General features: G+C 42.7%; 7 protein-coding genes across 11 annotated transcripts in view; 4 read left to right on the top strand and 3 right to left on the bottom strand.

Moving 5' to 3' along the window:
• The window catches only part of glra2 (glycine receptor, alpha 2), a 10,426-nt gene extending 1,796 nt beyond the window's left edge, over positions 1-8,630 (top strand). Inside the window, exons 2-9 of one of the 2 annotated variants that reach the window (XM_053439979.1) lie at positions 1,411-1,478; positions 3,202-3,425; positions 4,940-5,022; positions 5,106-5,243; positions 5,346-5,560; positions 7,109-7,270; positions 7,664-7,672; positions 8,349-8,630. In XM_053439979.1, coding sequence (XP_053295954.1) covers positions 1,411-1,478; positions 3,202-3,425; positions 4,940-5,022; positions 5,106-5,243; positions 5,346-5,560; positions 7,109-7,270; positions 7,664-7,672; positions 8,349-8,630 — 1,181 coding nt within the window. The remainder of the gene's footprint in view (positions 1-1,410; positions 1,479-3,201; positions 3,426-4,939; positions 5,023-5,105; positions 5,244-5,345; positions 5,561-7,108; positions 7,271-7,663; positions 7,673-8,348) is intronic. The other variant, XM_053439978.1, reaches the window with a different exon arrangement.
• A 3,809-nt stretch (positions 8,631-12,439) lies between these two features.
• On the bottom strand, positions 12,440-22,094 carry fancb (FA complementation group B). Its single transcript, XM_053439571.1, has 8 exons — positions 20,868-22,094; positions 20,627-20,782; positions 20,452-20,541; positions 19,322-19,450; positions 18,377-18,549; positions 16,705-17,117; positions 16,386-16,626; positions 12,440-14,718 (listed from the first exon to the last, which is right to left on the bottom strand). Exons 1-8 carry the CDS (start codon positions 21,747-21,749, stop codon positions 14,298-14,300), a joined length of 2,505 nt encoding a protein of 834 aa, XP_053295546.1. The 5' UTR covers positions 21,750-22,094; the 3' UTR covers positions 12,440-14,297.
• Positions 22,095-22,213: 119 nt separating this feature from the next.
• On the top strand, positions 22,214-36,176 carry mospd2 (motile sperm domain containing 2). Of its 2 annotated transcripts, none has more exons than XM_053439573.1 (15): positions 22,214-22,395; positions 22,497-22,554; positions 22,880-23,038; positions 23,762-23,848; positions 24,033-24,187; positions 25,419-25,479; positions 25,611-25,649; positions 25,777-25,901; positions 26,135-26,308; positions 30,359-30,477; positions 33,368-33,461; positions 34,184-34,280; positions 34,756-34,876; positions 34,983-35,085; positions 35,593-36,176. In XM_053439573.1, the coding sequence occupies exons 1-15, from the start codon at positions 22,363-22,365 to the stop codon at positions 35,743-35,745; spliced, it is 1,578 nt and encodes a 525-aa protein (XP_053295548.1). In that variant the 5' UTR covers positions 22,214-22,362; the 3' UTR covers positions 35,746-36,176. The 2 variants fall into 2 exon arrangements, with proteins under 2 accessions (XP_053295548.1, XP_053295549.1); XM_053439574.1 differs by having other exon boundaries at positions 22,219-22,395; positions 22,883-23,038.
• A 2,490-nt stretch (positions 36,177-38,666) lies between these two features.
• Positions 38,667-42,836, bottom strand: LOC128455699 (ankyrin repeat and SOCS box protein 9). Its single transcript, XM_053439473.1, has 7 exons — positions 42,570-42,836; positions 42,354-42,433; positions 42,078-42,185; positions 41,504-41,654; positions 41,107-41,241; positions 39,888-40,079; positions 38,667-39,746 (listed from the first exon to the last, which is right to left on the bottom strand). The coding sequence occupies exons 1-7, from the start codon at positions 42,658-42,660 to the stop codon at positions 39,622-39,624; spliced, it is 882 nt and encodes a 293-aa protein (XP_053295448.1). The 5' UTR covers positions 42,661-42,836; the 3' UTR covers positions 38,667-39,621.
• Positions 42,837-47,074: 4,238 nt separating this feature from the next.
• On the top strand, positions 47,075-53,853 carry gpr143 (G protein-coupled receptor 143). The gene is made up of 9 exons (XM_053439472.1): positions 47,075-47,436; positions 48,388-48,497; positions 49,192-49,286; positions 49,632-49,724; positions 49,957-50,066; positions 50,160-50,268; positions 50,710-50,827; positions 50,930-51,185; positions 53,274-53,853. Exons 1-9 carry the CDS (start codon positions 47,181-47,183, stop codon positions 53,363-53,365), a joined length of 1,239 nt encoding a protein of 412 aa, XP_053295447.1. The 5' UTR covers positions 47,075-47,180; the 3' UTR covers positions 53,366-53,853.
• A 409-nt stretch (positions 53,854-54,262) lies between these two features.
• tbl1x (transducin beta like 1 X-linked) lies at positions 54,263-75,583 on the bottom strand. Of its 3 annotated transcripts, XM_053439470.1 has the most exons (16): positions 64,888-65,026; positions 64,374-64,598; positions 61,822-61,927; positions 61,079-61,224; positions 60,639-60,858; positions 59,628-59,760; positions 59,340-59,481; positions 59,168-59,231; positions 58,935-59,032; positions 58,443-58,503; positions 58,139-58,260; positions 57,974-58,048; positions 57,749-57,876; positions 56,710-56,875; positions 56,524-56,625; positions 54,263-56,173 (listed from the first exon to the last, which is right to left on the bottom strand). In XM_053439470.1, the coding sequence occupies exons 3-16, from the start codon at positions 61,877-61,879 to the stop codon at positions 56,147-56,149; spliced, it is 1,542 nt and encodes a 513-aa protein (XP_053295445.1). In that variant the 5' UTR covers positions 61,880-61,927; positions 64,374-64,598; positions 64,888-65,026; the 3' UTR covers positions 54,263-56,146. The 3 variants fall into 3 exon arrangements, with proteins under 3 accessions (XP_053295445.1, XP_053295444.1, XP_053295446.1); XM_053439469.1 differs by lacking the exons at positions 64,374-64,598; positions 64,888-65,026 and adding an exon at positions 74,804-75,583; XM_053439471.1 differs by lacking the exon at positions 64,374-64,598.
• Positions 75,584-88,250: 12,667 nt separating this feature from the next.
• LOC128455696 (anosmin-1) lies at positions 88,251-130,289 on the top strand. Its single transcript, XM_053439468.1, has 14 exons — positions 88,251-88,442; positions 94,719-94,766; positions 110,668-110,730; positions 111,116-111,338; positions 115,077-115,261; positions 115,558-115,687; positions 117,923-118,128; positions 119,626-119,770; positions 121,707-121,853; positions 124,926-125,014; positions 126,122-126,293; positions 126,875-127,095; positions 127,801-127,942; positions 129,159-130,289. Exons 1-14 carry the CDS (start codon positions 88,251-88,253, stop codon positions 129,215-129,217), a joined length of 2,022 nt encoding a protein of 673 aa, XP_053295443.1. The 3' UTR covers positions 129,218-130,289.
• Positions 130,290-143,132: the final 12,843 nt, after the last annotated feature.

Below are 143,132 nucleotides of genomic sequence, written 5' to 3'. Positions count from 1 at the left end.
CTGCTTCTGCTGTTAAATGCGGCCACCTGACAAAACAAAACCCAGGCAAATATTATTACCAAGTGTTCTGCAATATTGATGAAGAGAGGGGGGAAGGGAACTCCACTCGTCAGAATGAGAGAGACAGAGAGGAAAAAGATTTGCTGTGACTTTAACTGGCAAAACCTGCCAACCCTCGCAAACAGATTCCAGCTCAGGCCACGGTGGAGTAAAAACGACACTACTCATTAGAGCATGATGGTTATTTTTACCCACAGAACTTCTACATTATTGAGTGGCTGCAACTAATTTTGATTTCTTTTGATTAACTGTCAATTATTATATTGGGACCATTTTGATAAAATCATGAAATTATTGATAATTTACAATAACAAATGGGAGATCATTGTAAAATAAAAAGTAATCCAATGTGCCACATTTCTATTGCCTTTTTTCTGACTGATGATTCAAAACCAAAAATAAAACTCCAAACGTCAATATTCTTATTTGATAACTAAACTGTCTCTCAGAGAGAGCATACCTCCGCCAAGGTCCAATAGTCCCCCTATGAAACAGCATTTCAAATCACTAGATCCACATTTGCATTTGGATCTCCGTGAAACTCCACACATTCATTTCTATCAATCCCCTTAATGTCTGATTTCCAAAATCCATTGTTTAGTGCTGATAAATCAAAACAAACGATGAGGAAAAAAATAAATCTGCATCTGCCTTTGTTCACAAACAAACCAAACATAACCTTCCTGGTGGAGGTAGGAACTAGTGACTCTTAATCGGCCATTAAAATAGCTACCAATACATTTTCTGTTTAAAGACTTTTCAATTATTGGGCCCATTGTTGCAGCTCCACATTACTGTGTGTGTGTTTTGTTTGTGTGCACGTATCCTCTGTTGAACTTATAAGAACAGGATACAAAAAAGATGTTTACAGTAGTTAACCACAAAAGACCACCACAAAAGAGATCTACGCGTCAGTATAAAGATAACAAGCTGGCTCTATGTGATATTATTTATGATCATATTCAGATTTAAAACCATCTATTTAGTCTCTAGAGCGAAATTTCTTCTTTCATGTGATCTTTTGTTTCTGGTTTAACAAAGCATGCCACATGTCCCCGCTCACTCCTCGAGCTGTTATTTAAATAATAAAAGTGAAAAGAGCTGCACGTTGTAAACTAAGGCACCCCACTGCTCCCAGACCCTGCAGTTGTCCTCGATGATATCTTCTTTATTTTTATTCCCCTCATTGTGTCATTGTCATTCCATTTCACAGGTTCCCCTGTAAACGTTACATGCAATATTTTTATCAACAGCTTGGGCTCTGTCACAGAGACAACCATGGTGAGTTCCTCTGGCTTTCTGTGTGATTTCTGCCCTGTACGACGTGTCAATGTGTTATCTGTCCCTCAGGTCCACCCGTTAATGTTACCTGCAACATATTTATCAACAGCTTTGGTTCTATAGCAGAAACTACTATGGTGAGTTGAGCGTTGTGCTTGGACTTGTTCTAACGCTGTGATCCGTGCTCTGGAGTTAAGACTGAACCATCCTGTGTTTTCTTTTTTTTAAACCAACCTGAGCAACTTTATGTATTTCTTTTTTCTGTCTTCCCATTCATTCAGACACTTAGTTTTTTGCCCTGAAGGAGTTTGCATCACAAAATTGGCTAGCAGGGCCCCTTTGAGTGGGTCGCTGATTTGTGTGTTAAAGAAAAAAAAGTTTCAGAAGGAAGACGCTCCTTAGTGCTTTTATTTTGAAGGATTTAGGACTTGGTAGCCTATTGAAGCCCTCCTGACAGCTTATCAGCAGTGAACACCAAGGCAATGAGATGTAAACATGGTAAAAACGAAAATACAGTGACTACATTAAATCTAGGTTTTCTACTATTGATGACAGAGAGGAACCAAAACAAAACTTTCACAGGTTCAAGTTAAGAGGTTCTGAAAAGCCTCTGAAAGCATTATTTGGGTCACGATTTAATGACTCAGGGAAAATGTGGGTCCTGAGGCTCAACTAATTGAGAAACACTGGCTAACCAAGTATATCGGTCCTATTTGTTTTTATAATTCATTCAACAACTACAAATTCACTTTAAGTGAGGGGGTGTGGGGTGGCGGGGGCTCGGCGTTTAAGCTAAGCTCATCTGTAATGTGTTAAAGCATCAAACTGTTAAGGGGGCCAAGAACATAAAACCTCTGCATTGAAACTCATCACGATCTAATGATTCATAATGAGTGATTACAACAGTTTAGATGGTGAATGGAGGATGTTATTTTCTGCTCACGAGGTTGCCAGGGAATTACACGGCTTTGGAGACACATGCAAATAATCTATCTGGAGCCGCCAATATGCTGATGAAATGTCAAACAACATAAGGGCCTCTCATCGTCATGACATATCAATTACTCTGAGCCTCGTGTCATTCAGACCGCTACTAACTGCGCCGTCAGTTTTCCTCATCAGCGTCTTACAAACGCATCATTTAGCTCCTTTAAATGCTCATCAGATTAATTAGGATTGGTATGAGAAGTTATCATGAGGTCACTGTTTTAGAGATGATCGTCAAACTAGTCGAGTAAACATACTAAGTGCAGTACTGATATACTGATGATATAGAGTTGATGTGCAATTACATTTCATATTTTTTTCTCATTATCCATTTTATTATTTATCACGTGTTCTTAGTGATGTTGTTTCTGAAAATGCTCTGTATCATCACAACAGTTGTAAATGTGTATATGTGACAAATTGTTTGGAAGATGTATTTCCTGAAGTGATAGTGAAATTGTATTACCTGAAAACTATACTTTAATCAGGTCCATTGTATTATTTTTTGTTGTTCATATCGTTTCAAAAATCAAGTAGCATAAAGTACAAATACTTCCAACTTGTACTCAGGTACAGGTCTTGTATAAGTGTTCTGAGTTACATTTCAACCACCCGAGAAAATACATAAAATCAATAAGTTATTGACCTGTTCACAATTGATGTAGTTGTTTACTTGTTATATAAAGATGTCATGATAATTGCATTGTTTGCATTCTACTAATCATGATGATGTGGGTTTAACAACTTCATCAAAAGGAGCATGATATGTTAAAATAAACCGATGCTGATGAGTAATGCTCAATCACCAGAATGCTTTCATGACCTTCAATGGCTGCACTGCAAAACATGCAAAGCTGCTCTTCATGTCCACAGGATTACAGGGTGAACATCTTCCTGCGGCAGAAGTGGAATGACCCTCGGCTGGCGTACAGCAAATACCCAGACTCCTCCCTGGACCTGGACCCGTCCATGTTGGACTCCATATGGAAGCCCGACCTCTTCTTCGCCAACGAGAAAGGAGCCAACTTCCACGATGTCACCACCGACAACAAGCTGCTGCGGATCTTCAAGGACGGGACGGTCCTCTACAGCATCAGGTGAAGTGCCAGACACGTTGTCAATTTAAAATGCCATAAGAATTAAAGATAGAGGGAGATATTTAATTTATTAACATTTGTAGGAACATTTTCTAGTTTTCTAGCTTTTGGAGATATTTCAAGATCTCTGATAAATTGTCACGACTTTCTCTAGACCAAGTAATAAACCAATGATAAAGAACATAGTCCTCTTCTGTAATCATTCTTTACACCATCTGGTCTTGTAAGAGGCTACAACAGAAGAGGTAGAGAATCAGCGCTGGGCAAAAGATGAAAATGTAGAGAAGCCAAATCTGTGATGCATATGATCACCTCAGGACATGTTCACTTATTACTTTTCCTCTCCAACATCAAAGAGTGTAAATCTAAAGTGTACACTTTAAAATGGATTCTATTGCATCAAGATCACTCTTTGAAATGACAATGCTTGTGAAATGTAGATTTTTTTCAATAAAGGAACGCTGATTGCAAGAGGGCAAGATCATCTCGGGGGCATTGTTGAGAATCAAAAGCAGAAATCGAACCAAAAAACCACTTCCTTCAACGTGTTGGTCTCTCCGCCCGGAATGTTATAAATCGTTGTGGATAAGCTCGTGAAACGTGTCACCACCTCATGGACAACATCTCAAAGGCCTGTCAGCTCGAGCACTGAGCAAAACTCGGTACAAGATATGAAAATATGTTTCATTTCATTTCAATACAACCCCTGTCGCGCAGAGGATTCAATTTTCTCTGGAACGAAGCGATCGATTCAGAGTCCATTTGGAGAGCAGCTCGAGGCAGAAGTGGAGCGCAGGTGTGGAGGCAGAGCGGGTCAGCGGGGGGGATGAGCGGCGGTTAGACACTCTCCATTTATGAGAGAGATGACACAGCGGCGGTGGAGACATTCGGACCACGATGCATCACAGAGACAATAAGTTGCAGTAATGAAAGTGTGATGGGAACCTGCTGAAGGGAATCCTGCACCATCTGTCAGAGGCCTTCACACGGGAGAAAGAAGAGCACCATCCAGAGATAAAAAAAAAACAATACAGTAACTTGAATTAGATTTTTCAGGCAAATTATTATAAGTTAAAGATATAATATGTAAAAACATCTAAACCTGTGTTACATCTATATTTTTTTGGGTAAATTGTTGAATTTACTTCAATCGGTAATACACAAATTAACTAAGTTTGTTCAGGTTAAAATGAGCAAGTTAACTAAATCGATATCTTTCTTTCTTTCCCATTTCGGACCAGCATAAGCATTAGCTACTCCTGCTGGGGTGAACCACACACACAGTCATACAGTCATAAAGCAGTGGTGGTGAATATAACTCCCATGATCCCTCGCTGCTTCACGACATCATAAAAATATGTCTTTTGTAATTTTTTTGATTAAATACCCCTAGTGGCTATAGTTACATACTGTACCAATTTTTAATAATAACTTAAAAAGGCAAATAACATATGTTTATTATAACGCTGCCATCAGTCCTCTGTATCTAACTCTAACGTTGTCTCACATCCCAGGTTGACTCTCATTCTGTCCTGCCCGATGGATCTGAAGAACTTCCCGATGGACGTCCAAACTTGTACGATGCAGCTGGAAAGTTGTAAGGCCCGACTTTGTCGCTGCAACATGAAAATCAGCTGATGATTCCTAAATGTTGATTCAGACGCTCGTCTCTGTCTCTAGTTGGCTACACCATGAACGACCTGGTCTTTGAGTGGCTGGCGGACGGCGCAGTGCAGGTGTCAGAGGGGCTCACCCTGCCTCAGTTCATTATGAGGGAGGAGCAGGAGCTGGGCTACTGCACCAAACACTACAACACTGGTCAGAGGACACACACACACACAAATTGTCAATGTAATTAAAAACCTATGGTTCACATTTTCATACAGCTAACTGTTCTCCCGTGTCTGAATTGTTTTACAGGTAAATTCACCTGTATCGAAGTGAAATTCCACCTGGAGCGTCAGATGGGCTACTACCTGATCCAGATGTACATCCCTTCTCTCCTGATCGTCATCCTCTCCTGGGTGTCCTTCTGGATCAACATGGACGCTGCTCCTGCCCGAGTGGCACTGGGCATCACCACTGTGCTTACCATGACCACCCAAAGCTCCGGCTCCAGAGCTTCTCTTCCAAAGGTGAAATGTTTTTTATTCTCTTCACGGCGAGACTGGTAAACTCACAGCAGGTCTAATACAAGTCTACACGTCCATTGCTTTGAACGCACATAAAAGCCTCTAATGGTAAAAGGTTGTGTAACTAGACTGACATAATTGCATTTATCCCAGAAAGTCCTTTTAAATGATGTACTATATTGTTATATAGATCAAGTTTGGTCACTAGGATGTTCAGACATTAATTCATTACTTGCATGAACATGTTTAAACGCTAAATGTTCATTCTAAACCATTGCAAGTCCCAAAACTGTTATTACAGAGGGGTTTTAATATATGTTGCTACAGGACTCTAAAAGACCCGAATGTACTTTGAAAGCAAGTGTAACTAGAATGTCAATCAGTCAGTCAGTAGATCCCTGCATATAAGAAGAAAAAAAGATTAAGGCATATAAAAGAAAAAAATAAGTATTTGTATAACCCAAATGATGATTGATTTATCATAAGACATAGTAGAAGAAAGTGAAAAAAAACTAACTGATCCACATCCGCACCAAAATTAGGTTTTATAATAAGCAATTACCCAAGCAGCTTTATTTTGACGTTGTTTTGGATAGAGGAAAAATTTATAAATAGAGTTAGTGTAGAGACAAACAAGGAGACCAAAAACGATCTGGTGACTGATTGAGTAGCTTCACATAGGACACAGTTTTATCTCAGGATAAAAACACCTCAACTGGGTATCTTATCTAACCTGGTGCCGTTCACAGCATCCTACATTTCTGTAACACCCTGAATCTACTTTCATCATAAATAATATATACATTACCAACAGCAGCAGCGGTGTGTGCTCACTCATTTTCAATCTGGTTAAATTACCATGCACATATTTTGTTGAAGGGTCCTACAGGCACCGAGAGGCCGATCTTGACGATCAGACGCTGTCCACGCTTCAGTCTGCAGATGTGCACTCAGTGAGGCCTCAGCCCCGACAGAGATTCTCACATAATAGAGACGTGTACGCTGATAAATATTTAAAGAGCATCCTCCGAGCGGCTCGACTCAAGAAAGACAATAACTGCCGTAAAAAGCAGCTGAAAACGCTGAGTTGTTTGCTCCACATGCTAATCAGCCGCCATGGAGATATGAGGTCGCACTGAAGAGGAATCTCCGCTTCCATCTTCATCCTCAAGTCCTCGAAAGAAACAGATTAGAATCAAGGAACCAGCTCTTATTGCCGTTCTCTTTGTATTGGTAATTAAAGCAGTAATTACTTCCTGCTGTTTTTGTCCATGCACTCACCGACATTGCTGGCAGCTCACTTGTTAGCAAACACCGTCTCTAATTACAGGCGTGCAGAAGTCACAGTTGGCTGATATAATGAGCAACATAAAGAGGGGCGAAGAAATAAGCATCACTGAACAGATCTAATAGGTGTAGGATTTTAATTAAGCGAAAAACGGCCAAAGGAAATCAATAAAGATTCAGAGTCAGATCAAATTCCCATTGAATTGGAGGTTGTTGTTGTTACCCTGGCCGATCTAACGAAGGGAAATCTGTTGTCTCCCGCAGGTTTCTTACGTGAAAGCCATCGATATCTGGATGGCTGTGTGTCTGCTCTTTGTATTTGCTGCATTGCTGGAATATGCCGGGGTTAATTTTGTCTCCAGGCAACAGAAGGAGTTCCTTCGGCTGAGGCGAAGACAAAGGAGGAATCAAAAGGTAGTTTTTGAAGTCTAAGTCTTTAAAGGAGAACTTGTTGTTTTTTCAAACTATTAAATCACAATTTAGGTGTTGATCTGGTGATGGTGCTGCTGAACACTTTCTAATGGTCAATTACTGGATGGATTGTCCCTAAATTTGACCATTGATTTAGGGACATTTGTTCAGAATAGATTGAAATAATATCGGTGAAGTGACAACAGGGGGAATCCGTTTGACTGATGTATAGTTATAACTCTGTTGATCCTCTGACAAACTCAATTGACTGTGAATAAAGATGGACGACATGACACCTCCCGAAAAAGTGAAGCCAAAATGTCTCAATCGCACCCTGGTGGCTGGCTGCGGTACAGGTCATAAACCATGTTGTCTCAAAGATGTTTGTTCAAGTTTTTGTAAGTTTAGTTGTTTCATGTTATAAAAATGGAGACAAACATTAGCGGAGATTCACTCGCAATCAGTCGAGCCTTCGTATCATCAGGACCTGGCTGTCACAGCTCCACCCCGTGATCGCTACTGCTCAGAGTCCGACTCCAAGATGGCAGCGTTCCTATCAAGGATATTTTGGCTTCATTTCTGGATAGTGGGAGTAACTGGAAATGCATCTTTATAGTATAATGTCTATGACTGAAATCATCATCAGTTGGTATATGATTTAAAAAAAAAAAGCATTACTAATTCATATCAGCCTACTAATCGTTATCATGTTGTCAGAGCTGCTAACATGGCTGTAGATTGAGATATTTGAAACTGATTTACATGAATATAATTTGAATGAATTTAAGTTAATTAGGTAAGTAGTCATTCTAAGTGCGTGATGTTATTGTTTTTTTTCCTTTTCGTATTTGCATATATCGGATGATTAATGTCCATGTAAATTCAGTGAACCACAGCAGCTCAGGAAGCAGAGCAGGTTGTTGATCCTCTCAGTTGTCCTGGATTGACCCTGAGTGAATGGTGGAATGAGATGCTAACTGGAAGCAGATCGAAATGCTCAATATACGTGCAACCCATTTACCGTTAAGAAGTAAAGCATACATTTTGGGCTAGTTTGTTCAATCTGTCCACATGTGCTTGTGGTTTTTTTCAGGACGAGGACATGCGTGAGGGCCGCTTTAATTTCGCTGGCTACAACATGAGCCAGTGTCTGCCAACAAAGGACAGCTCAGCTGTCAAGAATGTCGCTCCGGCCCCGAACCCCCAACCGCCTGTCCCGAAGGACATAGACGCCATGAGGAAGAAGTTCGTGGACAGAGCCAAGAGGATAGACACGGTCTCCAGGGCCGCGTTTCCTCTGGCCTTCCTCATCTTCAACGTCTTCTACTGGGTCACCTACAAGATCATCAGGCACGAGGGCATAGACAAGAAATAAAGACTTCACCCTCTGTGACAAACCAAGTTTATATTGGGGACTTCTCAGATTGAGAAAAGCTTGTGAGCACAGCAGGATGAGAGGACAGACTGTGGTGTTGATGTTGGTGTTCTTTCAGGGATAATGTATAACGTTCTTGCATCCTACAGTAGATGTTATGATGACGTGAGGAGCTTTTGAGACGCAGATGCTGTTTTGTTGTTGTACTGCTGCATATTTCCTAAAGAATCTGGGGAAATGGTTTTAACTCAAGGCTCAGTAACATGCTGGAGAAAGTGGACCAATCGTTGTTTTTAATCAGCTTCGGCTTCTGTACAAACAAGGGAAAAAACATTCCAAGGGTTTCATGGATTTGTAGCTCAGTCAGACCCTCAGAGTTTTTTTTTGTGAGATTTGCAAAAACGGGGTCTTTCTTATCGAGGATGTTTGAGACTGTTTTATAGGGTAACAGTGTCACAGCACTTCCTCTTGGGTTTAAACAAACTACAGCAGCAAAATGAGGCATACAGGTAGGAAGCACGAGCACATCTTTCAGAAATAGTAGGCAGCAGTGTATGTCTCGGGCATGAGCGCGACAAAGCAGATGAAAATCTGGAATCAAATCCTGCATTTTTATACCGGAGGCCTTAGAAATCGAAGGGATTTGGTGAGATGAACCAATATGTTTCTCTATTTTTTCAGTGATCTGTCAGAGCCGAATGCTCCGGTTACGCTTTTCTACCTGTGGCCAGAAATTCAGAGCATCTTTCTTGATGTTTCCTTTTATCTCTAAATGTAATTATAAATCATATCCACGGACAAATGATGTCACCAAGAACTAGTGAGAGTTCATTCAGATGTTTTCAAAGTCATTGATTTTCCTTCTCATAACAACGTTTAGTGTCATACAGGCTGGGTTCATGAGGTATGATGGGCGAATATGTGCGCCTACAAACTGTGAACATGCACTGAATTCCTGAATATCGTCATACGCCCACTTCCATATGAAGTAATTTATATTCCAGGTAAATACTCCAGGTATCTTTAGGTATGGTTTTAGAGTTTCAGACTATGTTTTTTGTAGATTTAGAGCCTGATGAAATATTTATTGTAATGGAGGAAAGGTTATGTTTACAAATAGATCTAAATATATATATATATATATATAAAGCTTTCTGTATTTTTCTTCAGCCTCTGTGGACAGTTTCCCTTCACTTGGTGTGTTTGTTGCCGGGATGTGACGTATGTTTGTGGCAGGATTCGACAGTGAAGAACAAATCTGCATTAACACTCATGGTTCTGGAGCAGCTAATGGTCCTCGCACTCATGATATACTGTGGTGTAGAACTCCTTTCTTTGAATGCTTTTCCTGGAGAAAAAAAAAGGTTATCCACTGGCCTGTATCAATAAAGTTGACCGTGCACCATATTTACTTTACCTTCCACCTCTCCTGTCCTTTTTGTGTCTCTGCGCCCAACCAGGCCCATAAGTCAGGGTGATGACACATGCCACAGAGCAGCGAGGGGCCTGAGGTGATGCAGATATGATCTGACAGTGGGTCTCCATTAATGCATGATAATGTATTTCACACTGTTGTATAGAGGCATCGGTTGGGAGTAGGGGACCAGTTGAGTAAAGGCCTGGCAAAAAGGACGATAGTAGTAAATATATACACAGACTGATAGAGATCCTTCTTAAACCTGTTGTTGTTGCACGTGAGCGCACACAAACCCAAATATATCACAGAGACAGAGATGAATATCCTGTTATGACATTATCCGAGCAATAACGCTGTTCATTACTGAGCTGCATGAAGCCGGGATCCATCAACCTTTATTTGTTCTAAAGACGAATGCGTAGCCGGTGGTGGGCTTATTGAGACGGCTGCATGAATAATCCAAGAGCTTTTTTTAAACGCACAAAACACAGGGATTATAACCTAATCAATAATAACTAATCCTCGCTCGGATATACCATCCATTTCTTCAACACAGCCTCACACCACGAGCCATTTATGTGGCTGCTTTCATATAATATATAATATAGTCTATATCTGCAATCAAATTGAGAATGAGGGCTTATGAGAAGAACATTATTTGCGGCTTATAATGGTGTTTAATAGGGAAACAACTTTCGCCTCATTCATTAGGGTTTGGGGGAGGCTGCTTTGAGAGGACTGAGAGAGAGAGGCAAGAAATCAGGGTTGCCATAGCAACTGCACAGCAATTGATAGGACCACTGTGACTGGAAAAGGGGGACATTAATGACGTTAAGAACAGTGGTGCATGATTTTGCCATTTTGAACACAAATAGGTATTAAAAACCTAATTTCCACAGCGTTATTTGAATAATGAAAGCAGCAGGATTACTGTATATTCTGTAGGTTATATTCAGATGCTTCTATGTTTGTTTTTAAAGAGCTCAATCTAGCCTAGTGAGAATCAAGTGCTTATGAATTCACACGCTCATCACTTTGAATTGTATTGAATTACTTGCTTTGTTAATTAAAGTCTTTGTGACGTCTGAGAGAGAGGCGAGATTACGTAAGATTCTTCTTCTTTCTGCTCCTTTCCATTCAGGATTTGAGCTTTTGTGTTTGCTTTTAAATTGTTTGGTTTGGTCGATGAATGAAATTAACTAGTGACTAAAATAAAATAAAAGTTAATAAAACTTCAGAGGGCATTTTGAAATGTTGCAGCGTCTGAAAACCACAACTCACGGGCAACCGAACCGTCTCCATAACAACTGGGGGACTATCTGCTGAGGAAAGCTTGAGAAACGAAGCAGGAAGAATTCATTTTCAGCTTTCACATGGTAAGAATCAGTAACCTTAGAAGCCAGGCGTATTATAGACTGTAAATAAAGATGGACCACGCATCTCCATCTCCTCCTACTATCCAGAAATACTATTTAAAAGCCAAACGACCCCAGAAATGAAAACTGGCGATGACGTAATTTGGAGCCAGAGTTTGCACTTTAACGATCAGAGGATGGAGCCACAGCTTCCAGGTCGTTTTGACACATGCACTCGGACATTGTGCGTTTACCTTGTCTGTCAGGACGCTTCACACCGTTTTCAAAAGCAGCAAATAACTAAATAGAAACCTATCAGAAACAGGAACATTTGAACAAGTGTGAAAATAACTGCGTAAACTGACAGTAACCATCTTTGAGAAAAATATATTTTACTTTTTTAGTTTGGCCTATCCACCAGTGTGGAGGAGGCAGGTTTATGACTGTAATGCAGCCAGTCAATAGGTGATGATTGAGCTGCTTTGGCTTTACTTCATATACGTCTTTACATAGTCTATAACGATAGATTATCATTAGAATCCATCGTGTGTGTACTGTTCACTGTAGCAAAAATATGTTGCTCTGTGATGAGCAAAAGTCAGAAACTAGTTTCATTAATTTAAATGAGGGTACGATTTGATTTCCATTTAACTCATGAGGATCTTCTCACCACAGCGTTGCATCGTGGGAGCTCTCTGCATATATAATTATGTTAACATTGCACAATATGAAGACTGCACACTGTTCATAAGGTTGTAGATATGATTAATGTCCTGCTGCTCTGCTCGGTTTGACCCACTGACTTCCAGGGTCCAAAGGAGAGGAAACCCACTGACCCCAAATTAATAACAGTCAACTGCAGGCAGCGACCAGACCAGCGCTCATCATACCTCATCAATACATGGCTGAGCTGCAGCAGCCACCTTAATGAACTCCCAACACCTTATTAGTGAAGGGCTGTGATTCAACTGTAAACAAAAGGGTCATACAATTTAGAGTATAACATCTTACGAAATTATTTTGAATATATACATAAATAACTTTTTGGTGAAACGTTTATTTAATAATAATACTTACAAAAAAGGCAATAAAACAATTGTACTTTTTATCATGAGTTCAGCAAGTTTCATTTAAGGACTGGTACTTAAATAATTTTATCTTTGCTGTAAATTTCAGGTCTGAGCGTCCATTTCCACCAGGAACAGCAAAATTAATGGATGGGAATTAATCTAAACAAAAATTAAATATTTATGGAAGGTCATATATACAATGAAATAATAAAACATTGAGATTAATCCAATTTTGTTATTTGATATTAAAAGGCTGCATGAGGTGTAATTTTCTTCATGTCTGAGAAGTTTTTTCTAAGATTATCAATCTGACACATCTTCATTCCCCATTAAGATGAATGGACTTCAGCGGAGAAACCCTGCAGCCTACCTCCAACACTCAGAGTTAATAGAACTTCACAGGCAGTAACAGAGGACAATACCTGTATTTGACTTTGTGCAGCAGTCTGGTGTTCTCCGAAAACACCAATACGGATGAGTTGTTTTCCTTTTTGCGTGTGATCCACTTCGCCACTGGGCATTTACTGGTGTTATTTACTGCAGAGGATTCACAATTCTTCTTTGTCGCCCACAGTGACAGAGGTGTGTGAGTGAGGAGGGTTTTTTATCTGTGTGAGAGGCTGTAAAGGAGGAAAAAAGGTGTTTATGTGTGGATTGAGCTTGAATGGTGGCTGGAGTCGAGTTGTCTGAATAGAACAGCAAAAGCTAACTGAGCTGCAAAGAGGAGATTCTATTTTCATCTGAAAAAAAACAGAAAATATTTATTTATTTAACAGTGTTTCAGCAGAATATATATCATAAAAACATGTCGGAATAACTCCAGGAAATCGAGGACTTTGAAGTAATTACGTCATATCTATGTTTAAAGGGAGTCCTGTGGCAGCGAGTTGAGTGGAAGTGGTTGTGTGCACTGAAGCAAAGATATTAAAAGGTGTAAAAGAGTGGGAGTGGAACTCTCCCCAGAATGAGTGAGTGAGTGAGTAACACACACACACGCACGCACACGCACACATGCATGCACACGCATGCATGCACACGCGCACGCACACAGAGTTGGAACAGTTCCTGGAACAAACAAAATGCACATTCGTTCATCAGCCCCCTCTGGTAGACAAGAAAAAAAACTCGTCCATTTAAGCAAACACTGCTGGTCAAGCTGCCACAGATTCTATGTATCCAGCAAAGACTTTAAAGTGGGATTTGATGTTTGCTTTGATGAAAGTCATTGAACAACACTGACGTCAGGAGAGCGTTCACAGACTGCTTTCCTTTCCACCATTTCATCGAAAGATAGAGGAGGCCATGAGAGAAAATACCACTTAACGCTTTTAGTAGCGTATAACCAGTCAGGGAGAAATATATAACCCCTTTCATCTGTTGTTTTTATCATAACACAAATTGTTTCTCACTCACAGATGAAAGTGTCTGTCTCCCTGTACTGAATACCAGGGTCTGAGGGGACATGAGCAGAGAAATGAGAAATAAGCTGATCAGAGTTACTATTGCATCAGTATCCGATTAAAGCTGTGAAACCCAGGAGGTGATCCAATAGAAATAGGCAGGGGCTCAATTCAGCAACAGACACTCAAAAGATATGAACCCCCCCCCCCCAGGGCCGTCTCAGAGAGCAGACCCACACACGTACACACACAGTCCAGCTCAGAGAGAAACCAGGACAGCAAGAGGGGCAGGAAGTTTGTAGAGACACATTATGTACTATTAGATATTACACTATTATCGTCTTTATCCAACATTAAGACAAAGTGCTCCATGGGGACAGAAAATTAACAATGGGATTGTCAACAGTGACTATGTCAGCAGAACATTAGTGGAGCAGTGTCCTCTGTATTTCTAAGAGAGCGGCCAAATCCCCATCCAGCTGGACGTTGAGAACGCTTCGGGTCAGCTTACGATACCGCCCCACATCCACCAGGGGGCTCAACCTCGTCCTACTCCGCTCCACGTCCTGCTGCCATGCCTCCCTACACCTCTGCAGCCCCTCCACAGAACCGGGCTCAGGAGGGGTCTCATCATGTCCACTGATCCTCCTCCTCTTATCATCCTCCTCCTCTTTCTCGTGCAGAAGCAACGACACAGAATCCCTGAGCGACACCACCTCTTTTTCCAACGCCAAAGAAAATGTTTGAGCAGCACCCTGCCCTCTTGTGCCGTGGACAGGCCGGACAGAGCAGGACGCAGGGAGGAAAGCCAGGAGAGAGTCCAGGAACTGAAGCACCTGTAACTCGCTGCGGAGGAACAGCAGAGGAAGAAGGTGGATGTTATTTCATTGTAAATTTGTACATAAAGATAGTTGAAGTTCTCTTTATGTCTTTAAGCATCAGCTGTTTAACATCCACCGATTTTGTATTCTCTCCTCGACAATGAACCTCTGATATTCAGTGGAATAACAAACTGATGCGCGTCCTAGTTGTCTTCAAAGCCGTGTCAACTATAAATCAAATAATATAAATGAAGCAGTTCTCACTTCGGCTGGCAAAAATCAGCTTTCTTTTCTGAATTGAACAAAACTGAATTATTTAAGAGAGTCCCAGATATAACTTTCTGAGCCAGTACACTGAGCAGCAGTATTCAATTTAATAAGCGAGCAACATCTAATATTTCAAATAATGCTAGATAAAGGTCTTCGTAAAAAGAGTATTTTAAAGAAATACAAATTTGATATTTAAATGATAGAACATAGAGGTCAAATTCAGATGCAATGAAAAGGTACTACTTGGTCATAAACAGCTTTTTTAGAAGCATCTGCAGATTCCAAATACCTCAAACTTATTTGGAGACGATTCCAAAGCTCAGGAGCGACAGATTGGAAAGTGTCATATCCTCAAATACTAAAACCTGTCCAAGGTTCACTTAAGACGTCCTGGGTAGAGGACCTAAGAGCTTGGCTCATGGTGTGGGTCAGCAGAAGGAGCCTGGCCATGAAGGGATTTATAAGTGAGCACCAACATTTTAGATTAATTCTAAAATTAACAAGCCGAGAGGTTGAAATAGATCTAGTATATGACCATCTGCTGGATCGTGGTAAGAGTCTAAGTGAGCCTGATTTGTTAAGACAGGTAAAAAGAGAATTTCAGGTGTCCAATCGTTATAAGATAAAAGCATGTGTTACTAAACTCTATGTGATTATGTGTGTGCTATGTGTCATGAGGTGAAAAAAATATGATAGAGTCAGCGTTCTTATGTAAGCTTCAAAAGATGAGAGAGACTGACCCAGGACGATGACGTTAGCAGCACTGCAGAGCATTTCTTCTGTGTGGGGCCTAATGCACATGCACATACACACATGTCAGCTAATTGAATTCATATTCGTTGCCGGTGGTTTTACACTATTTCATGTTGCTGCAATGCACTAACAAGTGGAGCAAAGAGTCACCAAAGTATCAGTATTATTATTATTATTATTTAGTGTCTGATTGAACCTAAAGGATACGTAAAATGCATTAAGGTAAGTATCACTAAAATGGTTAGATGGTTTGTATTTATATTGCGCTTTTCTAAACTTCTCTAGTCTTCACAAACACAGTCATAGAGTGCATCAATTAGCAGCCCTTATTTTTCTATGAGAGGCTATTCGGGGTTCAGCATTTTGCCCAAGAACATTCGGCATGCAGTTGTGGAAGACTGGGATCAAACTGCCGAACTTCTGGTTGGAGGACGACCACTCTACCCCTCAACCACAGCCGCCCCACTACACATAAACAGAAACTTTCTTTGCTTGCAATATAAGGTCCTAGGCCACCTTTACCTTTGAGATAAAAAAACATTATTTTTCTTCATGAACTGATAACACGATTGTGGACAAAACTCCTATCAAAACCACCAAGACCTGCAGCTCTGAGGTCAGTAATAAAGCCATCCATCTGTCTGTTATCTGTAACTAAAAATGATTTACCTGGAGTGGACAGAGAGTTCCCCCTGAAAAGGGGTTATCTGGCTCCAGCGCAGCAGCATGAGAGCAGATGGTCCCGAAGAATTGATCAGTAGATACTGAGGGCTCACTTCTATCCTCTCACAACCCACTCTTCTCCGAATCCAGCCGTCTACATCACCTAAGCTGTGATCGGGAGAGTCTATGTGGAAGACCCAGCGATCCAGCACAGTCAACAAACTCAGCAAGTCCTCTTTAACCTCATCTGGGCAAGAAAACAACACATTAATGAAACATTTACTTGTACATTTAAAATCTCAACTCAAGGAGTTTGTGATTTTACCTGTTTTGAGTTTGGGGTTTTTGAGCAGTGGGGTTTGAAAATCACCGTGGATTTCTAGAGAAACTTGACCACAGTGCAGGACAAGCGGTGTTGGGCTGCTCAGGGAAGAAGAAGCATCTTGTCTCTGGACGTAATGGAGCATGACATGGCACTTGACACAGCCAGAGTTCAACAGAGGAATCAGCCTGGTCACAGCAGTCACAGCCATTCTGCATGTGTTGAGATCATTGGGTGTGCCGGCGTTGTGCTGCTTGCTTCTTTTGGCTGCGGGCTCCGGTGGCGTGGAGGCGGAGGAGGAGGGTGATGGGCAAGGTGTGGGGAGCCATGACACTTGGCTCTGGGTCTGGATGACTGCAGGCGTTGAGCCCTGGCCCGTCTCTGTCAGGATGGATAAGCTCACACTGGCCACTGGTCTGGAACAAAAATAACACATCACTAACGATCAGATATCACACGGACAGCGGGTAATCAGACTGCAAATCAGATACGAAACCACAGACCGAGTGTGTGCGTGTGTGTGTGCGTGTGTCAGTGTGTGTAGACTAATTAACAACACCAATATCTCTGAGTGCTGAAATCACACCCGCCGTACAAGTGCACCAATCAAAGCAGCAATACACAGGCTCTGGAGGCAGCCATGCCAGAAGTCGTTTTCCTCCACTTGTTGTTAAAAACAGTAACAGGTGGATGGAGGAATCCGATAATCTCGTTCCCACAAATGGAGCTTGGAGAGTCATCAAAGACTTGCTTGTTGCCATGGTGACCACCTATCTGCCGTGCATCTGGCTGGTGGAATTCATGAAAAGTTTGGGGCAAAGCAAGGAGAGGAAAAGACATCCTCAGTTCAATGTGATTTTTGTCTTTACAATCTGGCTTCATTGACTGCGTTTACATCGACACCAATATTCAGATATTAACCCGATTAAGATAATAGCCTGAATAAGAGACATGCCATGGTAACAGCTTTTTCTGATCACGTTAACCCAAATAATGTCATACTGGGACGACACACGCCCTAGGTGCAAACAGGATGTAGAAAAGAAAGAAAACACCTAAATGATTTCCGGTAGTATGTTACTTCAAACTATTTCAGGTTCGGGTTTTAACGTTTTAACATGATGTCGTAGTGAACGCAATGACTGTACACCGTAACATGTATGAAGGAAATGTTCTATTAGCAACTCATGTGAACATCATCATCGAAATAAAAGTCTTATTGTGAATGAGGTCAATAGTCTACATGTAAGTGCCCATGTTAAAAATAACAAAGTTCTAGAAAGACAATTATTTGACCTCACAGATTTTAATTTACTCATGATCTTGCGACAGAATTTTAATCTGCCGATTCTAATTAGGCAGCAGCGATACGGTCTGACAGCTGGTCAGCAGAACTTCACCCTTGACTATAACTGCACATGCCGTGCCATATTAATATCGTCTGTATCTTCGACTTGCACAGTTGGATCCCCTTAAACCAGATGAACTCATTATCCCTGACAAGACATCAAGCAGATTTGAGAAGAATCCCTGCTACGTGTTTAAATAATGTCATGTTCAAGGGGTCATATTTAAGACGGCTGATTCCTCACTCCATAAAGCTCACAATTACTTCTGTTCCCGCAGAGAAATATACACAATTCACTGCAATTAAAAAAAGGAAATGTGTGTTTACAATGCGCTGTCCATCGTCAGTATCACCCCCACAACTATTCGGTCCTCTGCAACGCGATGCCACAGCTTGTCAACGTGAGGTTCAGGAGACACTGCCGGCATGTCCTGCATCTTGTCATCCAAGGCCTCATCCTTTGACTCATCATCAGAGTCCCACAGAGCGACGAGACCTTCCTGGACAGAGAGTCAAAGAGACCGTGATCAGCCATGACAAGTGTGTGACAGCATCGACAGCAATAGTGGTTTATGTCCGACATGTTAATTTGAACAACAGTTCATTAGGAAAAAATTGTAATGAACTTTTTAAATGCTAATAAATAACAGTGTTGCACTGAGACAGTCTCTGGGAATACTATATAATTAGTAGGCCTGCTGTGGGTGCTTATGAGATCAAGAAATAAAGTCTTTCAGGGTTAGGCTCCAGACTTTATCAGTAAGCAGCAACATTTTAGAGAACATCTAAATCATGAAATGTCAGAGTGAGCAACAGAGTAGAAGACAAGGAGACATTTGTGCCATTCGTTTTTTGTGCCAACATTTTAGTCTTACTTCCTCTGTGCCTACGGCAGCATTAGCAACTCATGTGATGTGCCATTTCAAATATGACAACTTATCAAAATAAGTGAGAAGGGCTGGAGTCAGATCCAGCCAACTGTTGATGTGGATCTGTTAACAGTAAATTACCTAATTGCTTTGGAAATGTAGGTTGTATATCATTAAATTATAGATCGTATATGATCACACATTTTGAAGGTGTGAATTGAATACAAATGCATTTCATTGTCAGTATTAGAGGGAAATTAAATGCCCTGCTGTAAAGAGTTGCTGGTTTGATTCCCATTAGCGATACCACCAGGTCTCTAAAAACACAGAGAACTACAATGCAACACAACACACACTGTTGTGCAGAAGTTTATGGTTGTATATCTCTTTGCAAGAACAGTACCTGCTCGGGTTGTGGGAGAACCGCTTCTCTTCCTGACACTGCATCAGCCAGGGCTTGAACTGCCTGATGTACAACTCTGTCCTTCACTCTCACTTCTCCTCGAAGCTCCTGAAGCACGGTCAGTCCACTCTAAAGGAAAGATCCCATTTGACTGACAATGTATTTTGGAGAATGAACATAGTCAAGCTAAGTGCCTGAACTCAAGATGAGTTCATTTGAAGAGATGATCATTTTAAACAAATATCATCATCAGATGAATGATCATGAGGAATAGCGTGGCTGAAGCTGTAGACAAATATCACTTAAGTTCTACTGTTAATAACAAGACTTGATATATACAAGACAAGGATTTTGTAGAATAGTGCCTGTCTAGTTCCACAGATACACCCTTCTCTCTCTTAGCAGTACCTAAGGTCAGGTTATAGATAAAGGGCCAACCAACAGTACATTGTAGTGTCTACGTTGAGGGACTTTCATATCTAACTCAGATGCCCCAGACAGAGAGGCACCAACTCTAACTCTTTTGCATATTTCACCAGTGGCAAGACGTAAGGACACAGTTAGGAATGCATATTTAGACTTAACTATCCAATAGGATGTGAACACCTACATGTAACATAGAGAGTGACAGCAATTCTAGCCATTCATGGATGTGCTGTTAGATTGGGTGACGCAAGTGGATGAAGATATGCTGGGATGCTGTGAAGGACATCTTCAGATTGGGGGGTGACGCATTGCGCATTGCTAGTCTGTTGACATTTGTATATTGTTTCCCCTTCTGTTCTCCTTGATGCATCTATTCTACATTTAAACTGTCTCCATAAGACAGTTTCTTGTCTGCATCAGCTGCTGCCTGAGTTCGCCTTTCACTAGCTTCCAGAAAAGTTCCATAACACAGATTACCACTAAACTAAGTTGAAGGATGTAGTGTGAGTCAGGGAAGAGGGTTAGGAACAAATATACTTCTACTGAGGATCCAGACCACGGGTTTGATTCAGGAGGGTTTTTTCTAACTTTCTTTAACATTGCAAGATGGGGGGTTCATCGATATTTTGGAGGTATGGGCTAGTACCATTCTAGTTCTAATAGTGCTTTAAAGACTAATGCAGTGATGGTACATAAATGCTTACCTGTAGTCTGGACTCCAAGGCTTGTAGAGTAAGAAGGTTGTTCTCTGGTGGAGGAGAAGATTGCTTTGGACCATAAGCGTCCTGTCCGTGCTAAAAACAAGTATATTTAATGATTCATATGCATTACATCAAGGGAAAACCTACGAGACAGCATATTGTAAAAGGTGTGTCTTACAGAATATGAAATACCACAGAGGTCCGTGATGAGGAAATTTTCTAGCGGCTGCCCTATTACACTCTCATCCTTAAAAACCAAGAGGATCTGGTCGGTTCCACATCCCAAGAAGTCATCCACATGGACAGAGCTGACACCTGACCACTGAGAGGCTATCTGGAGGAGAGAGGTGAACAAAGTAGACTAATTAAACTTCTAATCATAGTAAACACAACTACTCAATAAAATTGTGTTTACATACCTGAAGTGTTTCCTTCCATAGAGCACAAACATGGCCCCGGTGAAAGGATATGACAAACAGGCAGCCATTCCTTCCACAGTTGACCAACTGAATGTCTTCTGGCTGCTGGAAGGGGAGCGGACACGTGTCTTTTACAACCCCACTCTGGAAATAAACGAGCTGCTGGTGAGACGTTACTGCAATCACAGCAGATTTCAGGGCCCCGTCCACTTTCTCGGCCGAGAGCACCAAGATGCAGCGTGTGATGCCGATGTAGGGGTGAGGTAAAATCAGAGCGCCATCGAAAGCTTCTGAGGTCTGAGGGAAATAACCCAGGGTTCGGCCTGAGGGCTGATCGCACTCATTTTGAAGCCCGAGAACAAATACCTGACCTCTGAGGAGGGGGAGTTCCCCAAACACACTGTGGGAAAACTGCAGGGGAATCTGCCTCACCTCTCCTGCCTGCGGAGACGTATAGAAGACATGACCAGCGTGGCTCCACAACAGTGTGGGGCCCTGCAGGATGGACGCAGCCCCCTTGATTTGATAAGGAAGCTTAAACTCAAAGCATGACTCCAGTCTGTGTGAGTCACACAGTGTTAGCAGACTATACAGAAAGCCATCTCCTCTCTCACCCCTCTGGCACACTACTACACAAGGTGTGGTTACTCTCCTCTGGAGGTCTAAGGCACATTTACAGGCTACGATGTCCACTTGGGCGGATGTTTTCCTGCTGATGACAGCTGCTCCATCGTCCAGGAACGTGTTGCTTCCCCGATCATATGACAGGCAGAGGGATATTAACTCACTTTTCCCACTGTTGCTTTTGCCCCGCTTGTGATCAAATAAGAAGATCTTCCCACAGAGGGAAACTATACGGGGATTACTGCCTAGTGTCTCCATAACGCCACAGAATTGCACATGGTCGCTTAAAAGTCCGCTGCTTCCGCCCTGCCGGCTTTAGTTAACGTTTTTCTGGAGTTGGGAAACATCGCTGTCATGGTCGAGCTGCCCCGGGGAGGACAGTGGGACGACTGGTCGCAAAATGTACCTGCGACTGAGTGAGGAAACTTCCGCCGCGTCTCCTCGTGTTTGTTTACATCCAGCCGCGCGCCAACTGGGATTCAACGCTTCCTGTCAGGTGCATTGTGGGTAAGAGCCGGCAAACAGACGTGTGTTGATGTTGATAACATCAAAACACAACTTGTAGCCTGTTAGCTCTGTGTTTATTAAACTTAGCATGTCAGCTCTTTATTTAAACTTAGCCTGTTAGCTCTGTATTTAAAACGACCGCGTGACAGTGATTGGATTTTAACTTGTCGTGAACGTCGTCCTCCCACCTTTCACTCTCTGCTTTCCACGTCACAGAGCAGAGGCGTGGCTACAGCCGGAGCCAAAATGGCTACAGCGGGGCGTCGGTTTCACAATTCGCACTGATTCATCCTAGCCAAACTCGCTAGCTCTACCGGCGGAAGCAGCAGCAGCAGCAGCAGCAGAGAGCGACTGACTGTTGAATATGGCTGAACCTGAGCAGCACGAAGGAGAGCAGGTACCGTCCAACACCGACACAACAGAGCTGCCTTCATTTGACCGCTTTTACAAGTTATGTCATTCTAAAACCTGAATACGTGTCTGACCCTGTTTTGACAGGACCTCGAAAAGAAGATTGAGGAGACGAGGTTGAGATTCAACAACGAGTTCGTCCAAGGTTGCACAAGTTATTGGCTTTAGTTACAAATTAACTTTCACCTCGTCAAGTTGCTTGGTTGTTGTCACTAGCATACGTTCATGTATTGTCGCTTAGCTGACTGCTGCTTAATGTTGTGTTGACCTACATGCTCTGAGCCCAGCTAAGCTCCAACCGTTAACTAGCTAATATTAGCCACGTTTTGTCACAGAAAGTAACAGCCCCAGGGCTGACACTTTACGGCCTGCGGCTAGTTCACAGCCCTGTACAAACAACAACTCAGCCCTTTTGAGTTTGAGCATCACGTGACTCAGCCTTACTGTGGTTGTACCTGTTGTTGTGTTAGCAGAATCCACAGAAAAATATGACTCCAGAGATGTGGAGAGGCTCCAGACCGACGATGCTCTGGCGGAGGGTTACCTCACATGGAGGATGTATGTGGTTGACGATGCCTTGAAAATGATCGATGATAGTTTCCAGTGGAGAAAAGAGTTTGGTGTGAATGGTAAGAAGTTTGACACAGGACGTGCACGATTTCACATCATCTTTGGTGTCAGTACAGAATCTGTCAAGCAATATCTTTGTGCTCCTTTCCCTTTTTTGCAAACAGATTTTTGTATTAAACATAAAAGCTCAGAGGTTTTTAACCGGAAATATTAAATCTCTCTGAAAACTAGTCCGAAATAAAAAGTGAAATGTGAACTTGACAACTTAGATATCAACTTTCAGTGCTTTCAAACACTTCAATCCTGGTGCTACAGACACAATTTACTTTAAAGTGTAATATCCAGCCAGAGTCAAAAGCAGAGATGTTGACATTGCCATATTTAGTTAGGACACACAGATCAACGGCTGTGCTGCTTCGGGATGAGCCCACAAAGAGTGTCATTGTGTGTCTCACACCCATATATCTCCATGCATAGGCTGCCACTGAGAACAATCCCCACTCTTTCTAAGTTGTTGGTTTTAGTCTTTAATCCAGCAAATTTTATTAGTGCAAGGAAACTTGATTTATTCAGGTCCAATAGTTCGCTGGTGCTTTCGTTAAACGGCTTGTCATTCAACTTGGACCCTTTTTTTAATCAGTTGTTTCTCATATTGTTGTTAATTATTAATGCAATCGCAGTGGGGGGTGGAGGATTTCCTATTCAGCTGTATTTTTTGTAATGCTTTAAATGAGAACAAACACCAGTTAACAGTGTGATGTGTGTGTACCTGTGTGTTTCAGATCTTACTGAGAGCAGCATTCCCAGGTGGATGTTTGAGACTGGTGCTGTCTACCTCCACGGCTATGACAAAGAAGGCAACAAGCTCTGTATGTACATACTTAATCAAAGACCTATTTAAACCGTACTGATATGGACCTAGAAAATACTAATTTTCAACACTTTGATAGGTTATCTGGTCCATTAGAGATGTTTAAACACTACTACACAAATCCCAAACTACTCAGAATAAGATCAAGTGTATAATTCATGAATCTTTTTTCCTGTGTTTAGTCTGGTTCAAAGTAAAGCTTCACTCCAAGGATACAAAAACAATAGTTGACAAGAAGAAGTATGTTGCCTTCTGGTTGGAGCGGTACGCCAAGAAAGAACCTGGGATGCCACTGACTGTTGTGTTTGACATGGCAGAGTCCGGCCTCAGCAATATAGTAAGTCCATGATGATGATAATGGTCCAGAAAATTATTTTCAGAATTATATTTTTAACTGATTTGTTATTCTATCATGAAAAAAATACTTTGCCTTGATCTGATATTTAACATCCAGTTTCCCCCAAAAAATGTCGTTCTTATTTCTTTGTCATAATAATAATAATACTTTTTCTTATTTATCTTTGCGGTGATAGACGTCTTGTTGAGTGTCCTCATATTTCTTGCCGTTTTAGCCGTGGTCTTGTTGGGACCGATGCACTTTAATGGTGCTATACTTTAGAGATTAAAGTAACCTTTAAATCCTGTTGGTCAATTCGAGTGGATTGCCTAATCCGCAGACTCACCGTGTCACAGGAGTTAGCTTCTTGACGGAGCTCCCTGTTCCTCGACTGTATTTCTTAGGCTAGGCTCTCATCTGGAGAAATGGCTAAATTAAATACAAATAAATCAAAGTTAGGGCCAATAAAGAGCCATGCAAACCAAATATGAAAAGAGTAGTTTAGAAGATGAGTTTGGAAATCATCTTTTATTGGGGTTTGTTGAACCACAGAACGAGTTGCAGCCCATGAGTAGCCAGTATGATCTCATTAAGGCTAAGGAGTGAGGCTCCTGCATATCAATGAGGCTTCTAGTCAGTTATGGAGCCCAGTCATGGTATAAGGTCTGTATCTTTTGACACATGGGCTGTTTGTGTGATGATAGTAATCAACATAAAAACACAACAAAGAAATCTATCTGATTCACCTTTAAAACATGACAGAACCTTTTACCTTGATAAGCATTTTCTAATCTAAGTGGGATTTATATATGAATTGTACCTCTCAGCTGTGATTAGATTTCCTAACATGATGTGGCCTTTAGATTTAATTATCTGTTTGATCAGAAGCCCATTGTTATTAAAGTGGAAAACATGCATCTTATTATAAGCCGTTTATTGTGAACTCTCCTTTGGAAGAAAAATGGCTTGTAAGTAGATTGTCTCTTTGAAATAATCAGAGTTGTAAGATATAGTTAGTGAAATCAGACGGTGACATATTACAGCAAGTCCCATGATGATCTGTTTTTGAAAAAGTTAATATCTAAAAAAAAAAATTAAGAAAGGAAATTAGCACTTCAAATGAATTATCATTTTATGTGTGTCCCTTCTCGCTGTTGAGAATCATAAAGCATCTTTCATAGATTTTGTTTTGATTTTTATATCACTGTTTTTCCCCCACTTTGTTTTTCAGGACATGGAGTTTGTGAAGTACGTTATAAATTGCTTCAAAGTTTATTATCCAAAGTTTCTGTGTAAGTAAGTTATAAAAGCAAAATGAATATGTATCCAGATGGAAATGAGTTTCATTCAGTTATTAATAGTGATTTTCATTTCTTTTTAAGTCATACAATTTATATGAACTTTGTTTTTCATACTATTTCAGCCAAAATGATCATTGTGGATATGCCTTGGATCATGAATGGTGAGACTGAGCCTTTCTTTTCTTAATAGTCCATATGAACTTTTATATTAATATCATTATTGTCAATAACCTATCTAAATACTAGAAATATTTTGATATACTGAGCATAAAACGTGTGTCATTTCAGCGGCATGGAAGATTGTGAAGTCGTGGTTAGGTCCCGAGGCAATCAGCAAACTAAAGTTTGCTTCCAGATCTGAGGTCCATACTTTTATAGGCCCTGAGTACCTGCCAACTCACATGGGTGGAACGGTATGTCCCTGTCGTTCTTAACTTTACAAAAAAAGCCTTGTACATCATGTTCTAATCGTTTAAATTTTTTTTCTGTCACACAGTTACAAAAGATTAAGTTAGTTAGACAACATCTTTTAGTGGGGTCATGTTGTGATGACGGCAAAGCTGATGTATTTAATGCGATTTATTTTTATTTATACCAACAATGCGCATGCCTATAGTGATTCTAAAATGATCTGACTACATTCCAGGACCCCTTCAAGTATAGCTACCCACCTCTTCCTGATGACGACTTCCAAACACCCATCTCTGACAATGGACATATTGTTGGTGAGGACGACACAGAGAGCAAAGAGGGTGAATTGGAGGTCAAAGATGCCCTCGAGTCCAGCTTCAACTCCGAGGTTGCAGTTAAACCCAAAAAGGTACATTTTACATTCTTTTCATCAACTTTGTATGAACTCATTTTGTCGCCAGTCCTTCCAGAAATTAGTTACCTTTTATTAATGGGATTTATGTTTGATCTCATTGTTTATCTGGATATGACAGAGAAAGTGTTATATTTTTGAATAAAAGTAATAATTGAATGTGAATAAATATTGCTGTTGGTTAAAGTAATACAGTCAGCAGGGGCAGTGCTTCTGTTCTTCTTGCAGCTGCTCTCATGTTTAACGTAAGCCGAGAGGGATTGAGTCATGATTAAATCTGATTGTCACATCTCAGCCAGTGTCGTCCACCTCTTGTCGACTTGACACACTGCTCCCAGTCAAATTAGATGCCCCACGGTCAGAGATTCCTCCTCGTTCCTCATTGCTCATTTCTTTAATTTGAGCCAGTGATTACAGCATGTAATCAGGCCGCTCTGTGGAGACAACTGTGAATTAAGTGGCAAGTAATGCCCTGAATTTGTAGACGTTAAGCTCTTGCTCATTGTCTTTGTGAAGGTGACTCCTAATGTCTTTGGCTGAAATTAAATCCTGCCAACAAATCCCATGCATCTCAGCCAGCCCACTGCTCCGCTCGTCATCTCTTCGGCTCCTCGTATGATCAGCGGAGGTTGTCTGTTTCTTAAGCTGTTCCCTGCTGGAGCTAGATTCCGGTTTCCTCCACAAATGGCCTCAGTGTAGCACCGTCGCTGAGACACCCTTCAGGCTTCAGCTTGAAAACGTCTGCATCTCCTGTAACCTTCGTCTTAGTCTGATGACACTGAATTTCAACTACTTTCAGCAGGACTGCAGCTTATGTCACAGATTCTACTCGCTCTCCACAGGACAATCTAGCCCTCACTTCATAATCTATTTAGCTTATTTTCTCGTGAGCAGTTTGCAAAGAAATCCTGCATGGAAATAGATGGAGGATATTAAGGGGGTCATGTAAGGATATGCATCCTGTTTGCAACTGTTTCTTGTTTTTGGTTTGTTATTTAGTATTGCAGCTTTTATTTACAGGTATTTTCTTGTTTTTCCCGTCACAGTCAGGGAACAGCGAACTTGGATTTAACCTGCTTTGACGTGAGGACAATGACAAGTTTGTTTAGCCTCTTTATGCCTATAAGACAGTAATTCTATCTGCTGGAGAGTTCTAGCAGTGCTGCGTTACCCTAACTTACTCCTGTGAGCCTCCTAAGCCCCAACAAACAAACAGTTCTCCTATTGTGAACCAATACCACATCGGTCATGCACAACAGATTTATATTTACAGAGCGGAGATATGCGAATCAGTGAATTGTTAGCCTCAACAATACTGTACAGGCACAACACAGAAATTTGCTAATGCTCTTATACTGGGAAATATAAATATAAACACAGATTCTCCATGCACTCTTTCTGGCATATGTTTCATCAGATTGTGGTGTATACTTGCCCTGAATAACCCCAGAGGAAAGGTGCAGAGCTGTCTATTGGAGCAAATTACTAACTTCATTAATCCCTACGCTTGAGCTGAAGAGATTGCTCAGAAATATTCAAGGTGAAAGAAATTAAGTTTTACTACAAACTCCCAAGTTTGAATAGTGAATTACTTAGCTATTCAAATACATTTTAATCGTTATTGTTGTGACTTCTAATTCTGTGAGTGAAGGAAAGCTACATCCTATCGGGACATTTAATGATCTTTGCAGAGAAGCTCCTTCGTTTAAAGCTTTCCTGTTATCTAATCCAGTAGCCAAGGCCAAAGAGCAAGTTTCTGACAAACCCATAGTTTTGTATGTCAGTTAATATATCAGATATTAACCAAAACGAATCATGCATTTTAAACCAAAACACAATACAATAGGAGAGGTTAATATAAGAAATGTTTAAATCGACTGCGTCTACTGTCTCATGAGAAGTTCATCAGGTATGAGTTATGAATTAGAAGTTTTGTTCGGTTGCCACATTTTCATTGTATCAAAATATCAGCCTGTCAACATTTCAAGCCTTGCTCCTGATCCACTCGTCTTCATGACAAAAGACTCTCCACCTTCTCCACCACCACCACCCATCCCGACCTGAATTCTTCTGGGTTCCAGGCAGCACTTTGCTGAAAATGTCACGGCCCACAGGAAACCTAATTTTGAACTTTCTTTCTGTTTTGAAAAAAGGGTTGGAGGTGGTAAGGCAGTGTAAGGTCACACCTACACATGGAGATCTGTGTCCGGAAGATTTCTGCGGACTGGAAAAGGCAGGTGTACTCGCGTGATGCAAGTTACTGTGAGTGCACCTGCCTCACAGTCGAACCGATGTCAGCACAACCCAACTTGACATTTTCATCCCTTGACCTGTCCTGGACTCCATATTTTAAATTTGACTCTGAACTGTTTTTTTTTTTTTTTTTAAAGGAACCACAAAAATTCAGCCTTGTAATCAAGGGATGTACTCTAAATGATGGGTAGTGTACCTTTTGCACAATATCATGTAAGCACTCAACCAAGTGAAACACTCCTTTCAGTTTATTATCTTAGAGATAATAGAAAGCACCTTCTGTCCTGACTGTTTCAATTTCATATTATTTGTATCTTTTAACCTCAGATTTAAAAAAGACAATTACTGTTATATTACAGTAGACTAGTTTTGTCACCTACTGCACTAAACCAACGACTTGTTTTGTAACCTACTGCACTAAACCAACGTCTTTAATTAGAGGTAACTTTTTAACCGAAGCACTCTCTGCCTTGTGCACTAACACAATCCTTACCAGGCCTGTGAGTCTGGAGACTGAGACCATGTATATAATCTTTGATTATGTTCAGTATAATATATAAGCACTTCTCATTGTGAGCATTACACTAATCTTTCAGTTTCAGATGATCGAAAATCTTCAACGATTTTTTTTTGTGTGCCTTTTGCATTTCATATTTAACACAATGTGAAGAAATCCTCGCGAAGTTCTTAATTCAATTTATGTTTTTATTGTGGTCTGTTTAATTTCAATGTATTGAGTATTACTACCATGAAGGTGTTTTTAATTCGTATGTTTCTCATAATAAATTATGTTTCTTTGTTAATCACTAACTTAATTTTCTTTGAGAGTTTGACAAAAATGCAAATTATTAACTTGCCAGAACAATAATTTAAATTCTCATATCTGTATGAAACTGCTTAATATTTCAAAGTTTAATTTGACCTTTAAGCATGTTTTGCTTAATTTTTTTGTATTACCTAATTGTGTTAAGCTTGCTCTTTTAAAATGACAAATAAATAGAGACATTTCATCAGCAGCTGATTTCTTTTTTGTGGCAGTTGCATGACAGCCAGCCATCGAATTAAGATAACATGTTTGGTTGCTTATCACAGCGAATGACACACTTCCCCTCTGAGTCGTTAATGTTGCCATCACACGTGAAGGCAATTCACCTTTGCCCCTGCCCTCCCTCCCTCCCTCCCTCCCTCCCTCCCTCCATCCCATCATGTCCTCACTTTCCCATGTTTGCACAATATGTGTTGCCAGCTACACTGTGTGAAAGCATCCATTTCACCAAATTGCCTACGTCATCAATAACATCCAGCACTGATACGGATGTTTCCCAATCTCTGTCCCCTTGTGTGGTCTTGTGGTCTGTCTTCAGATGATTTGGGTCAAAGTTGGGATGTTATACTGAAGTGAGTGAGTTGTTTCATGACCTCTGTCCTAGTTGAGCTTTCATTTAAGATGTCATGAGTTGGTGGGTTCTGCATTTTGAAGTGGACACTCTCTGTGCTCACATTCGAGACGACCTGGAAGTTTCGGTCAGGAGTCATCATGTGGGTTTTTTAGAAGAAAAAAAATTGGGAAGAAAGACTCTTTTGATGACTTAACACTGAACCTTTATTTCACATGATCCATTTATTTATCATTATAAATGACAGCCAAGGGTTCCATTAACTGATAGCTTTCTCTTCATGAAGGGCAGGGGTCAAGCTTTTCGTTTTCATAGAAAGGACCAGATAACGGTCACGTGATCACGTTATCTGAACTCTGAGTTCATTTTCTAATTAAGTGGACTTTGTTGTTTTCAGGTGAATTTCCTGGAAGACAGTGTGAAGTCAGAGGACAGTGATAAAACAGACACGAGTGCCAGGACCAAAGGAGCCAGGAAGCCACTGACCACCTTCAAAGGCCCTTTGCTAGACGTTAGGTAGGTCATCCTTCTTCCTTCTCCACTTTCATTTATTTATGTCTGCGTTGATTTACAACTTGTCCTGGCCAAACTAGTTAGAAGGGATCATTTTTCTACGCACTGATATTTGCAAGCACTCAATAATTTTAATGTTTTCTAAGGGACATATGGAAATTGTTTGTGGGGATGGTGTGATTTAGTATTTTGGTCTATTATGTATTGAGTTAATCTGTCCACCAATTTGCCCCACACCATCAAGACATCTACTCGATGAATTGGCACAATATTTAGTTCGGTGGGTCACAGGAAATGAACTCGCCTTATGAGATCCACGACTTTTCCTATAGTTCCAGCGTGAGGTTGACAGTTGTGGTTTTGAGGGAAATGTGTCGACTGTAATCGGATGTTACACCATAACATTTAAAAAGCATTCATGTCACCTTAAGGAAGAATTGTGATCACTATGGCAATTCCACTGGCTCATTATGTATTGAGATCAATTAGATCCCCATCAGCTTCACTTAACCTTGTGTTTAGGAGACAGGCTGTACATAAAGATGGACGACCTGTCAGCTCCCCAAAAGTGAAGCCAATGCATCTTCATTGTTCTCTGGTGGCTGGCTGCAGTGTAGGTCGTAAACCCCCCCCTCCTCCATGTTCCTCAAAGATGGTATCTGTACTTTTAGGTAGCTCTAATCAGTGATGTATGGTCAAGTGTCATTTATCCAGTAAGTCTGGTTTTAATTAGTTATTTGATGCCATGAAATTGGATGAAATCTAATGATTGACAGCTGAGACTGACACAGGATTGGTCGAGCAAGTGTGTCGGCAGAACCTTTGAACCATGGCTCCACTCTGTGCTCATTACTGTGCAAACTCTCTCTCTAAATGAAGTCAAAAGCGCAAGATGATGCCTTTGATCCTTGGATACCTATTTTTTATACAATTGGAGGAAGTATGGACGCATCAATCCTTCTCACAAAAAGTCTGTGGTTTATTATTTGGATTGAAGAACTGTAGTGCAGCCTCACAAAACTGTGGCTCCTGTTTATAGTGGGTCGGCAGACTATATCACACACAACCTAAACAGACTTTGTCTTATTTTCCTGCATCTAACTGGGGATGGATGTGCAGATAAGTCAGATTCTTCTCACTGTAGCTTCTGCACTGACACTGTTCTCCATCAGAATAAATGTACATTAAATGTACCAAATAAACTTTAAACTGAGTGTATGTGTATTTAGGAGCCCTTCGCCATAAGACAAGTTTTAATTGCCTTGTACCTATTGACCACAGTGTTTCCTTCATGTATTGGCTCAAAGCCTAAAGTCATTATTGATGGGCTTGTCCCTTTATAGCTCAATTGATCTGCTCACAGGAATTAAGGATGCTACCAATCAATTGTTCATTAAGAAGGAATGAGCCGGTGAAGTTAATTTTTAATGGGGCCACAGTAATCAGGGAGAGGGACTGGCCAATGATCAACTTCAAAAGTGGTGAATTGCAAAGGAGCATAGTGATCATAGAGGGATCTGGTTGGATCTTTGGTAAATGCTTAGTGGTACATTCACACACACTGAGATGTTCCTCCTCATTTTCATGAATACTGTCCGTTGAGTTCTGTTTTTTTTCCAGAGTAACGGCTTTGATGTGAGGACTTTTAACTGCTCCAGGCTGTGAATTATAGTGATAAACAGATTTAAATGAGCCTTAAATGCAATTATGTTTCTGAGCTGTGTTCGCTTTAATTCGAGGCTGGGGGCTTGAAAAGGGAGTAGGGGGCTTTGATCTTGTGTTTGCCAAAGGTTTCCAGAGCCAGAAGACTCTGAGCTCCAGCAAACGTCAGACTCCACAGCTGTTTTAGTCCAGGAAGGAACACACGAGGACATGAAACAGAATGATATGTTTGTTTCGTCCATGAAATGCAGCCAAGCTCCATCAATGAGAACCTTTATGTTATAATCCATCTGCCAGTTTATTCTTGGCAAAGTGAAAGTCTCCAATGTATCAAGTGTTCTGTGTTTATTAAGATTGAATTCATTAAATCAAAATTTATTCATAGCCAAATGTGACTGTTACAAATTAAGAAGAAGAAGCATCAAGTTCACGAGACACAAACGACAACAATCAGAGAGCAAGGCAAGGTGACCAAAATGGAGAAATGTTTTATATTTTTCGACTTCGTGATCATGGTTCCCAATTTTTGCATGAAATTGTCTGAATACCTTGAATGTTGTCTGGTCATAAAGACAGCATTGGCATGTTTAAAATTTCTTAATGTGGTATTTAAAGGCAAAAAGTAAAATCATTAAACCGTATCAAATTTACATTAATGTCACTTAGCAGCAACACACTGTCTACCCATAGCATGGGAACTATAGCACATGTTTCCTTATGTTTTCTCTCATTCTCCTGCCAGTATCAGTTACTTGCCTTCTGGTTCACAGGCTGTGGAAGTAGTTTGAAGACATGTAGTCAGGCGCTGTAGACAAACCTCGAAAACTATCAAACCAGATTAACAAGTGCATCATCTATTGATTTGTTTTCTCCCCATGTGTGTCATTGTCAGTGTATTGATATATCAACAGAAGTCATATGGGTATTGAGGCGGGTGCTACAATTACCTGTGTTGATAAATTTATTCCCACAACAGGTGCTCAGAAGGTTCCAACAATTCAGTTTTGTCCCCAGCAACAATGGCTGGATAAAACCACCAATTAATGTGGTTCGTAGATAGATTTTTTTTTTTTTAGATCATATTAAGCACATCTAGCCTCTGAAATCTTTTCTTGGGTTAATAATTAGTTATTTGAAAGCACAAAATCACTGTCATTTATTAAAGATCCGCACCTCTGATTTTCACCCAGCTCCTGTTACACGCTGTGTTTTTTATTTTTCCTCTGTGCAGCCCTGCAGAGGAGCTCAGCTTCGGTTCTGGAGACACCGAGAAGAAGTGTCTCATTATCCTGAGCAATGTGACCAAAAATCAAGTGGCCTTCAAGGTGAGTGTGAGGACACTCACATGCCTGTGTGCTAACTTGGCTGATTGAGTTGGTGAACATGGGATGATGACTGCTACACACTGCTGAACGTTTTGGTAATACCACTGAGATTAGATTAATTGATCAGTATTTTGACATGTGATTATAAGGTGAAATTATTTGTCAAGAATAATTAGCAAATGTAAACTGCTGAAGGATTTGTGGGGGCTGATACCAATATGATAACAGGGAATAAATAAAATACAATCAAATTGGCAGTGAATCCTAGGATGTTGTTATCAAAACCTTATGACAATTATAATTGAGGCTTGATATTTTACAGTTTCATTAATCATAAACTTAAAATAAAAAGACAAATACAGCTTAATATATAGAACTTGAATTTATCGAAAATAAATATAAATGCACATTTTCTGCATTGTTCATTCATTTTGTAAAATAAAAGTTTACAATATCGGTGCATTTTGTCAACAAACACTGATACTAAACATCTGTGAAAGGCTCATCGGTCGTTTTTTTTGTAATAAATCAGTTGGTCTTTATTATATATCGTAAATTAAATATATATTGGATGTAAGTTAGACAAAAACGTGTCATGAAAATGTCAACTTGAGCTGTGGCTTATGGTGTGATGTGCACTTTACCATATTTTCTAAAAGTCGAACTAACTAATAGTTAAACACAACAAAACTGTATTAATGGTGAATCTGGTGTCTCCACAGGTACGGACCACAGCACCGGAGAAGTACCGAGTGAAGCCCAGTAGCAGCTGCTGTGAACCAGGAGCTTCCGTTGAAATAGTGGTTTCCTTACATGGAGGTACTGCACTTTAACTCTATTCACAGCAGATGTGTCCAAACGCAGAACCTTCGAATACTCAAACGGTCCAGTCTGTTTCCTTCTCAAAGTGCCGGCAGCCACTTTTCTTTCGCCTGACATACATATTTCAATAGTGATAAAATAATCATCTCCCCTGTCGGACAACTGACGGTGTTGTGTTGGGACTGTGAGGTCAGCTGCAGGTTATATTGTGCCCCATATCTCTCAGAACAATCAGTTCTATCTTCTTAAGTGTCTGAAGAGTCTTTAGTAGCTGTTATACATTGCAGTAATGTTATGGCATTTGAGGCATTAACATATCTTTTTTTACTGAGTTTAAACGACAGTTAAAATTCTTCTCTCACATTTACAAAAAAAGACATTTCCTGTATTGTTAGGTATTTAAGAGCAACAACAAAAATCATAATTGTCTGGGCTTTTTGCTGTAATGTTGCCCTGAATGGTTTTTGTTCAGGATCTCAGGCTTCGCCGCAGGACCGATTTTTGGTCATGGCGGCTGAGATGGAAAACGCTGGATCCCAGGAACTGGCCCAGTTCTGGAAAGAAGTACCAAAAGCCAAGATCATGGAACACAGGTAAACACCACACACTCTTGGTGATGGCCTCTTGTCAGACAGTTCTAATAGTGGACTCCTCGTGGCCTCATGGCTCATGGCTCATTAGACTGTATCTTTCCCTCAGATTGCGCTGCAATATTCTGGAGAGCTTCAAACCAGCAGTCAGTATTCTGAGGGACAGTCCTGTGGATACGGGGACCAGCGGGCAGCAGGAATTAGACATAATGGTGAGTTCTGTTGAAGTGACTGTGACTTATAATAATATACGTGTTAATTGACATACTTTTTAACACCTCAAAGGTTTGTACAGACTCCCATCATCATCAAGCATTCTGGAGGTGCAGCAAGGAAGTTGTAATTAATAGTTTTTGCATGTTCATAGAGAGAACTGAGATCCTCAGAGTCCCTTTACTGTTGTTCATGAAAAACTACTCACAGCCTGTGACTCCACTTTGCTTATCTATATACAGTCAAACAAAATACATGTTAATTTTTTTTAGCTGTACTGGTATCTAAATTTGGATAAAGCCAGACTAGCAGTTGACCCTTGCTTCCACTTTTGATGCTAAATGCACTGTCTTGGAGTGTTAAGGGACTTACTTCCCCAGATCTTGAACTTTTCCTTTTCCTGCACGTCCGTTATAGTCTACCTTGTTTCTGAGCCGTCCATTACAATGCTGTCACACTGATAAACCAGGTGAGTGACCTTTCCTTTCTTTTTTTTATCCCACCAGCTCATGCGGATGACGGCCTGCAACTTTCGGCTAGAGCAGAAGCTGAACTCGTGTCTCTGGCTGCAGAAGGTTCTCACGGTGCTGGTCCTGGTCCTCGTGGCGCTGAACCTGCTCTGTCTCTACCTGCTGAGCACGGCCCAGCCGAAATCTTGATGTCCCCCCAGCTCCCTCCGCCTGCTATAAGTCAATCACAGACACGAGACGGTTCTGGCTGGGCCTCGGTTGATCGCCTATGGGACGGTCGCCGTGCGCTCTGCCCCCCCCCCTCCCTGACTTCCCCCCACAGGCTGCCGTCATAGAGAGGAGGAGCGCTGACTTTAGGGACATGTGAGTCGTTGTGGAGTTGTTGTATGAAGAGATTGTACTCATCGATTTCCAGGCACTTGAGAGTTAACAAAGACACTTTTAACAATGGGACATCAAATCCTTCGTTCATTTTTCCTAAGAAGGATCATGAAATAAATGTGTATTTATTGCAAAAGTAACAATATTTAGAAAACAAAGAGTTATTTTTGTGATCATTATGTACATTTTTTTACATTAGATGAATCTACAGAATGTGAATAAACTCTTTTTCAACTTACCGTTTTTCTTTTAAGATTCTGATACTTTTCTCTTGTGCAGTCAAGTCAGGCAGCGATAAAAGAGCATCTACACACCCTTTATCTCGAGATTGAAATGTTTCGGCCACGCACTTGTCGTATTTACACTCTGTAATAAACCCCATCATTAGTGCAGCGGTGTCTAATTGAAAACATTGCCGTACGACCCAAACTAAATCTCTCCGTGCTCGGACCAAGAAGCCACAGGAGATCTCTGCCTCCTCTATCGCCTCCATTTGTTTTAATTACTCCCAACACTTGCAAACTAAAAATACCAAAGCAATTACTGGCGAGTGCGAGGACACGGCGCAACCCACTTGTAGCTTAGTGGAAGGCGCTGATATCTATAACAAGATCCGGCTCGGAGCAATCAGGAGCAGCCGCACGACGAATGATTACGATTTGGTTATTAGATGTGTGCACATCAGGGTTTGTCTGGCAGAAACATCCACAGCTTGTTTTTTCACTAGGTGGTGGCCGCCTGCATTTGAGGGACGATTAGAAAGATGCACACAATAATGAGCAAAATAATCCTCCGTTGAACTTGATTATAAACACTCTGCTGTTTTGGGTGCCGCACAATGTTCATTCCCAGAAGATTACACTTTCTATTTTAGTCATAACACTTGGTACGGCTCCCTCTCCTCTTAGGGAAAAACCTCTGTTTAAAAGCTGCTTGTAGAAGAAGGAAGTGGATCGTTCCAAGCCAACATGTGCGCTGGATGTAAAACTTGCATTTGTGCGTTTCACTTAAACCCTCGGTAAGAAATGCATTTTGCACTGTTGTGCCGATGTACTAAAAAAAGCATGGAGGTTAATGGAGTGCCGGCCTCTGGGGAATAACAGTAAAAGCTTTGGTATCACACATAGGTGGGTTGATTTATAAGTGCATCCGAGAGCCGCACAGTACCCGACTGAACCTGGGAGCCTGTTGGGATCAGTTATGGCACGATGGCTGAAGTGGAAAATGATTCGGGCGCTCATGTGACTGACATTGCCAGACCGACTTGTCTCGCCTGATCGTCTTTGTGCCGCTAATTACAGCCGGACCACACTCCGTATCTTTTCGGGGCAGCCTCTGAAGTCACAAGCTCCTCCACAGTATTGATTAAACATTACGCACCAGTTAAATCGAAGCGCGGCTCGATGTATGCGGCCGAGCCCCGGGCACCCGTGCTATGTTTGAGGGGAACAATGATTTAGCTCAAGTGCCAAATTGGGACGGGGGGGCGATCGATGGGAAAGATAATGAGTGCTGCGTTTAACAAGAAGGGAGTGAGTGAGTGGAGCAACTGTTGCTTTTGTCCCCGTAGAGAGGAGGCTTCTGCTCACAGAGAACTACGCTAACACGCAGCCCTCTCCATCATCTCTCTAAACGCCCTGTCGGAACCAATGCTTATGACGAAGCGACTGTGACATGAATCCATTCCAGTAACTGTGATGTAACATAAAACTGATCGGTCTGTAATCAATAGGTGCGTATCATACTGTCCATATTCTAGCTTTATATTTCCATCTGCAGTGAACCTGCTCTCGCTCCCTGTGGAGTGAGTTAACCCAATTTATCCACAGACTTACTCACAGGTCAGAGGTCAATGAGTCCTTGAAGATGGTGACAGCTGACAGCCTGCAGGGGAGTTTTGGGAACATTACCAATGATCTCTCCGCTTCCATTCGATATTTATCTTCTGTGGCCATAAAGACTCAGCAGGGAACCTGATCCGACAGAAACCTGTTTGTAATCCTGATTGAGGCAGTGGATCAGCGACATCGTGAATACCACATACGGACAATGGAGAGAAGAGTCGACTAGAAATCAAAAGAAAGTGTCTTATCTAAATTAATGGGAGTTAAACATTGGTAGCAGTGCCCCTGCTCCTCCTCTGAATATCATTGTGTCAAATAAGGCACCAAAAGAAAATCAGATGCTAATAAATTCCAGATTCTTCACTTCAAAACTACAAAGCTCCGTTTCTCAGATGGGTACATGGATATATTCATTATGTTGATGTAGGACTGGAGCAGTATGGTAAATTAAATATAACATCAGTTCATACATGCATCTCTCACTTAACTTGTACTTCTTTATAAATATATATATATATATATATATATATATATATATATATATATATGTGTATGATGTTTTGTTTTATCTACTTCTATCCCCAATGAATTCTATTTTCACATTTCTTTTTCTTGCTCCCCGTGTCGTGCTTGTTTTAAAAAATATTTTCTAGACTCTTGGGAAGCAGCTGTATTTTGTTTCACAGAATTATTTTGCATAATATCTCAACACGAGCACAAAAACATAAACATTAGACTCATTGTTTGTACAGTGAGTGAAAAATGAGACAATTGTGCAAGCGTGTCTCTCCACAGTCAGTCACAGAAATTTCAATGTAAAGTCTCTTTTTTTAAACGATCTGTCGGCACAAGTGTTTAATAGACATACATTTCACAACTAGATAGTAAATTCAGTGGTGAACCAGTCTTATATCTTTATTTATTAGTGCTGAAAACACATGTGAAAGCAATAAGAGGAACTAAAAAGGGAACGAAAGAGGGAAGTCAAAGGTTTTTTTAAGTTCAGACCCCTGGTGGATTGTGTTCAGTGAATGCTGACTCACAGTTTCTGGTTATCTGGAGGAACTTCTCAGTAACAAGACTGTGATCATGTTTGAGAAACACACTTAGCTGCATGTCTGATCATACAAAGACCTGCTGATACATTTCACATCCGGTCTGAAAGAGGCCCATAAAATGTCTGACATCTTTCAACTGGAAATAAACACACTGTGGCACATTTGTATGTCTTAGTCATGAAAGTCACAGTGTGGATGAAAGTGTGTAAGCGATTGTGTTGTAACAATCAGTTTCGGTCATTAGATTCCTGTAGAATTGTACCACATGGTCTTGAAGAATCATTATTCAACTCTACAGGAATCGTGTACATGTACTTCTTGTATCAGACGTGTCGGGAGTTTTATACAAAAGCAAGTCTCATCTATTTACTGTCCAAAGTAAATTGTATTTAAATAGTATTTTATTGCCAGACATTACAAAAAAACGACATTAGCTTAATAGTGTGTTGTGTAATATTCAAAATAATTATTTTTAGCTTATTTTGCAACCTTTGTTTGGCCTCCTGAGCTTATATTCTTATTCTTATACGCATGCGTTTTGTTTATGAATATTCAATAATCAAATTTTGCAGCAGGACTTTTAGGTCTCCATGATAAAGTCCATATTTATCATCAGAGTCTGTCACTAAGGAGAATTACAGTCGATGACCATCTCAACCATCAGCCATGATGTAGTCGTCTCCCTGTAAGACTGTGCAAGTCCGCCCCCTATGGACGTAGAGGTGAACTGCTCCGATCCTGAGGTGTTGAGTTTTTCAGTGTATGAAATCTTCCCAGGGTTCTTAATGGTAGAGGAGGTAGTGTTTCAGTTCTGTGGGGAGGTGAAGGTCATGAATCCCACCCAGCCTTCGCTTGCCCACAGCTCTCCTGATGTTTAGCCTGCACATCTGCATTAGAGGAGGCACTTCTGAGGTGGAGGGGGGGTTTCATCATCAGGGGAGACGCGGGAGCCATGACAGAGAGATGTTTGGAATGTTAGCCACAGCTCAGACCAATGTTAAGACCATGAGAATCTTCCGTCAGGCTACTTGCTCAGTTTGTTGAATACCTCCTGCTTGTCTCAGCAGCCTCTCTGCCGGGCTGCTGGGGGGCGCGAGGTCCAGCGGCCGTCTGCCCTCGGGGTTCCTGAGGGAGCGGTCGGCCCCGTGGTCGAGAAGCAGAGACACCAGCTCGGGGTCGGACAGGCGAGCTGCGATGTGCAGGGGCGAGTCACCCGACACACTGTGGTTCACACCGGCTCCTGAAGGAGAGAGGAGGCGGATGAGGTACGATTCCCTCACGTTATATAACTGTAAAGATCTATGACAGTTCACTTCATGCACGGAATATCTTTACGATTCATATCAAACCCTTGGTGGTGTTTTCTAATTAAACTGAATTCACTCAGGTCATGAATATTAAAAGAGATAAGACCAAAGAACTATTTATTTTACTTGAAACAAGGCACAACATGAATTTGAATTGCGTAAACCTCTGAGTACATTTTTTCGTGTATTCTACATTCATCACCATCTTGTACTTCACAAACGTGTACTCTTTTATATTAATGTGCCATATTAAAGTTTTTCAAATGATTAGCTACATGTATGTGATGGTTCTGCAGTGGTGGAGGAAGTACTCAGTTCCTAAATATTCAGTAAGAAGTAGTAACTCTGCAATATGTATACTACAAATATTATTTAAAAGTAAAATTGTTTAAAATGTCAGATCAGTAATGTATTAACAGCTAAATTAAAAAACTTTAAATTGTATGTGTAAAATATTCGCTAAGTATGACTCTTTTGTAACTGGTGAAGTAAAAATTACAATATTTCCCTCAGGCAAAGTAAATTTGTACCAAAGTACAGTACTTGTGTAAATGTACTGAGTTACATTCCAGTAGAGGATCAGTGTGAATGCAGTGGAACCAGATCTACGTTATAACCCACGACCACAGACTGAACCCCACTCGAGACACTTCATTATATTCACTGAGCCTCCGTCGGGAGACACAAAGGGTTTTTCACACAAGCAGTAGTTCTCTCCATGACCTGTAAACAGACTTAGATGTATAAAATCTGTGGAATTCCCCTGTAAGTACATTTAACCAGAGTATATTTACACTGTGTTTCTTTTATTTTGACTAAAGACATTTCGTTTGTTTAATTTGTCTCATGTTTTTGTTGTTGTTTTACATCATTTGCAAAACGTGATCCAAGTTACTTTTCCTCTTGAGCCTAAAGGAGCCGTGCACGTGAGTGACAGGTCCGAGTGAGAAGCTTCCTTACCGAGCTGCAGCAGTTTCCTCGCAGCACCCGGCTGCCGATTGGAACATGCAACGTGCAGAGGGGAACCCAGCTGTTCAATGTGCTGATCCACATCTGCACCGTGCTGAATGAGAGGAGCGATGCACTCTGGGTGACCTGGAGAGATTTTATCAGAATCAGCACAAAGACAAATGATGTGCTGGAAGGAATCTGCTCCTTTGAACTCTGCTTGTGAGAAAAATGTGCAGGCGTTTTTCTTTGTAGGCCACGATAACACGTAGTTTATATACTTTTTACACTGTTTCAAAGAGTTTGTTTTCTGATGTTTTGGCTCCATGTGCATTTTGTTTTGACTGGCCGAGCTGCTTCAGCATTTATTATCCTGTGCGTGTATTGCAGAGGAATGCGACCCCCTGACCTTTGGCTGCAGCCCGGTGGAGTGGAGAGCTGGAGTGGCTGGTCCCCACGGGAGTCGCTCCGTGCTGAAGGAGTAACGCTACACAGGTGACGTGACCCCGGGCGGAGGCCTCTGCCAGGGGAGATTTGCCATCCACAGTCAATCTGTTTACCTGAAAGGAGGACAGCGTACTTTTAGATAATTCACCAAAGATTCCTCCCAAAAACCATCAAATTAAAATCCAGAATAAGTCAAGTTACACTTATAAATGTAGATAACAAATTAGTCGCAATATTCATATATCATTTCCGCTGTTTATATTTCTATAACACCACATTTGCTAGCCTCCCTCAGACTTGCAGTGCATAATTGTGGGTGAACAAATTGGACTTTGTATCTGAACACTTTTCTTCGTTAATGTGTTATTGTGCATTCGAGGATGTGTCTGCACGTTTGTTAAACTCTCAGTTAAATAGTTTATATATTTTCCTCCGAACAAGACTACAGAGCAGGATTCCAGAGTTTTTCTACCGAGTAAAGACACAAAAAATATTCACCAAAAAAGGTAATATTAAGATGATGATGCTTTACTGACATCTGCCCCGTTGTCAATCAGAAGTTTGGCACAAGCCTCGTGGCCCTGTACACAAGCCCCATGGAGAGGAGAGACCTGGTCCAGTGTGTTCAGATTGACACATTTCCCCTGAGGACAGAACACATGTCGATTCAGAAATCCTGCAGAGGCACATGAGTTACGTCTTTACAAATTAAATATTTCATGTTATAGCAAAGGAGTGAACACGTATTTCATACATCAGATGATTTTGCAACAGCAAAATGTTTCCTCAAACAGCATATCATCCAACTTTACCTGAGTAATGAGTCTTTGCAGAGCGAGCACTCGTCCATTAAAGGCTGCGTCGTGAATTGGAGACCAGTCTGATTCCACATCTTGGAATAAAACACATAAAAACAAAAGCTTTACTTTGTCTCAAACTTTCAAATAACACAAATGTGGATTAGAAAGACAAGTTGAACGTTTTGGAGTAAAGCAGTGAAAACACTCCAGCTGCCAGCGGCTACTCACCACTCATCAGAGGGTTGGAGGAAAAAACAACAGTCCCAGTTTGACATGTAGTGTCTCGCGGCGTCTCATTGTGCCCAGCAGACATATTCATGTCCTTGTGTTTTTCCAAAATCTGTTTTTACTCTTTCATTGTTTCGCCTCAGAGGCTTTTTGGAATGGAGGCTGAGCTGCGAGTCAGAGCACATCTGAAAAGTGTTGTGTCCTCATCTGTTTCCACTGTGTCTGTGTGGCAGGACTCTGGTGCTGTGATGTCACTTCCTCTCAAACAAAATACTTGCCATTCAGGAAGCAGGCTGGTTGAAAGCAGCGGTCGGGCCTCAACCAATTAAGTTGCAGAGGGAGCGGCAGCGGGGCCTGCTGAGCAGGTCTGTAACTTGAGACTGTGCATCCACACCCATCCTCTGCAGCAGGAGAGACAGGCGGCGCTGGGGGAGGACGTGGGTTGAAGTTAGTCATCTGAGTCCAATGCATCATGTGTTATTGTTAAAAACTCAGTTACTACTCATGTGCAGCAAAAATAGAAGAACGTGTACATTCAATGTTGCAACATCTGCAACAACAGACTGTTTTCAAAGTCTTTCGATGTAGATTTATAAGAAAACTTTTGCCAAAACTTTTCATGTTCCTGTATTTATGGCTTATGAACACTATATAATACCATAAATATAGTATGTAGACATATGATTTCTAATTTGTTTTAAACTATAATTTTTTCATTTATTTGTAAGAAAACTATAACTCTCCCTGTGGACATGTGGTGACTGGTGCACAAATATATGATGATGTTACAATGTGGCCAATGATGTGGAAAAGTAAGGAACACATTGGTAATATTAAGCTGATGGTACAGCCGTCAGGGGAAATTTGAAGTTGCCCAAGAACCTTTTGTCATGCTGTGGAATCAAACCACAGATGTTTTTTCGCTGTTGATGAAACTCACTGTTTGCGAACAGTGTCTCACCTCAGATCTGAGTTTGACCTTTTTTTCAACATCAGAACTACTTTTGATGTGGAAACTTGAACAGGCGGCATTTTGTCCTGTTACGTTTTAAGCCGTTAAATATCTCAAACAAACAAAGCATCTGCATATTCACGGTTTTCTGAATTATTCAAAAAGCGGGAAAGTAAATATTCTTTGAAGAAATTGTAAGTACATTATCTATTTTGAGGGGGGAAACCATATTGGATATAAAGTTATGTGATTATTGATTTACATTAGTGTTGGTGCTTTATATTCGTATATACTGCAGATATGATACAATAATAATATAATATAATAATAATAATAATGTGAAACATCATTATCATTTCACTTTTGGCCAAATGTTTAGTTAGTACCATCAATAACGTTTTGAGTGCTACGATCATGTTATATGCTAACCAGCAGGGGGCAGCAGCAGAGAGCAGACGTTTCAAACAGCCAGTGAACGCTGCAGCTCTTTTCCTCAGGGACTTGTTAATCCACTGGAAACAAGCCACAAACTTCCCACACAATTGACTTTGTGCCGTGTCAGGGAAGGTGCGTATGTATTAGAATACCACTTTACAAACTCCATCAATAGTAGCACTGAATAATGAAAACCCTCGGTGCTTTATTTCTCCGAATAAATCTTCCTCAAATGTGGACCAGCCCAGGGCCGGCCATGGCAATGTTGGCGCCCTAGGCGAGATTTCAAATTGGCGCCCCCCAACATACACACCCAAACTGTCATGCATCCCCAAGAACTTTTGGACTGTATACAGATGCACACACAGGGAGACAAAATTGTAAGCTAATAAAACAATAAAAAATATATAACAAAAAATATAAAAAGGGTCTGAAATCAGCTGTACTGATAGCATTTCATATCATGTCGACAAGAATAAACATTAATGATGTCCACAATCGGGCTGATTCTTACCTCTATATTGTTATTTCTTCTCCTCCTCTACTTTGCGGTGCTTTCTGAATTGTGCACCTGATAATTTCATCTTTTTTTGATTCATCTTTGACTCTAACCGCAGTCTGTCACCACAGCGTGTACGTCAGGGAATCACCTGAGGCGGAAGCGCAAATTCTGTGTGAGCCGCCGCCTGACTCTTCACACAGGGATCCATCCAGGAGGATGTTTTAGATGCTGGCTTGCCTACAGTTGGTACATGTGCACAAGTGATAGGAATCCGAAGCTGTTTTTCAAGACATAGCACACCTACACTTTGACAAGTGCATGTTTTATTAAAACTATTTCAGATAATTGAATGTCTACTGATGTATGTTGAAATGATTTAATTCTTTGCTTTGGGTTTTTAAGCTATATTAGGATTAAGGTGTAAACAGAGACAGTTTCCCTGTTAGAGAAGGAAATTCTCTTCTAATATTAATAGTTTATCTAAATTCTTCTAATAGACCTGTAGTTTATCTACTTGACGGTTACTTATGTATGTGTCTTTTAACAGCTCATTTGTTTTGAATACACAAGTATCCACCATCGCTACAACTGTGTACCCATCATCCATATTGTGTTGTGTACGACTTTGACGGAAGTTTTCTCCTGTTAGTACAAAACGTTTGTGTTGCTTGTACTGTATGCAGTGTAATTAATTTAATTTTCACCCTGACACAGTATGCTTGTTGCACACAGAGAACCAAAGGAGATGTGTTGATAACATTTAAACCAGGATGCTGTCCTCTCAATGCATACTGCATGTGACTATGCAGTATTCTTTCATTAGCAAAGCTCATTCAGGACAACAGCTGGAGAGCAGCTGTTTGGTCACAGCCATGGAAACCTAAGTAATGATACTGATGTGTTATGTATTCTCGTTTCTCAGGTTCGTGCTGCAGAAAGATGGCAATACAGTATGTTGGGCATGGACTGCCTGATAAACCCCTGTAGTGTCCATGTTTAATTAATTTTCATGCCAGTGTTTTTTGTCAAAAGGTTAAAAGTGTTTTGGGAAATACAGAAGGGACACGTACTTGAATTTCAGAGACGCAGGTTGAGTAAAAACTTAAGGAGGACTATTTTGTGTTGGTTTTGAATTCTCTTGCATTTTCATTAACCCCAGTTCTTATATCCCTTTGTGTGTCTAACTGAACAGAGCTTTATTAGTAACTGAAGAGATAGAGTAACCTTCATCATATGAGAGGAAAAATCCAGTAGGTTGTTGTGCTGCTAACGGTGAAATGAAACTCTCTTCTTTTTTTTCTGTTCATGCTGAAATTAAGTGGATTCACTTGGTCTGATGTTTTCAATCACATCTTTATAAAACACCTCATTAGCTTCACACTACAAACCCTGTGGAGGGGAAATGTTTTTTGAGAGAAGATTCCAGATTTATTCAATAGACTGGCACTCAGTAGAGCTCAACAGAGCCGTATAGATTTCTCTCTGATCCATACAGCTTCCTTCTATCAAGTTGTGTGGTTATTGGTCCAGTAGTTTCCAGTAGTGTACCTCTGCTTTATGTAATAAAGTATTATTTACTTTATTACATATTATTATATTACATAATATTACCTCTGCTTTATGTAATAAAGCACAGGAATAAAACCTCCACACATTTATCAAGGAAATGTCACCAGCATTAATAATAATTAGAAACAGGAAATTAAAAGTTAGACTAGTGTGTGTGTGTGTGTGTGTGTGTGTATGTGTGTGTGTGTGTGTGTGTGTGTGTGTGTGTGTGTGTGTGTGTGTGTGTGTGTGTGTGTGTGTGTGTGTGTGTGTGTCTGGGACTTAACTGTCTCTGCCAAGCATGAAAACCACGATGTCTCTCAGTTCGACTCTGTATGGAAAATGGGGCAATGTAATTTGATTTTGTTTAATTTAATTTGATATCAGGGAAATTAAATTACTTACTTAATTAAATATTTGTATTTATAATTTGACCTACAATTTCTTTTGTTTGATTTGCTCTATTCGTTTTGTGTCTTTTTTCTATTTTGCCTTTGAATGATGGCTTTTTGTTTTTTGGTTTGACCAATTTCCCTTTGGGGACAAATTAATGAATGAATGAAATCCTTTATTGTGTTGCCATAGTAAAATACAGTCGGCCTCTACAGAGTCTACACTGATTCTTTAATGGCAAATGTCCTTATTCTTTATGGATGTGTTGCTTATTTGTGTTGGTGTGAGTGGATGTGGTCAGATGGTGTGTGCAGTGTTTTTGCACACAAGCCATGTTTCTCCCCAGGGCTCAATGAAGGGTCTCAGACTTTTGAATCCCATAGAACATGGAATTTAAAATCTCCTTTAATACTTGAAGTACTTTAAGTATATTTTCGCACAGGACAAGTGAAGTGGAAGACACGTTCATGTACTATTTTATTGAAAGTACTGAGTCTCCTGCTGGACTCACACTTCACACAACTCAAAGCCCGAATCTCTCTATTCTCTACCACACACAGTCCTTTGTCGGCCTCTCGCATTGTGGCTCAGCTAAGCTATAACTGCAGGGATTAAATGAAAGCACATGATGATTCAGCCCCGTGATTTCTGAGGGAGCAGGGTCATGGACTCAGCCATTTCCTCTTCCTTTCTTTTCTGTTTCTCCTCTCCCCTGCTGACACAGTAGACCACTTCTCTCCTCTTTTCCTCCTCATCTCTCTTTCTTTCCCTCCGGTCCGCGATGGCATCCCCCCGGCTGGAGACCTTCTGCTGCCCGAACCGGGACGCGGCGACGGACTTCGTGGTCTCCTTCCAGCCGGTGCTGTTCGGCGCTCTGAGTCTGGGCAGCGCCGCGCTCAGCCTCCTGTTCGCCGTGCTCCAAATCCTGCCCAAACGCAAAGGCTACAGGAGACTGGGACAGTATCCTCTGCCGAGGCCTGCGTCCTCCTCGCGGATATTGTTCATCATCAGCGTGTGTGACATACTGGGATGCACAGGTAACGCGTCCAAACCTCTGCTATAGCCGATGGGCCCCAAAACAAAAAGATAAAGGGGGTCATATGAGCGCATGCGGCTGTGCCCAATTACGCACGCGAATATTTCGTTTTTAACCCTTTTGTTGTTCTGCATTTGCGAGTCTGACCTGCTGTGTTCATACAAGGAGGGAACTTTCAACACAACATGTCATGGAAATGTAATCTATATGCTGTAAAAAACAATCTAGAACTGTTTAAGGACATGCTCTCACTCTCCCTTTTCAAATGGAAACTTGTATCCACACCATAAAGGCAACCTCTGCAACATATTAATTCACTTTCGACTAAATAAGAAGATTTCAAAGGTTTGGCTGCTTTTTTCTCGTTGCGTAATAAAAGAATCACACTCCTCTCATGTGAGCAGTGAGGTGACTCTTATGGCCTTCAGCTGATTTCAATGCAGCATTGTTCTGTGGATGCTGCAGCTATTGATCCACAAAGTGCTGCAGGATTTATCCTCTGATTCCTGCACCTCCTTCATTTAACGACCGGTGTCACATCTCAACTTGATCATCCGTCACTCGGGCAGATGAAGTAATGTGCTCGCTTGTGCTACACCCATGGCACAGTTTTAACAAAAGTCAAATACACAGCGTGCATCCCATAAAGACTGTGGGAGAGCTCCTGTGTTTTCCATGGCTCATCGGCAACAAACAGTTTCATGTAGGAAATGGAAACACCCTTGTAAAATGCACCTGGAGGCAGTTCCATGATGTAAAGCTGCTATTAAGAGGGCTCTCATTAATTAATGCTCATAGAAAAAGAGACCTGCGGGAATAAAGGAACTTTGAAGTGTTTAAATTTTAATTAAACCCAGAAAATTCTCCTGCTAAGGTTTTTTGTGTTTGTGTTTGCTCCTCTTCCACTCGTGTTTGCTGCCAAAGCCAGAACTGTGCTGTGTTCCTCTTCCAGGTATCATCCTGAGGTCGTCGCTGTGGCTCGGCCTTCCCAACATCGTGGACCAGATCTCAGTGGCCAACAACACTGAGGTCTGGCCTGAAGTCTTCTGCGTCGGCAGCGCGGTACGTATATCGACAAACCTTTGTTTCATTCACCGATCAAAAGCATTGGGTTGTTCGGTCACTATTTGATCTGAACACCGCTGAAGTGTGGCCGAGTTCAGGGAAAGGAACATGTGAAAAAACTAAATCATTAAAGGTTCAGGGTGTAAGATTTAGGTGAAAAGGTTCTATCAGCAGACATTTTTGTATGAAATAATCCTAGTGATGTTTCCACTAGTGTTCATCTCAATTGTAAATTCTTGCTTTCTTCACCCTAGAATTTACCCTTTATGTTTGAATACTTTATATTTACATCAGGAGTGGGTCCTCTCTGTGGAGGCCGCCATATTTTTTACAGTAGCCCAAACTGGACAAACTAAAAACCTTTTGAGTTTTTATAACAACTGAAGGCTGTCACAGGTTATCTGTCATTTTTGGAAGGGGGGGAGGGGGGGGGGGGTGGGATGAGGGGTATTCAGCGGCAACACGTAACTTCATCACTAGATGTCCCTAATTTCTACACACTGTACCTTTAAGCACATCATGCATCCCGGTTTCACACATAAATGTGTTCAACAACAAGCATATGTACATTGAAGTATGAAATATGCATGACATTGAGAGGCACCAATCTGGAAAACAAGGCACATTTACTAATTTCATACTTAATAGAATTACAAGCTGCAGGATAATGCGTCCGATCGATGTGTTCCAGATGTGGATCCAGCTGTTTTTCAGCGCCTCTTTTTGGTGGACCTTCTGCTACGCTGTTGACGTCTTCCTGGTGGTGAAGACATCGGCAGGAATCAGGTGCTCACAGCCTCTTCTTCCATGGACCAACATCCACTGTCCACTGACGCAGGAAGCTTTTCACTGAGCTGACATTGACATGAAATGTGAAAAATGTCCCTTTCCCACTTTGCTTCACTGTCTACTATAAATATAATGTTTGAAACGCCTGGAACTAGTTATAAGTTTTGTCTTAGAGGTGGATTAAAAAAAAATCAGATTTCTTTAATATTAGTCGGTGCAATACAATGCTTTTCTGCACAGGAAACAAAAAAGGGGAAAAAGAGGAACCTCAAGATCCTCAAGATACAGAGCTGCAGCATGTGTTGTGAGCTCAGTCTCATGACTTGTTTCTTTCCCCATCAGCACCATCATCCTCTACCACATGATTACATGGGGTCTGGCTGTGCTGCTGTGTGTCGAAGGAGTGGCCATGCTCTACTACCCCTCCATCTCCGAGTAAGATTCTTTCTTGTTCCTGTAGATACGACTGTCAGAAAAGAAGCATGCAATATAAAAGCAGCGTGTCTGAAACCTTGGGCCAGTTTTTACATCCTTGAAATTTTAGGAATTTCAGGTCAGTGACTTTTGACGAAGTTGAAATGATCCATGCTAATTATCAACTATGGTCCACTGCTCATTAACAATTTCAGTTTTTGTAAAAAAATATTTCTGTCTCCTTTTTCTGCAGTTGTGAGCAAGGCCTGCAGCACGCCATCCCTCACTACGTCACCACGTACGCGCCCATGCTGCTCGTCCTCACAGCCAACCCCATCTTCTTCAACAGGACCTTATCAGCAGGTCGGCCCCTCGCCCTCATTATTGTTGGAAAAACTCACTCTCACTCACTCACACACTCAAACATTATCGTTTCTCTTTTTTCCTCCAATCCAGTGACATCTTTACTAAAAGGACGACAGGGAATCTACACAGAAAACGAGAGGAAGCTGGCCAACGATATAAAAATACGCTTCTTCAAGATGATGCTGGTGTTCTTTATATGGTATGTTAACTTCTGTTATCGCGAGTATGGACGTCAAGGAAGAAGCAATGGAATTTGTTTTGCTAATGCAGTGTAAGGACAGTCTGAGGAACTCTAACTCGAAAGCTGTTGTCAGACATGGACTTGGATTCAGACATTTTGGGAGTTTTTTGGGGGTCAGACACGTCCACAACGTTCAGGCGAGAGGTAGGAGTCTGGCAAAAACATGCAGGAGGCAGAATATGATGCAAACATTCCACTGTGGAAATACTGGTACATTTGTTCACGCAACATCAACACCTACATCGGCCGTTATCGGCAAAAGCTCTTGAATCTCGTCATCTTTCCAAATCCAAACCTTCGTCGATGTCTTCTCCATGTTTGATTAGATAAGTCACATTTTAGAGCTTGGTAGCTTGTTCCAAGCTGATGACACACGTTGTTGTTTCCGCGATGTTTCAGCTGGGTTCCCAACATCATCAACGAGAGCCTCCTCTTCTACCTGGAGATGCAGACGGACATCAATGACAACAGTCTGAGGAACGTCCGAAACGCAGCCCTCATCACATGGTTCATCATGGTGGGTTCATAACACATCAGCATACCGAATAAAGAATTTATATTTGATCAATATCCAACACTTGAATTGATCTGGATTGGTTGTTTTTTTTTGCTCTTCCAGGGAATCCTGAACCCCATGCAGGCCTTCCTCAACACCCTGGCCTTCCACGGCTGGACGGGCTGCGACATCGACCTCAGCATGCAGCGGAGGAGGGAGCTGCCCTGGGACTCGCTCTCCACTTCGGTGCCCAACGGCGCCAGCCACAACCCCGTGGTGGGAACGACCCTGCTCTACCAGAGCCACGTCCAGGAGGCCAAGAAGAGCATGACGGGCAGCGGGCAGCACCACTCCGACGCCATCAGTGTCCTCTCAGAAGGTAATTGGCCTCTCGGTGGCACTGACAGCTCGCCTGTGTATCAGGGCTGGTGAAGCTGCCGCGCTGCTGCTGCTGGTGCTGTGGCTGGACTGGCTCTTCTTGAAATGAGGTGTCTATTGGATGAGTGAGATCATCCACTGAGGAACACGTTGTTTTCTCATTAGCAGGGATGGATTCTATTGTTGTGATTAAATCAAATTTGAACTGTTTCAGTGGTGCAGAGTTGGACGAGCAGGACAAAGTTATAACTCTCTGTGAGGTGCTGTAATTCTGATAATTCATCATAGACTGTGCACAAAGATGGATGACGTTCCCCCTCGAGTCTCGATCGCCACCTGGTGGCTGGATGCAGTGTAGCTCATGTTAGCGGATGAGAACTAAACTTAAAACAAAAACATTGAAATACACATCAAATAAAAATAAATCTGTTGTATGTAGTTTTATTCACAGTGATGTATGTTCAAGTGATTATTTTTCCAGTAGGTTTGGTTCTAATTAGTTATTTGACGATTGACAGTTGAGACTGACTCGCGATTGGTCTTCAGCCCAGGATGGCAGCGTTTGTGGCTTGATACCTGGGGAGTGGGAGGAGGTGGAGAAGTCAGTCTTTTCCTTCAGTCTATGAAGAGTACAGTGGCATGAACTATACGAGTGGAACATCTGAAGTGTATAAGGTACTGATGGAACAGAGAGTCTGTCCTTAGATCAAGGTGCTGCTATTGTATTAAGTCATCACACTGAGGTTTTAGTGTCATTGTTTTAATGGATTATTTAATGCAGAGTTTTAAAGAAGAGTGTTAGGGCCGGAAATAGGAACGAAAACAGGAGGAGGAAGATTATTTTCCCTTTTGCATTTTGAGAATAAAGTTGAACGAAATCAGAGGAAGATTTTAGCATTTTAAGATTTAAAGTGATATTGTTGATAATACATTTAGTTAATCGCGTCAATATCTTGAAAAAAGTTAAATCCACCAATCACAGTTATCTGTGCTTCCAGAGCCTCATATCCCGGGGGTGTATCGTTTGATTATGAATATCCTCCTATTTTTCTGCTATTACCTGCTATATTCTAGATTCCACGAATGCTGCCACCTCCTCAAAGCCTGCGTGGTTTCTTCTGCTCGGCAGAACATTTTCGACATAATCTCTTGATTACCACACTGTTCATGTGCTTGAAGAGAAAGAGCTTCCTTGTTTCTGAAACCGGTTCTGAAGAATAATTTCACTAATCTGTTACAAGCGATTCATTCAGGCAGTCATATGCTCTTCCACTGAAGTTTATACACCGCATTCTGACCTCATTCTAAATATCCCAAATTTAAAAAGTCTTGATATCTCAAACTGCAAAATAAAAAATCGATTTTTCTTTCTTATGCCTGACCCATCCATAGAAACCAATGGCAAAGCTATTAATTATATATATATATGAGCGATGTGTTGTATTCGACTGAATACGTTTTAGAACTTAATAAATTTGCATGTATGTGTCATCGGGTCGCAGCACTGAGTGATGACTTGGGCCCTGTTGTCACTACAGCTGTTTTTAAATGTCCCAGCAGGAAAAGCCCAGATTTAACCTTGGCTGAATTCATCCGGCCTTTTCAGTGTCAGGGGTTCATTCACCATCAGAGACATTTTTAATGATCCTATACTTTTCTTGCTTGGACAAGTCAAAACAGTTACTGTGAATAATAAAAAAAGGCCTGTTCAAAGTAAATTAAATGTATTTTGGGATGATTTTGTAAAACACCTTGTACAATTTTCTACTTTTTTTTTGTAGTTGTGTCTGTGCACCATGTGGCTCATATACAAAAGGCCACTCAGTGTTTTGTGTCCCCACTCAAGGGTCTCTGATGGACAATAAAGCTATTTTCAACTCATTTTTAAAGCCTTCTATCTGTTTTTCATCCAAAAACAAGCTTAAAAACAAGCTCCATGATTTGCATTTGCAGGTTTTAGGTGATTTTAAAACTCCCAAAATACATTTGTGAATACATGCACATTTGGTTAAGCTGTTTGTGAAGGTGTCATGTGCAGTAACACCCAGTTATCCCCCCCCCTGCCCCCCATTATATTTTGTCTTGCTAGGTTCAGAGTCTAGTACAGTTGAACTGCACATTTCCAGCGAGCAACGAGACTATGAGGATATTGATGCTGACGGCGAATCCTTGGAGAACTGAGAGGGACTAGCTCGAGTCAACATCAAACCACCTCCCTCTGCTTTTGTGGATGCTGCTCTTCTAGTTCACATTCATGTTAGATCGTCTTCCTCCCTTTGCCGATTTCAGGCTTCGACAGAATGAGCCAGATTCTTAATTCCAAAGCTTTTTATTTCTCTCTAAGCTTTTAGAAATCTGATGTACTTTATCGACTCATCGACTGTGCAGCCCCAAAAGCAAAGCACTGTCTCACGTAAAACAGAAAGAATGTGACATTTTCTCAATAATATCACAGGCTTAGTAATTCTTATATGAATATTTCTTCTGATTAATTATCAGATTTAGACGCACACTGGGTTTTGTAATAAGCACTCTTTGCCTTTACACTCCTAATGCACAACAGAATGTATTTAGTGTCGTATTTAAACAAGTTACTGTATTTTCCAACTGTCCATCTTGTATTTTTGCACACATCTATTTTATACTATATTAAATATACTGAATATTTATTAAGCTGTTGTTGGCGACACTTTCTCAATGTCTCGAGTCGTTGAATGGGATTTTTTCACATCTCTCATATCGGTGGTCAGAGGCTTTGTTTGCCTATATATAATATCTCAGGAAGACCATCAGGGGATCACTTCAAATTTCCTACCATAGTTCATTTGGACTCACTGAAGAACTGATTTGATTTTGGAGGTGGAAAGTCAAATCACTGTGACCTCTCAAAACACTTCAAATTTTGATCAATTGTTGCTTAGACCCAAAGATTATATGATAAAACTGTGGTCAAAGGTCACAGTGACCTGATATTGGGAATGCAGCGTGTCAGGAACACCTGGAGGGACTGAAACTGCACTGAGGCACACAACCAGTTTCAGACTCAAACTTACTGAAATCAAGACACAGGCTCCGTGGTTTCTGATATCAAAATAGAGTGATTTATTTGAGACACAGAATGACTTCAAAGTTTTGTCCTCGAAAACAGGTGAGTGCACCCCGGACCAGGGCTTCGAGAGAAACAGTAGCTGTCACAGCACTTATTCCATAACTGGGCTCCTTAGCATGCCAAGAAAAGGCCACCAACCCACAGCCCGATTCTCAGTCTGACACAGACAATAATGGCTCTCAGCAAACGAAAAACAACGAACCACCCATCAAACATCCAATTGTGACTGTAAAAAAAAAAAAAGGACAAAAATACAAGAAATAAATTGGCCCTTTACTAAATCTGAACATTTGCTGAACCAGCCAATACAAAAAGTGCCAACACTTCATGTTGTTTTGGCTGAAATAGACTGAAAGGTAGAAAAGGGACAAAAACAAAGGGAAATCCGAGTGATGGTGTGTTTGACATGTGCAGAGGGAGCTCGACTTACTGCGCGTGTGTGAAGCTCAGTGGGATTGAATAAGACCAATCATAGCATCTGTTTCTTCTTCTTTTACAAACAGTGGGATTTTACACTTGATCTCCACCTTCTGGTCCCCGTGGTAATGCTAAGAGCGATAGAGGGTCTCATAGGTAGGGTCTAGTTGTTGATTCTCTCATGTCCAGCTCTATATTAAACAATATCTCAATGCTTCAAACCACTGCTCGCTCCTGCACTGTTGACTGGATAGTTGACTGCGTGCAGTCAACTAAATAAGAGGCCTGTTTCTTCAGTGGCTTAACAGAGACAGAAGTCACCTGCCTTCACTGTGAAAACCCCGAAACAAAAGCCTGGATATGATTGGTCGAGTCGTGAATGACTGTATTAAAAGAAGCTGATGATGAGACATGCACTTCATTTAAAAAAGGTCTGGTTGCTGCGCATTAGCAGTAAAAGAAGTGTCGACTGTAGCATTAATGCACCGCTACAGGATGTCAATAAAGAGTACTGTGTATATATACATATATACACAGTATATAAGTCTGTGTATTAATCTAATTTACATATCTTTACATTCTTTAAATTTACATCCAAAAGGGAGAACACTTTGACTTTGTAAACCACACTTTTCACATCTTAAACACAACTGTTCTAATCTCGACCAAATTGAGCAGGTCATGTTCGGAGATTATTTCATGGCAGGTTCTTCCTGTTGTTGTTGACCTGATGTTAAACATGAGCTGAGAACTACCTTGTAGCGGCACATTCAACTTTGACTTTCAAACATCCTTCTGTGGAAAATAGACAAAGAAAATGCAAGAAGGACTCTTGAAACAAACTATTCTCTGCTGAGGAGAAGCTCAGCACCCTGTCGACAAGAAAATAGCAGTGCTTCAGTATCGATGTCACTTCTATCATGTCTCCAGTTTTCATTTGGACATGAAGTAACATTCGAAAAAAGGAATTGTAAAAAACAAAAACTTTCTTAAATGTTCTGCTTTTCGCAGCCAATCACGTGTCTCATTAACACCTCTCTTCCTGTAGAACTCATCTTTGCGTCTCCAACCCTTACAACCCGCTAACAGCTGGACCAGTGGCCCGGAGCGATCACAGCACTTCCTCATTAGAAACCTTTTAAAAATGCGGATGCCCCCAGGGATTTGGATTCAGACCAGTCTTGGGGATCTCTTCAACCCGCTGGCGTTGTCTCAAAACAGGCGTGTGGTAAAACACACTGCAACAGACAATAAAGGTGCAAGGAATTCAGTTGGTGTTGGCTCCTCAGAAGCTGGTGCGGTCATGTGGTTTTCCTCCCGTGAAGGTTTTGTTTCAGTCAACCTTAACGGCTCCTCTTGAGCAATGAGAGTTTTTGCTGATGTCAGAAGAAGGCAATCTGCTGCACGTTCCAGAATTCATCAAAGTCTCAGGTCGGCTATTTTCGGAGATCGAGAACACATACCTGGAAAGCAAAGACATGTGGTGGTGTTAATGATACACGTCAGCCATCACCAAGTGCTTGAACATTTTATAAGCAAGCTCCAAACTACATTACATTTAGCTGACGCTTTTATCCAAAGCGACTTACAATAAGTGCATTCAACCCCGAGGGTACAGACCCGGGACGGCAAGAATCAAGAAAGTACAATTTCCTCAAAATAAAGCAAAACTACAAAGTGCTATAAGTAAGTGCCATTTGAGTGCTACAAAATTGTTAGTTTCAAAAAGTTGTTAGTATTTTTTTTTTTTACTACATAAGATGAATTAAAAGTTGAGCAAACACAATTCATAATCACACAGGCTGTGGCTTACCGAGCCGTCTGATGCACTGGCTCCAACTTTGTCCCCGGTGCTGTTCCAGCAAACCTCGAAAATACCGCCAGTGCCCCTGTAGCTGTGCACCAAGGCTCCAGTCTGAAACAAGGTGACAAACAAATGTGTTACCACGCGATGAGTCTACTCGGTGGGTTACTGCATCGATCCCTCTGCGACGCTCACCGTGGTGTTCCAAATGTGGACACACTTATCGAAGGAGCCGCTGGCCAGGTGATTGCCGTCTGGGCTGAAGGCCACGCTGTAGACGGGCTCCTGGTGCTTGGTCAGTGTGTGAATACAAACGCCTCGCTCGACATCCCACAGTCGCACTGTCGAGTCAAAGGAGGCACTGTGGGAAAGACAAAAATGAAAAAATATGACATGAGACCAGAGCTAAGGATTCATAATCATCTGTTTTTGTGACAAGATGATCTGTTAAATATGTTTTGTTGGTGCCAGAGGTACAAGTCTGTGTTGTGTTAATAATTTGTGTGTTTTAGCACTTGAATGTCTGGTCAACATGCTCACATGTTAACATCTAATAAAAAATATCCTAGAAACAATGATAATCACCTTTTTGTTGAGGAGAAAAACTACACAACAGTCTAACACTTTAACCAGTGAAAATTAAAAATGTGTGAATTTTAATAAAAAAAAGAAGTGTCAATCTGTTTCAAACCAACACCTGTAATCAGACCCTGCTGAAAACAATGGAGTCTGACTTCAATCGACACATATGCTTCACAAAGCGAGTATAAATAGCCAGGGTTAATCTAAGGCTGGCAAGAAATGAAAGTGAAGAGACATTTTATGCAGAGCGCTAAACTGAAGTCAATTAAAAATGTATTGCACTCATACTGAACAACGATGGCATTTTTTAAAAATCCTGAAGTTCCATCCAGGCCGTTGCAATGATAGCAGTTTTATTTCCTTTGTGAATTATAGGCAGGTATGCTGGGTTGTCAGTAATGGCAGTGAGTTCCAGTGGTACTTGAACTAGAACATGCAAACACGCGTGCACATCTGGGTCAGGGTGTGAGGCTGCGAGCCACTGACATTTACCAGCATTGAGATTTTGCCTGAAACATGGTTTCTTCTGAATGCCAGACTTTGACAAGACTCTGCTTCCCAAACACACATTCAGACACGCATGTTGTTTTAGTCTGAGCACACAAAACCTGAACGTTTCTTTCAAAAGTGAGCGATGTGAGTGACTTCCCACCTGGCGAGCATGATGTTAGAGTTGGGGTTGTTTGTGCCGGGGCCTGTGGGACTCCACTTGATGGTGTAGATCTCTTTACTGTGAGCCTGGAGGTCGTGAACACAGGAATCCTGCTTCATACTCCAGATCTGAGCGTGAGGAACACAGCAACAACAAAATATAACGACTGAATACAAATCCCCACTCAGGCTTTATCTGTTTAACCTCCGAGGACTGGTCTCTTACCTTGAGCGTCATGTCATCTGAGCAGGAGGCGAGCAGCATCCCTGACGGATCCCACTTAATGGCATTAACTTCATTCTGCGTGGCATAAAAAACATTAGCATGAGGTAGTGAGCACAGCACTGTGTGAGAGAAGGTCAGAAGGTCAGCGTGGAAAAAGCTGTTTACCGTGTGGCCTTGGAAGGTTTTGAGGGGCCGGTCGCTGCCAAGTCGACAGACGTGGATGCACATGTCTGTGCTGCAGGAGGCAAAGGTGCTGTTGTTCTGCCAGTCGACATCCAGAGCTGGGGCTGAAGAATATTTCAATGAAAAAGTTATAATCATTAAAAAAGGTCATATTTATTATTATTACATCATATTTATACATCTCCATCAGCTGTGATTGTTGTGGATAGATAGAGAGATAGAGAGATAGAGAGATAGATACTTTATAAATCCCGTAGGTAATTCAGACAAGGTGTAGTGGATTTACCTGAGTGAAAGGGGAACTGCTGCTTGGCTTCTCCTGTGTGTGCATCCCAAATGATTGTCGTCTGGAAAATGAAAATGTGCATTTAAAGATTTCTTAACGCAACATAATAAAGATTGATAAATTAAAAGACTGAATGTATCATATTCATTAATATTTGTATGTGAATTTATTAACTTTTTCAATCACAAAATGAGCACATCTGCTGTTTATAAATTTAATATAAATATATTAACTAAACATCTAAGACCACAAGTACTAACAGGGTTCTCTCCCTCTGTCCCTAGTTTATACTGAGATAAATATTCACTAATAGAAGTGCAGTTTAAATGATAGTTTATGGATTCCAGAGAAATTATACGTTTCTGATTTACACCCTGGCGAGTGATCTAAAAAAAGTTAATTTCAAGCCCTAGGACTGGTACAGAAACAACCACCATGTGGATATTATTGTTGACAGACAAAAAACCATGCTTGGGGAGCTTTATAAAATACCTTATCTACGCCAGCACTGAGAATAGAGTTCCCCTTCTTGTTCCACTTGAGTGCAAATATGGGCCCTTTGTGCTGTCCCAAGGTGCTTGCCAGATTTCCTAAAGGATAAGAACCATAACCATTTATTTTAGAAAACATTCTTCAGAAGTTGAGGTTGCATTAATAACAATAACAATGATCCCATACTAATAACACAAGGAAGCAACGCTGTGCTAGAACGATGGAGGACATACCATCCTTCGTCCAGATCCTCGCAAATCCATCGTACGACCCAGTTGCCAGGAGAGTCCCGTCGCTCTGTCAGATGGAACGATAACAGATCTGTTACTTGAGCGTCTTCAGCATCAAAGTCTGCACATGGTACAAGTAAATAGAGTAGACATGGAGTGATGTTTGGGGACCTACATTCCAGTCTAGTGAGGTGACGTCCTTGTTGCTGGGGACATCCTGGCCCCCTTCTCGGATACAGTGGCGCAGCACCAGCTGGGTAGAGTTGGAGTTATTATTCTCGTCCAGGTTCCAGATCCTGGCGGTGGAGTCTCCCGAGCTGAAGACAATACCAACGCAGCAGGGGAGGGTCAAAAGATGGTTGCAACATAAGCTGCCTCATTTATCTTTCAAAATAAAAGCCAAAGCGGGCACACAATAAAGCATGACTCATCCGGCGATCTGTTTCAGCTCAGACAGACTCACCCTGAGGCCAGCAGATCGCTGACAGGGTTCCAAGCGCAGATGAACACTTCGGACTCGTGGCCTCGGAGCACTGTGGCTTTACTGGCTGGTATCGCAACATCCATATCCATCTCCATGGGCTCGCTGTGGTTATCTGAGAAGGGCCGACGCAAACAGATGGACAGATACATATGCACATATTAATAGATGCATCAGCACACACATGCCAGCACATATATGCCCACAATTGTCAGCAAGCTTAGTGGTAGTATTAATATACTGCTGATAGAATTATCTCTAATAAATATTATTTATCGCCTAATGTTAAGGGGGGTGGGGTGTTGCATTTAAACAAAAGAGTCGGATCAAAAAAAATCAATAATGTGTTTTTGCTGGTATAAGCCAGAGCTATTTTTATATATCTAAGTCTGAGAGACTGACCCAGTTGGCAGGCACACAATTATCACAGTATAATGAGAACCCAGTCGCAGTGATGTAGGCACTGCTTAAAACAGGGGGGGGGAACTCAAAACCTTTTATTAAAAACTCCTGTGAAAACCATACAGATGATAAAAGTTCATATAGTTTTCTGAATAAATCTTTGATTAGAGGATTAGAGGTCAACATTGACTTATTCGGCATAAAGAGTCTGGATTAAAACTCTGCCATTACCATGATAGTGTGGGTGATAAATAAACAAAATATGGTGTCTAATAAGAAGAAGATATATTTTACATTATTATCGTCATTATATATTTAAATCCAAACATGGAATACAGACTGGTCAATCTTTGGAAAGGTATACTGAATTCTGTGTTTTTACCTCCACATACTAATACATTTTTTTGAATAGAGCTTTAAACCTAAAACAGGGCCAGCTGGCAAAGTTCTCCGTCAGGCACTTGAGAACTCCAGAATAGCACGGACATCAAAACTAAAACATAGTGGAGTGAATGTAGCCAGAACCATAACTACTTCATAGATAATGTTAGTACCTACTACTACTGAGACACCTGTATTTATTCAACTTACTCATGATGTGAGTTCCATTCTCCTCCCCATTGAAGGTGGCTTCTCCATTCTTTGGTGCATTACACTGGATTCCAGAGGTCGAAGCAGTCATGACACCAGCCGCCTTCTGCTGGGCCAACTTGTCGCGGAATGCCTGCTGTCGTGTCTGCACCACATCTGGCATCACAGCGTCGATGAGCGACAGCGACTCGATCGGTCGACCGTCAAAGACTGTGCCATCCTGTCAGAGCAGCAGTCACAAATAAGACATCATGAGGCAATATTTAAATTGTGACTCGTCTATAGTCTTTCTTCATAATAATCGCTATTTAGACAAGTTGAGTAAGGCTTTCCAACTGCTGTTCCTTACAAACATTCTTCAGTGTTTCTCTCAGGAGTAGGGAAAGAGGGGAAAAACTCATAAAAACATTGTTGGGAGTCAATAAAAGCCGATTCCTCACCTCATTGATGCTGATCTCTGCCTCTACATACTGAAGCCCTTTCTGCAGGATGGAGATGAGGGCTGCAGGGGGCACTAGTGTTCCATTGATGTTCGACTGGCTAATGTGGCTCTCAATGCCGAAGGTGAATGCTGAGTGGGAGAAACCTGAAAACAAAACACACCATTCACATCCATTAATGGGCGAGTGCCAAGCACAAGATGTGCACAAACACAGCACAAATATTCAAAGAAAAGTCTTGTCTGATCCAAACAAAGCCAACAGTAATTGAATACATAACCCCAATGGCGTAACAAGTATGACATTTGAGAGTATAATAAGGCATGCCAATGTCAATGTTGACCTCTAGGCTGCTTGTAGCTTGTATTCTGTCAGATGGCCTCAGATGCTGATCTAAAACCAGTAATAAAAACGCTGCGACTCGAATTTGATCCGTGATCAGAATCTTATCAAAGAGTGCATAACAGGTTGACATCAAGGTTAATGCTCTGTGCAGCCACATTACATGCGGTTTATTTCGATCCACTATGTGATAAGAAAAACATCTCCTGACGCACGTAGGCATCATGCTTGAATGCTTTGCCTTTAGAAATACATGATAATTGCATTTTCTAGTCAATGACCAAATAAATGTGCTTTGACAGCAAAAACCTTGCAATGCTGAAAAATATCAGCAATAGATGTTTCAAGCCTAAGTTGATCAATTCCTTTTTAGGGGTATATTACTGTTTAGTTAGACAAACCTGATTCTTGGAGGTATCTGTAGACCAAGAAGTTCACTTCGTCGCTGGTAATACTCATCTTAGCCCAATGACAGGGAGTAGATATGTTGTAAGGCTGGGCTCACTCCTGAAAATGAAATCAAACATTTAGTTTTAATTCAGACTTCAAACTGAAGTCTTGCATAAGACATTTTAAGCCACTCGAAAAAATTATTTCTCTCTCATATCCCCAAAAAATAAACACAAATGTTGCAGCCAGCAGAAATCAGCCTGGGCTTTTGTTCAGTGACAGTTGTGAGCCAATATATTTTAATACACACCCACACACAGAGGACAGTGCTGTTTTCTAGCCTCTCTTACAACATGCTCACTCTTGTTCTGCTCATTGCTGCATGATTCCTTCCTTTGACAATGTCTCAATGGCTAGGTCAGTTAACCTGTGGATCCACAAACTGAATTAAAGTATTTCCCCCTTCTTATTCTGGTCTAATGGGAGTATCTATATCCATTTGGCATCTACTGAGAACTGACTGGTGCTTCCCATTAGTGACCAAGCTAACTATCTAGATGTAAAAGAGTCCTGATAAAGCTGTAAGGATATTAAATGCCAGTCTTGTGCCCATCTACTAAATTACAGAGGAGACAGAGGGGCTAATTATTCCTAGCAGCCGACCTGAACCTCCATTTCAGAGTTATTTTCAACAAATCTGAAATGTTTAACAGAGCTTATGAAAAATATTTCAATTGAGACCATTTCAAAACTAAAGGGGGGCCGGAGAAACAAAAACGCAATTGCATTTTAAATTGCATCAAGTTTTTTTGTCCTCAGGCAGACGAATACTGTGAGAATATTAAGAGGGTTTATAATTTCCCACTCATTCAAGCATGCACTTCTCTAGAGAAGGGTTAATTGAGCTGTAATGATATTAATTATATACCCACAAATAAGATGTAAACATACACAAATGCACAGCAAAAACAATGAGCGTGAGAGCTGTCTGTGTAGTACTAGGAAAATACGGAAAAAACTGCAACCTGAAAATGAGTCATGGCTTAAAAGTAGAGAGCCATTTCCTGCTCTCCCACTGGGAGATAAAGGGACAGACATTTTGCTGAAAATAAGAATAGAAATGGAGGGGGGTGGTGTCAGGTATGAGGACTGCATGGCTGTCCAACTTTCATTCCAAACACTGTCCGGGCCCACTCAAGTTTCCTTTTGGTAGCGTAGCAACGAGAGTGATCGAGAAAAATAGACAGAGAATGGCGTTGTCCCAATTACCAGTGGGCATGCAGCCAGAGGGCTTGAACATGTTACTCAACATGAATTATTCACTTTCACCTTGGTATATTCTTTCTTTCTTTATTGTACTACAGCTGAAGTACGGAGGGTTTACTGACACAAAAAACTGCTTCGGTTAAATTGCACCTGGTGTAGAAGAAACCACTGCAACCAATGCTAGAGGGACATTTACTAAAAGTAAAAATACTGGTTGAATCTCAATTTTCCCTCTATCACTTACATCAACAAACAGATACCATCTGTACTGGACTCACGAGGCAAGGACTCTTTGTGACCTTCTTCCAAAAACAAAACAAAGCTAGTCTATCTTTGCAATTGTGCCCTGCTTTGACCGCTTATACCATGTTTCTCTTTAGCTTATTAGCTTACATATGGGACTAGGAAGGGCTAGCCACATCAAAGCAAGGCCGCGCTGCACCCAAGGCCACTACAGATACATACCAAACAACTGGAAAAATAATTAGCAGGGAGCCTGGAGGGGCTCGGGTCCCATCGGGGCAGGGCAGAGGCACAATCCCTCTACTGGGCCCATGATGGCACCATCACCAGTTCCCCTGGTATCAGAGTCTCCTTTGAACAAACAATTTGTCATCTAGGAAAGGAGACATGTATCTAATGAAGTGATAAGAGGGGAGGGGGGGGGGCTACTTCTTTTAAGACCACTACAACAAAAAACACTGTTTTCAAAGCACGGATTAACCAAAGGTGGGAGGTGCATACAGTAGACATAATGTTGACACCACACATGCTGTAATGTGGTTATTATGATTATGGGATACTGTAGCCTTAAAATACAATGGGAATTTGCACTAAACACCCTACACCCTCCTGAAATTATTTGGCTGTTTGACATTTTCCTATTGTTGTGAACACGTCTGACCCAGAAAATCTCCTGCCGCATTCTTCATTATATTCGGAAGGCAGACTACAGAGAATGTGTAGACCCTAATGTCTACTGTACTATGCATGTTACAGGAGTTTTCCACTACAGGGCACAACACACGCAACGTAAAGTTTTGCATTTTGTAGATAAAAAATATGGAGACACCGGAGGTCATGCACTGTCCCTACCCGTCATGTGTCTATGGCATATGGCCTAAAGTGCACAACCAACGCACCAAGTGGACACAGGGATACATGAAGCGACCATGATGCATGCAGGTAGTTAAAAGCAAGTACGGCAACATTAACTAAACATACAGTTATCTAAGAATTCCTGAAAGCATTTACACAACACATATTTAAGAACAACTTAAGGACAAAATTATCTCACGGTTAAAAAGTTGCGACACACACAGACGACACCGACAAAGATGTCAAGTGAAGTTGTGGGGATAAGAGCCAACACCTAGTGTGTTGTAAAGAAAACCACGTGATCTCAACAGCAGAGTTAAAACGTCGCTTCCTGCCTCTGCCTGCTGCACAGCTCGCCTGAATGATGCGGAGGAGTTGTTGCTGTTGTGAATGTGTCTGCACGGAGAACCTCCCACTCCTTTATCTGTGTGTGAAAGGGAAACTGGGTAAACTCTGTGGCCAATTCTCTGGATTCTACCCACATGTCAAGTCTGAAAACACCTAAAAGCACCAGAGCACAATCAAAATACTGTACATTTATAATAGTGTTAACAAACAATCGGATGTTTTAAAAGACAGGCTATAGACAGGAAAAGAGAAATGTAAACCCAAAATTGCAAATGATGAGAACCCCCCCGAGGTCATCAAGCTAGCATCGAGTTGTTTTTAAGACGTTTATTGCAACCATAGAGAATATAAATTACACAGCTTACCAAGCCACCTACGTGCGTTAGGCCAAAGGATGTGGTCGATGCAGAAGAACAATAAAATCCTTCATAATTTAAGGCCCTGTCAACACTGCACATGTCAGCTGCATTTTCAGTCTTCCACCTCAACCACGACTGACAAATGTATCGGAATCAAATCTGTCAACTAAGCAAAGTACCAATTCACTCTTTGCTTACGCAATTGACACCCAAAGCAAAAGCTTGTGCTGTAAGCTGGCTGCACTGCCGTGAATTAACTGACAGCAGCTCTTAAAGACAAGTACTATTAATTCCCATTTAAACCATTTTAAAATTCATTCCTCTTGAGTATGATTACCTTACCAATGTAAATATGCAAAAATGATATCTATCACTGAGCAATGTATGATTAACCATCTTAAAAAAAACACAACCAATATGAACTTCAAAATCCAACACTGATGAAAGAGAGCAATGCTGCTACGGTGCTCTACTAGCATGTGTAAGAAAAGACCGGGTATGATTATTCATTTTTTTAAATATCTGAGTTGAAGCCAAGCCACACATTTCACAGGTTTGTGCACGCTCCAGGGGTAACATGACAACACTTTTAAACCCTGCACAAATTTAGCTTTGATTAAGGAAGAGAGATAATTTACAGTAAATAAAAAAAAAATTGGTTTAGAAACACACTTGACCCTTGGGCTTGTACACTGCAGCTATATGTTTTAAATACTTCACTTGGTCTAATGTATCTTAACTAAATCGAGACAACCCTGGCATCCTCTCCCCTCTGCACACACACAAACAGAATAGGTTACAATCATGACCAACTTCAGCTCTATATGCAAATAAAACACTTTCTTTAAAAACATAACAATTTCAGTGCAGAAGTTACAGAGAACACAACAAGACACAAAACAGAACCATCCAACTCCTACACATGCAGGTTGGAAAAGCACAATGTTAAAAACCAGCATACCAGGGAGCCCATTTTCTCCTGAATGGTCACCTCCTGACAGATGTGCAAACAAGACCTGGAAACAGCAGCCATTTTCTCTTGAACTGATCTGCTGAGTAAAAACCGGCCTCTGAAGCTTCTGGTTGGGCTGCAGTCCTGGGGGGGGGGATTTGAGTGGGGGAGGGGAATCAATGAGAGGTGGTGGTGGTAGTGGTGGTGAAATGGGAGCAGGGTGATAAATAATGATCCCCAAACAGGTAATCACAACAACCATTTGAGCGTTATTCTTTGCCTCTCTCAATGAGTCACTTAGCGGCGGCCGATGTAGGTCGGCGGCGGTGGGGGATGGTAGATCAGCACCTGTGGGGGATGGTAGACCTCAAGTCTCCTGGGGGAACACTTCTCCCACGCTTCCTATGGGCGGCTACATTTCCAATGTTTACCAGGGGTGGCCGCCTGTGCGCGGGGAGAAACGACACAAGTGTGCGTGGTTTCATTCAGACCAGCGACTCCACCCACTGACTGCCACTCCAAGTAGAGAGGAAGCGCTCGTAGAGGAATAAATAGCCTACTGAGGTAGAAACTGGGTCTGCAGACAGTCGACTCTCAATAGCACATGGCTGATCACCCATGGAACCACGAGGGCCAACCTAATGGTTCTTCCAGCAGCTAACAATCAGCAAGGTCATCAGGGTAACACATTGCTACAACTGCAGCAACTGATACTGACAACATGTCTTCATGCTATGGTCCTCATACAAACTATAACAGGGGAAAAATCTTTGAAATGCGCCTTGACAGATCTGCTATAATCTAAACGTACGGTGTGTTTATTCGTCTTTCTCTCAAGAGAGTTGCACATTCACATGTGCCGCCACCATCACTTATATTTTCTCCCCAGGGACTGAATGGGGGTTGGTGACAGACAGCGAGGATCACCAGAAAGATTCATCATGATGTCTGCTAATGGGAAGCGCAAGGACCTATGATCCACTCTCATGCTGAACCCATTAGAATCAAATAAAAACGACAACTCCCACTTGTCCATTGTTGTCATTCAGTATTCTCAATAGAGACAAAATTACAGCAGTCTTACATTGCTCAAACAAGATTGACCCCATGGCTTTTTCCCCTATTGATGTGGACGAACAAAAATCCCTATCCATTATATTGATGACCAGAAGTAAACAGTAGAGGACACTGTATAGACGCTGTCAAGACTCAAGTGAAATTGTAAGAGTTTTATAGCAGAAATCTGCAAAAACTATAGGTGGGGAAAATTTGATATTTTACAAAGCTTCACCACAGAAGGAAAATAATAACTAACAAGGCACAGTGTGACCATGGCATCTTTTAAGCCTTATATTTAATATAATCATCAATCCAACTGGACCTACTGGACAAAATCCTCATCCTGTAGCAACATTTTGAATCAACATAGATCATAAACAGATCTGAATCACAGATGTTGCAGTGTGGATCCAAATGAAAAAAGAGTCAACACTGGAAGAGTTACTTTGGATATTTGGGCATAGACAATATTGTTATGAAATTAGGAGGATTTGATGCATAATATCATTACGATTTAATTTGCCTTAAAAACATTATTAATAGTAACCAGGTTATTGCATGTCAACACCTGGTGGTTTAACACGAGCATGTAAGCACACAAATGACCAGGCACTGGAGGGGCTGTATATGCCTGTGCGGGGGTTGGTAAATACTAAAGTAAATACTCTGTGTGGAGGAGACTGTGGGAATTAAATAATACAGCAGAGGAATACACCTTCAGTACTCTGACCTTGCATTCATCAATGCATATATCCTGCCGATAAGGTAAAAGGCAGCTCTTTGTTAACCATCAAGCACACTGAACACGTTATCTTTTTCAAAAGACATGTTATCTTTTGAAAAGACACGTTATCTTTTGAAAAGACATGTTATCTTGTGCAACACAAAATTCAGCAGGCACATTTGTAAAATCTAGACCAGCGCATTCTGGTTATCTTTACATTGTATGATAAAGAGCCACACATTCCCGAGTATTGCATCTGAAATTTAGACTAAATGATCGATACATTTGATCAAAAACAACAAATTGGATAATGAAGAGAACTGACAGCCTTTAACTGTGTGACTGTTGATGGGACCATTATTTCCACTACTGACAGGAAATGAAACTATTACATCATTATGGGAACATACAGTATATGTCTAAACAAGCTTTTACGTAACACTGTTTTACTGAAAAAAGAAAAGACTGTACCATTTGAACCATTTTTATCAGTAGCGTAAATAAATGTAGATATCTACATTCATTCAGTAGAAACACACGGCAACAACATAAAAGGGCCTCAGCCGGGAAATTGTCGTTTTTCTCCAGCGAGATGAGAAGTGCACGAATAAGCTGTAAACACAGCGGCAAACCAGTGTGGGCAATACAAGTGTTGCCATGGTGACCAGAAGATCTTGCTTCTCTGTCAACAGCTGCTCATGCCACCCTGAATACCCCCCCCCCCCACTCTTGTGGAGCTTTCCTTCCATCTGACATCAGGGTCAAACAAACAAAGCAGACAAGTGAGCTGAAATTCGGATCTTCATTCCAAGCCATCTCTTGACTTATCCCTTACTGCGCATTAACACAGTACGACATTAACAACTACACATCAGAGATCGCCCTTTGTAGCATGCGTGTGTGTGTTCTCTAAACAGCGTATATCCTGCTGAGCCACCCATCACTCACACAGAAGGACGTTTTGGAAATGTTTTTAATTTCTTGTTGTAAATAGGTCAGAAATTGGAGTGCAAAAACCTCTGATGTATGTAGAGAATGTTTAACTCTGCATTGGTGTTTAGATCGTGAAACACACACCGCTGTTAACATCAATACCAGATTTATAATTTACATACATTTAATTCTTCCGTGGAACCATTAGTGGCCTCACTCAATGACGACACATAATGTAGTCTTATCAGGAGGCAATATATACACCATTAATCTCCTGTAATAAAAACTGACCTTGTAATGTTTCACAAGGTACTGATACAGGAAGACTAAACACACACGTAAAATAAATTATGCATAGACTCGGTTTAATTATACTCCCATGTAGATAAACTGTCGAATGATAAACCTTTCTATGCACTACCTGAATTTCATGGGCATATTAACTTTGTCCAAAAGTCATGCTCGTCTTTTTGTACATGTTGACAACAGGGAGGACCCAGTGTTTGGGTTTGGTACACTGTTGACAAGGATTAGGTAATTACAAACCACGCAGAGGGTAAACTTGAGACTTTCCCTGGCATTCTGCAGATGGCAGTTTTGTTTCCGGAGCAGTGGGATCAGAGCCACAATTCATGGTTTTACTCAACACCATATTCCTCTCCCTGGCTGTCTGGACAAAGCTTTAGACAGAAAACCAATGGGTATATTCAATACAGAACTAAGCCTGAATGAGTATGAAGAAGAGATTGTTCAATATTGTGATGATGGTAAATAATTAAGTCTGCATATACAGCCCCTCTGTCTTACTCAGGCACCGTGCAAGCAAACCTCACAGTCACCACCAAAATGACAGCAATTAATCTGAGGGTATAGCTGACAGCTAGCTGGAGCTTCATCTAAGTAGCCACATGGTGTGAGTGCATTGCCTGTGCATCTCGGGCTCCATCTGATAAGTTAGATCTATCTGACACTCGCATGCCAAGTGTGTGAATGCAGGGTTTACCCTCAGGCTATGTCCACACTAATTTAAAATGAAACGATCTCAATCCAGACAAACATTTTAGCTCCACATCAGAATTAATCTCTGTCCATACTGACAGCCATGAAACCACATATCACATGACACATTCACGTACACTTGGCTTGTATGTGCGGGTTAAACAGGAAGAAGACTGTGTGGTCTGCAGTTGGTTTCCTAGATGTAGAAAATAAAACTAAGATTCATCGTGACTTACAGGATCTAATCAGGAAGCAAATGTGTATCTGCATCTGTTTCCAAGTCTTTGTTTCTACCTGTCCAGAATTAAACACAACCATGGGGGGTTTCAAACTATATTAAATAAAAAATTGTGCAGAAAAAAAAATGCCAGCAGAGTCACGACAGTGTATAAACTCAATAATATCTCTGAAGAAGAGAGGAAAATGTCAATAAACTAAATAATATACCTGACATGAAAACACTGTGTGATGTTGAATAAAGAACACAGACATCAGTCACTATCAGTCATCTCCTCCCTCCTCTTCACTCTGCTGCTGAGGACTGATCTTCTGCAGGTTATGCTACTAGAGAGAAGGTGACTGCTGACTTAGTCTGTAACTAATAATTAATAAAGATCTCACAAATTTGAAGGTGTGTGGCAAATAAAACCAGCAGCCTCCATACAGACTGATCTAATTTGAGCTTGTAACAATTCACCTTTAGCGCAATAAACACCCAGTGATGGTGTGAAAAGGAAAGGTTAAATATAACTGTTCTCTGCTGGATTGTTTTGTTATATTTGCAGAGCTACAAGTGAAGTTGAATCAGCTCAGGTAAAATATTCACTTCTTACTGGTCTCTACTGCCACCTCTGTGCTGTCCACTGAGTGTGTGTGTTTGAGAAAAAAAAGCTGCAGCTCGACCATAAAGGACAGGAAAATAGTGGTATTAAAAACCAAGTGGCGGACGTGACCAACCTACGCAGCTACAGCAAAAGAAAATATGGTTGATTTAATGATTTTCTTCCTGATCTTTTGCGGCTGAATCAGCAGGGAATGAAAAAATACTTGGGGGGGGGGAGAGAGAGAGAAAGACACTATCCTCGTTGGTGGAATGGCTCTCTAGCACATGCTTGCACAGCTTCCTGAACACTCATCCTCCAGCATTATTAGTGCCCCCGAAACATTTTTTTCTGTCTTTGTTACAAATTAAAGTCCAACTGCGGAGAAACACTAGAACGATGGCCACATAGAGTGTAGTCTCTCTCTGCTTTACTTGGAAATGAGATTACCTGTTTGTACTAACAGACCGACCTTTGAGAAAAAAGGGTTTGTCCATTGACAGAGCATGATGCGACACAGATGTTTGCTAAAAGCAGCAAACATATTCTATTTAATACAAAGAAGGCTAGTGACTCATTAGCCAGTGTGATGGGTTCAGACACAATACACATAGAAACTGATTACCTGCTAGCCACTGAAACAGTTGGATGTTTGACACAACTTTGAATAACGGCATTTGACTTTGTCCCACTTGTTTTATTTGAATGCTCTCAAGGACATGGTTAACGCACAGCAGACACAAGTTCACACAATGATAAACAGAGCAAACCAAAATCCAAAGCGAAATCCAAATAAATAACTACAGCCTTGGACTAGCCAGTACTTGTATGGGCGTCATTTCAGAGTAACCACTAGTCTGTGAGCTGGCAGATAGCCCATGAAGACAGCATGGAGAGAATGGTTCACCTCCCCCCATGGCCTATCATAAATAAATACCGCTACAGAAATATTTGGACAGCTCCAAACAGAGCTTTGCAGCACCACAGGGCTGCCATGGGCTTTCTCTGGGACTTCCTTGCCCTACTTATGAGCATGGGATACATTTCTGTTTTGAACACAGTCTGACACAATGTACCACGGATTAGCCGTTTTCTCTTCAGTGCATCAGTTCACCAAGGCCACAGTGGTCACATTTGCTTGACTAAATACAGGGAACAAAGTAAGTGAAATGCAAAACATTTTTAATCTTTAGGCTCGGAGCTTCAGCAACTTTCAACTTTAAAATAAAAGTATGGGTACAAAATTATATTTCTAGAATCACCTTTAATTTGAGTAGGCTTTGTAAAAACTGCTTTGAACTTTCAACACCCACTGTCTCTAACTGTAGCGATTCAAAAGTAATTCCACAGATACACATTAAGTCAAACAAAAATAATAATTGAAATATTGAGTGGAAAATCGGTTGCAGTCAATGACCGTCTGGAGTTCAACTCACAGACGTCATCAAACACTTTCTATCTTAACTGGTGATGTATCTGCCAGAGCTTCCCACCAGCCATCTTCAGCTTAATATGGTTTTCAACACGAGAAATACAGCTCAGTCAGACTGAGATCAGGTGACAGGTTGAGGATATTCTACCTTAGAAAGCTCTTTGGTCGCTTTGACCAGATGTTTAGGATCTTTGTCCTGTCTGCTGAAATATGAGCCATCATCCACAGAGTTTTTTATGTATTTGACTAAATCCGAGCACATCATATTCCCCTAACTAGCTCAACATTCATCCCGTTGCTTCCATTAGCAGTGAAATCATAGATGCCAGTTTTCTATTTCCATTAGAAGTCTTATATCTGCCCGAGGCTTAACAGGATCATCACTTTATTTTACCATAATATTAATAGAGATTGTTTAAAGTCCACAGAACTTTGTTTCTTTTGGATGTTTTTGAGATGGTTATTAAGTCTTGTGGGGTTATTCGTGACATTTCAAATGATTTTCTAACCCTCTTCTGTCTATCAGATGGTTTCAGTTTAAAATTTTCCTTTACACACCAGATAGATCTTTACTTTTAACCTCATTTTCAGTTGTATGGTCACAGCTTCACTCGTGTTGACATTAAGCTCTACTTGATCTATATGTAAACTCTCTGTTCATGTGAGCTTTTGGGGATTTAACCATTGACACAATGTGTCAATGTGGCTCAAGAAACTTAATTTAGTTCTCAAAAGTCCAATTATATTTGAACCCTGCTATTATGCGTTAAAGGGCCACATGTCCATCACGATTCTTTTAATATTGATGTAAACCTACTCAAATTAAAACTGAGACTAAATGTAGTATCAATCGTTTAATGTCCTATTAAATGTGTTGAAGCTCAGAGCCTGGAGGATTACAAAATCATAGATTGTATCTAAAGACGGATGACATGAAGGATCCCAAAAAGTGAAACCAAAACATCTTCATCGCCCCCAGGTTGCTGGCTGCAGTATAGGCCATAAGCCATGTCGGCTTCGTGTAAGCAGATGGGACATGGGCTTAACTAAAAAGTCAAATTACATGAACATTTAATTTTTTGCAAAGATGGTTACTGTCCTTTTTGGTAGTTCTTACTTACATTGCATAGTTCACATTGCACAGTGTAAGGACGTGGAATGAGAAGAGAAAGTGAATTATAATCAACTAGCTAAAATTAAGTGAGATTACTATTTTCTGTTGATTTTCACTCTGGCCAGCGTGCTGTGCACCAACCCACTAAAAATCATAGCAGAAACACTGAGGTCACTTATTTTCTTTTCAGACCTGAGAAAACAGAGCATTGAAAAACATATAAGATGTATTTCTTTCTCAAATCCTGTCACTGAAAACAGAGGAAGGCCTGTTGGTTAACTACATTATTCATTTATGCCCTCTGAAGACTGAGTACAAAGGTAACCAGCTACTGAAACACCAAAACAACGACACATACAGCTATCAATAGAGTTAGTTAAGAATTTAGTCACTGAAAATAACATTTAAAGACCAATACATGGAAACTTAAATGTTGTCTGAAACGTGTACTTAAGACATCATAAAACTGCTTTTGTTCTTGTAATGGGCAGCACTAAACCTATTATTGTAACGACTGCAATTACGGTTCACTGGCAGCTCTCACCTCTGGTGACAAAACTGGTAAACATCATGCTCTTTAGGCAACACAATATGATTGAATCTAATAACACTACTCTGGCGGGAATATCTATCATATATGAAAACAAGGAATCGCGAATAAGTAAGGTAGAAGTTATTAAGTAGTACAGAATATCTGTAGAATCTCGGAGGCAATGACATTAGTTAAGAGTTTAAAGTGCCACCTAGCTCATGTCTGCAGGCTTACTTTGTGAAATATAAACAGAAAAGGTCGCAGCAGCAACCAAAATGTCAAATCAAGTCCAATCCCCATCTGCTAACACAGGATTTCTTTAATGCATTTCCCTTGTCGCTGAAATGCTTCAATACCTGCACGAGCTAAAGCAACACTGACTGGTTGCTGTGAACAATCAGTCAGTAGGCCAACAAGAAAGGGGGACATCACTTATTATTTGGGCCACTGACATACAACCAGGCCAAAACAGCAGTGGGAGAGCAGCGTGTTCGAGCTGTTGTTTCCCTCTGAATCCTTCTTGTGTCTCGCTGTAATAGCAATGACGAACACTTTGATGCTCAAGTTGCCAGACGAGACATCTTAACTGTGTCTGTACTGTATCCTATTACTCCATTAACTACTGAGAAAAGCCAGGGCTGCTACATGGAAAATAAGAATTCATGAGTCACACAACATGTATTAATCTCTTCATTAAAAGTGTCCTCACGCGGAATGTGTTACAGATTTGTGTAGATATTGGTGTGTGCTGAATTTACAGCCAGTTGCAGCTCAGGAAACAGCATTAACACTGTAGTTATACAGTAACATGAACTGTCCTTTGACTACTGGTGGCATAGTAGTACAGTTGGACGTCTCTCCCCTCCCCCACTCATGTGCTTCCTAAGTCTGCAAGGGGATATAAATATGTATATCGTCCATATTTCAGCTTCAGGGAAAATGCCTCAAACCGCACAACATGCTGGTGCTTTCATTGTTGTGGTGCATTGTTTTAACAAAGAGAAAAACTAGATTCACCAAGTATTGACGAAAACGGGGACAACCTCGAAGCTGTTAAACTTCCAATTGTATTCCTGCGAAACAGTCACACAGCTTTGGCTGCGAGGGAAAATAAATCAGGGCGAGGAGAAAAGTGCTAAGATCAAAAGGAGAGCATATTAAAAGGCACAAGCGGGAGACATTTCAACACACGTGTGAGACGGCGGGGGACGAGGCTGAGCCGGCAAACCTCCACAACCTCCACAACCAACGGGTCGATCCAACGACAACGAACAAGTCCGTTCAATCTCCCCGAACCGAACACACAAACATGCATCTTTGCAGAGAGGCGCCGGTCGACTTTTTAAATTAACTCACCTTCTCTTGCGTAGTGCGAGTGAACTCGTGGTGTCCGCCGCCACCTCTTCCTCTTCCCACGGGGGAGAGAAAAACCTCCAACTTCGAGCCGGTTAGGCGAGCGACGACTTTCCTCCTGTTTTGCTCCCCGTCATATTTCAAGTTCCGACCGCCGCCGTGGGTGAACACTCCGCCGCCGCCGACTAACGTAAAGCGTCGCCCCCCCCTCCGGAAGGCTCCCTGGCAACCGGCGTGTAGAAGTTGTGAGTTCGAGATGGGGGTGGGGGGGGGGGGTTGTTTATTTTTATTTTTTTCAAAAAGTTACAAAAATAAAAAAAAATGGAAGGGGAGGGGAAAGGGAAATGCGTTGAGTTTCTGCGGCTCGGGCTGCGGGCGACTCTGGTGGAGTTTCCCCGTTCAGCGGGGGGAGGGCGGCAGGAGAGAGACGTAGACGGAGAATAGGAAAAAGAGAGAGAGAGAGTAGGGGGAGGGGGGTGAAGGCTAACTGACCTTAAACCTGAATATAACCAACATAAACACGACTGATCAAGCTAATGATGAAACACACTGTCCGTTAGCCCCCGTCTGTCACTACGTTAACTGAACAGATTCAAAAAGAACACGCTAGCGTCCACACTGTTAGCATACAGTAGCTTAGCCGCCTAGCTTAACCCGGCTGGTATTAACGCAAAGTTAGCGCATGAAGACTATATTGTAAGTGGTGTCTGAGCTGGATCAGTAGCAGGAGGGGGGGGGGGCTCCGCATGGTGCGTGTATCTGCCGCGCGCTCTCCCCTCCCCCACACCGGCTCTCCTCCAGCTCCTTTTCGCCTGGCGGGTCACACCGCGGTTGATCAATTCTCCCTTCGCCCTGCTCAGTCATTCACATTTGGAAAGTAAATAACAAGTTGACATCATTACGGCTCTGCGCTGCTGTGACACATTCCTCCGTCTACCGCGCACACCGTAGCAAGCGCGCACCGCATATTCCCGAGCTTCACACGCGCAGCGCTGGTCGTGTTTAGCTGCTTACTGGCACGACAGTGTGGGGGAGATAATGTTGTATGTACGCAAATGCTTGTTATTACAGTTAGTAGCTGCCATTAGAGGTACAGTGTGTACGATTTAGGTGAAAGGGATCTATTGCCAGATAATACCGAATAATTCTTGTGATTTTATCATTACATTACATTTATTACAAATCATTTAACTGACGCGTTTATCCAAAGACAGTAAGTGCATTCAACGATGAGGGACAAACCCAGAATCATGTTAGTACTTTAGCTTCAAAAACGCCAAACTACAAGTGCTATATGTAAGTGCAATATATAAGTCAAACTGACATCGCTGTGATTTAAATTCATAATTTCTGTGTATATGTCATCAGAGCGGGACTCTTGTCTTACATGTCTACTTTGGAGTGGATTGCACCATGTATGTCTGAGATACAGAACATCGTGTTTTGATGGCGTGTAATCAAACTTTTACGCCATGCCACGATCACACTGTGTGATGAAAACTTGAAATTCAAGGTAGTTTATACGTCCATCTTGTTGTGATGACACTCATGTCCATATGAAGTTGAACTGATGAAAACCCTGGGACAAGTACGTCAAAGAAAAAAAATTGAAAACTAAATCCAAAATGGCGGGCTTCCTGTTGCGTTTTTCCCATTGCACTTTTGGACCTTTTGTGTTGTCTAGTCATGATACACCGGGGCTACGATTTTGGCGAAGATCGGTGAAAGCTAACTGAGGGGCTTTTCCTGAGTTGGCGCTGTTGAGTCATTTTGCCACGCCCATTTCAAATTACTTTGGAATACAATTACTTTGTGGGGTTTTGAATTTCCTGCTAACTCTGGTAAGAATTTGAGCATGTCTAGGCACTGAAAAACGCCCAAAAGGGAAATACAAATCCTTTGAAATACAATAGGGCCTCCCACCGTACGTGCTCAGCCCCTAATTATTTGCAGAGATACACAAACACTATTCAATTATGTTCTCTTATGAGCCCATTTTACCAGATTTTGAAGGAATATCTATTTCTTTTGAAATAGAGGGCTGGAGGTTAACAGCACAACTTAGAACAATTTGTAAATATTGAGCGACATTTCTTCCCTACCGAAGGACATACATTGAAGGTGTCTTTAAGGTCAGAGTTATGGTATAACTATTGTTCAGGCTGTTATTTTCTCTATAGGTCACAGTTATACTAAAGTACAGTATGGTGTTGATGATAATAAGCGGGACATGTAAGAGCACACAGAATATTTTGTGTACTGGGTGGAAAGTGTCGTCCATGATGTCTTTATACCATCACGTTTACTACCTCACTATCTGGAAACACACTGAAGAGCCCCGTGGCACAGAGACAGCTTTTCCTGATGCATTTGCATAGTCGTTTTAATGGCCAGATAAAAAGCCACTGGCCCAGTCGACCACTGCAGAGAGAAAAGCCAATGGTGCTGAACGCTCACATGTGTTCATTGACTTTATCTTCTCTGTGGGAAGACGTGCTTGCGGTCGCTCTTGTACATGGTATCTACAGTCTGTTGTTATTTTAGTCCAGGCATGTTGAAGAAAAAAAACATTTGTAAACTCGTGCGGAGCCACCCGGTCTTTGAAAGTCAGCCGCTATCTCTTCTTCATTGTTTTGTTCTGAGCCAAAGGCACTTCAGACAACTACATTACTTCACAAATAAAAGACAATGAGGAACACATCAGCTAGGTCTTTGATCAATGTGAAGACTCACATTGTGAAGGGTTCACTCGGGAGATATTTGTGTCCCACAACATCAATGATGTTGATGTTGATGTTCGTATTTCTTCATTTATTCAATTAAATTATTCAGTTTTATTTAGCAAATTGCCAAATTGCAACATATACTATCTCTAAAGTTACTTTAAGACATTCCAGACCAATGCCAGAGGCTGCTACATTCAGGAATGTGAACTTGGTATTACACGCTGGAAGACAGAGAATGGAATAAATGAAATAAACACACAGTTCACAGAGGACACACAGATGTCAGCCAGTCAGCCTCTGAGCATATGCTGCAGTGAGAGTCCTGTCCAAGCTGTTCTCCGGAGCAATCCATATTTGATGAGAGCAGATAAATGGATATATGAGCTCAGCCTATCAGTCTGCCAAATAACTGTTTCACAGGCCTGGTGCCAGATTAAATTGTCATATAGATTTCAGTAAGGAAGTGAGGCGTCTCATTTCCAGAAAATGAAAAGTTACACATTTGGCCTGATTCATACATCCGGCCCATGAAAAGAACCATCTGCATTTTCAGGCTCGCTGCACGATCCTCAGTCAATCCTTTGTCTGTCACTGTGCTGCAGGGTGCTCTGATGTGGCTACATTACAGGCGTTGCAGTTTCACACTGGTTGCAGTGATAGATGATGCACATCAGGCTCATACTGGTTGAGACGTCGAGGCATAGTTTATATTAGAAGTCAGCCAGACGAAATGGCACAAAATTCAACATTCCCCTATAGTTTGATGTGGTAACACAAATGTGATCTTGTGTTTGTCTCAGATTAAAGTGATGTGTAGAACTGTTGTAAAAACAATTGTGTCGTGTTAGCGCCTGGATTTTCTTGAATTGAGTAAATTACAAGGCAGTGACACAATATGAGTCATTAACAGTTGGTCATTGAATGCCTTCTCAAAGTGTCTCTTTCTGTCAAACATACTGAAACCATAACAATTACACCCTCACCAACCCTGAAAGACACAAGATATTAGTTAAACAAAAGACCATGAGTTTAAATCTTACACGAGGAAAAGAAACATTAGCCGTTTTTACAGATAAACTTCAGAAACAGTGTGGACTCTGGACTCTGCCTTCCAGTTACGAAGAGCGCATTAGGAGACTGTTCAGGTCACACACATTTACAAAGGGAGCATGTCTAAAGCGTATGGCTTGGACACTGACATCTTTAAATACAGCCCCTCAGAGAATGTCTGAAGGCAGCTATTTGGATTTGCTCTACAGTAAAAATTACGCTGAGGCAGTAATATGTGATAGCATATGGTGTATCTGTTAATTTATCAATTCTTGTAGGATTTGCTGCTTGATAATGCAATTTTGTTGATGGACATCCAAAGCCCTTCAGAGTAATTTACTAAGTCTTTCATTGTTTCAGATAGTGGTTGAACATTTTGCAGACAATTCTGATTCTAAGAATATCAAGATCGAGTAGAGAAGTAAGAGTTTTATCTCATATCTCAGCTCTATCTTCATAAACATGGTGTGATAAAAACATCTCAGTACTTGTTTACTTGAATTTACTGTGATTCAAGAATGTGACACCTGCAGTTTATACAGCTGCCCCCTGCCTCCATGCAGCTGTAACATTGCACTTTTATTTTTTCTAGAAAATAACCAATCCCTTAAGATTTTAGAAGTGCTGATCCTCAACCCAGCCCTTTCACACTCTGCGGCAAACTGCCTGAGCTTATACAGTCTGAGGAAACTAGATGGACAAAATCATCTGCAATAAGCAGACACTTGTTATGAAACCCAGAATAATTGCTAAATCCAAATTATTATTTGTTATTAATTTCAATAACCACTGGCTGGAAATGTATCTGTACCTCACCCAACAACTGCAGACACACTCATGTCATGTGTTTATTAACTGCATCCAGACATTTGAGCCATCACTAATAAAAACAGTCCAGGCCTAAAATTTGCTTCACACTACGCGAGCTGCTCGTCTCTACTGTATACAAATCCTTAAGAAAACCAAAGTAATTTCTAATCTCTTCACTCTGCCGCTTGCACCTCCTGCACTTCTATTACATGGTGTATGGTAGGAGCTTTTCCTGCCATAGAGCTGGGTCTGACCTCCGAACAAAGAACAGGTTCAATCTGCCTCCCCTCCCCCAACCCGGGGAAGCTGATGAGGGTCACATGACCTTTCTAGACAGCACCGAGGAGCAGTGGTAATATGCACGGGTGGGGGAAGGGTGCTGTGAGTCACACGACTCTTGTTGTGTCGTTATTAGGCTGGGAAGCGCGGGGAAAGCTCAGCCTGCAGCAGGGGAATGTCCAATGGGGTATCTATTCCTCATTGTGCCCTGGCGTTCACTGACATATTGGATTTAGCTCCCTAAGCCCTGCTGCTTTATTTACACTGTAAAGAGAATGGGAGTATGGGGGCTGGGCCATCACAGCCAGTCTGGAAGAAAAAGGCTTCACTATGAGTGTGTGTGTGTGTGTGTGTGTGTGTGTGTGTGCGTGCACGTCTGAGCACGTGGCACTAGAGAGAGAAAAGGCAAGCCTTGTGTACTCACTGTACAACACCTCCCCCACTATCTCCCTCCCCTACCCTACCACAACCATCCACACCAACTGGAGATGCAGAAGGCTGTGGTACAGTTATGTCATAGCCCACAGATCTATTTTATAGACAAAGCAAAGCAGAATTCTAAATATTTTAAGGGGCAAATTCATTAGATGTATATGAGTAAACGAGGCAGATTCAGGTGTTTACGAAGAAGAGCTGAAATGACGGAATATGAATGTGTGATCTACGACAAAACCGTGTTTATAGGCCATCACACGCAATGAGTTAAAAACATTTTCTGAAGCTCATCCGTCTATTAAAAAAACAAACATGCTAGGATACAAACATTCAGTTTCAAGTCGCAGATTCGTTTTGGGTGTTGCGGACGAATGCCCCAGATCGGATTCAAATCGGCGTTTCATCAGCAGTCGCCTTTCGCTGAGTGAACTCTTCAAAGACGCGATTCGAGGGGCTAGCAAACATGTCCCAGTCTCCCAGCCTGATATAGCAAGGTATCTATACGGAAACTACAGCTAATCAGGGTGCAGGACTAGGTGAAGGTGGGAAAGGTACATGTAGAAGCCCTCTTAGTTATGTGATACCTTTATGCAAAGTACCATGTGTGAGAAAATTAACTAGGTAGGCAGCATTCAGCTATGCAAAATAAAAAAAGTTTGTGAATATTATCATCTAATATTAGGTTATTTTTCCTCTGTAATATTGCATTGTTAATGGCAAAGTTGAGAATAATCGCCCTAATTTGCTTTTCCTATACTTGAGAATGTATACCCACCACTGTCCTCCCTCCACCATAATAGAATTCCTTAGACAGAACAGGGGGAGGGAGAGAGAAATCGGGAAAAGCAGACAGATGTCAGTGATTCTAGGGTCGAGGACAGAGGTCAAGGGTTGGTGACCTGGTCATCCAGCAAAGTTGCCCTCCCTTTCCTCCTCCTCCAGCATAGTGGCAGTCAATGACTTTACTATTCTTTCCTTTTAAACTGACTTTTAAATTTCTTAGTTCAAGTTTGGAATTCCTGAATAGCTGTAGAAGCAGTTAATTTGATCCTCAGTTAAACTGTTTTTATTTATTTCACTTCATAAAAAGACAATTAATAAACTTTAAAAAGAGATGTTGTAGAAAATAGGGTCAACTTTTTGAAAATTTACTCATTTGCTTTCTTGCCAAAGAATTGAAACAGATAGCTCTTCACTCTAAAACACAGTAAGCCTTCCAGAAACACGAAACACAAATTAACATACTGTATCTTTTCAATTCCAATAAAAACTGGGCAGTTTCTTGGCTGCAAACATAAACTTCCAAGAGCCTCAGCTGGTTCTCGATATAACCCCCTGATGAAATGATTTAAATTTCATTCAATTCATTCAGTGTTTACTTTGATTATTTTTGGTTTGGTCCATGTCCCATCCACTAACAGGGAGGGGGCGGGTTTATAACTTATATGTAGACAGCCAGCAGGTGGCGACCGGGACACTTTGGTTTCACATTCGGGAAGGCGGCATGTTGTAAATGCAATCTACTGATAAAACAAATGTGATAAATGCATTCATTAGGGAACTTTGAAGGTAAGTCGGTATGTAAGTATGACAGAGACAGACTTGCTGTTCAACCCTGATAAGCTAACTAGCTAATTGCGCCAGCCATGCATTTACAGTATTGATCTGAGAATGTTATCAATCTTCTCAATATGCAATATCTCAAGCAGTATCTCACTTACATTATATATTTCATGGGTGCCTGAAATGCAAATGAGTATGAATAACAAAAAAAACGGAGAAATTATCAGCTACCTTCCGTGAAATATTCTTGTTGGGCAGAATGGCATGATTGTCATGGTGCGTGATAAATTCTTAATACGCAAATCTTAATGTATCAAGGTTCTTATAGTGAAGCTATATGGGCCAAGCAAAGGGCAACAATATTTTGTTATTAAGTTAAGCTTACATTTCAATTTACCTATTGTTTTTCTGAATTCTTTCATCTGAGCGTTGAGCTAAAAATAGAAACCTGGCTGTTAAGTTTGTCCTGTAAATATAGGGTGGGGTTAGCTTTAAGCCTACAACCCTGAGGGCGTCACAACATTCCTACTGTATGACTTCCAGCCAGGAGAGTGTCACAAGGGCGGCAGTCTCCCAGTGACACACATTGTTCACTTAAAGAGGCTGGGGGATAGACATGTATGCTGTGCAGGGGGTTCACAGCCTCCTGCTTTGTCATAGCAACATAATGCTGTGTAATTGGCCTCAGCTCAGCCACACGCAGCATTATTATTGTGACACGTCACTCCACATAATCACTTTCCAGTTTTCAGAAATTTCAAAGGGGCTGTCGTGGGTTGTTGTCGTTCCTCGTGGAAATGACTGATGATGACGGAGAAAAAAAAGGGATGTGTTGAGATTAACATAAGGCTGAGAGTGATGGGGTTGTGTAACAGGCAGGAAAGAACAAACCCGGTTATCACACATCAGGATGAAAGTCATTCGTATATGGAGACGTCAAGCATCTCATGATCTGATTTGTGAAATAAAAATGATTCAGGAAGCATTTCCCGTCTGGTAACATTTCCCTACCAAATGAGGTTATAAAACACAGGCAGAACCTGCTGCTCTGTGTGTTAGTGTACGTGGACGTGTGTGTGTGAGTGCGTGCGTGTGTGTGCAGAGAAAGAAAGTTTCAAAATGTGTTCTATTCTCTCATCATATCTGATAATTGTTTGCCTGAGACGAGGGAACAAAATCCCCCCTTATAAATTCTCTTTTGTCGGATATTAATGCTGGATCATCTCCTGGAAAATATTGTGAGAGACAAAGGAATAAAGAGAGAGAGAGGGAGAGAGAGAGAGAGAGGTTTCAAGAAGGGTTTCAATACACTGAAAGGTATATGTGGACACATTGCCATCTAGTGGTACAAAGTGAGAACAATACATATCCATAAACACTGGGATCCCTCCTCATATAGATAACATGTTTTCTGCCATCATACTAACAACACATGGGTTAAGATCGCTGCTGCCTCAAAACTGTTCTCCTCTCTGTGCATTTATCATATCCAATCTGAAAATAAACAGAAGCCCACTTCATAAAAAGCTGCAGTTATAATCATTCATCCTCTAATGGCCACCGAGGGACACTGAGGTGTCAGTCAACCATCACTGTCTAAACTGAGACCTAAATGTAACTTTATCTCCTGGTGGGTGGTTTATATGTGAATACCAGCTTGTGCCGGACTGTCATTTGCACAACGCTGCATTGTTTTGGCTTGTCGTGAACGAGGGGGGAAATATCTCATGCAGGCATCTATTTAGAAGTCCTCCATGCCAAGTAGGTTTTTCCAACCGCATATACAAGGCAAATATTTTCACAGGGAATGTTAGAAATTCTTGTGAACACACCAGAAGTGAATAGGCTCACAATTATGAATAGACACAAGAGGGACTGTACGGCTGAAGGTTTTTTTTTTTATCAGTGAGACAGAAACACATTATCCACACGATAGGTTTTATGAGCCTCGTGGTTGACCTGAAAGGATATCTCTGTACACAGACATAAAGGTACCACTGGAAATAAAAGAGAAACATCAATTAATTGACCTAATCAAAGGCTAAGTATGAATTTCACGTCCGAATCCAAGTCATAAAGCGCACTGTCAAATCAATATTAGCCTCGCTCTCATTTGCAAGCGATGCACAGCACATTTCTCATAAATGATTCTCCCTGTGGCGTGGTTTACATATCAATACTCTGGAGAGCCAAAAAAATCTGCTAATGGATTGGAATAATTAACTTGGCATGCAAATAATCTTGCCCCAGTTAAAATGACAAACTCACTGAACCCAATAGTCTAGGTGCATTCAAGTGAAACTGTGACTTGCCAAAACATGTTTACTGATCTGGTCAAATTGACAAAAAAGGATCGGTGAACAGGACAAATTGTTAAAACTTGGCTCGTGATGAAAGGTGCGAGTATTGACTTAGGGGGCGGGGCTTCAGTGTTCTCTTCCTTGGTGGATGATGCAGCCGATGATAACCATTACAGTTGATGTCATTGTGTGAGCCATGCATGCTCTTGGAAACAGACGTCCTGTTTTTGTTTAGAGTTGGTTGCCGATTTGCCCCAAGCCGTTTGATTATGATTATGTTTCACATTAAGTCAAAGTACAAGTACAAGTGGTGATGATAATATCAGCTGTGGGAAAATGATAGAGTAACAGTTTCTCCTGTCATCACACGGGAGGTCTCTGAACTTGCTGTCTCCTTTATTAGCAGGGCTTTTGTTTTAGACCATCCCCTGGATCCCCAAAAACAGAAAGAGACCATACATGTGCAGCGCCATTAGAAATATGTAGTATGAGATTATTTCTTGTAAAGATGGACTAATATGTACTTTGGGTGGCAAATGCCATTATCAATCATAAAGAGTGAAACGATCCCATTACCATATATTGGAAACATACAATTAAAAGAATTGATAAAACAATGTATTTGAGACTTGACATTATAAAATAGATTTATAGCTTTATTATAATTAACTAGACGTAAAATTAAAACATACAAACCAAATATAGAGCTTGAATCAAGAAAAAATATATAAATAATTTTTCTGTATTGTTTACTATATTAAACAAAAGTTTTCATATCAGCAAACATAAAGGGCGATACTTTATAACTTATACAGTGTCTTTCCTAAGATCCGATGTTTTAAATCATTGACTCGAATTCAAGAACTCCAGCACTTTTGGTCTTTAATATCAAAATTATTTGTGTTTGAAACGCTGCCTTCATCTTCCACAACTGATCTCGTCTTTTGTTTGCACGTGTTCACAGCAAAAGACATAAGTCCACTCAGATCCCTGTGGCCCCTCATCAAAGGTGAGAACAATGCGTCCACCTGCACCTTAAAGCATCAAAAGACACTCCAGTGTTTGATCGGCACTGCACATTCTTTCTCAGGAGCATGCAGGCTGTGTGAACTGATACTGGGGGGGTTATCCTTTCAGATTCCTTTTGTCAGATCATGTGACGGAAACTCAAGTCTCTGCGGCGGCGAGAGCAGCCGGTTGTGAGGTTATGGGAGGTGACTGAACTTTTAAAAGCCAGTTTTAGGGCCGAAATGTTTGTCGTTGTCTGTAACTTCTCCGCCATAGACCCAAACTCAAACACATGAAGTCATGTAGACTGCGTGCACCTTGCAGGATGAAACCTGCATGGCATTGAATATTCTGCCATGTGAACGTTTTATTGCCCGATGAGCCAGTTTCTCCACGTGAAGGCCTATTTATATACATAAACACATGTTTCCAATGGAGACTCATTGTAAACATAGGTGTGGATTAACGTCGTGACGTGACTCATAGATAAAAAAAACCCAGTCAGACAATTTCCCTCCTCCGATAGCTTTACAGCCTGAGTTCACCATTGGCTAGAGCCTTTCCCAGTCAATGAAAGCATGGCGTCGGAGGGATACTTGTCCCACAGGCTGCAGGAGACATCAGGACCGCACACAGACAGTGTGTTTCCTTCACTGCACACTATAAATCCCCCCCCCCCCCGACACACACCGCGCACCCCCCTCCCCCCCACACACACACCACACATGGCTGTAATAAGCCAACAAATTAAGCCATTATGCTGTTTTTAAGGTACACAGACATCCGTGTTTAAATATTTTAAGAGTAGCAAGGGATCTCTCACCCCGAGTTACATTGTGTGTCTGAGACCACCAGGGAAAAGAGCGCACATCCATCTTATCATTAGAGAGCTGTGAGATGATTTGCATGGTGCATATAGTTATACTTTTGTAGAACTATACGAGGCCTGTTCTCTGATCACTGTGGTCTCCTTCCTCCCGCCGAACACAATAATGGAGTTTGTGTGAATGACATGGGAGTTTGCTTGTGATGGGAATTTTTTCACTTTGATTTCACGATCCCCATCATTGCCATATAGAACATGTTTGGCGTTCAGGATGTATGAATATGGCCATGTTATTGTTTCACTGGTGAGGCACAGGTCATGCTATTTGGCATTATGTGTAATTTGCCCACGGCTAGATGGCGACTTAAGCCAAATCTAATGATGGTGTGTAAGTGTGCGTGCTCACTCCCCCCCCCCCCCCCGAACGCAGTTTAAGAGCAACACCTATTAAGGGAAGTACTCCATGCGCTGACAAAGGCAGGAGTGTCTTGTAAACCCTGGAGGGAACTCACTAATTAAATGCTCACTCCTAAACCCTAACAATGAGGATTTTGAGCTTTTCCTACATGTCATATTTTCTCCACACCTGAGGCCACAGATTGATTCCAGAAGCTGGGAGTCCATCTTGAGGAATTTAGTCAGGATGGTTTTAATAGTTTTCCATGTAGAATTGTTTTACCAGGCTACTGTTAAACTGGGAGGCGAGTGCTGCAGGCAGAGGGCTTCCCTGGGATGCTGGCAAGCTCCACTGTGGCCATATGTGAGGGCTTCGCACAGAGAAACCCGTCTGCCCCACATTTTTGATGAGTTATGTCATCGGTGGATGGCAGAGGATCCGCTGTTTCTTGTGCATGATGTATGTAATGTAATGCGAAAAATGTAAATAACAAACAGAAATGACGAAGGAATAGCAAGAAGATGCATGAGTAAATAAAAAATAATTTTCCTTCATAAACATTCTTAAAAGTAATTATATAGGTCTACTATCTAAGAATGTCTATAAGCAGTTTATATCTGATAGAAATATGTAACATTGGTGTTAAAGGGCCATGCCAAGATACTTACTACTCTAATGTCTACGGTCACTGTGGAAGGATCTTTACAAACACTGAACACATAACCCTGTCATTGGGGCGATGTTATGCATCTCAGATTAGCTTTGAGACTTTTATATCAGAAAGCCAAAACAGAGGTGTATAGTTTAAAAGACATCTGAGGAGGCAGGGAGAGGGATTAATGACAGACACTATCAAGTTGCATTTATGGAAAATGCAGGATCCTGTGTCTGCGGAGCTTCTATAGTAATAATGATAATAACAATGATATTACTTTTTTCTATAGCATTTATCTAAACAAGGTTAGAAAGTTCAGTAGAAATACAACAAAACAGGGACAAAAACAAGACAAAGCTGAAATAAGAACGATAACACGAAAGAAAATATTACAAAAACTAACATGGACTAGTTTAACCCATAATAAAGACTACAGGTTAAATTATCTCTGCCCTTCATTTGCATATTGTTTGTTTTGTTAGTTTTGTTTCTCACGAATGAATCTCCAAATAATAAAGATCCACACATGCAATCCCGAATTGTTGAAGAAATTCTTTAACTGCAGTGAGTTTGAATCAAATCATTTACTGGTTAAATGTGTGGTGGAATAACTTACCTCTGAGAATAGCGTCTAAATTCAGGGTAACACTGGTGCCAGTAAACAAAAAAACTGTCCATTAACACACCAGTGGGACAAATATCTATACGGTGATACATCGTCGTCCTGACTCGTAAAATACGATTATCAATATGCTGGCACAAAATATCGCTACTTAGTTATATATATATACAAGTTTCAGTGTGTTTGTTAAAGAATAAGCTAAGATTTAGTTGACTGTTTTTGCTAATTTATTTCATCTCGGCTTGTGTCAAAATCTGAACCTGGCACCAAATCGCGGTGAGCAAACACACAAATTCTGCACCTATTGAGGGGCAATTTGAATTATTCATCAGTTAGACTGACATTGTTATGTATCGTTATATGATTGTCTCGCTACATATCGTTTATCACAGAATCGCGATATTATCGTGAGTGTATCGCGTCTCGAGCTACCCTGCTGGAATGAGTTTTTGCGTGTTAATGCATCAACCAATAGCCTGCTTCTATTTCTCCTTCAAGCCATTCCTCTACCAGCACTGAAGATGTTACAGTGTGGGATTACAATGATTCCCATTCATACAGCCTCCTCTTGCTCCATGCATCGCTCAGCTGGACTCTGCTGCAGCGCTTTCTACCTGCGTCTGTCAGTCACCGCTGCTGCGTCCAATCACCAGCCGGCATGAGCCCCTCTTGACTCCTCCCCCGGCGTATAATTGAAGTTTCTTTAGTTTCTCCGCCGGAGCCCCGCGCGCAGAAGTGTCCGACCCGTGGAGGGATTAAAACAAGCGAACGGCTGGACCATGTTTTGCAGGAGCCTGAACGCGTGCGTGGCCCTGTGTGTGTGGATTACTGCGCTGACAAGCCCCGGGAGCGTGTGCGCGGGGAAGCAGGACGACTCCTTCTTCACCGGCAGCGTTTACCGAGCGAGATGCGCCTCGAGGTGCCTGAGTCTGCACATCACCCGCATCTCTGCCTTCTTCAAGCACTCTCAGGTACGAGCATGTGGCCCACAGATACACACACTGTAAACCTGCCGATGTGACGTGTTCCGTGCGTAAATAAACCAAAACGTGTTGTGCCAGTCGATGCCCAGCTCCACCAACACAGAGTCGAACCTGTTCCTCCTGAGCCCATCGGGAGGGAGCAGGTCACCAGTGCTGCTGGGAGACTTTCCCAGTTGCGTTTTTCTGTCAGGGCTCATCTGCGTCTCCTCAATGAAACACCGGTTGCAGATGTTGAGCATCTGTATGAAGATGAGAGTGGCATGCAAAACTTGCCACAAATGAACATTCATAGAAATACACTAAATGTGTGTATAGATATGTCGTTATCTAATTACCACTGCAGTATTTCTGAGAGGTGGCTTCCATTGGACACAGTTTCCATTCATTACAGTGAGATTAGAGAACAGTTTCTGTCTGGACCAGTGTGATGGAGTTAACTTCTCTCGTATGTCTCCGTTGCCCACTTCTTTTCAAGGTGTCTCTCATTGAATTTGTCACGAGCATCCCCCCCTACCCCCCCACTCAGCATGTCTTTAGAAGCTGCGTTATATGAGCTTGTATTCTTTGGATGATTTGCTGTGTGTGGTTTCAGAAGTTGTTTTTCACCCTCCACCGGAAAACACTGTTCTCTCCCAGGACTCCAGAGAAAAGGGGGACTGGTCCCTGATCCTTCTCCTCTTTTGCGTTTTCTTTTTTTTATTCTTTCCTCTTCCTCCCAGCTATCTATGTGCTGACCGCCTTTTGTACTCCAGCTCCTCTTTCTTAAGGGGCATTAATGAATCCCTAATTGTCAGGAAACACTGTGGAGCAAGGTGAATTTGTAATTACGTCTGATGAATGTAAACAGTGCATTTCTTGTTTCCTTTGTCCCCAATTAACTTTACTTTGAAAGCACTTATTGATCTAGTGCGGGTCCATCCATGGAAAACAGGGACCCACTGCGGTCAATTTTAGGGGTAATACATAGTGGGTGAGGGATGAATATGGTTGACTGTAATTAACATCCCAGTGGGACAGAAAGCTAGGGAGTGCTGCAAGGGCACAGATGGAAACCAGTGTTCCTTAAAGCTCAACTTGGCAGGTAGTGTTTGGGATTTATTTTGAAAAGATTCCAAAAATATATCACTGCCCCGGGTTGCAAAGTTTTATGGAATTAGATTAGTCACCGACCGATTAAGAAGTGGAGTAAGTGATGGACGTCTCGAAGTCTAATGAAGAGCTAATAGTCGATATAATTGGCTGCAGAGCCTCAGGGTCTGAGGCGGTCTTGTGGGGAAAATGAGCGGGAGGTATTTGTCTATAGAGAGGGGCATTTTTCTGGTAAGTGATAAGCAAGGTCGCTCAAGCTTGTGGGTCTAAGAATAGAAGGCAATGGTTGACAATCTGCTGGGGCTATCTTATGCACTGTGTTCTCAGCAGCCCTTTCAATTGAAAATGGGGGGTCTGGTCAGCTGCAAAAACATATGGCTCTCCTTCCCCCCCCCAACGCCCCTGCCCTCTACCCCCCGACCCTGCCAATAAATGCCTGCATCACACCTCATAGGCATGCAGGGGATGCAGGCCGAAGCTCCCGACGCTGCTCCGCCGAGGTCACCTTCCTGCTAAATGCTGGCTCCGCCACTCGTGTTTAATGTGATGAGCTCTAATGTACTGTAATGTAGTGTAACGGCAGCGCAGGCTCAGTCAGCACAGCCCTACAGGTGGATCCGCCACCTCTGCCAGATCTCGTTACAGCGAGGGGGGGGGGGATGTCGGTCGACAGGCAACCGCCGGACTCCACTCCAGTGATTGAGACGACAGACCTTTTTAATTCAGCTCGGAGATCCTTCAGGGGACATTTAATACCCGACAGGGAAACGGAGACACACAACGCTTTCCTCTTTAATGGAAGTGGAATGACTGGGCTGCATGTCAAAGCTGTGAATTTTGCCTACTGTTCCTCAATATCTCACTTTTTCTGCTCGATATCTCGTAATCTATATCACTCGTGTTGATCACGGTACAAGAGACGATAAAACATTTTGCAGCTGGGATTCAAAGCTCTGTTTTTCATATCAGCCTCTAATTTGATCACTGTGTGAATACTGGAATGATACTGGGAGGATTTAGCACTTGCAGATGTTATGGACACCCACGCGTCTTTCCTATTTTTTTTTATTTGTCTGAATCAGAGGACAAATCAGAGGCTTTGTTTTAATTGTAGCAATTTTGAATTAGTGTGAAATGGAAACAAATGTGTGGCCGTGGACTTGGGAAACACATAGGTAGTCCGTTGGTTGTCAGATTTACAGCTCCTCTGGATTCATTGATGTAATAGTGTTTCCAAATACAGATTTATTGACGTTTTACACCACTTTGGGGGAACTTGTCACCCTAGTATAATAGACAGAGGGGAACACCCAACCATAAATATTAGCCTCGGACACTCCACAATATTAAGAGCGAGCTGGGAGCGCCGTGCAATTATGTATTCTGAAAGCATCAGCCTTGTTGTGGATTATTTATGTGTGGGACCCTTGAAGCCAAAAGCAAGGTGTGTCCATGAGGTCTTGTTATTACGTTCAAGGCAATAAAAATCGTACCGTTTTAAATTCAGTCATTCATTTCTAATGTGCCGCGCCGTAAAACCTAAGCATCTTACTTGAGAGATTTGTGTTGCAGGCGAGGGGAAGGAAAAACATTGGAAAGTAGTTTTTCCGTGTCCCCCTTGTTTTCGCCCTTTGATATTAAATAACCCGTGGTGGAATCAAGCCTCAGCCAGTGCGTGTCTCATGTGTGGAGTTTTTCATTAGTGAAGACAGCGGATGAATAGGGGTCTATGTAGCTTGGCCTTACCTCTCTGCAAACGCTCGACGTGACAGTCCCGTCTGTAAATCTCAGCCCCAATGCCGCTACACCCTCTCGGCTACCTCATTTGACAAACAGCCCTCATGCCTAAGTGGAGACAAGTTAACGCCGGTGTTGTTTTGGATTTCTGAAAACCCCTCTTTCATGTTACCGCTGGATGTGCCCTGAACTCATTAGCTCATTTTCAGAGCCCCTGTCAAATAATTCATATAAAGTGAATAATTGATGAGCACAATGACCACAAACCCTCAAACCCACTCCAGTCAAAGCCTAAATCTTGAGGCCCTTTATTACACTGCTGCATGTGCCCTGGAGGAGAAGTTATTTCGGTGTTGCCCGAGGATCCCTGAGGCGTCAAAGGACGCTCGGAGACACCAGTCTGTCCCTTTGAAGTCCTGTCTCCTGTTAACCTGGCCAGAAATGTACAAGGTCTCAAAGACTGGCAGCATTTTCCAGTTGTGTCGTACAGGAAAACAAATGGGTGGGATTAAGTGGAACTCCAAAACACTTCACCGATGTAAACTGAGATTCATTTAATCCAAAGGAGAGAGAGAGAGAGACTCCCAGGAAGCGAAAGATTTCCCTTTACAAAAAGGTGGAACTCTACCCTCACAGATAAAAGGGTTTTTGTCCATGTTCTCCTCAGTTGTCTAGACAATACAACACGCCCCTGGCCACCTGCTCCGACTTTTCAGCTGACAACAACCGAAATGTACCTCCTGTGATAAAGCTCCTGTTTACACGACTCCACCGGTGTCACTAACAAAGCAGCGGGCTGGCAGCACATTCATTCGCAGAGACCACTGTCTGAGGCCGCCCCTCCTCGACCCCAGCCACACAGGAGGATATCTGGCACGCATTCACTCACCGGAGTCCTTGACAGTCCTCAGCACTGCATAATGTTCATACTGCAGAGGAATGCCATAGTGAGTCAGAGGGATGAAGTCCTGACCTATAATTATTCCCCCGTTGGTCCCTGACATGGTGGGGTCAGGCTTGGACAGCTGGGGCAACATCCTGCTGAGCTTCCCTGCTACATGGATGCTGTCACACAGCAAAATTAGCTCCTCTGCGGATCGGGCCCTGTCGCCGCTGATGGATGGGCGAAGAGAGGTGTCAAAAACCAGATTGACGATTTGGAACGTGGTCTTGAGTTGTGGCAATCTGTGTAATTTATCCCAAGGTATTGACTGCCGGTGCAGTTGTCAAGTTTTTATTTACGGGGTGTCACAAACGTGTTTTTTTTCCGCTTGGTTGTATTGATCATTTATCATAAGTTACCGAACTCTGCAAGGATTTTAATCATGCGACACAGCACGCTTTGATGTACTAGTGAGGAATAATTCATATTTTAATCAGTGTGCACGCAGCCAAACGGAGGGAAGGTGTTGTATTTCACACAGAAAAGGGCAGAACAACCTGCTGACGCACACTAAACTCCACAGCAAAGTTGCTGCTCAGTTCCACAGCACTCGTTCACAAAATCAGACAAATACTCCTCGTCGCCATAGCAACTCGTATATTTCTTCATCCTTATCTGCAGTTTTTTAGCAAACGGGATTCTCTGAAGACATGACCATACAATCACGGATTGCTTTGAAGCCATTTGACCATTATCCTTGACACTAAAAGGCACAGCACTTACTGGTACTGGATGTCAAATTAAACCCTTTAATGATAAGTTCTTTCCTAAGGTCTCATGGGAAATTTCTTCTGGATTACATTGTGGGAAAAAGGCTTTGAACTTGACATTGAACTTAAACAGACTTTTTTTTGCCTGCGGACCCCAAAAGTTTGGCCCTATCCTCGAGCTTCACAGCTTTCATATAGAAGCAAAGAAAGCATCCCAAATAGTGAAACCCTGATCTAAGCCCCCGACTGGAATGGATTCCTTTAATGTCACTCTAACTTCAAGAGCCTCCACTGAGAGTATTTGCATTTGTTGTCACAGTTGTCAGCTGTGGTGGTGAACCCACCCAGCCCAGTTGGCCTCCCCTGTACCCAACGTTTTCGCTTCTTTTGGCTCATTGTTTTGGTTTTACAACCCGCAGCCGTATTGTTTTGGTTCACTCCCACCACTGTCATGCATCAAGTGGCTAAGACCCAGACTCCAAACGAATGCTAATGCTGCTTTGCACGTTGTCTTCAGGGTGTGTCGGTACGTGTGTCGGTACGTGTGATTCTACGGCGGTTTCAGACGTGAACTCCAGAAAATATACGCAAAATTTTCAATTAAGCATATGAAGGACGCAGATATAGATTGTCCGGGTCAGACGCATTTACAAGAGGAACAATTTCAGAATATTCAAGCAAGAAAGGTGCCCGGTTAGAGTACGCAGGAGGAGGAAATGAAGTATAAATTCCGACAAAGTCTCTTTATAAGTTACAAGACAATTGTATCACTTTCTTCTACAATATGATGCCTCTTTTTCATCCTCAGATATTTGTATTCTTCCAGTTTTTGCATCTGTCGTGTGTTAGAAACGCCATCAACACGTCAACTCACAGATTTTTTCCCGACATTTTCCAGCTGTCTTCTCACATGGGCCCTCACAGGAAAACTTCTGAAAAATGTCTGGAGCAACTGACTCAGACGCTTTTGTGTTCTCCCTGGAAAATGTCCCCATCTTCATTACACATCTGAAAGCAGCTTATTTCTTGCAAGTTGCCCAATTTTTTTTACATTTCTTTTACAACCTGCCCCCATTTTCTGATGTGCAGCATATTTAAACATTCTGCCTCTTTCGTATCAATGAGCTGCTCAGTCACTCTGCGGTACTAGCCTTGCGCTTGCCATCCAATTTGTTTGCAGAGAGTGACAACATAATGATGACAATAATTCTTCGCCCCCTGATGGATTTCCGGAAATGACCACTTGCAACGAGCCATTTACTGGTCCTTCGCCAGACCACTCCATATTTACACATAGACGACTTTTAAAAACACGGCGCTATTAGGGCCAAATGTGTGCCTCTTTGGAGTGACCGAGGTGGCACTTCCATGGCAATTAGAGGAAATTGGCGGTATCTGCAGTCTACACAGGAGTGCTGACATCAGTTCCCACCTAAATGACCTCAGGGACGTCTGTTGAGAGATCAAACAGGTCCTCAGAAAAGCTGAGGTCACCGCGCTCTGCTGATGCTGACCGGAGGTTAGCCCGGCCCCGGCAGTGCTGACCCCACTTTCCTGCTTAGGTTACATTCACTCAGCACGTAAAGCTGACTCTGAGGTCCGTCTTTGAAATTGGTCTGCTGTTAGCGTTATTGTTAATAAAAAAGGCTGTGACTTAGGGAAAGCAGCATTTCGGTGGGCGGGGAAGAGGTGAAAGCTACATGTTCGTGTGATGAATTGCAAACGTGTTTTCAACAATATCGCTGATGATTGATTGTGTTTTTTTTTTCTTCTTTTCTCCTACAGAATAATGGGTCCTTGGTGTGGTGCCAGAATCACAAGCAGTGCTCCAAGGTAGTGTGGTTTCACTTCTTTCATGAAAGAGACTCATGCCACATACGTGCCTCGTTATTACAGGATAATACAACATAAAGCGCACGAGTCACGGCAGGACTAGTTTTGTCATGCCTGCAGGAATCACTTTGAGAGCTGTATTGACATAGACTACACTGAGAAGAACTCTTTTCTCCTCAGCTCTGTCCTAACTTCTGCTCTTGCTCTTTATCATTTTCTCCTGTTAATGCTTATAATTAAACACAGTTAATAAGATCTAAGGAGGATTACGTGCCTGTGAATTTAGAAACGCGGAGCATGACAGTTTTTCATAGATTTGTCATTTAGAATTTCAGCTGAATGCTCTGTGGAACGCCTCCTGCAGCGCTTGTTTGCCATTCGTGCCCCAAAGAAGGGCGATACAGAGCCGGTGTTGACAGCCCTTCTGAAAAGATGGCGCTGACATGTTCCGTTAGACTCTCCTGGAGCTGTTGACAAGACCTCTCGAAGATGTGCAGTATGGACTGTAGACAGAGAACGCCACGGAGCTGAAATAAGAGGGGTGATAGGCCAGTAGAGCCCAGTCCCAGTAGCCATGTGAACAATGCTCCCCTTAGCTGTCAGAGGCTCTCAACCCCTAGCTGACACACTGTGGAACCAGGAGTCAGTGTTGTTAGCCAGTGAGGACTTAAAATAGGACGACTCACATCCACATGACGACGGGTCAGTGGCTGTTGATTTTCTCTTTATGCCATCAACATGTTTTAAAATAAAATACAGGAAGTAATAAAAGGAATAATATTCTAGGGGTGTAATGGGACACAAAAAATACAGTTTGGTAAATACCCCGGTTTGGAGCTCATGGTTTGGTGTGTTTTCGGCACAGGGAATCTAAGAAATACAAAACATAAACTGCTTCTTGTTTCAGAATTAAACACTAGTTTTACCTAACAGACAATAGTTGAGATTCTTAAAGTATGTCACATGGCTGCAACAGGCTGCAACCTACGAAAGAAGTGCATCTAAAAAAAGTTAATAAAAATGGGGGGGGGGGACTATGGACTCTGGTCGGGTTTGGACAAAAATACAGAATGGCTGTTGGCCTCAAGTCGGGCTTAGTTAGTTTTCTCTCTGGCTTGGTCGGGTTTTCGCTCCCAAAAAGTTCAAAACATATTCAGAATAGATATATGTATTGTTACAACCTTATAGTAAACTTTATATATCAAGCATTATTCTTAGCAAAGTGCTATACAAGGAAGAAATTACACCAAATAGGGAGATAAAATGAGGATAACACAATGGAAAGTTAGCAGGGGAAAAGTAGGTTATCGCACAGGTGATGATAAATTGTAGATCCCTTCTTATATTTATTGACTTTTCTCAAAAGTCCACAGATGGTGTAATTACTGGGGAATGCAATCTGAGAATTTGGGCAAATCATACTAATCTAGTGATGGTGATTAATTGGAAATTCAGGAGAATGCAAAGTGGTGGATTTTCTTGTTTTATGCACTGCTTACTTAACATGGCCTCACAATAGGTGTACTTATAAATCACAATCAGTGTCTAGTATCAGCTGCCTTGCAAAATAACTTTTTTCTTTTTTTGAATTTCAAATTGTTTCCTTGGCTATTTGCATTTTCCCTGGAAACAACAGAGCTTTTGTGTCTTGTGCTTACATGTGCAAATGCACAATCAATGAATGAGAGCTAAACTATTTAAGCTGTGCACCATGAAGTTGAATGCAAGCCAGGATTGTCTGAGTGTCTCTTAAACTAAATATGAGCTATAAAAACATCTTTCCTAACATTTCCTATGAATCGGTATTTGTCAGTGTTAGTGTTAAGACTCTCAGGAAGGCAAACCTCCTTTGTTTTCACCATGATGCTGTGAAACCTCCTTTCCACTGTGATGGCCAACATCGACTCTTGGCTCTAGTCGCCCCCCCTGTCATTCGGCAGAGTTTTATGTTTGAATAAGGCTTTCGCTGGCTGTGAGTCTGAGCACAGCATACTGTTTTCATAATCAACCAGCTAACGTTGCTGAAACTCCAATGTCCAAAAACCTCTTTAATGGGCTTCTTGTTCTCTCTGCTATAACAAGCATGTCAGTGCGCACTTCTTTATCCGACTTGCAGCCTGTAAATAAACGAGGCTGGATTTGATGTCAAGAATAATGACATGCCTGTGCTGCTGCCGCTGTTCAACGGCTTCCCTCTTGCTGTTCTGCCGTTGCAAGTATAGTTTCAAGGGCTCTCTGAATTTAATGAATTTGATTGTGTCCCAGGTTTTGGTCCAGCCACTCAGGATGCAGAGCAGCACACCATGTCGAGGCTTAATTCGAAGCCAGGAGTCAATATTTTGGTAGCAAACATCACCACACTTCACATTCACATCAGTCGCTCGAGTGCACACTTAGGGCCCTGTGTGTAGTGTGTCAAAACACGGCGCTATTGTGCTCTGCTCGGACAATTGTACCGAATGGCCCTGTGGTGTACAGTGGTTTCCTGTGAATAGTCTCCACAGCCACTGATTAGCCTCTTCACTTCATGAACAGCACACAGTCAAACAGAGAGACAAAGGCAGCGGCTCCCAGGGAGTGCGTTAGGGCAGAAGGCCTGTCCACCCAGCGCTCCGTTAAAGGGCCACTGGGGGCCAGAGAAAATGTGTGGCGGGGGGCTGCCTAATAATTTAGACAAAGATCCTGTGACCCCGTCCATCTGTGCTGCGTTTTTAGGAGAGCGAAGCCCCCTGTTCCCATTTGTGATGAGAAAGTCACGCCGGTCATTTTGTATGCGGTGTCCAGACTCGGCCCCGCTCTCTGTGTCCCCCATTGTCATGGTAATTAACCTGCCTGCCCTCGCCCCAGCGCAGAGCAGAGCGAGGTGGCATTATGAGAGCCGGGGAGTCATTATCATCCCATAACACTGGAGCCCGCCGACCAACTCCATTCAGCAGGGAGACGCCGGGAAAACCGACAGAACGCATTTCTATGAACTATTGTCATTTAGTCTCTCACACTGTTAAGAGCTCCCCTCCTGAGAAGCTTGGACGTGTTCCCTGAAAGTTTTTAATAAAACTCCAGGGTGTTCGCTCTCTTCTTTTTTTCCCTGCCGGTGCGAAGAAAGTAGATTCGTGCATATATGCATGGCGGAGCTTGCAGAAGCAGCCAAAGGTCCTTCCACATTCGGAGCAGTGCTGATACTTAGCAGAGTTCGCTTTCCCCAAGGGTGTGATCCAAGCTCCAAATCAAATGCTGGGGTTAAATGAAGGTAGAGAAATGCCCGCCTGCAACAAAGCAGTGCACTTCATTACTCTAAACTTCTCCTGGGGAAGGGAAAGAAGGACATGTGCATCGTGCCTGAGTAGCTGGGCCCGCAGCGATTCATTGGAAGGCTCCCATCACTTATAATTTCCGAGGGAAATTGTGTAACATTTTTTTTTTGTAATCACAGCAAATTACCTGGACCTTTCACAAAAATCAGTGCACTTTTTTCCCCCTCCACTGAGACAGATCTCTATGAATCTCAATGATCCCGCAGTGAAAAGGTGACTTCACTACAAGCCTGTAATGAAACATCCTTTGGAAGCAGGATGTCGATTTTTACGTCTCGTCTGAACCTGCTGAGTCTTTGCAATTCATTTATCGACAGTGTGTGCAACATTGTCTGGATGTCTTTCATAGATCTCTCACATGTCCCAGGTGGCTCTTTTGAGCGCCGGCTCCTACCAATCCCAACCCGAGCTGCACATACCAGCACAAGAATAAGAAGTGTTTGCTCTTTTTTTGGGGGGGGATTCCATGTGCCTTCGTCTTCACATGTCGGAAGCTTTGGAGTTTTTTTTCTTTTTTGCCTGAATAACAATCGCAGGAATGCTACTATGTCTCATTCAAAAGTGTCTTTCAAAGCCCACTGTCAACCTCCCCCCACATCACACCACACACCCACCAACCCCCACATTTTCACGCAGCAAAATAAAATGCCCCCCCCCCCATCACTTGTTCTTTTTTATTTCAGGGTAAACTGAACCGTTTTAAAGCATAAGTGGGAAGCAGCGGCTCGTTCTTCATTCCTAAATAACAACAAAAAAAGAACACCTACGCTTTTCTACAGCACTTACGCTCACAGCTTTTCAAAGTGTGTCTGTGCTTGTTTTTACAAGACTTTTGTGTGGTCATCTTATTCGATGGCGGTAGGTGGTGTGTTTTTGGAGGCCGTGATAAAGTGGGTGCTGGTCGGTAGTTTATGGTGGGGCACGGCCGTGGCTGTTAGGCGCTTTAGAGAGACTTCAAAGCAGCACCTTTTGGTCACGTTGAGGCCAGACGTCCGTCTCACCTCCCCGTGTTAGCCACATTACCGGCACCAACACCTCAAAGCACGTTGGACTAGAAATCAATCTGTCAGGCGGGTAGCGTCTGGAGTGCCTGTTGGTTCGTAGAAGCCGAGCAGAGTGCAAAATTAGAGAAAACAGTCCGAGCCAGTTTGGAGATTGATTTTCTTAGGGGATGAGATACAGAAGAATTCTGAGGTGGTGGAGATCACGTGGAGACGTCGCTGGAGCCTTCAATTTTATCTAGTTGGAGGCAGTGTGAGTGTTTGTGTCTGTGTGGGTGTGTGGGTGGCGGAGGAGTGTGAGGCAGGGCTGGTCAGTCCCAGCAGGAAGGACCTGATCTGGACATGGTTGTTAAGTTTCATTGGCCAGAGGGGGGGGTCGCTTCATTGGCTGCTATCTGTAGAGCTCATTATTCACATGGTGGGTGGCAGAGGATGAAAACCCCCACAGCGAAAAAGATGTGGCCACAGTAGAGGAGGCAGTGCAGCAGCAGTGGAGACTTTTTCCACAGTGAAAGCTTCTCTCCGAAGTGATGTCGCGATGAAATCCACTTACTGCCATTCACCAACTTGTGTTTTCACGGATCACATAGAGCATAGGGGGCTTTTAAACAGTGGCCATTTAAATTAATTTTTATTTCATTTTCTCAAATAATCAACCTTTCGCAGATTTAACATCTTCTCACTGTCAGAGGGGATTTCATTTTCTTGAAAGATTAACGTAATCAAAGCGGATGTGAAATCCTCTTTCCGACAATCTGCCTTCATCCGAGTGTTTATCCTCATTCCGAGTTTGGATTGGCTGAGCGCCGTGGACTACGTCGAACACGTTGTGTTGACTTGACCTTTTCCTTCCCGAGCTCACGCGTTGATAGGGGCAGAAACAAGAATTCATTCTGTCGCTGTGTTGATCGTCTGCGTTAATATATCGTTACCGAACTAATCGCGGCAACGGTCACATCGACTCAGAGCAGATTAGAATGTAAGAATCTTAAAGCTGATGTGCTTATTAGATGTGGGCTTATCAATTTATTCCTGCGCTACACAAAGCTGCAGATAAATCCTACAGATGTGTGTGTGTGATCATTAAAGAACGATGGAAAAACCCAGAATGTGTGTCAAAGACACAGTGATTGACTGATCTCTTAGCCTCTTACTCAACGCTGACTGATTCAGTTGAGTAATTTATACTTAAGCTTTCCAGACTTCCTTTTCTTTTGTCTTTTTGTTGATTCCCTAGAGCAGTAGCGTAAATCTGAAAAACTCTTTACCTGCCCAGGTTTGCCCTCTCTCTGTGAAGCCCTTTGTTTGCAGCGTTTGAAAAGCACATAAAAGGGAAATCAAACATCACCTCAAGCAAATCCAGTGTATTTCTCAATCTGGACGTGTTGCAATTCAAAGCAGCTGACAGTTACCACCGGCGTGAGGAGCTGGGGCGGTTGAGTGCAGGCTGGAGAGGGCAAGTAGGATTAGTGCATTTCAAGTGTTTCTGAGACTCAGATAAACATGTGGAGATAGTGGTGGAATGTGACTGCAGCACGGGATTAGGACGGCTTTCCTCCCCTCCGCGCCGTGTGGTGTTTTCGTGTTGTTGGCCTACATCGAGGCAGAATCTCCAGGTCTCTTTGCATGGGAGATGAGGGGGGATTGGGACAGCGTCAGTGGCCGACAGGGCCGACTCCCTTTATCTTGTTTACCGTCTGCTCCGCCTGCAAGTTGACTGGCATGGCCACGACTCGAAATGCATTTTTCATCGTCTGCACGGGAAAACATTCATTACTTCATTATTGTCACTATAAATCAGCTTTATAGACAGTTAGAATAAATATAATTCCCACCGAGGAAGTGCTCCATCATGTGATCAACTATTCATCTCGGCTCCGATGCATCTGTCATCAGAGCATTACTCAGTGCGACGGTGTGGGAGTAAACACTGTAAATCATGGAGTTGGGGCAGATCTGATTTTTGGAGTTTTCAGGGAGCGGAGGGTTTGGCTTTCCCATGGCACGTCACACGCAGTGAAAGGCCCCTTTATCACCGATCTGACCCCACATGATGGATACATCCTGTTGAGTCTATTAGTCATGAAATGTAAACCGAGCCCAGAAGTAGGTGATAGCTGGAGATCCAGTTACTGTAATTTTGTCACCGCGGAGGACAACGGCATTCGATGGCAAAGGACCTCTAAGAGAGAGATAGTGAGTGAGAGAGAGAGAGAGAGAGAGAGAGAGAGAGAGAGAGAGAGAGAGAGCGCTCTCAGGGGAACGGGGCATCAGTGTGTGTGTGGGTGTGTGTTTGCGGGCTGGGGCGGGGTGTCTGGGTGAAACTTCAGAGTCATTAAGAATTAAGTGAACTGCTATTGCATTCCACAGCAGACAAAGAACAATTCTAGCGGAGCTGTGTGGGCTTCTTTTTTAGTTTTTTTTTTGCTCATAAATAAGGCAGGCACCTCTGATTGTGGGGTAAATGTATAATTCATGCACTGCCCCTCCTGCTCCTCCTCTTTTCCTTCTCACTTTCTGCCAAGCGATTCCTTTTCAGCTCTTTGTTGTCTGCGCCCTCAACTGCATTTAAATTAATAATTAAAGTAATGCTCGGAGGATGCCTGTGACACCACCTGCTAGGTTACTCACCGTCTCCGAGCCCCGCGCTGAGAAACAAAATAGAGTCTTTAACCGTATACATTTCAGCTCACCCTGGAATAGCTGGACCGCTGCGATGTTTTGCTTGGTTGTAAATATGAAGGAATTACGACAGAGGCAACGTTGGGATCTTGTGTCCTCTCTCAGGGCTGTAAAACACTTGGAGATTTGGAAATACGGGAAATTCAAGAAGACTGTATCAGCTCTTGCTCTGAATTAATTAGCACATTTGGAATTATTTGTATGACTTATATTACAGATAATACAAAGTAGCTGGCAGCGCTGTATATCAAAACCAAAATTTACATTTAAAGAAAATATCTCAAGGCTTTATTTCCATATGGTTACCGGCACCTTCAGGGAGACTGAGGAGAACCGACATTCACCAATTTGCTCTACACCTACACAAACATGCACAAGCACACAGAAATAGACCACCTGGATCCCATGCGGGCATCATGTGCCTCCAAGTCTTCAGCTCTGGGAACAAATGAGGTGCACGGGCACTGACACGCAGTAATTGTTGTCTCCTCGCTGTGAAAACAGCAACACAGTAGGACGTGTGGGTTTGTCTGTTGGTTCGCAGAGAAAGAGAAAACCCCACGGCAACCGCTGCGGTAAAAGTTTATCTGAGACAAAAAAAACGTATTATATAAACTTTTATTTGTCTCCTTGGAAGCATCATCACTTTAAGACGCACACTGAACTCTGGACATTTTCCTTAAATTTCCCAGAGGGGCTGTATGTGAGAAAGCAAACGTCCGAGTCAGTTGCTCTGGACACTCTCCGGTACTTTTCCTGCCAGATCCTTAAGTAAAATGTCTGCGTGAACCCGTGTGAGTTTCAAACACAAAACTGGAAGAGTACAAATACCTCAGGATGAAGATTAGGTGCTATACACGTAGAAGATGCTGACGAAGACGTCAACTTGGAAAGACAAAGAGTTTCAAGTTCTTCTCGACGATCAGTGACGATGTCTTTATACACCATGTCCTGCCTCCTTAATGATCTACCCAGGTGCTGCTCCTTGCCTGAATGTTTCGGACATTTTCCTGATGTTGTAAACACACCTGACCCGATCAATCTGCTGGGTTCTTCAATTGTAAGAAAGCAACATGTTGACATTAAAATCTCTCCTTTCTGATCAGTTATAAGATAAGTGTGGTATTTAGATAAGCAGCCATCCTCTTATTAGAAAACCTGACGGGATGTTTGTCAGCACTTGTGTGAGCTTGCTGTGTGTACGGTTGCAACTCCACTTAATCTATTCGATCTGATCCAGCTCTCCGTCTGCTCTACACCCACCTGTGCTGAAACACGGCAGCACAGACATAAAACACACAATATCTAATGTGCTAAACACACCGTGAGGTCACGTTGGGAGTAGTTTAATACTGTGTGTGTTCAGTGGGGGGGATATTGCTTTCCTGATTTACTCGCTATATTTTTTACAATCCTTCAGAACTTAATGGCCCATTGGAAAGACTAGCTAGCATATGCTTTTACACCCACTCCGACACTTGATCAAATTTATTTCATCCTGTTTAACCTGCAATGAAGGTCTCCGTGGGAATCAACTGCAAAGCAGCTATGAGGGTTTTAGGCATGTTACACATTTTTAGTCTAAAATAATAGACTTTGAAGGGTTATGGATTTGGTTTGAAATCCAGCCGGCTGTGGATGTGTGAAGCAGTTTGGAGAAGAGCATGTGCCCCGAATGAGAATGAGGCAGAAAACAGGAAACCACCGAGGATAGTGAGGGCTGGACAGACAGAGGGTGCCGAGACACGTCCACTTTGCTGTGGAAAAATTCAAAAGGTTTTTCATTCATCTGTGTTTTCAGATTCTTCTCAAAACGTTAGTGGCCATTCACAATTAATTTGAAAAGGATAGAAATTCTCAGATTTTCCTTCCTCTTTCAGGTTTAATGGTTCAGCCGTCTACCACACTGAAGAAATAGGGGTTGTTGTGAATACATGGCCGATCAATTCAATTTGAAGCAAGGAGTCAAAAATTATCCCCTTGGGCGCTGGAAAATTACAACACATTCAATATTTTTACGTTTACAGAAGAAATGAGCAATTGAAAAACTAATCAGCAGGATATGAGATAGTGACAAATAATCATCAGGTGCAGCACTATAAGAATTTGAGCTGTTTTTGACATGAACCCCTGAAAATCGCCGGCGAATTGGGTCCAGACATATTATAGAGTTTGCTTTTCACATAGTCAAATGAAATAGCAGGAAATTTCTTGAATATTCCGCAAGGAGTGGCGTCTGGGTAGAGCATCCAGAAGACGGGACATGATGTATAAATTCTTTTGGGGAAATACTGTGTTTTTGTTTACAGCAGTTTATCACCAAACCTCTCGAATCACGTCGCCTTTCCAAGTTGTCATCTTCATCTGCGTTTTTATGTTTCGCGCCCAAAGCTTTCTGTGACATTTTCCTGCCGTTTTCTCACGTGGGGTCACTGGGACGTTTTTCGGGCATTTAACTGGGAGGCCGGCAGGACAAGTTCTGGAAAACATCCAGAGCAACTGACTCACATACAGCCCCTCCAGATCATTTCAGGAAAATGTCCGCAGTTCAGCTCATGTCTGATCGTGCCGTACTTCCTTTTTGTTTATTTGATGTCTCATAAGGCCAAAACACATCATGGTCACTTACATACTTTTGTGTTGTATTAACATCAGTTATATATGACATATGTTTATCAGTAATAATAATTCTGCTACATCAAATGCACAAACAGTCTAGATGAATAAATGAGTTTGATTTGAAGGTCATAAATTCCCTGTGTTGTGTAACTGAAGTGTTTATTTTGGGCAGACTGTGCTGGGGAGCGGTGGCACAACTTCAAAGAGACATGAAACTCTCCCTGTTGAATCATCAGAACAAAAGATGAGAGGCAGCACCGGGGAAAAAAATCTTGTTTGATAAAACATCAGATGTGTGTGTGGGGTGTGATCGCTTCCGTACAGTCGGTCATGGTGGTGCTGATGTTTGCTTTAGTAACTCAGCTCCACCTTTTCTTTCACTCCGACTAAATTCGAATTTCTTGCGTAAAAAACAGTGAACTCAAATCCTGTCGACAAAACATGTGTCAGTGGCATCACCTGCGTTGCATTGGTTTTCTATCAGCTGTGACCACACGCGGGGGGGTCACAGGAAGACGTTGGGAAACCACAGAAACATGGCCACGTAACACCGCTGGCGAGCGAGAGCGCCTTGGCTGTGTTTGTGAAAGATTTATCACATGATAAAAAAGCTCATTCTTTGTCCGCGCTGCAACGTGAGCCCGCTGTTTTCAAATGTATCTACTTTGGAAGGCGTTTTGGAAAGCGTCCACTCTCTGAGCATGAACACGCCGGCTTAGCGCGGACAGAAAGCCAAAACAGAGGGAAAAGATGAGTTTCAAAATGGATCTGGATTAGAGACGACACGGTCTGACAGTGAGGGAGGGAAGGAGAGGCAGGGTCGAAGAAATGGGAGCGGAGAGGAGATAAGAGGCGAGGAGAAAGTTTGGATGTGGAGCGGCGACGATAGCCTGAACAAAAGTGAAATAGAGAGTGAATACTGGGAGTAAGTGCCGGTTTTAATAGAGAAGGGAGCGGAGCCCTGAAACGACTCGCTCCCGGATGGGTCGATAGATCTGAGCAGAGAGCAGCTGGAATAATTGAGTCCGGTCACCGGGAGTGCGAAAAGCGCCAGGGCAGCAGAAAGTCGCCATAACTCAATGAGACGGGGGGGGGTGAGATTTACAATGTGGGTGATCAACAACACAGATCCTTTCATATCTGTCTCCCAGAGGAGCCGAAAGCTGCGGGTCCGTCTCGAGGGCCAGCAAAGGCACCTTGTAAATATCTGTCGGCACCGCTCGAGCTTCACGCCCACCGTCAGGGACGCCATCGATGAATTTCTGCTCCCAGATGTCATCTCTTGAGCTCGAGAGAATGAGGAGGAGAACGCACTAGGGACGGCCACGTTTCAGCAGACTGCGTAGATGCAGAGAATAGGCACAGGTACCCACATGTTTTGTGTCTGTCAAAAATTAATTTACATAACAACAGTATCAGTCATAGACGTCCGTGACTGTAGAAATATGTTCGGGCAGTATGGGGTAATGTCATCTGTTATCAGCATGAATTACGGCCCTTTCTTTTATTTTGTACACAGCGTGTATTATTGAGCCCGGGGGGGGGGATCCTGACTGGTAGCACTTCATGCTTCATTAACTCACAGAATAAACAATTGCATGACATTTTATCGACGCACTTTTTCATAGTTTATGTTGTTCCAACCACTCACTCAGAGGCAGTTAGCCTTTTTTACGATAGGCGGAAATAACCACGCTCCTATGATGGAGAAAGGCTGTTTTATGCACAGCCCCCCCCCCGCCTCACCACTTCCCTCTTCCTCCCCCAGCATCACCCCCCGCCCCCGTCCCCAAGCCCCGTCCCCAGCCATGACAAACTGAAGATGGGCTGTGGCGTTGGCCGCCATTCAGCCCGCGACTCTCTCATCGGCCCCCACAGAAAGCCTTTCAGGGTGCCCCAGAGTAACAACTGCTGCGTTTTATTACGGCGTGAAATGGGGAGTGAAAGAGTGCTATGGATGTTCCTACTTACCCATGCAGAATGTGTCACTATTGGGCTGGAAGATAAGAGGACAAAGGGGAAATCAGCCGCTTTTTGTTGAGACTAACAGATCCGAGGCCATAGAAACGACCCCTTTGCTGCTTGTTTATATCACGGAGCAAAAGAATTTGAGTCTTTTTCAAGGCGGGATTTGCCAAGAAATATGTTAACATCACGGAGGATAATTAGATGCATTATGCTATTCAAACAGATGGTAGCTGTGTTACCAGCATGGGAGATTCGCTTGAGGGAGACCCAGACATTGGCACCCAAACCCTGCCGATACACTGTCCAGCTCAATTATGTTCTCTACTCCACTTTCTCTACCACCGTTCCAGGGTGGGTGTGTTTCCCAGCCTAGTTCTTGGAAGTCAGATAAGCTGCTTTCAGACTTGAAGTGAAGTCCGAACATTTTCTGCGTAATGATACAAAGGGGCTGTACGTGAGAACGCAGATGTCAGGATCAGTTGTTCCGGACCTTTTCCTGCCAGACCCCCAGGAAAATGTGTCAGTGAGCCCATGGGAGGATACAGAATTCACAGCAAGCGATTGGGCTTGTTGATGATGTTTCTAACGTGCAACGGACACAAAAGTGAAAAAAACCCAAAATACAAATATACAATTATCTCGGGTTGAAAATGAGGTGATGCAGACGAAGACGTCAAATTGGAAAGACGAAGAGATACAAGACCTTTTGATGTGAAGGGCCAACGTCAGAGTCAATGTGTTGTGAAGAAAAAAACAGATTTCTGCAGCAAAACTCACAATCTTCTTGTCTTGTCTCGTGCAGACATTTTGTGGCAGTAATGTCTAAAAAATGGTTTACTAACATAGATGTGCAAATGTTAGAGGGCTTTAAAGCACCTGTATTCGCTGTTATGCTGTGGATGTCCCCTCACTTGTTCCCATTGATTATTTAAAAAATGTTGTACAATTTACTCATGCAGTAAGTTGTATGGTTTGGATGTGGTTTTGCTTTTCTTAGTTTCTCGCAATTAGCTCCTAATAGGTATAATTGTTGCCTGCCAAAGGCTAATTTCATGATTCTGGATGATAAGGGTGTGTACTTGCATGTGTACATACAATTTCAGAAAAGCTTTCAGAAAGTATGCCATCGCCCTTTCCTGATCATGTCTCTGGCAGCATCGGTGCTTTGGTTCTAGACGGAGCGCCAGGCTGTGTTAATAGGAATCAGGGATTTGATTGATGGGAGCACCTTTGTAATTATATCCAGTCCTCCTATTTGCTTTGGCAAGACATCTGTCGTCGGTCCTCCTCTTCCCCGCTTAAATGTCAGGTTGTGGGTGTGGCTCGGGAGAGACGATGACAGATTGTCAGGTTTCAGCACACCTGCAGGGAACTATCTCTGCCTCGACAGAACGCTCAGAGTTTTCTTAAGAGTGCCGCTTACGAAATATCCGATCGTTAAGCAAAAGCAACTCTTGTGATAGTGTTTTTTTCAACTGCTCCTCCAGCAGTCCGCGGCAGGTGGAACTTCCTCCCCCAGAATCTGGGGCCGCGAGGGTGAGACGACACTTAACACACAGCCAGCGTACTGATCCGTGTGGTAATGTCCCTGGTACGCAGTGTGCTGTGTTAATTCATGCCGGTTGGCACGCAAGCCCCGGCATCTCGAGGTACCGCCGGTTCTATTTTCACTTGTGCAGTTGTGATTGTGTTGAACCAGAAAGAGACTCGTCCTCAGGGAAAGCCATTGGAATGCATTCAGTCGGCGCACACAAGATCTTTCAATGAGTAAAATGAGCTTGATCCCCGGGCTTATGTGTGTATGTTCAGTGATTTGTAGAAGGGATTTGGGGGCTTTAACATGTGCGTCTACTGGCAGAGTGTCCTTTAGACACTGGTGCACGGCACAGTTACTGCCTCAAGTCCCCGTTGCTTCTGCACGGTGCTCTCGTGAGGCCGCAGTGCTAAGGTCCCTGCTACTGCCTATCCCCGTCCTTAGCTTTTACTCTCAGTGGACACAACTGAGAACAGAATTAATGATGTGAGGTCACGATATTATTAATAGCAGATGATGATGAAACTGGAGAGGCCCTCTCTACGACGAGGCGCGACTTGGACATTGAGCTCGTATGTCATCTTAAATCTCCGAGGTGTTTCTTAGCGGTTTCACCTGATCAGCTCGGTAGAAAGTACATTAGTCTCTATCGGAGCTCTAATCTGTCACAGCTACGTGCCCCCCCCATCCGAGGTGTCCCATTTTGTCCTCCGACACTTCACTTTTTATAACACGGTGGTGATATCTATACTGCCGCGAAGTAATTAAGCAAATACCCTTTTCCAAACCTCCTCCTCCTCCCTTCTCTGAGCCGACAGTTAAACACTCAGCACCGAGTCCACACAGGGATCCCGGCTGCCGGAGACGAGGCTGGGCAGCGGCAGCGAGCTGAATAAGCCGAGTGTAATTGGGCTCTGGCAGGCGTGTGTTACGGTTGTGATTGCAGCATGTTCCTCCAGAAGCAAGGTTTATGTTTCATCACGCGGCCGTCCACTGCACTCCATAAAAAGCAAATAAACTTTTCACTGGCAATGGCATAATAATGACAGAGCTGTCTAATGAGTGAATTAAAGAGTCATAAATACAGCTCTGGCCCCCTGACTGAGATGTGAAATCTCTTACATCAGCTCTGTGTTGAACACACACTACAGTAGGCGCCCTCATTTAACCACTCCACCTTGCATAATATTTTTTTTTATTTTCTTCTGGCCAAAACCGGCGCTCCTCTGATGCCCGATCTCCATATCGGCTCTGTCCTTGTCACTACCTCTCACTGAGCAGCATTGTGGACTGTACCAGACAATGACTGGAGATGAATGTGCTCTTAGTGTACTTATCTTATTGGCTACATCCATTCTACTACATTTTTCAAAATAAAACGATCTATCTTTGTCCATACTGAAACGCCTGAAAAGAGAGCTAGCCCACAAACGAGAAGCTTGAATAAGTTCTTGTTTCCTGGGCATGTAAGCAGGTGATGCAAAGACAGAATGATGAATCAGCAAATGACACGAGCCAATCAGTGAGTGATTATGAGCGGAATACATCTGAGGCGAACTTCAGTTCAACTTTATTGAACTGTAAAAAGTGATTGCTATTTTGAATTAGCATATATGTGAAAATAACCCTAACCGGGGCCGGCAGCGTTTACAAACTTCTCTGTTTTATCGGCTCTTAAACTCTCAAGTGTAGTCGCCAGGCACATTTGTAGCAGGGTTTGTGTTTCCAAATGAAAACGTAGTCGTGCGGATGTAGCCGTAGTGCTGTAGCTGGTGCAGGAGTCTAAAAGAAACGGAGCTGACTAAGTGACTTTGGCAGGTCTCTGGTTGGTGTGGTTTTGGCTGCTCCCATCGCAGCACAGAAGCGGCCTGGCAGCGGTTTGTCTGTTTGAGTGAACTTGCTCTTCTCTTTCGCACCCCGCTCTCAGTGGCCAGCAACAGGAGCGCACGAGACCCCGGCTCATTTCAGCCCCATCCCGACACATTCCCCTTTCCCTGTGGCAGAGCTATGCCTGATTCTATTGGACATGCATGGACTTTTTTGTGTTACATTACGCCGTCTTTTTGTCGAATGTGATTCGTTCAGGGTGAGCTCCTGCATTTAAAGCGAGCGGAGTTCGACTCGATTGGTAAAACTTTCATTCAACATTTTTTATCATCCCATTATGTTTGGCGAAATGACTCCGCGCTGCACTCACACTGAGGGCTTTCTTTCATCCCGGGCCTGTGCCAAGCATTCAGTAAATCTGTTCCACGTGTTTGAAAAAACAGGGAATCCCAAGAACATTAAACCAAGTGTATCATTTATTAAACGCTCGCTGCTCGGCGTGGTTAAGAGAAGGGTGTTTAGTGCCGGTGCCAGAGTGTATCAGGCCCAGACATGAGCAGGAGAAGGGGCAGGATGAGAACGAGGCACAGAGAGCATCGGAGGATAGCAGTGTTGAGGCATGGAGCAGGAATCTCAGGGCCCACACCAAGCAAAAGCAAAGCATCAATAGGTTTCTAGACACAGGGAGGCAAGTGTGTACCTGTCTGCTCATAATGGACAACCACTGTGCCCCGTGTTTGCTTTTGTAGAGGATGGTTCGTGACGGTAAAGGGGGGGGGCATCTGAAACAAAACAAAAGTGTGAGTGGTTGTTGTGGACGTGGGGGGGGGGGAAGTGGCTGACTGCGGTGCCTGTCAGGCAGCCAGCGCTCCAGCTCAGAGAGCACCATCTCCGCTGCAGCAGTTCTTTCATGTGCGTTGCTCTTTGAAGAACTGACACCCTTCTCCTTTTCACAGTGCCTGGAGCCCTGCAAGGAATCCTGGGACCTGAAGGAAAACCAGTGCCAGGATTTATGTGAGGTATGTCACTACCACAAATACCGTGGTTGCCTCAGACTCGAGAGTGTTTGAGCCTCTCAGACTTAGTGGAAAAATTCAATAAGGGGGGAACTTAAGGAGCAGTGTGAAGTAACTCTTTTTGCACTGTAACGACACACACACACACACACACACACACACACACACTCTCTCTAGGAGGATAAATCAAAGCTGCTCAATGTGCTCACCGCTCCAGTGAGTCATGAGCTGAAATGTAAATAGGACAATCCCTGTTAGCGCACAGAGCTGCCTGTTTGCAGCCAGGCAGGTTGGTCTTAAAAAGCATCTGACATGTATTTTTCCTTCCTTCCTCCCTCCACCTCCGCCGCCTCCTCCTCCTCCTTGTCACCGTCCCCCCTCTCCGCAGCCTCTCTTTCCCAAGAAGCACTACGAGTGTCTCACGAGCTGCGAGTTCCTGAAGTCGGTGGAGGGCGTGAAGCAGGGCGACTGTCCCGCCCCGGAGAAGGCCAGCGGCTTCGCGGCAGCCTGCGTGGAGAGCTGCGAGGAGGATGGAGAATGTTCGGGCGTGAAAAAGTGCTGCTCGAACGGCTGCGGCCACACCTGCCAGCTGCCCAAAAACCTCTACAAAGGTAACGCTCAAGGGCGATTACACTCAACGTTTTTATTGTGTCACAGTAAAAACTTTCTGCCCCAATAAAATGTTCTTTAAAGTTATACTGTTTTGGGAATGAAGTCATCGTTACTGTGTGTAAGGGCTGAGTGACATGACTTCAAATCCCTAGCACAGTCATTTCAAATCGGATGTCCCAGCTGTGCACGTCTTGGGTGTAGTAACAAGTGAGCACAAAATGAACATATAGCAGAAACCCAACAGTTCGTAAATCAACGAATTGGGGAAATAATTAACCGAGGTTAACTGCCATGAGTAAGATTAAGTCGGTTAGAGGTTATAAATGTCGATTTCAGTTAATTGCTGAGTCCTACTGTGTGGTTACTTACTGAATGTTACGATAACCTACGTCATACATGTTGGATAACAGTGACGTAAAAAGTGTCCGATTGCTAGACCCAACAAATCATCTTTTCAGTGAATCATTGCCCCGCTCTGTCTTCAGGAGGGATTAGACGAACACAGTTTACCATCTGAATACTGGATACACCTCCCTCTCTGTTTTCCCCCATTGAATAAATGATGTTTAATGTCTGGTGACGGTCCAACACAAACGTCACGATTTTAACGTGATTAAGTTTAGCAGTTTGCATAATATTCATAAATAGCATTGCACCAATCGACCCCTCTTCATCAAATGTTAATTTGAAATCGCAGTGACGTAGATTGCAGATTGTCTTGCACAATTTTTAACAACCTGCTTAGCATAATGAATCCCTTCTTTCTGTGTTGCGCTTCACCCACACAGCGCTCTAGTGCTGTTTCTGTTTTAAATCTGATTACATCCTCTGTCCCGAATTTGCCGGATAAGCTCGAGAGTTTCACAGACACAGATGTATTCAAGAATCTTTGCTCCAGTAAAACTGTTTAATAGCCGCTGCCCAGGGCGGCCTGCCGGTCTGAGGGTGCCGAGTCATTATGTGAGAGAACCGAGTGCCCCTGAACTTCGAGATGGGAGCTTGGAACCGCATTACATACACTATCAGCGCACAATGGCTGGCCGCCCGGGGCCATAACAAAGTCGAGGAGATGCTGAAGTGAGAGCACTGAGTCTAAATCGAGCTTTGAAGTGCAGCAGTGATAAACTGTAGCTGCGCTGAAACACTCTGCAGTGAGTCCAAGCCTGTTTCACTGTGCACACTGTAATTATCAAACAGCGGCAAGAGCATGCGATTTGTGGAAGAGCATGCTGGTATTTTAATGTACGTTAGATTCTGAACGATCCTGAGGGAGGTCACGGTGGATGCCACGCTCTAAAGGTGAACAGCACGTTAATCGAGGGGAAGATGAAAGCGGGCGTAACCTTGAAAATGTCAATCCGCCCACTCAATGCAAACCATTCTCGGCGCCGCGAGACCTTCAAATCAAGCAGCCTCCACTCGCCGATTTAGTCCAAACCTTGAGCTTGTGACGGGTCGCCGTCAGCGCTGCATTCACCCTGAATCAGGTCGAGCGTGTCGGTGAAACTCCAGATGGAATTCCTGTCCCAGTCCTCGGTGTTAAAGGTCTAATTAGTTGCTCATGGTTTGAAGAGCGAAATTGTTTCTATGTGTGCACCAAGTGTGTGTGTAGCCTTCGCCGTGATGAGCTGTGATGCTGGAAGCCATTAGCAAACACAAGCGGAGAGAAATGGAGCGTTTCCCCCACTGAGATCACTCTCAGATGTGCGTGAGTGTGTGTGCATGTTCAGGTTGGGGTGCCCGGCCCATGTGCATGTGTCCCTGATGGAGGGAAACTGCTGTGATCTGGACCCCACAGGGCTTTTATTTAGTTGCAGAGCTTCAATAGAATCGATAGAAGAGACGCTGTTACCCATCATCCGCTGCTCGGTAATGTCGTCTCAAAGATGTGTTTGTGGAGGTGAGCCACAGAGAAAGATGTGCATGCATCATTATTATATTAGGGTCTCGCATGTCTTTCATTTTCACATCTTTCTCTCTATAGTTGCCTCCATTCCTTGGAAGAAAAAGTGCCACATGTGATGCAAACTTAACTTCTCACAAATGTTTTCTGCACAATTCTGCACTTTATTGCGAAAGCAGTGGAAAACAATGAACCCGGGGGCCGGTGGTGGCTGTAGGAGGTAGTGAAAACAAAAAATATGTGAAACAATTTGAACGTCTGTCGGAAATTAAATTCAACGATATTCACACTGTCACAACAAGTCAGTTAATTAGTCTGTCAGTCATCCGCCGTTTACCTAAAGTGCTATTTGTAGTGTTTACCTCAACCACTGTAATTAGAGCAGCGGTTGTATGACAGTATGTGCGTGAGTATTGAAAATTATATTCCTGGAGTGTAATTGTTGGCGGGATTAAGAGATGAATGGACGCCACGCTCGCGATCGTGCCTCAGCAGCAGTTACATCATGGCTGGGAGTAAACGTGGGGCCATTGAAGAATGAGCACTGTATGATTCTTGGACTGAACCTCACCCCGAAAGCTTTCCTTGGACAGGGGGAGCTGAGGGAAAGTGTATTCTTTTCCCTGCCACATATTGCCGAAGAGGGGCTGTGCGTTTGCGTTTGTGCGTGTGTGCGTGTGATTTGTGTTGTTGCAGGGGAACTTGTGTGACTCTGGGAAGATGAGTTAAGACAGAGGGGGGGAAGAGGAATGCTGCGGTTACCTTGGTCGTCCGTTATTGCGCAGAGAAGCGTTTGTTCGCGCGCACTCACACACTCGGCTGCGGAGCTGTGAAACCGCAGTACAATGACCCCCAGCTGTTGGGGGTCATTGTATGCAGAAAGCTGTTATCAGAGGGACACAACAAAGCACTGACTCCGTATGCATGTGGCTCAAGGACCCTCCTCCATCTTCCAGGAGCTTGTATGTGTCAATCAATCACGTTCACGCGCGGTGCACCGAGACTGAATGGAGATATAAGGAGCTGAAGTGCCCTGCATACACAACGCGGTCCTGATGATGTTTACCCACAGGCCGTGCAGTAGCCTTGATCGGCGTCGGTGCAGTTTATAAAACACTGAGCGATGGCGGGCTGCTCGGCGCCGACAGTGGCCCGGCGTAATTGTCTGAAGTGTGCGGCGATTTATTGAGAATTGTGGGATGTATTCAGCCTCCTCCTGTACTTCTAAACTCACTTTTCCAATCTCCATCTCATTATCACTGTACCCGACGCTCAATCAACAACTCACTACGTCTCCACTGCGATAAATTCACTTGAGAGAGTCGGGCCTGACTTGGCTGAGTGTTTGGCCCGAACCTGCACTTAATAAATCTCTAATTTATTGCACATGGCCACGCCGACCTCGACTGAAAGGCTGAAGTGCAAAACGCACTAAGCATATACGTGCACGTGTTTTGCACTTGTGTATTTTGCGTGTGCAAGAGGGTAAAGCGAGAGACGTTATGTATGCAATCGCACATACCTAAATGCAAACTATGTGTATCATCACGTAGAAGCACGGCTAATAAAACACATCGCTCCGGCCATGAAATATCACACTGTCACAGGAGGCTGATGATCCTGTTGACCCACCACATGTATTAAATCGCGGTGAGGTCATGTCTCATTTTTCAAAACCTGTATCTGCGCTACACGGATGCTTTCTTTTATCTTTCCACTTTGCTTTCCCACTTGAGAGGAAAACAACAAATGTCACGTTGTGGTTCATCTAAAAAATCTTTGTACGGTGGCTAACGGTCTTTCGCGCTATCCTCTTCCTCGTCTGCACTTTCAGGAGTTCCACTGAAGCCGAGGAAGGAGCTGGTGTTTTCGGAGCAGCCGTCGGGTCAGCTGGATATCCGCTGGTCGTCCAAGTTTAACATATCCGTGGAGCCCGTCCTCTATGTGGTGCAGCGCCGCTGGAACTATGGCATCCATCCCAGCGAGGACGATGCCACCGAGTGGGACACAGTGGCACAGGTAGGAATCTACATGTAAAACACTGTAGCAGAGCAGTAAGATAAACAAAATGTGTCAGTCTTTTGATCGGAGTTGTCTCACAGCAGCAGGGCCACATGCTACAGCTGTGAAAGTGCTGCACTGCACCGACAGACTGTTGCACGCGGTTGCACATTCCTCACAGCCGCAGTGTCTTTGAAAGTCCTGGCAGAGAGAAACACACAGATGACTGATGTGGAGGCACACTCACGTGGGGCTGTGACCCTGCGTGAACCCTGACCCCTGTGGTTTGCTCTCCTCCCCATCTGTCCCCTCAGACCACAGAGGAGCGCGTCCAACTGGCCGACATCAGAGCCAGCAGATGGTACCAGTTCAGAGTGGCTGCAGTCAATGTCCATGGGACCCGCGGCTTCACTGCGCCCAGCAAACACTTCCGCTCCTCCAGAGGTCTGTGTCTGCTATGTACATATGCGTGCGTGTCTGTGTGTGTGTTTGTGTGTGTGTGTGTGTGTGTGTGTGTGTGAGTGTGTGTGTGTGGCCTTACTTTGTGTGTAAGATCCTGTTTGACACCCACTGCCCTCCATTTGTTATGGTTAAGACCTTGGAACAGGTGGAGCCTTTGGCAAAGAGTTTTTAGACCTGATGTGACGTCTTATCTGTCAATTCAAACTTAATTCTGGGTGGTGAATAATACATTTGCATTTTATCCGTGCTTATTTTGCATTTTGTTGTTCAGAAATGTCAGTTTTTATTCCCCTGGCTCACTTTGCACCTCTTTAGAGAGCTGAAACACATATTTTAAGCATGAACAGAGGACTTGTCAACCTTTTTGTGTGCTCCACTTCGAAGCTGTTCACCCCCACTGCTCTGTTTACCTGAGGCTAACTGATTATGGTAAAGCCAAATACACATTTATCACTTTATCACAGCTAAATTGTGAATAACTATTTCTTCCCCACACATTGACTCACTGTACTAAATAGAATTCTTTTTGTCAATGCCGAGTAGAGTCCAAGTAACGAGGAGGGACTGGGTGAGCAGAGCATTTCTTCCCGGTGGTGCAACCAGATCTTTGGTTATGTCTTCAAAGGAAGGGGTTTCCCCCTCTTTACACTCGTATAAAATGTAATATGTCTGAATTAGTCAGGATATTGCAGGTTTCAAATGAATGCAAGTGTTGTCTTGCTTCGAGAGGGGGTGACGTAACCGAGGCAGGCTTCAGATCTCTGCCACAGATTAGCGAGTGAGCTCTGATGCCATCCTGTGTTACCACTCAGCTCGCCTTCCCTGTATTTTCAGTGTTAAATGATGCTAAATACACGTGTTGTCTCACAGATGGCATTTGTTAAAGTTATGGCCAACTGTCATGTGGTTCCCAGGGATTACAGGTTTGGGAATATGATATTTTGTCTAGATTGCATCAGATACAGAGCTTTTTTTTTTTCACATCGGAGGCAGAACCATTCGTGCAACTTGTAGAATTGAAATGGCCGAGGTAGCAGCTTTGAATTCACCACACATGGACCACTGTACATTTTTTCACCAGGCTGCAAGAAACTTCGAAATTAAGATAAAGTTGTTTACCACTGAAACTCTGGCAGAGATCTTAAATATGAAGCATGTTCTGCCAAATACTTAAAACCTGTGCCAAATCCTGAAAGTATAGAGCTCGGTACGTGTGTACGTGCAAATGTCGACCTGTCCTGTCAATCCTTCGTCATACGTTAGCTCCCAAGGGTTTTGTGGATGGCTGGCAGGCAGATCCAGATACCAGGTGGGGAGAAGGTTTCTGCTATCGGGATGAAAACTGATCTCCAATCAGACCAATAAGTGCCAGACCGCTGATAGATTGATGGAAGCCGTCATGGACTTGATGAGCTCCTGGCCGTTTTTGGTCATACCATTGTTATTTATATAGCCCGGCCATATCATCTGATTGCAATTTTGCACTACTATACTTAAAGGGCCAATTTGTAAATGTCGGACGCTTATTTATCTTGCGCGGCCAACGTCAGCTGGTATGCAGAGCCCGATGTGTCCAATTTGTGTTATTGGACCGGATTAAATGTGTTTCGGGTGGAAGAGGGCACGGGGAGAGGCGAGCCAACTGGGCTGTGGCGTGAATCATTTTCTCATTACAGGCCTATTCCCTCCGGTCTGGTGTCTGGCATACGGCCCTGCCTGTCCTCCTGCAACCAGCAGCTGGGTCGCAGCACATACATAGTGGCTCAGAACCAGGTTTAGTGTGTGGGGACGCATACCTAGTCTCACACACACACACATACTCACACACACACACAGTTAGCGTACAGGAATGCTGAGCGCGGAGCCAAAGTGAGCAGCATGTGTTTGTTAACCCCTGACCTGCGCTCTCCGTCCTGTTGAACGCTGTCATGGACGTGACATGACACCTGTCATAACATCTCACGGCAGATTGTCAATGGAGGACTAATTAGTGTACACAGTGTCACACCGCTCCCCCCCTCCTCCACGGCAATGCAAACCCACGAGTGGTGAAAGGTATCTTTAGCCTGTGATACACTCAACCTGAAATTGTACTCGCAAAGGAAACCGCCTTGGCCCAAGATTTGTCGTGTACAAGAACCAGAGACCCTCCTCGCCTTCCTCCCTAAATGTCCACAGATGTACAAAAATATTTCTTTGTTGCCGCTTTATCCTCAGATCCGTCCGCCCCCCCCGGCCCCACCAGCCTGCGTATCACCAACGTGACGCTGGGCGACGAGGGCCTGGTGACGGCTCGGCTCAACTGGACCCTGCCGGAGGAGCCTGACATCCCCATTCACCACTACAAAGTGTTCTGGAGCTGGACCGTGCCCACCAAGTCCATGGTGCCGTCCAAGAAGAAGAGGAGGAAGACCACCAATGGGGTAATCTTCTCACCCTGTCTTAGCGAGTGTGGTTTCCATGGTTTTGGTCACTTACAGCAATGAAAGAACCCTTAAACGCATTGTCAAGCTCTAGAGGAAAATAGTCCTTTTTTATAGTGATAACTTACGATTTGTGTATTTGCGTTTCTTAAATATCTCATCTTGTATTCTTCATATTTTTCATTTGGTACTTTGGCACTTTCCTTTTCCCTTACTCAATTTTTGCAGTCTTTTTTAAATGGTATTGGTTTATTTTCTGATTTGTTTCTTATAAACATAAATCTCTGTAATTTTAAAGTCAAGTGGTGATAAGTATAAGTACACACACAATCCCCCAACCTATTATCTTCTACTTGATACAGTGTATTTAAGCCAAGTGGAGACTTGGTAGAATAGGATAGAAAAGCTGAACAACATCCAAGAAAAATGTTCCTCTTCTCGATTCCTATTGTCATTATCCCTCGGAACAGTTTAGTTTGGATATTGAAACATTCTCAAGTATTTTCTCTGGCCGGAAAGAAGAGCTTTCAGGGTCTTTTGTCCGGGACGTCACACAGGCTAAGCCCCCCCCCCCCCCCCCCCCCCCGACACTTGGGCTCACCTAGGAAGGATAAATACACAGTCATTTGGTTTGGTAATGCTCAAACAAACAGGCAAGTTAAGAGCTTACAAAGTTATTCTTCCTGACTCCTAATCTCACAGAACAACATTTTGATAGTACTGTAAATAAGGTTTTCTGTTTCTCCTTTAAAAAAACAACACAATAACATTTGCATTATCTCAGATTGAAGCGGTCATAGAAACACATTTACATCAAATTGACCTTAAAGATAAATGATTATTACTCATAAATCCTCACATAGCTGAATAAAATTAGTGTTTAAAAGTTTTGGAAGCCACAATATATCCAGTAACATATGACCTAATGGCACATACCTGTGGCTTGGTATCTGTGAGTATATTTCATTATAGAGCGGCGCTGAAAGACATATTGTCTAGACAGTGCACACACACCTCTATAAAGTCTTCTCCTGAATTAGTTTTTGAAATGCGTTGCAGATGTGGCACCGGGGAGATAGAGGTGGGAGACACCAGACACCTATTGATACATGTACTTCTGGTTTCCACTTTGGCACCTTGGGGGTTTAAAAGCAGCCTGCTGGCAGAGGAATGTCAAAACACGCACAGTCAATAACAAGAACTCATCAAGCTCACGCTGATGGTGGAATGCTGCAAGTCAAACACAGCGAGGAAGCCCTGGGAGGCTCTGATAACATGGCTCCCTCACGAGGCCCTGAAGGCTATCTCTTCGCCACGGTGCCTTCCTCAGCACCACATGTGTTCTCAATAAGCGAGGCTTTCCCACAGGCCCCGAGTTGGCCCGGGCTGAGAGCTGGAACCAGGAGCGGGACAGTGACGGGGCTCAGAAGGGAGGCTCGAGTGACAGTGTGGTAACATACGCACACGCCAACATCCCAGTGTTTTCTGTTGTCGCAGGCTCAGAGCTGGGTGGATCTGGAGGGACTTCAACAGAACAACAGCTACACTGTGGAGCTGCAGGCTGTCACGTACTGGGGACAGGTGCGGCTGAAGAGCTCCAAGGCTTCTCTCCACTTCAGCACCGGCCAGAATAATGAGTCAGGTAAACACTGGTGCTACTATTCTGTTCAGCTGTCAAACTTGTTTTTAACAATCTTTGTCAGGCAGTCAATTCATCCAGACCGAAATATTTCAACCAATATTGGACAGATTCTCTTTAAATATTTATGCAGACATTTGTGGTTCCCTCAACACTTGGGGGGAGATCCCCTGACGTTGACTTGTAACACTGCCATTTGTGGCTTTTAAAGGAAAGGTCTTGAAAACCATGGATTGAGATGATTTGAGGTAGAGGCATTAGTTTCCTTTATGTCTGTTTGTAATAATTTTGATCGCCTGATTTTCCTCTAGGGTCATAATGTAACAATTTCCCTTTGTCCAGTATCTGTGAATTTCTCCATTATCCAGGTCATGGTATCTTCAAGAGTTGCACAAGTGAACATGGGCAGCTGGCCTCTCTTTCAAGAGGCTTCTTTATTTATAACTGACTTGTAGGAACTTTCCTCAAATATTCAACACCAACTCTGACCAACTTCTGCAGGTTATTGAAACCTCCACCTAGTGAGTTGTGGGTTCCACTGTTCAAGGTGACCTACCCCTGCTTTTGTGTGAGTCAATAGGGTCACATGGGGTGTGGATGGATTTTGAGCTTCATGGTGTAAGTACATAGGCCAGAGCGTCAGACCTGAAGTTGGTAACTGTTAGGCTTCTCAATGTACAACTCCTGAGGAAACTTTAGCCAGTACTTTGGTTTATGACCAAATATAAAGGGTGATTGATCAATGATTAAATGTAGAAGGAGTACACTTTAGAAAACCCAGAACCTAGATGAGAACAATGCTTCCAGGACAGGGGCCATCTTCTAGGCTCTCTATGCCATGTTTGAATTCAGCAGTCCACTTCACCATGCTGTGCTGCCAGTTTCCTGGTAGACCTCTTTAGGTTGTTAGCCAAAAGGCCGGTGTTGCCCATTTTCCACAAACATTCTGAACCAGTATTAACCAAAATAGAGGCCACACATTTGTTATAAACGTCAAGCTTTCTGAGAAGAAGAGAGTCCAACGGCACTTGTGTGTAAAAAGAAGTGTATATCTCATCTCCATCAACCAGGCCCCACAAGCTTATCAATCACCCCACATCCCTAAACTAATGACCTTTTCAACCGTCCCAGCTGCACTTAGCATTTAGTGCTATTAATAGCATGCTAATAAAAAGTGGTCAACACTAGCATGTTAGCATTGCCAGGGCAAGCATGCTAACACAGACATCAGCATTTTAGCTCAAAGCATGTGGCTGCATGGCCTCAGAGCCGCTAACGTGGCTGAAGACATACAGTCCTGTTATTCTAAATCTACAGTATGCACATGTCGTTTGCAGAATAAGCCAGAGCACTTTAGTTTTGATTAAGGCTCCTCTCAGGATGAGTGACAGCCAAGCGCAGTAGGTGCAATTATGAGTCAAATGCAGGGTCATGCACTTCCTGAAATCAGACAAAAACCTGGATGCAGCTGCGGATTTGTGATTGCAGACCCTTACGGGATTGGCTCAACCAACGTAGCGGATCCAATATTCTTTGTTTTTCTTGAGAGCAGAATTTTGCCAGATTACAGAGTCTTCGGGCAAACAATCACTCTGAAGGTTCCAGGAAGCAGGAATAGCCAAGGTACATTGACAACACATCTGCATTCATGCGGAGAGTTGCTGCACGCTTAGGAAGCACAGACCGAGCCAGTGCTACATTTGTGTACGTTGTAAGCGTGTGCGGCCCTGGGGGGAATTGAACCTCTCACCTTGGCAGTGTCGGTGCTGTGTGTACCCAGCAAACCACACCAGATCTGTGCATATAAAGAACGTGCTGTAACTGTGATTTCACAAAGATCGAATTGTGTGTTTTTGTTACCGTGCCGTGGAGTTTTTGCCACAACAGAGTCACCGTGTCTTAGCTACAGCAGCCAACATTTCTCCTTTTCTCTTCCCAGTTAAATCGGTGCTCAAGTCAAAGAAGGAGGAGATATCCCCTCTTGGTTCAACCCTAGCCAAACGCCCCTCCGGCCCTCTGGAGGTGGGCACGCCCTTCTACCAAGATGGCCAGCTGCAGGTCCGTGTCTACTGGAAGAACCGGGGAGGTATGCGCGCCAGCGTATTGATTTACACCTTTGGTAGAATCTAATTAGCACCCCATTATGCCCATCAATCACTCTATGACTAATGTGCGCTGTAACAAAGTGTTATGACTGATTCTCAGTTACCCAAAACAGCAAAGGATTCCTTTTACAAATGTGGGATCAGATGGTGTAAATGAAATCAGTGAAACAATGTGTCTCTGTGAACGCAAGGTAATGCGAGTGCCGGGCGAGTCGGTGTAAAGCTGCACACGGCCTGGTAGAGCGGAGCCACCGTTTAGTCAAGAACAATAAACAGAAAGAGACGGAGCCATGCGATGGGGTTTATTGACAGCTGCGTTTAATAGATCCTCGCCCTTGCATTAGCGCCGAAGCAGCCCACGTTGTTTAACAAGACCTGATGTCATAGGGAACAGAAACGTCCGTGGGTTGCAGCACGTCGAGGGGTTAAAGCCTATAGGAGTGCCTGTCCCAGCGGGGTCCATTCCCCCAACCCTTATGTTAATACCGGAGTGGAAATATGGAAACCTTGAGAGCCATGCTCTCAGGGTATCCTGTCAAGTCCCATTCCCTGGTCTATGTTATGTTACTAATATATGTCATCGCCCAAGCCAAGCTCCACATCTTAGAGTCAAGAATGCAAACGCTGGCTGGAGGAGAGGCCTGGTGAGACACCAACTGCTGAATCAGAGGGAGAGAGAGCGAAGGGGGGGAGGGGGGGTAGGAGGTAGCCCAGAGCTTTTTGCGAGGCTGGCCTGGACTCCGAGAGCTGAGTGATGCTGAGGGGGATGGAGCGCGGCCGGGGGAATCACACCGCTGCAGAGCACCCAGAAGCCCCGTCCAGCTTCGTCTCTTCTTTGCGACGTCGGTCCGCAGTGTGTGTGTGCCACTGCCACTCTGAGGGATGACCCCTGGCTTTGATTCTGACAACCTGCATTCCACTACTGTAAACATAGAGAAACACAGATGGCCCGGAGAGCTGGAGTCTCTGGACATCTGGTTTGTGTGACGGGGAGAAGGGACAGGTTAACCGAGCCATGATTAAACTCTCACTCATTGTCTCCGTGATCCAAAACAGCCGCGGCCTGTGGACCGTCTCCAGCCGACGAAAGAGAACCTTTACAATACACCGGCTCAGATAATATATCACTGTCGGCCTCGCACTAAGACAATAGACAGCAGTCCGGCGGTGGCGGCACTTCTGAGGCGCGCTTCCAGCCATGATTTATCGAACACTGCTGAGGTCCTGTTCTCTACCTGGTTTCCATGTCCCATTTCTTGTTTTACATGCCCCCTCCCCGCTCCATCAGATCCAGCTAAACATATCTTGTTTATTTTTTCCCGATTTCCCGGTTCCCTGTAATTTCTCTCTTCTGCTTCCAAAGAGCTCAGGGGCTCCAAGTGCCGTGTCTAAGCCTTCAAAGGGCCCCTTTTATCTCCCCACTACAACGCAGGCCCCCACTGAGGGGTGAACACAGCATAACTCAATTATTAATCGGAGAAGTATTCCACATATCCAAGCAACTCAGTTGAATGAATAATAAATCTGGTAACATAAGATGAGGGTGATGGGCAGATAAACAGTGCCGATGAGCTCATGAGAAGCTACTGTACAGTAATGAGGCGAATAATGCTGCTGGAGTCTGCAGCTGAGAGAGTGAGCTGGTCCCAGCGTGACCACGGCGGCTATACTCCACTGTCGGGAAATATAAATCCTTAAAGTTGAAGCAGAAAAGTTTGAGAATTATAAAACCTTCAGCGAGGAAAAGGGAAGGTTTAAGAAGCAGGGAAATCATGTTGATAAGTTTATACAAAGATAAAGAAGGACTCACTCTCAAGTTTTTATTTTCAGAGTTATCTTGATCATCAATAATTGAAACTGTGAAAGCAGATCTCAGGGAGTGCTGTAATCTGTGAGCTACAGATATCAGTGAATCACGTCAGTCTGTCAGATTGTCTATTGATGTCAGATTCATTTTCTGTGGGTTCAGCTGTCGAATGTTACTAAAAATATTTAATCAAGTAATGTACTTATAGATTGAAGGTATGAAACCCTTCTTTATACTTTAACTCTGCTGTATTTCAGAGGGAGATCAGCAGACGTTTCTACTCCATGACATTTATTTGATCACTGAAGTAGTTACATCATATTCCTTTGGCTTCACGATGCACTTAATCTAAAGAGAGTGTGTTTACCAGGATAAACCCGATGGTCCCAAAGGGTCAGGCCGGGTTCAGACCAAAACTCTGAAATCATATTTGGGTCCGGGTTGTGTTCGAGCTTGGTTAGTTTTCTCTCGGGCTCAGTTGGGTTCGAACAGAAATTCTCTGATCATTTTCCAAGGACATTTCCAATGAGAATCAATTGTGTGATTTATCTTTCCAATGAACCACACCCGATTGTTAATGGTTTCTTTGTAGGAGTTCACATGCAAAACCTTAGATGACCTTAAAGATGCATCATTGTCCAATTAAACCGTCCAACAGTGTGCGAATAGCAGAGTTAGATCCAACCTTTGCCTGCTCAATACATCGCAATGTATCAGCAGCTTTACAATTGATTAACTTATTGATTTTGGATCAATTGGGTATTTAGTATGGGGAATCTCAGACAAGTTTAACCTAGATGGAGCGTCCTTCATGGATCAACTGAAATTGTTCCGACAGCAGGATTTACATTTGAACTGTGTGAGTTTCTAAGTAAGAATGAACAAATTCTGAGATTCCAATTACCAAATAATTAAATGATCCGATCAATTGAGCTCGACCAATATGGATTTTTGGGGGTGGATGTCCATATAGATATTAGGGACAACATTTTTTCCTACAACGACAAAACAACCAATGCAATTTCTTTTGTAATATTTTAACATAAATGCACATCTTTTATTTTCTCCATTGTTTATTCTGTAAAAGATGCTGATATGTTTGTAAAAGGCTCGATTTTATTGGCCAACCGATATACAGTCAGGACTTGTAATGGATCATTGGGTCAAAATGAAGTATTGGATCTGAATACTGAGGTTGTGTCTCTGTTATGTGACATTTCTTTCTTTTCATCCACCCTGTTTTCAGATCCCTCAGTGAGCCGCTACCACGTCCAGTGGATGCCTGAGTACTGCAGCCACAACGAGACCCGAGGACCAGAGAAATCTGTCACGCAGGTTAGTCTCCGAGAAACGTTTCACACCTTCCAACTCGATCAGCAGCTCTGTGCCATGCAAAGCACGTGGCTGCGCTTTTGTCCTCTAAAGAAAACAACTCTGCAGAGAGAGAGAGAGAGAGAGAGAGAGAGAGAGAGAGAGCCCTGAAGCCTTGGTGCGCTGGACCTGCTCAGGGCAAATCACTGGCTTTTGTTTTTAATATTATGAGTCAGTCGTGTGGTGTTTAGGCCAATAAAACGCATTTGCTGAAAAAAAAAAGTTTCCCGGAATGGGGGATCATTCATGTCCAGCAGCCCTTAGTAATGCTTCTGCGTGGGTCTTTCCTGTAGGGCGCGGCGGCGGGGGGGTGCGGCAAGAGAGATCTGGGTTGGTGGGTTTAACAGTTTGAGCCCGGGCTGATGCAGCATGGCAGAGGCCTGACAATCAACACATTCTTTGGGGACCGACGCTCTGGTTGCTAGGAAATATACATCCATTTTCTATAGATCACTGGGAAAGACTCCAGGCTTGTGCTTTTATGTGAGCACACAGCGCCTCATTCACTTTTAATCAAAGCTGTTTCATATCAGAGGGAATATACACTCAGTTTTTTTCTCAGAGGACTGCCTATTAATGTAGAACCTCTTTATTACAAATGCAAGATATAAACCCACTGCTCAGTGTGACTTTTTCCCCCCTTGTTTCCCTAAAAAGACTCGAGAAATGTGATTTCGGTCCAGATCAACAGATAATGAAAGTTAGAAGTGGGTGTAAATTGTAAAACTGCAGCACAGAATTTATGAACATGGATTTACAGGCCGCTCTCCACTTCAAATTGCACATGAATCCACTTTGGTTACAGCTTCTTAATTAAGTTCATCCTTGTTATTGCATTTGGGAGCTGTAAAAAATCATTTATATTGCAGTTTGAGTAGGAGAATAGCGACCTAACCCGTACCATGTGAGCGTTCAAAGTGGTCCTGTAATGTGGGGCATTTTCCTGAGGCCTGAGTGGGAATGTGATCTGCCACGGCGCTGTGTATTTAATTATCTCTGAAGCTCCATGGGACCTGACCCGGGTGACATGTCAAAGTCATCAGAGGCTGAATAATGTGTTTCTTGGCGCAGGAGAACTACATCAACCTCCCGGGCCTGCTGTTCTCCTGCAAGTACAAAGTCACCGTTCACATGCTGAAGTCTAAGAGACGCGCCAAGGATGAGAGCACCACCTTCCTCACGCCGTCCTGTGCCACCATCCGCAGCAAGACTCACAAACACATCCCCTGCCCGGGGGAGGGAGGTGAGTGCTCAGGAGGGGGACACTTCAAAGCCATTAAATGGATCCATGTGGGTTTCAACACTGTATTTCGTGCTAAATATAAGAATAGCACAGGTAGAGCACATGCTGTACCTCCTCCATTAGTCCCCTCACCTTCAAGCACCAAATTTGACACACTCATTGACATCAGTCCCAAAATTTTCCTGTTTTGTTTTGTTTATTTCGATTAATTACTTCCTGGGACATTGGTGAAGATGTCAAAAAACGCCTTTAGAATCGTCTCTCGCAATATTTAAGCAAGTAAGCAATCCACCTGTTTTTCCACATCTGTGCCAAAATTAGAAGAGTTCTTTCTTGACCGCTGAAGTTTCGTGGAAATACACTCTGTCAGCCATTTTACAGCCATTTGACCAACTCCAACATTTAACTCCCCCCTAAAGCTACAGACATTTGCGTTTTCACATAGAGCCGCATAGTTAGCATGTTGTTTTTTGATTTTTATCTCAATCTTGTCTGACAGGTTGTTAATATTAGAGACATTTTGACATTTTAAGAAAATACACGTATGGGCCTATTTCTCAACGTCAATTTTCCCGAAACAGCGCCGGGGCTTCCAAAGGTTTTGGCAAAGCCGGAGAACCTGACAGCCTCCTTCTCCATCAACGAGGGAAACGTCACCGGCAACTTCCTGTGGCGCGTGTCCCGGGTGGCTCCCAATCAGCGAATCACAGGCTTCCAGGTCACATGGGCCGAGATCACCACCGAGAGCCGGCAAAACAGCCTCCCCAACAGCATCATCTCGCAGTCCCAGATCCTGCCTCCAGTAAGTCTGCTGTTATTAGAACGAGATTGGTTTCTATTTTAACTCCCTTAATAGCCATAGAGTGAAGACTGTTTAAAAATCTGACACATTGAATACCTTTCAGTGCACCGCAAGGAGCATACGCTGTCATATAGAGTCAGGGAAGTCTGGCTTGCAGTAGGAAAGTCTGTTCTATCTGCAGCGTTTCATTTCACAGCATCTGTCAGAGGTGAGGGTGATCCAGGGATAACACTGTTGTGGCCTCTTTGCATGAGTCTTGTGATAAGCAGTGTAGACAGACACAGGAATAGATCTGAGGAAGTGTTGTGTCCTGCTGGAAGTTCTCCTCCTCTACCTTTTCATCTGCCTTCACGTCTTCCTCTTTTATCCTCCGCGAGCGCCGCGAGAAAACAAAGCCGCTCTTTTGACATAATCTGCTCCATCAACAGCGCGTTCTGCCTATCTGCAGCTCCCAGCCTCTGGAGCTCGTCTATAAATAAAACCACCCACCGCACACTTTATCAAGCTGGCAGCGGAGAGGAGAGACAGCGAGCCCTATGAAAACAAAGTCTATGTTTTTGTCTGAGCTCTCTGCAGCCGAGCTCTCTGCAGCCGACACTCCCCTGGTCTAACAGCCCGTTCCGATCCCCGTCCTGTCAGATTTTAAAGCACACTCGATTGTATTCAAGCTGATTGCATTTCCCCCCCCCCCCCCTCTCTCGGCAGGATCATAACTTGCTCGTGGTGTCCAACCTGCGGCCGTCCACCTACTACAGACTGGAGGTGCAAGTCATAACAACCGGAGGAGAAGGTCCTGCCACTGTCAAGACCTTCCAGACCCCAAACATATTACCAGTCATTCAACACCGTAAGTACAAATCCCCTATCGGCTGATGCTGTGTCAAACAATTTGAGAAAAAAAATATATATCTTTTTTTTAACAAATATATGTTTATTAATGGCCCTCAGTTGTATTTTTGATGTCATGGTACCTGATGGTGCTATATCAAATTCACTACAGCCTCATTTATGTAGCTTTTATGTAAAAATACAGATTTTCTTTCACCGTCCACATTCTTCCATGCGTCCTTTACCAGGGGACGATTTCCAGTGGTACAGCTGCATTTTGTCTGGATGCGTAAGCTTTTAGAAGACGGTGACAGAGGGTGCTGTCCGTTTAACAGCATACTATAGATTTTCTATGTAACCTATAGGAAAAGTTTGACATTTTGGTGAACATGCTTATTTGTTACCTTGCCACTCTCACATCTGAGCCATCAATACAAGGCTTACAGTCAGCAGCGAGTTAGCTTAGCTAATCATAAACACTGGAATCAAGGGAAACAGCTAACCTGTGTCCAACAATAATAAAAAATCTATTGACCGGCTCCTCAAAGCTCACTAATAAACACATTGCCTGGAAAGTGCTCCGAGCCAAGAAATAGTCTGGTTCATTACTACCCGTAAAATAGCAGAATATTAGATGCCAAAAGCTCAACGGAGCCAATGAGATGTCTGTTGGCTCACTGATTTTGTTATTTACTGGCATAGAACTTAACTGTTTTGGTCAGTGGCCACATTAGCATTGTTTCTAACTGTGAAAGGCTGTTTTCAGTTTAATAAAAAAAAAAAAAAATCTAGCAACTTAACAAACAGATATTTGCCATGCTGGAGACCAAAATTAAGTTAATAGGAGAGTGAATATTAATCCTACATTAATCTGGTTTCCAAAATACATTAATATAAGATAATGTAGCTTTTTGTCTGCTGGATGTATCGCCGACTGTTTCCTATCAGGTTCACCACATTAACTTTATAAGGTGATGTTTTTTCAGAGTTTAAAGTTGTTCTTGCTGAACTCAAATTGCCCCAAAAATCTGCAGTTCAAAGAAACAATGCTGAAGATGCTTTGACCCGTTATGCAGCAAGATTTCTAATGAAAATTAAACAGAACCTTGGGTGTTTAGCTCAGCAAAAAGAGAGGATGTAAATAGTAGTTCTGACCCAGATAACAGGTCTAGATGCAGCAAGACAACAAGCATATTTATGCTGAAAAAATCTAATGTTTTTGTTTTGTTTTCTAGGACCCAGACTCCGGCAGCATCACTCTCATCACCAGAAGCCATCGGTAGAGAGACACTGAGTTTCAAGTCGAGGCAAACCCCAGTCGGGAGAGGTATCACCGGCTCTCTGCTCCAGTCTGTTGGGGAAGGAATGTATGGAACCAGACAGAAACACAGCGCACCAGACCATGAACTGACCTCCCCCAGCTTGTGATGTATGGATCCATCCTCTCCAGGCTCCACAACACATCAGCTCTCCCTCTATCAAACCCCTCTCTCTTGACTGACACAAGGCACATGGTGACGGGTTGGTCTGCACGGCGAGATCACAAAGGAGATAGGAAACTCCAGGTCAAAGTATCCAGATCCAGGAATCCCAAAACTAAATGTTGTGTTCCGGCATAAAGATATTAAACATTTAAATTGGATTTGATGACAGGCAAATAGAAACACAATTACTTAGGCAACCTGCTTGAAGATGCTTGAACGTGGATGGTAAGAAAAGCCCCAAACGTAAAACCAATTGTTCATTCATGAAGAAAGAAAAGCAGAGAGTCATCTATTTATTTTGTGTTACCCTTTAAAGAGGCGCTTAGGCACACAGTCAGTACTGATGGAAAATGTAATTAAAGTCATTGTTGTCTAACCCAGAATATTTCATGTAGTATGTTGCATGTAGTACATTTGATTTTCTTATTTGAACTGTAAATGAATTACCTGCTTCAAATTGAAAGCTCGTGATGGTTTTGCATGACGACCATTAGCGTTCTGTTGGCATGGAATAATGTCTATAGTGTGACCTCTTTTCAATATGTTAGCAATATTTCATTAACAGATTAACAAAGAACTATATTGGGAGTAATATGTAATGTTTATTAATGAAATTATAACTTGTGTGGAAACGATGAATTGTACATGTTCTTGGCTGTAGAAATATTTGTCGTGGAGCAGTCAGTGAATGTCTATATTTATTTATGTGTGTGTATTACAAAGTTTGGTTTGGATGTGTGTGAATGTGTATGTGCCTGTGTGTTTTAGTCTCGAAAACTTTTTGAACCGGCAGAAAAAAATCTTGTAAAGACATTTTGTAAAAATTGAATTGTAAATACAGTCTTATGTTACATGTTATTTTTCCATGGTAGAAACTGTACAAACTGCTAAGTAATAAAATAATCCTTAATCAGTTCCCTCCGCTGTTTGTTTAATTGACGCAGGCGGCGAGCGGTAAATAGACGTGCTTCTCCTCCCAGTGCTGTTTGGCAGTTGCTGTTGCTTATTTTGGCCGCAGCATCCACCGTGGCAGACTGTGGGCGTACAGCAAATTCTCTGATCGGCCCGGGAGCCAGAGACATGCACTCTGCAAGTCCAAATAAACAGGTCATCTAGTTCCACAGCCCCGAGTGAAATCCGCGTCGCCGGGGTCGGTCACCCCTCAACATAACGGCCCGCTTCTCAGAGCACTTGGTTATTGGCAAAACATGAAATCCCTTCCTCTGCTCGGCAGCCTCTCACACACGTGAAAAGGGAAAAAAGTGGAAATGTTTACAAGAAAATAAGGCTCAGACACTGCAGGACTCGGGTCTACGGTAGATGTGTGGAGTGTGTACTTTTTGCGTTAAAAGGCTCAAGCTGGCTTCCTGCATATGTTGAATGAAAGCCTTTTCTAACACACGTATAATAATCCTGGGAGCAGAGCTAGACAGTGTGTTATAGTGAATAGGCGTCATATTCTTCTTATTTTAATGAGTTTATTTTCACCAGAGAGACTGAATGTGATCTGTGGTTCTTCTCCTTTTATGTTTCTTGTATCATTTATGGGACTTGTATCTATGAGCATCTGGAATTTGGTGCAGCTTGATTGGATTTTAAGGAGACTATTGGGCCTTGGCGGAGGTTTGTTCTCTACTTAGTGCAAGCTACCTCTGCCAGGGTTATGTTTTCATAAGCATTTGTGTTTGTTTGTTTGTTTGTTTACACCATTATGCGAAAGCTACATAACCGTTTTCTATAACACTTGGTGGAAGCTTGTATTTCGAGTCGAGGGAGAACTCATTACATTTTGGTCTGGATGCGGCTCAGGGCGAGGATCCAGGACCACTTTGTTGGTTGGTTGGTTTTTATTTTTGGGGTTTGCAGAAAATAACTACTCAACGGATTTCCACAAAACTGAGTAGAAGGATGGGACATGGGTGAAGGAAGAATCCATTAAAATGTTGGCACATGATCAACACAACAGTGCAGATGGTTTTCACCAATATCCCCAAGAATAATTCATGGATCCTGATGTCATATTTAGGGGATGGATATCTATGGACGTGTCTTATTTGGTGCAGCTTGATTTATCAATGTTATGGGCTTATTAGGTTTGTTCTTTACTTTCATTCAGGACATGAGTTCAACTTTCATGGAAAGAAGAGCAGTTGTCAAAAAATGGTCTTGAGCTGAATCTATATAATAATATCTGTTCACATGTATTCACACATCTGCATCAGAGATCAGTGATTGGATTTCATTTGTCTTCTTTCATCGCACACTCACCAAGGACTTTACTAGAGCATCTGTTTATTAATGCAATCATCCAGTCAGCCAATCATGTGGCAGTACTGGAGCGCAGGAGCTACGCATTACATCAGAATGACGGGAAAAGATTCACATGATTGTTGGTGCCAGACGCACACAACAGTCTCTGGTGTTCTTACTCGGAATGCTGCGGAACAACAGAACATCCAGTGAGCAGCAGACACAAACACACATCTCAGAAGGCACAAGACGTCCGGCCTTGACGTAAATAGGCTGCAACAACAGGAGAAACACAAAGTCGGCTCAGTGAACTTCAGCAGAAGACCTTTGGGATGTGGCAGAACAGAGAGATTGGCAGCGTGAATGCGCAGATGACAAATTTGCTGAAAAAATGTGATGCAATCATATTAACACGGAGCAGAGTCATTTGGAGGAAGGTTTCCAGCATCTTGTGAAATGCACATCAGGAAGAAGAGAGGCTGTTTTGAGAGTGAAGGGAGGAACCGCTCAGTATCAGCATGAGATCTTATTAAAGTGTCGGCAGTGGTGTATAAAGTATTTGAAAACCATACTTAATGTACTTAAGTATCAAAAGTAAAAATACAAGTACCAAACTTAAACATGCTAAGTGTTTTTTATGGTAGCCCTATACAGACACAAGCAACCCAAAATTATTCTCATCAGGATTTATTTCAACTAACTGAAAAATTATAACAAAAATATACATATAAGGTATATTTGTAAACATTCAAACCCCAGATGCTGAGGTTCAAATAGTATTGGACTAGTGCATCTGATCTTCTAGGGACAATAAAGAACCAACACAACAGAATAAACAAGAGCCTCTTAAGTCTTCCTAAGACCAATAATAGACCACAGTATAACCACTAAAAAATTGTTAACTGTAAATATCACTAAACTTGGACCTTTCACTTTCTAATCAGCAGCATGAATGATACACAATTCCCCTTATGATAGCTCAGCAAAAGGAAACAAGTTCTAGGCAAACAAAATAAGATAGTTTCTCTTTCGTTAACAAACTGCAGAGTGCTAGTACAGAGAAGAACAGGCCAAATTTCAGACCGAATAATAAAGACTGAACTGAAACAAGCTCCTGCATGAGCACCTGGATAATTCTAAAGGGAATAAATGGATGGGGAATGTGCGCGCATTGATCACATCCCTGTCCTTTGTATACACATCGCTACTCCCCATTGGATGGTTTAGTGAGGTCCTCAGAATGGCCCCTCCAGAGTCGGTCATGGCCATGGCGGAATGCCAAGAAGACGATCAAACTGGACACTAGAGAAAGTACAACTTGTAACAAGGTTTCCTCCGGACGATTAGGGTCTTGCGCTGGACTACCCCCCCCCCCTCCCCCCCCCCCCCTGGTAGTCCGGTTGACGGCTTATCTCCCGTCCCGCCCTCAGGTAATCCTCGCGAGGCACCGTCCGTTCTCGCGCAAACATGCACAGTCCAGATAATCCAATATCATGATGAGAGATTGACAATTATATTCAGATTTTAATTTGTAACGAGTAACGAGGTGTTCAATGTCAATGTAACGGAGTAAAAGTAGAAATCCTGATGAATATAAATACTCAAGGAAAGTATAGATCCTCAAAAAAACTACTTAAGTACTGTAACAAAGTACTTTTACTCTGTTACTTTACACCACTGAGTGTCGGTTAGTGTAAATCTAAAAAGATTTCTGTTTCATATGCGATGCAGATCAGTGTGATCCCAAAGATCATCACAAACGTAATTGCACTTTTCTAGTCTTAATAACCACTCCAAGCGCTTCACAGTTCACCCAGTCACACACACACACACACTTTATCTATCACACATCACTCACACACCGCCGGCACAACTGTTACGGACAAGTTGGAGGTTCAGTATCTTGCCCAAGGACACTTTGGGACGTGGAATGGAGCAGTCAGGGATCAAACCAACAATCTTCTGGTTAATGGATGACCCGCTGACCCACAGCTACCTTGATGAACACAAATCTTCTGGGGTCGTGCACTAGCATCCGCCAGAGCAAACAGTGTTTGTAGAGGGAAAGCAAATAAAAAATAGCAAGTGTTTGACGATTAATTGTTTCTAGCTTTTGCACTTGGACTTCCTGCATCAATTTGATACTTTTTTATGAGTTTCTTCTCCCCCCTCCCTTCCCCACTCTCGCTCGTTCTCATGAGTGTTAGTGCTCGTGACAAGACGTTGCTCTCCAGATGTTCAGACGTGAAGGCCGCTCTTGTCACAATGTTCCTCCGGCGGGCGACAAATTATTCCGATCCCTTGTTTTCACACACTCAGCCTCTCCAGGCAGCCAGCGCTCCGCCGCTCACTTCTCAGGGACGTTGTTTATGTACAGTTCTATTATGTCACAGGAGATTAGTTCCTTTTGGTCGGCGCGCACTAATCCCCTTCGCTCTTTTCTAGGGAGCCACGCCAGTGTTTTCGCCAAGGCTCCCTTTTCTGTACGAGACAGCCCAACCCCTCTCCCTTTTTTCAGGCTGTCACAGTTCTCTCTCTCTCTCTCTCTCTCTCTCTCCCCACACACACCGAATACCATGGCCCTCAAGTGTGAAAACCTCAAAACAAAAGGGCCTCCATCCTCCTTTGAGGCATGTTGCAAGACATCCAAGTCTCCGAGGACATAAAAGAAAGGGATGGGGAAAAAATGCAACGACTAAATAATGGGCAAGTCGTCAGTACGAGAGCTTTTCTCTGCGATGGTAAAGGCCAGCGAGGGCTTATTCACTTTGCATGACATTGCATCCCTATTGTGAAAGTCAGGCCGGGGATATTGCTTTCACATTTAAACGCATATTTCTAAAAAACAATATTATTCATTTGGCTCTCCGAATAATCCCAGTCAGTTAAATATTTGCCCGTCTTCTGGTTGACATTAGCTCCCATTTTATTGGGATTGAGAACAACACAGTGAGTCCTTTCAGATCAGTGCAACAAAGATGGGCCCTTTTCTCCCACACATTTCCTCTGACCTCTTTGGACCCGTTCCGCAGATTAACACCGCAATGAGCCGTGCATCGCTATTTATCAAATCTAAGCCACTTTTATGGGTCACCCTGCCGATGGAACCACTGTAACATTACTCCTCCCCAGAAGGGATGGGTGGAATTTCCTCTCTGATGAAAGGTACAATCCCCGAGTTTGACGTTGAATTATGAGGCGAAAAATAAAATGGATGGACTCGACTTTCCCCTTTTCAGATGACACCGATCGTAACCTGAACGATTTGAAAGGCTCCAAATTTGACTCTCATTCGCGTTTCAGGTCAGTGAGATCATCGAGCGGAGCCGGGCTCTAGATCACTACCACATGGACTGGATGTCCATTTGCGCTGCTACTCCTTCATTATGATGAGATGGAATACATTGTCTGCTTGACCGATGAGGAATAACCAGAGTGTCCCCCCCCCCCCATTAAAGGCAATGTTGCTTTAATACTGTGGTATGGTGAGACATCTGACCTTGCCCTGGGCAGTGGCGTGTTTCTGGTTAGGCTCTGGTGAGTGGGACCAGGCAGGGGACACATGAAAGGATCTTTCTGTCAGGCCACAAAGATGTTCGGTCTAAGTCTAATGAAGACCAGAACACATGGACAGACCTGAGAACATGCATGCCACACGCTATACAAGCACTGGAGCTACGACCCTGTTGACAGCCGGAGTATTGCTCTCCTGTTCTTTTACAGGCTGACAAAGTGAACGGCTTCATACATACGTGTGTGTTAGGAGATTAAAAATCAGAACAACCAGGACGGTGCATTTAAATCACAGACACATCCTGAGACAGACAGATAATGTGTTTGTTTTGTCTGTCTTTCGTTTTTAGCAGCAATTTGCTTCACCTCCGTGGCTCCACTGGGAAATTTATAGATTCTGCCTGGAATATATTTCTTTATATTTTGCTGAAATGAAAATGTACCAGCTTGGTTTGTACAAGGAAAGTCGACTGCTGAGCTGTTACCGAAAACAATGAAACAAAATCTTGCAAGTAACTACAATACAACACTACAATAGCTCCACTATAACGTCAATGTCATATTGATAATTAATGCTGATACTGTTGGCTTCCATAATAGAAAGAAGTGTTTCTAATACATAGTGAGAGGGAAAATAACTAAAAGTGGATAATGAACTTAATGTAATTCAAAGTATCAGAAGTAAACGTTCTAATAGTGCAGAATGAAAATATATTATATCATTCAAGAGTTTTATTGGTGCATTAGCATGTAAGTAGCATTTAAATGTTGCAGCTGGTCGAGGTGACACTAATTCTGCCTTTTAATTCAAAAACGCTTTATACTGTTCAAAGTAATTTAAATCAAGATAACTAGTAGTTAGATCTCTTGTATTCACAAAATCCTGCTGAGTTTCTGAACTACAGAAATAGTTCACAATCCCACTGTCCATCCGAACAATCCCAAAGTCTTGGGGTGCCTGCACAGAGCAAAACAATTCCATCTATATGACTTCATATATGATAATCTCTTTAATTCAGAAAAACAGTGAATGCAATAGATGAATTTACAAACGTGGCATAAAAAGGGAAATAATCTTGGCAATACAATATTTCCAAAACTGTATTCACAATGAGTTCAGTATTTAAATGTATATATACTTTCCAATGCAGTAACGTACATTAGAAAAACACTAACTACGTCCTAAAAAGAAAGAACCATGCAAGAAGTGTATGAAAAAGGACCATCATCACAGGGAGAACAAACAGAGGATTTATATCAGAGCAATTGAATTGAAGATTTTCTCGATAACATGGAAGCTCAGTCTGTAAAACCGTAGCCAGAATAATACCAGATGACCCTTATCAAAGCTCCAACATAAATCCACTGACCTAACCTTGTGAAACATCTCCTGCACTCTTTTCTTTCATCCTGCTTTGAAACACTGTTTCTCTAACGGACTCGTTTCCTCCGAGCTTGGGTCAAAGGTAGGCGAGAGGTCCAGTGTGTTTGTGTTTACAAAGAGAGCGTCACCAGAGGAGCCACTATCACGATCCCTCTCTCTAAAGCAAACATCCTCCTCCACAGGCGAACAAAGTGAAGGGCTCAGGCAGGAAAGTACCATCCAGCTGGGTAATAGCGTTTTATAATCCCGCCTGATTAGCGCTAATCCCCTTAATGCTCCTTCCTGAGAATAAACACATGTTGACCCCAGCGACCCGCTCCTAATTAATGAAGTTAAGGAGTTTGGTTTGTTATCATCACTGCGGTCGATCCGCTGTTACAGGAGCCCGTATTCAGGAAGTATTTGTTCAAATTCATATAGATAATAACTCAAACTACAATAGCGGACTCTTTTAAATTGGCCGGTGTCAGCTTTCCACGACACAGTACACACCCCCGGGCGTGACTAGTGATGAGGGGCAACTTTGCGTCTTGTGTTCTTTCTCTCCTGTGAAGTCTGTGCGGGGTCGCTAACCGGGGGCCTCAGAGGCGAGGGCAGAGGTCACAGGTCAGCGTGTACCCAGGAGGACGGACGGCGGCACGAGGGCAGGGCCCAGGCTCGGGGACAAGGGAAGGGTCAGGGGTTGAGTTCAGACGGAATCCACGCAGAGGATGTTGAAACAGATATTGTCAGGGGAGGGCCTTTGAGCTTCCCCGACTCTTCCTGCCGGCCCGCAGAACCAGACACGGCAAACAGCATCTCCATCTCGGAGCACGGTAATTCAAAGGTGTTAAAAAGATGATACAGGCTCCATGAAGGGGGAAGTCGTTACAGGAGAAGAGGACATGATAACAGGCTTAATTTGATGTGTAAACATTTCTTCTTCCTTGGGTGACAGAAGAAAGAGCAGAGAAGAATGTGTCGTCCTGGCTCTGTAAACATATAATCAGCACATCAGCCAGGAAATAACTCCTGAGTTATAAAACCTGCTCTGCCCACATTGTTTTCATTGTGGCACATTGAGCAACAGCCAATATGGAAAATGTGGTTGGTAGAGTCACATATGCAGCGGGAGATTGTCTAGGTCAACAACAGGCACGTTTCCAGAACAGTCAGGAGAGCAGTAACACCTGGGTCGAGCACGCAGGAGGCAGAAGGTGACGTATAAATCACACCACAGAAAGAAAGTGTTATTGTTACCATCACATTGACAATTCAGGTTTCATTTGTTAAAATTTTACTTGGCAGGAAACAAGAGCATGAAAAAAACTGTTTTTACTGTGAATCCTGAATTGAGTTCCTTATAATAAACAAATAAGAAACATTGAATGAAATACACTAGCCTAAACAGCAAATAATAACAATAATAATTATAACAATATCAATAATAATAATAATAAAGACTTTAAAAGAAGTCATACCATTTGGAATCAAAGCAAGAGCAGAGATCAAACACATAGAAATAAAAAATAATGAACAAAATAAAGTTGTAGGGAGATGAAGCTAAATGAACACATGAGTTGAAAGCCATCGTGGGTTAGAAACATCAACAACATGACCACTTGCTCACTGATGTGAATTTTGTTCACATTTTCCTGCTTAATTTTCACATCGTATGACTCGGATATTATCTGGATTTTAAAAGGGAGCTGGAAGGAAACGTTCAGGAAAGTCTATTGAGCAACTGACCTGGACATTTGCGTTTTAACATAGACCCTCCAGACATCAGTGTGTGTCTGGAACATATACTGTCTGTGGTCTGAAAGCAGTGTGTCCTTCTGCCACATGGGAGGACCGCTATTGGTCAACGTCTGTTTTACACCCCCCAAAAATAAATGTACCTGTTTGTTTGCATCATGATCACACACACGTTGCTCATAATACAAGGACTGGGGCGTTCTCTTGAACCATTTGTTGTCTTTGAGCAAATCAAACCGAGGCCCGAGCTGAAAAAGGAGCATGAAATTGCTCCTTTTACTCTGCAGGAGAGAACGGCTTCTATTGGCAATCACTGATCAGAGGCCTTTTACAGCCTCGAACTACACGCAGCACAAATATATTAGCACAGGAATTATATTATTTTTTAGTTGTTATTATTTATGAGGAATATGTTGATGTAAAACATTATAAACAAAGCCAACAAATGGCTCACAAACCGCAATGTTTATTTAATGAATATGCTGTTGTGTATGTGTGCATGTGGGTGTATGTGTGTGTGTGTGTGTGTGTGTGTGTGTGTGTGTGTTCCAAGGCTAAGAGCTCATTTCCACCCTTGATGATCACAGGCACCATTGATTGTAATGCTGACGAGCAGGCGAGTTCTGCCCGTGGCGCACAAAAGGAATCTGGACATGTTTAAAGCTCCAACTTTCATGTGTTTTTCTAATGCCGGTACGAGGCTGATGTTGCAGTCAGCTGCTTCTCATTAAAAGACATGATGTCAAGCAGAGGGCCTTGGCTGGTGAAAGTCAACTGCCCCTCGCTCCCCCGGTCTCGTCAGGTCCTCTCGCCACATGCCAGCCATGTTGGGAACCGTCAGGCCGACGTGATACTTTGGCCATGGAACCAAAAGAAAACGTTGAATAATGGCTCAGGATGTTCATGTGACAGGAATCATGCTTTGTGTGCGTATGACTCATGCATTTCTCACACTACACAGAGTTGTCCTTGAGTGCTTTTCGTCACAGTGAGAAATTACATTTTTAAAGTCAGCAAAGCCAGTCACATTTTCTAAATAAAGCTTAGAAAAATGTGACTAAAGGCTTTATTAGATAACTTATTCATGTTGAATAAATTCCTCATATGCTATTATTCAACTTATTATAGGAACCAGTTCAGTGCCCGTTCTGTAGCTGCTTGTTTGGAATGTACTGCAGAGATGCTTCGGAATTATTCCTTCTCAGTAGTGAGTCCTCCTCAAACAGTTCTACTGTCACATTCTTTATATTTATGTGCTGGATGCTGTTTAAGACAGGCGATGGTGAAGAGTGACTTTAAAAAACTTTGAGTGCATCCTACCTGGTTTATCTGCATTGAAGATTTTATATTCAACAGAATTTGCTCTATTTTCTAAATGATCTGAAGGGAGAGATATGATGCCTGTCGTAATCTATCCGGTGACGTAGAAGAAGATATGTTCAGCTTGGTCGGCAGATTATTACTGTTTATTACTTTTTTTTATATATTGGACGTGATACATGTCCAAATGGAGCTAAACTTGGCACCTTTCTGGGCCACTAACAAAACACACTAAGTGGGAAGCCAATTAGATGAACGATTTGCGAGACACGCATTCCACACTGCAGTTGTCGGGTCCTGAAGAATCCCTTTGCCTGCTGTATGCTCCTAAATAATTCTTTTAATCTTAACTAACTCTTTAATTCTGTTATTAATGAGATTGTTTTAGTGGAATAACCTTTTTTATTAACGACTCACTAACTTTCTAATAACCCTGCTTTACAATATCCTGGTCTTTCTCTCTCTACTCAACCACCACGTCTGCCCTAGAGCTGCCCCCTATTAAAGCCTCGTTACTGTTCTATGAAGCATGGTAAATAAAAACAATAAGAACAATGAATTATTGATCGTTAATAAAGTCCGTTAGAGGCCTTTTATAAAGTACGCCTCATTAGGAAGCAGTTCCAAAAAGAGTGCAGAGTACAACAACTCCACTACCTCCACGACTTCAGTTTACGGCCTCAGTGATGGCCGACCGCTTCCTGTTTCCCAGCATGCTCGGAGGCACAGCCTGATCTTGTTTGCCTCAGGGGGTGAGGTGCACGGCTTGTGGTCAAATAACTCACCGTCACACCGGTGCAGCTTCAGACACGTTCCGTTGTAATAAACTGATTATTTTAGGGCTAATAAGGATTATCGTCGCCAGATTAACAGATATTAGGTGTAACTATCGTCTGAGACCCACGGGACACCCGGCTCGTAAATCTCTTGTCTCAATGCTCCGTGGCACGTTTGCTTTTCTGACCCCGTTGCCACATAAACAGGTTCCGTTCATGTTGAGGTGCTGAGTGAGGCGAAGATTTAGGTGAGCTGAGGGATCGCTGTGATTCAGTGTCGGGACGGGCTTCTGTGCCCACGCAGCCCGTAACACATTTATGACACTGAAGACGAGTAAAACATATGGCGTGCGTGCTAGAAAGGTTTAACAGAGCACGGTTAAACGGGGGATGATCTCTCTTTTTTTTTTCCATGCTTTGATGGCAAGGCCCACCTGCAGGATAAATGACACTATCGCCTACTTATCCAGGACAATGTGTGCTTTCCATGACTTCTGACAGAATCCTGGAGACTATCCCGTGTGCTCGCTTCCCCCCCCCCCCTGACCTTTATAATGATCACCGCTCAACATATTTTGAGGTTTTTAATTATTTGAAGGTTATTTACTCGACTCGGGAGACGAGCTTCTCCAACATTATCTGTCATTTGGCTCAGGCGGAGCACCTCAAGAGAAATCAGAAAAACCCTCACCCCGACCCGATGTTCCAGTATGATCCATCTGCGCTAAGGCAAACAAACATTTTCCTCTTTTTCCCAATTCAGAAATAATTTACGGCTCTCCGGGCTTCTCTCTCCTTCTCACATCTGTGGCTGTACGACGCTGCCAGAGCGCTCCCTGCTCATCTTCTGTCATATATACAGTCCTTTAAAGTGAAGCTCCAAAAACAATGAAATATCGTGCACATGTGATTAGAAACAGCTTTCATAATGTGAAGCAAGCAATCTCTCAGAGTTATGTCATCCCAGCTTTAAAATAGACCATTTGAAACATCACAGTAATTTGATTAAAATGGATTGACAGCGCGGTGAGTTACTGTCAGTGCGCCAGTGGGAAAAGAGTGTTTCTGATTTCTCCTGAGGAGAATCCTTCACCTCCCCAGCAGTTCTTTAATATAAGGGCAGAGCCTTTCATCTGCTGCTCCAAGCGAGGCTCCTAATGCGTTGCAGATTCCTCCCAGCTCTGACAATACTTTATCATCATCTCCTCACTGGGTTTCTGGATTGCCTTTCAATTAATCTTACGAAAAAAGAGTACTTATTACACTTTAAACCAAGTCAACCTGATGTTTTATAACTGGCCTACACACACACACGCGCGCACACGCACGCGCACACACACACACACATCTCTTGATAGTTTCAACACAACAGCGGCCAGGGCCTTTCTGTGTGGAGTTTGCATGTTGTCCCTTTGTCTGTGTTGGTTTTCTCTGGGTACTCCATCTTCCACCCACAGTCCACATGCACCTTAGGTTAATGACAACTTTAAATTGCCTGTAGGTGTAGATGTGAGTGTGAATGGACGTTCGTCTCAGTCGGACATGTGATTGGCTTGTGACTGTGGGTCAACACAGAGGTCTTTTACACTCACTGTACATTTATTTGCTTTCTTGCTGGGAGTCAGATGTAAAGATCAATGTATACTTTGTGTGAAAAGAAGTCAGGAGATGGTGAGTTTAGCATTTAGACTGGAAACGGGGAAGAAGCCATTCTGGCCCTGTCCAGAGGACAAGTGAAATAGATTCAGTAACTTAGCTTAGCAGTTTGTGAATCCAGCAAAGAAATAATCTTGCACATAACCTCTATTAAAATCACAATATATTAATCAATACACTTTGGCCATTGTGCTGATAACACAAGCAACACACATAGTGACACTTAGACTGTGTATAAAACACATCTCCACCTGCTCCTACTTTCCAGAACTGAGGCTGAAATATTCTGGATATGAACGCTGCCATCTTGCACGTCCATGTCCCATCCATTAACATGGAGTAGGCGGGATTTATTAACTATTACCGCAGCCAGTCATCAGGTGCTGATCGGAGGGATTTGGCTTCACCTTTTGGGAGCAGTCATATCATCCATCTCTATACAGTCTATGGTGCTACTACAGAGCCAGGACAGTTGCTCCCACATGTTTCCAGCCTTTATGCTAGGCTAAGCTAACTGTTTCCTTAGATCTCATATATACTTGACCTACAGGATGTGGTATATTGATCTTTTTATCTAACACTCACTGTGCAGTGGGGTCAAAAAGTCAAAAGACAACTTTTTGACACCATTGTGCTTCTCAAAAAAAAAGTCTTGATTTTTGCTTTAATCAGAGTCTAAACATGTTTAATTAACAGTTCTCTGATCATTCATCTCCCAGTCTCTACAGTTTTCTTCACGACATGAGACTAAAATCATTTTGCTGCTGGGCACAACACTCTGATCTTTGATTAACTCAATTAGTGTGACCAAATCAAGAGCAGGAAGCCGCAATATGTAAGGATAACCCAAAAAGAAAACATCACATTAACTAACCACTGCAGTGGTCACTGTTAAAATCCCTGTAGTAGTCCTCTGGCCCCGCTGCACGATCTGTCTTTCATATAGACGACCAGCGCCGGCTGCCAAGAATAGCACTCAGGCTGATGTGTCTGGCTCTTGTTAGTAGAGGATAGGTTTGTGTCAAGCACAGCTTTCCCTGCAGGCCGTGGCGTGCTGTAGTTGTGGTTAAACGAGATTGCAGCCCCGTT

This window comes from Pleuronectes platessa, chromosome 14, assembly GCF_947347685.1.
Source record: "Pleuronectes platessa chromosome 14, fPlePla1.1, whole genome shotgun sequence".
Classification (NCBI taxonomy): Eukaryota; Metazoa; Chordata; class Actinopteri; order Pleuronectiformes; family Pleuronectidae; genus Pleuronectes; species Pleuronectes platessa.
This window is presented reverse-complemented; position numbering and strand designations above follow the sequence as displayed.

What these genes read in the sequence shown, in the direction of transcription:
- LOC128455696 (XM_053439468.1), top strand. Translation starts at nt 88,251, where the DNA reads ATGTTTTGCAGGAGCCTGAACGCGTGCGTGGCCCTGTGTGTGTGGATT. An exon ending in CCTTCTTCAAGCACTCTCAG is followed by an intron (nt 88,443 to 94,718) that starts GTACGAGCATGT and finishes TTTCTCCTACAG; the next exon opens with AATAATGGGTCCTTGGTGTG. An exon ending in AGTGCCAGGATTTATGTGAG is followed by an intron (nt 110,731 to 111,115) that starts GTATGTCACTAC and finishes CCCTCTCCGCAG; the next exon opens with CCTCTCTTTCCCAAGAAGCA.
- gpr143 (XM_053439472.1), top strand. Translation starts at nt 47,181, where the DNA reads ATGGCATCCCCCCGGCTGGAGACCTTCTGCTGCCCGAACCGGGACGCG. An exon ending in AAGACATCGGCAGGAATCAG is followed by an intron (nt 49,287 to 49,631) that starts GTGCTCACAGCC and finishes TTTCCCCATCAG; the next exon opens with CACCATCATCCTCTACCACA. An exon ending in CATCAGTGTCCTCTCAGAAG is followed by an intron (nt 51,186 to 53,273) that starts GTAATTGGCCTC and finishes TTGTCTTGCTAG; the next exon opens with GTTCAGAGTCTAGTACAGTT.
- tbl1x (XM_053439469.1), bottom strand. Translation starts at nt 61,879, where the DNA reads ATGAGTATTACCAGCGACGAAGTGAACTTCTTGGTCTACAGATACCTC. An exon ending in CAGAGATCAGCATCAATGAG is followed by an intron (nt 60,859 to 61,078) that starts GTGAGGAATCGG and finishes CTGCTCTGACAG; the next exon opens with GATGGCACAGTCTTTGACGG. An exon ending in CAGATGACATGACGCTCAAG is followed by an intron (nt 57,877 to 57,973) that starts GTAAGAGACCAG and finishes CCTCACGCTCAG; the next exon opens with ATCTGGAGTATGAAGCAGGA.
- fancb (XM_053439571.1), bottom strand. Translation starts at nt 21,749, where the DNA reads ATGGAGACACTAGGCAGTAATCCCCGTATAGTTTCCCTCTGTGGGAAG. An exon ending in TTCTCCCACAACCCGAGCAG is followed by an intron (nt 18,550 to 19,321) that starts GTACTGTTCTTG and finishes CTCTCTGTCCAG; the next exon opens with GAAGGTCTCGTCGCTCTGTG. An exon ending in CTGACGATGGACAGCGCATT is followed by an intron (nt 17,118 to 18,376) that starts GTAAACACACAT and finishes TTTTTGTTCCAG; the next exon opens with ACCAGTGGCCAGTGTGAGCT.
- mospd2 (XM_053439573.1), top strand. Translation starts at nt 22,363, where the DNA reads ATGGCTGAACCTGAGCAGCACGAAGGAGAGCAG. An exon ending in TATGCCTTGGATCATGAATG is followed by an intron (nt 25,650 to 25,776) that starts GTGAGACTGAGC and finishes GTGTCATTTCAG; the next exon opens with CGGCATGGAAGATTGTGAAG. An exon ending in AGTGGTTTCCTTACATGGAG is followed by an intron (nt 34,281 to 34,755) that starts GTACTGCACTTT and finishes GTTTTTGTTCAG; the next exon opens with GATCTCAGGCTTCGCCGCAG.
- LOC128455699 (XM_053439473.1), bottom strand. Translation starts at nt 42,660, where the DNA reads ATGAATATGTCTGCTGGGCACAATGAGACGCCGCGAGACACTACATGT. An exon ending in CCACCGGGCTGCAGCCAAAG is followed by an intron (nt 41,242 to 41,503) that starts GTCAGGGGGTCG and finishes AAATCTCTCCAG; the next exon opens with GTCACCCAGAGTGCATCGCT. An exon ending in GCTGCTGAGACAAGCAGGAG is followed by an intron (nt 39,747 to 39,887) that starts GTATTCAACAAA and finishes CCTCCACCTCAG; the next exon opens with AAGTGCCTCCTCTAATGCAG.